Source organism: Podarcis liolepis (genome assembly GCF_965112155.1).
Source record: "Podarcis liolepis genome assembly, chromosome: 17".
Lineage (NCBI taxonomy): Eukaryota > Metazoa > Chordata > Lepidosauria > Squamata > Lacertidae > Podarcis > Podarcis liolepis.
Window position 1 is genome coordinate 25,856,786 of NC_139571.1, and position 144,179 is coordinate 26,000,964.

Below are 144,179 nucleotides of genomic sequence, written 5' to 3' on the forward strand. Positions count from 1 at the left end.
TTCCTGAGCACCCACAAAATTCCTCATGAAGTGGCTGGGCACCCACAAATTTCGGTGCCAGTTTCATGCATGCTCCGGTCGTGGGGCCAAGATGGCACTCCTGCAACGGGACCTCTGGGTAAATATGTTTAGGAGGAATAAACATGTATTTTGAGGAGGAGGGAAATATTTCGACCACACTGGTCAGGAGTGCAACAGGGTGTGAGAAGATACTGGAAGATCATGCTTATTGTAGGTCATATTACTCTGGAGTAAATATCCTCCCTAGTAGAAATTACAGTCCCACTTCTTTCATATAAATGGACACTGGAAGAATGGCAGGGGTGCGGAGTACAGAATGTTATTTTAAGGGGCAATTCGCTTGTGATAAGTAATCCGGAATATGCCTCCAACTAGAGACTCGGAAATTATCAGAATACCCCATTGGAATCAATGGGAAGTTCCTGAGAGCTGTGAATGCCAATTGCATATGACTGAAATAAAAGAATAACCTATGAATAAAACAAATAATATTTAGAAGGGATGGAGTGGGCCACAGGAATGGAATATATCATTCATCACATTGAAAAAGGTAAAGGTCCAGTTGCGGATGACTCTGGGATAGTGGCGCTCATCTCGCTTTACTGGCCAAGGGAGCTAGCGTACAGCTTCTGGGCCATGTCTAAGCCGCTTCTGGCAAACCAGAGCAGCACACGGAAACGCCGTTTACCTTCCTGCTGGAGCGGGACCTATTTATCTACTTGCACTTTGGCGTGCTTTCGAACTGCTAGGTGGGCAGGAGCTGGGACCGAGCAACAGAAGCTCACCCTGTCACAGGGATTCGAACCGCCAACCTTCTGATTGGCAAGCCCTAGGCTCTGTGGATTGATAGTGAGCACTAATTGGTATTAGCAAGGACAGACCTTCAGGAACTGGAGTGGGGTGAGGACCACCCCAGTTCCAGGTACCATCATTCCAATTCTACAGCCTGTATTGATGTGTTCCTTCTAAGAATCTATTCCTTGCTTTATTTGTAGCTTTATTTTATTTTATTGGAACCCATTTGTGCCAATTAGAATTTGTAGCTCCCATTATTTCCTACGAGCATTCAGCTGGCTCTCATTCTTTCCAGCGGGCATCCTTGACATCCATTTTGCAGATCACAAAATATATGGGGGAGTCCTAACAGAAATATGCAAATAAGTTGGGTATCCCACGTTTCACATCTGCAAAGTTATTTTGTGACAAAAAAAATGCCAAATATAAGGTCAGCTACAATTTGCCAACACATTATTCAAGTCCAGCAAATTCCCCTTATGTGGCTATGAAACAGAAATATTTAAAGAGAATTCTGGCCTGAGACAAATCAGCGATGGCTGGTCGCCATAAGCAGCTCAGAATGGACAGCAGTTTCGCTGCTCCCAGCTGGGAATAATGCCTTGAGCACCCATAACTGATGCACATACACAATCTCTTGGCTATGGAAAGTCACCCCCCATCTGTCTGAGTGGCATGATGCCCACTCTAAATTAGTCTGACTTCTGCCCTCCAGCAAAAGTCCTAAGCAGATCCTAAATTGTAATAGATGAAATGGGTAGTTTAAAGATTATCACCATGCACTGTGATATGTATTTGGTAAAAATAAAAAAGTACTTATTGGATAAATTGTGAGTGCTGTAATATACATGCTTTTAGTAGGATTAGACTCAAGTTTGGAAATAAACTAGAACAATTTCAAATCTCACATTCACTACACATGCAATGCATGATGAAAAGCACAATAAGCAATGGTTGGAGCTTGTTAACATATAGTGGTAGATTCTGGCAATATCTGCTGCACCATTTAATGGAGTTGCGCATTCTGTGTATCCTGAACGACCATACAGCTCTGAAAAGGTAGAACCTGGGAGGCTGTAATCGGAAGGCAACTAAGCAATGCAATCTAAACTGTGTCTACTCAAAAGTAAGTCCAAGTGAATTCAATGGGACTTACACCCAGGCAAGCGTAGCTCAGACTGCTGCTTTAACTATTTTTATTATGAAACATAAGGGGTGCAAGAAGGCTTGTAAGATATGACTGGCCAATAATTTGGAAATCATAGAATCATAGAGTTGGAAGGGACCATGAGAGTTATCTAGTCCAACCCCCTGCAATGCAGGGATCTCAGCTAAAGCATCCAGGACAGATGCCCATCCCACTTCTGCCTAAGTTGCTCTGTGTAAACTTCCATAGGGATGGCATTGTGCAGTAAAACAACAACAACGATGAAGAGTCTTGTATTATCTTAGGAACAAGCCTGGGATAGCCCAGTTGGTAGAGCATGAGACTCTTAATCTCAGGGTCATTTGAGCCCTATGCTGGGTGAAAGTTGCCTGCACTGAAGGGGGGTTGGACTAGATGACCCCGGGGCTCCCTTCCAGCTCAGCAAATCTAGGGGGGCATGGGCGTAGCCAGGATTTATTTATTTTCCATTTTTTAATTTTATTTTTTATAACATTTTTATTTTATTTTATTCACATAATATACATGCTTTACAACAAACAACTCCAAAATAAGCAGACAACTCCCAAATAAAATCATATGTAACAAAACCGTAAGTCTCATGTTTTCATTTACACTGATCTCCTCTCCGATACCTTTACTTGATATTTCTTGCTGCGTTCTGTTTTCCTTATAGAATCTTTACAAAAAATTAAATTTCTTAAATACTGTACCCATCTTTAACAATTTCAATTAATCCCTTCACCATAGCTGTCAACGTTTCCCCTTTTTAAAGGGAAATTCCCTTTTTCCGAATAGGATTCCTCGCAAGAAAAGGGAAAAGTTGACAGCTATGCCCTTCACCTCCCTCCCCCACAGCCCAGTATTTTTTTGGGGGGTGGGGGAGTTGTTGAGGTTTTTTGGGGGAGATCACCAGTAAAAATCTCTCCAAAAGAGGACATTACGGGCGGGGGGCAGGCTTCTGCTGGATAGGGGGCAGAACAGCAGTTAATTGAGTCTTTTTAATGTTTTTAAATAATTTTTGAGTATTTAGGAGGGGCAGCTGTCCCACCCCCTTGGCTACGCCCATGGGAGCAGCCAGGGTCCACTCCCAGCCCCTAGACCGCCTCCTCTTAATGGCAACCCAGTTCTCTCGAAACCCACAACGGCAAACTACGCATGCGCTCCGAGCTTGCAGAACATCCGGCTATCCAGAAAGAGGATCGCGGGGACCCTGTCTCCATGGCGACGGTTGGTTGCACAGCGCCCTCTTGCGGCTTGTGACGGAAGTCGGGCGCGAGTAGAAGTAAACTCGCCCTCTTCGCCAGCTAGGCTAAAACGCGGAAGCAAAGGGAATGGTTTTGTTTTTGCTCCTGCTGCTTGGAGCATCGGGTTAGCCTGATCCTGCAGGACGACAACAACAACAACAAGAACAACAAGTTTTCAGTTACAATAATAGCTGCATTATAACTGGTGTGCAGCTTCCGGGTCATGTGGCCAGCATAACCAAGCTGCTTCTGGCAAACCAGAGCAGCACATGGAAACGTCGTTTACCTTCGCACCTGAGCGGTACCTATTTATCTACTTGCACTTTTGATGTGCTTTCGAACTGCTAGGTTGGCAGGAGCAGGGACTGAGCCACGGGAGCTCACCCCATCACGGGGATTTGAACCACCGACCTTCTGATCAGCAAGTCCTAGGCTCTGTGGTTTAACCCACAGCGCCACCCACTTTCTTTCTTTTCTTAACTGGAGACTTCCATGTTTAATCACTGCATGGTATGAAAAGGAGGAGAGAAGAGGTTGCAAGAGCAGGCAAAAGGCTTGTTCATATCTTACTGAGTCAATTTATGATCATCTAAACCCCTCAGCCCTCGCGGGGATTCGAACCACTGACCTTCTGATCAGCAAGTCGTAGGCTCTGTGGTTTAACCCACAGCACCATCCGCTTCCCTACACAGCTCTTACGACATGTTAAAATTTGTCCGTTGACAGTTTGCTTCAAGCTTTGAACTGGTTTGAACATGGCATCAAAATCACACTAAGTACTGTACACTTTCAGTCCAACGACTTCTGCCTAATGGAATAACTTTTCAGATATTTACACTTCATATAAAATTAGCATGTAAGAAAAACATTTCTTCACCAAATTCAAGTGAAAGAAGCACACTTCATCAGATCTCTATTGATTTAGGACACTGGAAAATTTCACTTTTCTTTCTTTCTGGAAAAGCTACAACTTCAGAATGAATTATGTATTTCAATGGCTGTGGAGAAAAAAAGTTTGTCTCACAAAATGGGAAATATGAAGCTGGCTTTTAAAAATAGTGGAATAGTGCTTTTAAAGGATATGGCAGTCTTCGCTGTTCAAAGTAGTAGTAGTAATAATAATAATAATAATAATAATAATGAGATGCTTCATGCCCAGGCTGTTTGCAATCTTGTTGAGTCTTGTGGTCTTCAGTACAAAGTAGGAACCAGAAAGGTTAGACAGACTATGAGCCTCTCTTTGTGAATGAGAGGATTTAATCTTGTTTTCCACACACTTCCTTGGCACTAGTTACATGAAGTGACAACTTTGTCCTCTCTAATAAGCATGCTGCTTGGGGGATGGCAGTGGGGGGGGTGTGATGTGGTGTTAATTGTAGGTGCCATGCACCCCAGCATCATAAATGGGGCCTCCAAAGGGGGGGGAGCTGAAATACAACAGAATAAAACGTTTATTCGGCTGATTTTAAAAAGGGCTTGAGAAGGGAAAGGACTTGTGACATTGACCCTTGCTGGAGCAAGACTCAGTCCCAACTGGGTTTACCAGTTGGGAGTGCTGAGAAATTCTGCTTCTCCTGGAAGGGAATTAACTTGTCTGGAAGGTTTAATAGGTCTTCCAACCACAGGGCTGGATTTAGGTTTGATGAGGCCCTAAGCTACTGAAGGTAATGTGGCCCTTTATATGTGATACTTTAGGGAGCAAGCTAGCAGGCGGGGCACATTGCTTAAATTACACAACACAAAGCACTGTTGCTGAATCTAAGTTTTATTTTATTTGTTTTTTATCTTATATTTTGGAAATGTACACCCAGTTTTTTTTTCCTTTAATTTTTTTTTGGGGGGGCCCAAGAGAGTGGGGCCCTAAGCTATAGCTTGTTTAGCTTATACCTAAATCCGGCAATGTCCAACCACAATGAAATTGCAGGCTTATCAGGTCCACAGAAACAGGCCTGTGAAAATCTGGTACAGTATAGGAAGAATACAGACTCTGTATTCTGTAAGTCAACAGACAGGTTGTTTCTTAAAACACATCTGCTGTTTCAGCCCTCGAGAGAGAAAGCATCCAGGTATTATGACTTTTGAGTGCTACAAAGTTAAGTTTGAACTGTGCAGTTCAGCTGCAGAAAGTCTTTCAGCAATGCATTCTGCAATGATCCTTAAAAACCTGCAAAGCAAAGGAGAAAAAAACAAAAACAAAAACCCTTTCCGTGTTTGGAGAAACAACCTTGTGTCTGATATTCCTAAATATTGTACAGCCATGCAGAACCTTCCTCGGGAGTTCCCTGATGTCTGTGTTATGTTGTTGTTTATAAATTACCACAGGAACCACCAGCTGTCGTCATAAAAATTTTATTGGCACTCTGTAAATATTAAATCAGCATGCTAAAATCATGCCATGTGTAGCGGCAGCTGATGCTCTCTTATGGAGGCAGCCTGCAAAAGAAGGGATGGCACTTTGTTCTATAAGCCTCCTACACCAGAAGAATATTTTGCATTGCTAATACAGGCCTTGGTCCTCCCAATGCATTTAAGGCATGATCTGTAAACCAGAATCTCCACCTTTTTTCCTGCCATGCTTTAATATGCATACCTCCACATGAGCTTTTCACTCCAAACATACGCATTTAGCAAACTTTTCTGATGCTGATGGGCCAGAGACATTTTTCCACTTTCAAATGATATGCATGAAGCAGAAATAACATGACGTTGGTTTTCCACATCTAGGCAGAGTTGTGCACACCCATCATCTATTCCCCCCAAAATTACACACTGGACACATGCTTTGGGTTACAATCCTAATCATGTGTATTTGGAACACAGTAGTGGTACCTCAGGTTAAGTACTTAATTCGTTCTGGAGGTCCGTATTTAACCTGAAACTGTTCTTAACCTGAAGCACCACTTTAGCTAATGCGGCCTCCTGCTGCTGCTGCGCCGCCAGAGCACAATTTCTGTTCTCATCCTGAAGCAAAGTTCTTAACCTGAGGTAATATTTCTGGGTTAGCGGAGTCTGTAACCTGAAATGTATGTAACCTGAAGCGTATGTAACCCGAGGTACCACTGTATAGCAGCATTGAAATAAGGAAGATTTATTTAGGCAGTTGAATAAGAACATTCTGTGGGTAACTATTCTTATGTTGGGATATATTTATACATTGAGAGGATGGTTAAATTCTAGTTTGTTTTATTACCTATATATTCGTGTTTGTTTTGTTTTGTTTGTTTTGTTACCTATATATTCATGACAAAATACTGGGTTTTGTTCAGAAGATGCACTAATATTACTACCGACATAGTGCATACAATGTTTGCTTTAAAATCTTTATCTTCACAACAATCCTGTAAGGTGGAAATGATGGCAAGGGACACTGGCTTTTCAAAGAATATTATGGAAAGCAAGCTCAAACAACTATGTTCTTCCTTGAATATCTGTAACAACTAGAACCACCTCATGCTATCTTAACCAGTATTTTTCAGTTAAAGTGTTCCACATATTGAGGAACCCTTGTATGCAGAAAATTAGATGTTAAGGATAAGGGTTGAAGTGACATACTACCGGTACTTTTCTTGTGCATGGCAGGGTATTCAGTCATATGTGAGACTCACCTGTAACCTAAAATGGTTCAGATGAGACGCATGTTTGCCATTTTACAGGTGGCACTGTGGATTAAACCACAGAGCCTAGGACTTGCTGATCAGAAGGTTGGCGGTTCGAATCCCCATGACGGGGTGAGCTCCCATTGATCGGTCCCTGCTCCTGCCAACCTAGGAGTTCAAAAGCATGTCAAAGTGCAAGTAGATCAATAGGTACCACTCCAGCGGGAAGGTAAAGGACATTTCTGCACGCTGCTCTGGTTCGCCAGAAGCAGCTTAGTCATGCTGGCCCCATGACCCGGAAGCTGTACGCTGGCTCCCTCGGCCAATAAAGTGAGATGAGCGCCGCAACCCCAGAGTCGGTCACGACTGGACCTAATGGTCAGGGGTCCCTTTACTTTTAGAACTATCAAGTGATGAGACATGCAGTGATACATCTGTACATGTGAATATGTCCTAAGGTTTATTAGAGGTTTATTAGAACACTATCCATGGCACCAACGAGCCACTCATGTTACTAGAGCCACATACACATGAATTTAGACGAATAGTTCCTAGGACTGCAGCCTAAATTATTAACATATATGCATGAAAAGAAGCAATACCATATAGTTACCAACTTTTTCACAAAGCAAGATTGTATATGCTTTGAAGCTATTAACAGGTAAATTGGAATGTGGCTGGAATGTGGTTTGTTTGGTTGTTGTTGTTGTTTTGCTTTTGTTGTTTTAAGGGATGGCATCCAATTTCGTTGCACTTTGTGCAATGTTGCACTTGTGTAATGACAATAAAGAATCTATTCTATTCTAAATCTAATAATGGACAAAATGGTCAATTTTAATATGTTGCTGGTAACAAAAAAGGCCTGAATAATTATATTATTAGTATTCTACTTTTATTAACTTGCAAGCAGTGGATCTTTCAGTGTCAATGGCTAAAATAAAAGTTAAATGGCATTGAAAGGGTTTTGTGCTCCTGGGAAGGGCTTCAGAGTTTCAAGGTGTTACAGTTTTCTCCAACTGAACCTCTTCTATCAGCAACCAAAAATTAAAAAAAACCCATGCAACACAGTGTTGATTAAACTTTACTGGCATTTTGAAACTGTGCAGGTATTTGTGGTGATTAATCTGATATTCTAAAGCAGAGAAAAAGTGTACTCTAGGGGCTGACAATTAACTTCATTTAAAAAGTCTTAAAGTTAACAGTCTCTGTATAAGATGCACCATTGCAATAATTGGAAACTGCCCCCCCCCCCCCCCCCCGCAATTAGGAATAGCTCTGAAAATCCTGTTAAATAAAATAGAACACTATGACAAATTAAAAGCAAAGGGAACTTTGCAGAAACAGTTACCCTGTCTATGTTTCAAATGTGACTACAGTTAACAGTCCCTGGGGTGTATACAAGACCACTGTCCTCTGGCTCGAATTTGTTTTTTCTTCCTTCCTTTTTTTTTTTGGAGCAATATTCCGTTAGCACCTGGGCTCAACTTGCTCTGAATATGGAAGTTGACTCTGAAAATCAGATCCAATTAACACATCCTTGATATAACAGAATACAGTGTTAATTACATGCAGCTGATCATTGCTGGGTTAATTAAACACTCACCCCCAAAAGCTAAGGCACTAATCTAATTAACAATTACTACAGCTGCTGTTTTCCTCTTTATACCTCCTTTCTAAATGGTGCATATTCACAGTTAGGGCCCAATCCGTCAAGTTCTCCATATTGAAAATTCCCTTTGATCCGGATGGGATTTTTTTGGTAATGAAAGGTTAGAAAAACTGAGTTCTGGTTGCTTTATTCAGAGAACTAAGGACATAGGGATAAATGGCTTGACAAGGTATTATTGCCCATGAGTGCTCAGAAAGATTTGCATAGAAAGAATCCCCCTTTTTTCAGTTTGATAATTAATTAGGTGGCTCCATCAGTTAAGAGGCAATCCTGAACACATTCCTGCATTGTTGTGCCCAGAGTGCAGATGAACTAACTGGGTATATGTGCACCTAATAAATAAACAGGGACATAATTTTGGTCAGAAATCACAATTACAGACATGAAAAACTGTGGTGTGCACCTAAAAACAGGTAAAGGGCACCTGTAGTAATAGCTGATAATAGATCAGCTCAGCTCTTTAATCTCATGTGTGGAGAATCTCTCACTCACTCATTCACTCACACTCTTACACTTGCACAAACTGAATCAGAGGCTTCTTCAAGATGTTGTGTTGGCATTAAACTGAAATCCTGGCTATTCTCGCCAGTGATAAAAAACCTACTAAGAAAAGCTCGTTTTGAAAGGCTCAGTTTTGTTCATACACATTGGCATGCAGTTCTGAGTGCAGAAATCCCATTTTGGGATCTGTTCTTTTCTGAACCTCACACTTGCATTCTTCGACGATCATGACGACCTTGATTACAGGAGCAGCGATTGTGCAATTCATCTCCAGACGTTCCGTGGAAAACTTGGTGGGCAAGCAGTGTGAGCAAAAGGTGTAAAGGCGATCTTCAAGACCAGGAACGTGAAAAGAGCTGCACCTGCCGAAGCACAAGTTGTTTTGCACCACCAGATCCTCACAGTTCTCATGTGTAATGCTCTGAAAAAAAGCACACCGCTGTTAAAGCAAGTTCTATGGCACTTCATTAGATAGCATATAAATACAAGAAATAGAATCATATGGAATACTTTTGATATATGAAACCATTATTCAAAACGTATCTCAGTAATCTTTAGATCAACACTCTGCAGTAGGCCAGTAATATTCTCTCCATATTACAAATAGGGGAGTGAGAAATAGTGGCTATCCATCTGACTACCACTGAGTTCACAGCTAAACAGAGATTTGAGTCAGGGCTTGTAAGCACATATCTCAGGCACTCAACTAGTGTGCTACATCAGCTCCATATAAAACCATTATCTTGTATACAGAATTAAATTTGTTTAAAAAAATTAAGTCACTTTTTATATTTGCTGCTACAGTTACTGGGGGGTGGGTGGGAATAGGCCCTTTTTCTATTTCAACTGGCATTTTAGGAGAGTTTCTGGCATATATATATATATATATATATATATATATATATATAAAATTTTATCCACTGTACGGTTTTTTATCATTTTTGTGTACACCGCTTAGAAATGTCAAGATTAAGTGGTATAGAAATAGCTGAGATACATAAAATGTAAATAAATTCAAGGCAGATACATTCCTGTGCTCTAAAATCTAGCACTGTATATTGTTTTCTAAAACTTCCATCGTATAAAATGGGAATCATGCACCTGAAGCATTGACATGCTTCCAAATGTTTGTAAATTTTTATAAAAACAAATCTGAAGAAGCGTGCATGCACATGAAAGCTCATACCAATTACAAACTTAGTTGGTCTCTAAGGTGCTACTGGAAGGATTTTTTTTTATTTTGTTTCGACTACGGCAGACCAACACAGCTACCTACCTGTAACTAGAACAAACAAACAAATTGGCTATTACAATGAAACTTTTTAGCAGCCCAAAGCTATAGGCTGTCTCTGGCACAGACACTTGTAATGTTTTTTGCTTCTATAAGCAAATTTTGCACTGATAAGACCATGGGAAAATCAGCCCTCGCACTTCTGTAAATCTGGGAAACAATGGCCCGCCTCACAGGGTTACTGTGTGTGTGTGTGTGTGTGTGTGTGTGTGTGAACCATTTTGCAGATTAAAATTGCAATGCAAATAGTAGCTTCACTGGATGTTCCTAAGTATATAGAAGGAGTGTTGGGTTAAGTGCTGATTTTAAGATTTAACTTTACCTGAGAGAATGGGATGGTGCTGCAGGTATCCTGATACATTTCATTTGTCTTGATTGGAAGGACAATCACATCAGACCGTGACTTGGTTTTCAACATGAAAAGGTCCCAGAACTTCTTGGCATCTTTCCTGAAGGGCAGTTCTGCTTCCCTTTTCCTGTGAGGGTGGCAAGAAGCATTTTGTGTTCTCTCTGGAGATGCACTTGCAGAAGAAATTCTGTTTCCCAAATCTTGAGAGCCATGGCTATCTTTATAGGCCAAAAGAAACCTAGGGACCTCTGGGCCATTTTGCCTCTCGCCCTCCATTTCTGCCAAGAGGGGTGTCCCAAACAAACCAGTATCTGCCAGAGTTCCTTCTTGGCCTCTTAGATATTTCACTAGCGTATCTCTGTCTTGAGGCAGGAGGTGTAGAAATCTCCTTTTCTTCTGCAGTACAGCCATTTGCTCTGTTGTTCCAAGCCATGAAAGCAACATCATCTGGAGCAACAACAAAAACATGACCTTTTAAGAAAAATTCTGGCTTGCTTTTCCCTTCCTCACTTTCTTGCAGTTTCAAAAAAGGCTGAAGGCAGACTGCTATATTTATACACAGGGCCTGAAGTTTTAGATTCCAGCTGCTCCAAATTGCGGAGGGGGGGGGACATGAGGAAGAGATAAAAAAAAACGGGGACCAAGAAGGTGACACCCATTAACACTCATTAACCCCAGACTCCAGGCCAAGGGCATCTTATCCTTCCTTTTTACTCTTGGAGGATGTGTATTCAAAGTTTGGATCTACCATAAAATGTGTTTTCCCTGCCAGGGAGTGATTTTAAATGTTTGGACTGAGTGTTTAGCTGCTGTCTAGGAACTGTGGAAAAGTTCCCACTTGTGTATTAGCTTCTTTCTGCCCTGCTGAATATCTCAGGAGGGCACAAAGGAATGTAGCCGCTCAAGACAACAAAAGGAAGGCTGCCACAATTGTAGGTGTAGGTTAAAGCAAGGTTAAATCATCTCTCTGAGCACCATGTGCCTATATTTGCAAAATTCCAATGGCATTTATGGCCAAGCAGATAGCTTTTCTCCCCTTTTTACTTCAGGTGCACACACTGTGGTAAATACTGAGGGGAATGCGAGACATTAAATGTGGCATTTAATGCGGCTACGCAGAGAGCGATTTCTGTGACTTTATGAAGTGGCTATCATGTTAAAGAGAACTAATAACATTGTAAAAACATATACTGTATGGAGCAGTCCAGTCACTACTGCTAACAAAAACAACAACAACAAAAAACCCCCACAACAACGAAAAACAAACAAACATGGCCAAAATTCTTCCAGCCCTGCTTTTTGTTGTAAGTAGAGATAACACCCCCTTTCCCACCTCAGCACCGTCCCACCTTCAAAATTAGCTATCGTGCTTCTGGGCTAGATGATATTCCCGCAGCTGGGTATCATATGCAACCCATGTCTGCAAACATTTTGCTATGGGCAGATCCACTAACACATCTAAAGCAGTTTTATTCTGTGCAGACACACATGCATATCGAGACCAGACCCGCACGATTTCTGTTCTCATCCTGAAGCAAAGTTCTTAACCCCAAATAATATTTCTGGGTTAGCGGAGTCTGTAACCTGAAGCGTATGCAACCTGAAGCTTATGTAACCCGAGGTACCACTGTATCCTGCCTTACAGACAGACATGTGGCTGGCACACATACACTCTCTCTCTCTCTCTCTCTGCCTGGCACAGAGAGAAAAAGTTTGTGATGGTTTGCAGAGTTTCTCCCAGCCGCCCCTGACAGGCTGTAGCCTGGTTTCCATATCCTGCCTTATTTTGGGTTTGCTTGACTGTCTGAAAGCATTCTCTCCGTGGAATCGGATTGTGGATTGGCAAGAGTGAGCAGGATTGTGGATCGCCTTTGGAGGAAAGCAAAATGAAAGCAAGCCGGGTGCTTCGGAAAAGCAAATGGCATCAGGAATACACAGACAGCTGTTTACACAGGGATTACAACTTCAGCGACTGGAAGGAAATGAGTTCGGAGGGTGAAGCGGGGGGGGGGGGAATCAGCTGGATTCAAAAGCATGCTTAGTGTTTGGTTTGGTTTGGTTTGGTTTGAAGTGTTATGAGTAAGGATAATACATTTTAGTTTGGATTTAAAGTATATTTTAGCCTAGCAGAGTGCCTTGAACTTTCCTTCCATTTTCTTAAAAATGTAAAGGAAATGAACAACTATCTGACTTTTAGAAGACATCTGAAGGTAGCCCTATTTTTAATGTTTGATGTATTAATATGTTTTATATGTACTGTTGGCCACCCAGAGTCGCTAGGGAAATCCAGCCAGATGGGCAGGGAATAATAATAATAATAATAATAATAATAATAATAATAATAATAATAATAATAAAATGTGCACTCTTTTAAGTTTATTGCTCAAAACACTGTTGGATGTGAAATAAACAAATATAAAAACTGTTGCCCATAGGCAGCTTCATATATGTAACATAAAGGGGGGGATGTGACTATAGCTTGTATTTTCAAGAAAGACTATAGCTTGTATTTATCAATCTTAAACACATCTAATGTTTGTGTAAGCAGAAGGCAGCTTGTGGAACCAGAGGTGGCAAGTGATCATCTGAAAAAGGAGAATGTGTGCTCTACATCCGAGCTTTTTGGGTGGTCTGGAGATACCTTAACCATTTGAGGGCACACCTTACACTCTCATTTTGAAGAACTTACAAATGTCTCTCTCTGACTCTTTTGAACAGTAGTGCATGTTGGGACTGTCTGCATGTGTGCTCCAAATCTCAATCCTCAGGGAACATTGGAAAACCCGTTTGAGTCCTCCAATCTGAAGGGAAAATAAAAGTCTCTCCTTTTCAGATTCTTCTCTTTCTTAACGGACATCGTTTGGGTTACGAGAGCACCAGATTACAAGGTTCTGGCTGCTTTAGAAGCAGTGTCTCTCATCTATAGAAGAGCATTTTAGGTGCAATCCTGTGTACTTCTCAGAGCCTCACTACACTCAAAAGGAAGTACTTCATAAACTGTGAAATTTGCTCTCACAAGTGGTATTGATGCCCACCCACTGAAGAGCAGGTTTAGAAGGATAAAGATAACAATAGCTACTAGCTACAATGGTTATGTTCAACCTCCCCTGTCAGAGGCACTATCCCTTCAAATACCAGTTGCTGGGGAATCACAGGTGGGCAGCTGTCTACCAGCTCCATCTGGTACGCAGGCTGAGACCCTACCTGCCCGTGGACTGTCTCACCAGAGTGGTGCATGCTCTGGTTAGGTCCCACTTGGACTACTGCAATGTGCTCTATGTGGGGCTACCTTTGAAGGTGACCTGGAAACTACAACTAATCCAGAAAGTGGCAGCTAGACTGGTGACTAGGAGCAGCTGCCAAGACCACATAAGACTGGTCCTGAAAGACCTACATTGGCTCCCAGTACGTTTCCAAGCACAATTCAAAGTGTTGGTGCGGACCTTTAAAGCCCCAAACAGCCTCGACCCAGTATACCTGAAGGAGCATCTCCACCCACATTGTTCAGCCCAGACACTGAGGTCCAGTTCCGAGGGCCTTCTGGCAGTTCCCTCACTGCAAGAAGCGAGGTTACAGGGAACCAGGCAGAGGGCCTTCTCGGTAGTGGCACCTGCCCTGTGGATGCCCTCCCATCTGATGTCAAGGACTTTTAGAAGACATCTGAAGGCAGTGTTTAGGAAAGTTTTTAATGTTTGATGTTTTATTGCTTTATTATTATTAATATTCTGTTGGGAGCCACCCAGAGTGGCTGGGGAAACCCAGCCAGATGGGCAGGGTAATAATAATAATAATAATAATAATAATAATAATAACAATAATAATAATAATAATAGTAATAATAATAATAGGGTGAGTGCTGGTGTGCTCAGGTTTTGCATGTGAGCTTACCATTAAGGCATCTACTTGGCCACTGTTAAGAACAGAAGGCTGGACTAGATGGGCCTTTGGCTTGATCCATGCAGAACTCTGCCTATGTTCTTCACACAGTGGGAGTCATTTCTGAATAAACCCACAGAGGATTGCATTGTTAAGGGTTGTAGTCCAAAACTTGTATTCTTGCATTCCGGGGGTTGGACTGGATGACCCTTGCGGTCCCTTCCAACTCTAGAATTCTACAATTCTATGAATATGAGAACATGCTCTGGAGAGGAGTAGGAAACAGAGGGCTGAGAACACACCACTTGCTTCTTCTACACTGCAATGTAGCAGGGGCTTTGCGATGGAAAAGAGGGTGTTAAGGTTCTTCGCATTTGAATTATGGTGCTGGAGGAGACTCTTGAGAGTCCAATGGACTGCAAGAAGATCCAACCTATCCATTCTTAAGGAAATCAGCCCTGAGTGCTCACTGGAAGGACAGATCCTGAAGCTGAGGCTCCACCTCATGAGAAGAGAAGAATCCCTTGAAAAGACCCTGATGTTGGGAAAGATGGAGGGCACAAGGAGAAGGGGACGACAGAGGATGAGATGGTTGGACAGTGTTCTCGAAGCTACCAGCATGAGTTTGACCAAACTGTGGGAGGCAGTGGAAGACAGGAGTGCCTGGCATGCTCTGGTCCATGGGATCGTGAAGAGTCTGACACGACTAAACAACAACAAGGTTCTTAGCACTTTTTCTGCCCTCCTTTCCCCCCTACAACCTCCCCCCCCCCCACTTCCATGCAGCAGCTTTGTCCATTTGACAAGGTGATAATGCATCTGGAAAATCCAGCTGGGGGGTTATGACTGGTAGAGGAAGGATTAAGCACCTTCCCCCACTGAAAATTGTCCACCCCTCTCTCCAGCAGCACATTTGCCAGTGGTTGTGTCACCTCATAGGTTTAGTGGACTCTGTATCAAAACCGCATTTATAGTACTCTGAAATGTTGAAAGATTATAACTCTATAGCCGAGATCCATTTATAAGAGCATTTTTTTTATTAACACTCTAAGTATTACAGTAAATTATGGTACATATTGCATGCTGTGTGTAGGGGTATAAAAGTTGATTAGCACCTTTTATTAAATAAAAGCAAACCACAATGTTGATAAACAACATTTTCTTGAGCATTCAGGAAAGAATGTGCACATCTAATAATAACAATTTTTCTTTTCAATGGTCTTAAGAGGAGAAACAATTGTGCACAGAATTTATGATTACATGTAATTTTATGACTCTTATTACATGTTTATTTATGTCAAAATTTAACATGGCATTTTTCGCTTCCGTCTGGGAAATTATTCTTGTTTGAGATGTTGTATATTAAAGGCTTGCTTGTATGTTGATGAACTGTGGCTTTGTAACTTAAAAAAGGAGCCCTGCCCTTCTCTTTCCCCCTGTTCCAGTTCATCAGGCCATTTCTGCATTGCCAGGGTTCCAAAATGGTTCCCTAACACATCACCATTTTATTTCACATCATACAACACATGGTCGGCTGATGCGTGGTAAAATGTCCTTACTACTAAACAGGATGATGCCATCTTTAGGGGTTTGACACATGTCATACCTTTCTTGGGGAGGTGGTGTTTTCTCTGGTTTTGTCCTCCAAATTCAATTAGTGTTTCTTACAGGGGCGATTCCCTTCTCTGCTGCAGTCCACATCACTAACATGGCTCAGAGAGAGGAAAAATAAAGCGTTCGAAGAAACGGGTTTCCCTGGCCCACACTTGAAAACTAAGACTACAGTGGTACCTTGGTTCTTGAACTTAATCCATTCCAGGAGTATGTTCGGCTCCCCAAACCAAAAACCAAGGTTTGGCTTCTGGTTGGCTGCAGGAGCTTCCTGCATCAGACACTTACTTCCGGGTTTGCACCACTTGGGAGCTGATTTGCTCATCAACAAAGCCGTTCAAGAACCAAGGTACCATTGTATGCAGTGGCATAGCGTGGTTTGTCAGCACCCGGGGCAAGGCAAGTAATTTGCACCCCCTAACCTGTGGATTTGCGCCCCCTAACCTGTGGATTTGTGCCCCCTAACCCTAACCCCCAGATGTTGCACCCGGTGCGGCCGGCCCCCCCTGCACCCCCCACGCTACGCCACTGATTGTATGTCCATGCTGGGGCCAGGCAGAGGCAAGAAGAGAAACCACAAGTGAAGGACAGAAAGCAAATGAAGCTTTGGGTTTGCCATTTCACCCAATGCACAGTGAAACTGTGGAAGTTACTCAAGGGAGAGGTAGTGATGATGGTCAGGAACTTGGGATAGCTTTAAAAGAGGATTATGCAGATTTATGGAGGGTGAAGCTATTGATGGCTGCCTTTACTACCACAGAGGGAGAGAGAGCACTTTTGGAAATTACAGATGGGGAGAATGCTGTGCTAACAGGATGTTGGACTAGGTGAGCTATTGCCTTGACCTACCGCAGCTTTTTTATGTTCTTACTTAGGGCAGCATATCACTGATTATTTTTTAAAAAATACAATTTCTCTAGGAATTCTTTAATGCTGCAATCATCTTGGCTGACAGGTCACACTTATAATGATAGGTAAAAAAGGTAAAAGGTAAAGGACGCCTGGATGGTTAAGTCCAGTCAAAGGCAACTATGGGGTTGGAGCCAGCGTTTGTCCACAGACAGCTTTCCGGGTCATGTGGCCAGCATGACTCAACCACTTCTGGCACAACAGAACACTGTGATGGAAACGAGAGAGCATGGAAACACCGTTTACCTTCCTGCCACAGCAGTACAGTGGTACTTCAGGTTAAGTACTTAATTCGTTCTGGAGGTCCATACTTAACCTGAAACTGTTCTTAACCTGAAGCACCACTTTAGCTAATGGGGCCTCCTGCTGTTGCTGCATTGCCGGAGCACGATTTCTGTTCTCATCCTGAAGCAAAGTTCTTCACCTGAAGCACTATTTCTGGGTTAGCGGAGTCTGTAACCTGAAGCGTATGTAACCTGAAGCGTATGTAACCCGAGGTACCACTGTACCTATTTATCTACTTGCACTGGTGTGCTTTTGAACTGCTAGGTTGGGCAGGAGCTGGGACAGAGCAACAGGAGCTCACCCCATTGTGGGGATTCAAACTGCCGACCTTCTGACTGGCAAGCCCAAGAGGCTCAGTGGTTTAGACCACAGCACCACCTGCGTCCCTACTTATAATGATATTGCTGGCTTACCACTGGTGTTCTCTCCATGTGCCACTTTAGTTTCTGTTACTATCATAATGTAAACTTTTAAAATCTCACAGAAGTATTACAGCTTTGGGCGTATTACCATAACATAGCAACACGAAACCGTTATTCGAAAGAGTTCACCATGTTCCCACTTCCATATTCCCTCTCTGTGTGTGAAGAGGAAGGGAAGTAATTTTGATTTATTTTTTTTCTTAAAGCTCCAAAATTTCTGCATCCATTATCATGCATTTTTTATAAACTTTGACCAACAGAATGCTGGCTGTTTCCATGGGTGTAGCCAAGCCGGGGGGGGGGGGATCAATCAAAATCAATACAAATCTGAGGTCTTGTCTCCCTCCCCAAAATCCTGGCTATGCCCATGGCTGTTTCCCTTTCAAAACCAAACAATTGCAGTGTTGTAAGGGGTAGAGTACCCAGTTCAGGAAAGACAAGGCAAGTAACATATGGCTTAATATAAAAAACCTCAACCTCCGCCAACTTCTCTAGCTGTTTCATATTTTATATGTCTTGGAAGAGACTGGGTAGAAAATAACTCTGGGGCAAACAAGGCTTGTTCTTCACTCATACTCGATATACCACAAACCATGGAAAGAGATCAGTCACAGTGTAACATTTCCCCCTATCAATTTTTAAACCCTTCGTATAAAAACCTATTACAAATAGGTCACCTGACTCCCTACCTTCATGCCCTTTCAGCACCCCTGGCTATAAATAAATATATCTATTTTTATACATGATGAGGTTTGCATCAGCTGTCTTTACAGTTTCCTAGAGCATATATAATTGTGTCCTTTGCCCTTCTTGCAGTTCTTTCTTTGCCATTTCCCCAGCTGCTGTACTAAAACACAGTTCTTTCCTTTCTTTGAAGGATGTGAGGGCTCTTTCCCCCAGTTTGTGAAAGCAACACGGTCTCCATTATTCCATCTGAATTGACCTGGATTTCTTCTGTCGTTGAAGCCTGTAACAAATTCAGATGTGCAAGTTGACCATCATATAATTCACAAAGTGTTCAGAACAACTTGACCGGTCTCTCAAAAATATTCTTAGGCCGCATACCCAGACCCTCCAAGTGTCCCTGTTTTCCAGGGACAGTTCCAGATTTACAAAAACTGTCCTCGTTTCTGAATTGAACTTGGAATGTCTTGCTTTTCCTTAGGTAAAGGTAAAGGGACCCCTGACCATAAGGTCCAGTCGTGACCAACTCTGGGGTTGCTGCGCTCATTTCGCTTTCTTGGCCGAGGGAGCCGGCGTACAGCTTCCGGGTCATGTGGCCAGCATGACTAAGCCACTTCTGGTGAACCAGAGCAGCGCACGGAAATGCCGTTTACCTTCCCGCCGGAGCGGTACCTATTTATCTACTTGCACTTTGATGTGCTTTCGAACTGCTAGGTTGGCAGGAGCAGGGACCGAGCAACGGGAGCTCACCCCGTCACGGGGCTTCGAACCGCCGACCTTCCGATCGGCAAGTCCTAGGCTCTGTGGTTTAACCCACAGCGCCATGTGCTTTTCCTTAGGATGCTGCTATTTTCATTGGAGAAATGTTGGAGGGTAGGCAATTCTGAGACCTCCCCAAGCTAAGCAGATAAGGACCTATACAACCTTTAGAAGACATCTGAAGGTAGCCCTTTATAAAAACAAGTTAAAAAAAATATTTAACACTTTATTATGGTTTATATATGTTGGAAGTCACCCAGAGTAGCTGGGGTAACCCAGCAGATGGGTGGGGTATTATTATTATTATTAAATAGGATGTCCCTATTTTCATCAGAGAAATGTAGAATGGTATGCATACCATACATTTAAAGCACATTCACAGAATCCTGGGAACGGACATTTGTTAAAGGTGATGGGAACTGTAGCTTTGGGGGGGGGGGGGATAAATGACAGTTCCCAGGATTCTTGGTGGATGGGTAATCTGAATGTGTTTCAAACGTATGGTGTGCTTGCAAATCCAAAGAATGGGTTATACATTGGGGAAGCTCTAATTTAAAACGTAAAACTAGCAGGGGAAATAGGATAGGAAAAGTTGCTTTAAGTGTAGATTTAGTACCTGTAATAGGGAACTACAACAACTGGCTCCAGCTACTGACCCTTGGCCAGGGCTGTGAAGCCATCTGGTTAAGGCCTGCTCCCCGTTAGATCCTGAGCCATATGAAGCTGAGCCATGAGCTCTTAGGGCAGGAGGGAAAAGCTCCAGAAGAATGAAGCTGGCTGGGAGAAAGGCCAAACCATTGAAGAGCTCCAAGGATGGAGCTGGCGAGCTTGGAAGTTCAATGCCAGAAACCTGGAAGGCCAGAAATTCACCTTCTACAGAACAGCAGCAAAGATAATTTAAGCAGGGAAATGTTTTGAAAGAATGGTATTTGGAAATTACCATCCTAAAGACCAGGAGAGGGGAAAAATGTCAACTTTGTTGCTATATATTTTGAGGGAAGTATGGGCCAGAGGCTCAAGAGTAGACAGTCTGTTGTACTGTATACCTACCTATCCAGAAGGGTCTTCTTCCACTGAAGTCCCACAGCCACTGCATGTGTGTTTTAGAAGCCACACTTACTAAACTGCCATGGTACCTAAGCTCAGCAAAGGAGAGAGGGATTTTTAGACTCAGAATCATAGACTTGTAGAGTTGGGACCCTGAGGATTATCTAATCCAACCCCCTGCAATGCAGGAATATTCAGCTGCGCCATATGGGGATCGAACCTGCAACCCTGGCATTATCAGCACCTCGCTATAACCAACTGAGCTATCCAGAAGAAACATCTGTTCTGCCGATAAAGGGGGGATGTATGGTTACTATATCTCAATGAGCATATGGATAATGAACGTGAAAACTGAGAGTCACTAAAACCCTTTTTTTGGGGGGGGGGAATATTGGGAAAGCATGCTGAGAAAAGATACATAAAGTGGTACCTCGGTTTTCAGACATCTCAGAAGTCGAACGTTTTGGCTTTCAAATGCCGAAAACCCGGAAGTAACTGCTTCAGTTTTCGAATGCTTTTCAGAAGCCGAATGTGCCATGCGGCTTCCGTGTTGAGTTTTCTGGATGTAAGTGCTTCCGGAAATGCCTACTTTGGTTTTCGAACGTTTTGGAAGTAAAACGGTCTTCCGGAATGGATTAGGTTTGAAAACCAAGCTTCCACTGTATTGTGAGACAAGCTGTGATGTACACGTTACAGTGGTACCTTGGGTTAAGAACTTAATTCGTTCTGGAGGTCCATTCTTAACCTGAAACTGTTCTTAACCTGAGGTACCACTTTAGCTAATGGGGCCTCCTGCTGCCACCGCACAATTTCTGTTCTCATCCTGAAGCAAAGTTCTTAACCCGAGGTACTATTTCTGGGTTAGTGGAGTCTATAACCTGAAGCGTCTGTAACCTGAGGTACCACTGTAAAAGGTTCTATTTACAATCCAGAGGTACCGTTATCTACATTTTGTTAAACAAAGGGTGTGTGTGTGTGTGTGTGTGTGTGTGTGTGTGTGTGTGTGTGTAACTATGCTTAAGCTGTAATGGCTTTGATCAAACAAACTGCAAAGAGAACTTTGGAATAGGGGTTTAACCACCTACCCTCTGCACTGAAATCCCTCGCATCCTCCCTAAAGCTTTGGAAAAACAGATCTAACTTTGGTATTAACTTTTACTGGCAAGAGTATCATTTCTACAGTAACACACTGGATGGGACATTCAACAGCAGGGAACACATATATAAGAGCTCCTTACTGTTCCCTGCAATCCCGGGCAGCTACGGTCCACGTAACTTTTGGATCGGTGATCAGGATGTAGCAGCTTCCATCATGATGGGTCCAATCGGGAGGGCAGGTAATCACATTAACACCCTAGAATTAGATGGTCTCATTTCAGTATTATTTCCTTCCGTGTTCCCACCTTTTGAAAGAAGTGTCCTTTGGAAGCTGAGCTAGCTCAGAGAATTCAGAAAATCTGGGCCCTGGCTGCTCCCTCAATGGCATTTGGATATCAGCTGGAGGGTTCAACCTCCTCCAGCTTTTGCCATGACCCCTTCTGTCCTGCACCACTGCTTGCTTCCCCAAGTAACAACAACAGAATCATAGAGTTGAAAGGGACACCAAGGGTCATCTAGTCCAACCCTCTGAAATATATTCTTGAATGCTGCAGCAGTGACCCTAGAGATTAATAACAACAACAACAACAACAACAACAATAATAATAATAATTTATTTTATTTATATCCTGCTCTCTCCAGCCGAAGCTGGGCTCAGAATGGCTAACAACAATAAAAGTAACACAGCATTCTAAAATCAACTCATTCTAAAATCAATTCAAAATCAAATTAATGTCAACCATTGGGCTAGAGTTCTGTGAGGATTACTGAAGGAGGGGGTCAGACTGTGCCTTGGCCAAAGGCCTGGTGGAACAGCTCTGTCTTGCAGGCCCTGCGGAAAGATGTCAAGTCTGCAGGGCCCTAGTCTCTTGTGACAGAGCGTTCCACCAGATCGGGGGCCACAGCCGAAAAAGCCCTGGCTTTGGTTGAGGCCAGCCTAACCTCCCTGTGGCCCAGGACCTCCAAGAGGTTTTTGTTTGAGGACCGTAAGGTCCTCCATGGGACATACCAGGAGAGGTGGTCCCATAGGTACGAGGGTCCTAGGCTGTATAGGGCTTTAAAGGTTAAAACCAGCACCTTAAACTTGATCCTGTACTCCACCGGGAGCCAGTGCAGCTGGTATATCACCAAGTGAATGCGATCCCATGGCGAGGATCTCGTAAGGAGTCTCGCCGCGGCATTCTGCACCCGTTGGAGTTTCTGGGTCAGTCTCAAGGGCAGCCACACGTAGAGTGAGTTACAATAATTAAGTCTGGAGGTGACCGTTGCATGGGGTAGAGCCATGAAGTTGCCCTCCTTACACGGCTGTCAGGATGGGACTTGGGTGAGGTAGGTGACAGCAAGACTGAGGCTGGGCAAGCATTTATTCACCCAAAGAATCTTGGGAACTGTAGTTTACCCACCACAGAGCTACAATTCCCAGGACCATCAACAAACTACAGTTGTCAGGGGTCTTTATGTGGGGTTTGTGTGCTTTAAATGTATGGTGCACATGCAGCCCTAGTACAACAGAGGGACAAAGGAATCATGACCAAACAGATCCATTAAATCAGTTTATATATATCTGCTTCTACAATCCTACTTTTGATTTACTGAAAATTGACTACTTTGAGACAAATTTAAAGTTCGTGTTTTATTTATTTTATTTTCCTTTTTTTGAAAATAAACATTCATCTAGCAGATTTCTACCTGGTCTGCATTCCTCCACAGAGTCCAGGAATGACCATCACACTGAAACATCTTCTGAGTGATTCCTTCAAAATGCAAGAGACCCTTCAAATCTGGCGTGCATCTGTTTGGAAAGGAAAGGCTCTGGACCTGAAAAAGAAATGGATTTTTGGCAAAAAAAGGACAAAACAATCAATTTTTATTTTTATTTTAGTCTCCGTCTCCAGCACTGCAAGACAGTCTCTTGCATTTCTAATGCTAATGTTCTGCATAGCTTTTTAAAAACATTGTACTGGACAGATTTTTGCTAACAGATGTTTGTACAATCTCAAATATGATATCCCTGAATAAATCAATGAAGATTTGTGATTCAGGTCTTTCAGGAACCTCCTTGGAATATCCTCCACAACTTCACTGCATTTACTGTTTTCTTAAGCTGAACAATTTGTTTTCAGAAGATATATACACACCCACCCCCACACCCACCCCCACCCACCCATATACACACTATATATATATATATATATATATATATATATATATATATGTGTGTGTGTGTGTGTGTGTGTGTGTGTGTGTGTGTGTGTGTGTGTTTAATGTCATTTTAAATATTCATCTTTTGGGTTTTTAACTTTTTCAGAATACAGTGCATAAACAAACAGGTAATAGAAGATACCGGAATGCTAGAGTCTGCTTGCGGAACTTCCATTTTCTTGAGGGGAGCCATATTTTTCCTCGGCTCTCTTTGGTTAATTACTGACGTGGCTGCCATCTTGTTTTTGTTAGGCAATGGGTTGTCATCCTCCACTCTGAGCACTGCCATTCCATGGTACTTGAGAAAGAATGACCAAACAAAAAAACAAAAAAACAACAAAAGCAGATGGAGAGAAAGGATAATTCCTCACTAGTTGTATTGGTCACAGAACTAAAAAGAGAGTTTTTAAATACAAGCTGTCTTTAAGGCTCAAATTACACATGACAACAGTTCAATCACATCTTTAAACTGGGTTTGCCCCAAATCATGTATAAAATGGAGTGAGGGCCAAATTTTAAGAAGAGCATGCAAATGGAGTTGCTAAACTCCTCACCCTGGTGGTCTACCATGACGTCATTTTTCTGTCAACTATATTCACTTCTCACTGGAAGAAAAATCATCTGAAGGAAGGGTTGTTTGGGTATAGGAGCTGGGGAGGGAGAACATACCTGCCCTTCTAATATACAGTGGTACCTCGGGTTACATAGGCTTCAGGTTGCATGTGCTTCAGGTTACAGACTCCGCTAACTCAGAAATATTACCTCGGGTTAAGAACTTTGCTTCAGGATGAGAACAGAAATCGGGCTCCAGCGGCGTGGTGGCAGCAGGAAGCCCCATTAGCTAAAGTGGTGCTTCAGGTTAAGAACAGTTTCAGGTTAAGAACGGACCTCTGGAACGAATTAAGTACTTAACCCGAGGTATCACTGTACCATGTTTGCTCTTAAAAGAGCTAAAACTGGGCCTGCACTTCTCACCTCCATCTTGTCTCAGACATAATTAGTGGCAGAGTCTCTTTAAAAACACTACCATCATGTGCAATTTTAGTCCAGAAGGAAAAAGGGTAAAATGGAATATGACTTTAAAATGGAATATAACTTTAAAAACTCCGTCACTATTGCTAATCAGGTTGTATATACAGGTAAGATATAAAAAAAGAAGGATTAAAGGCGTATGTTGCTGCAAAATCATGTTCTTACTTTAAAAAAGACGCCAGTGTCATTTCTAAAAGTGAAAGAAGGACGAACCTGAAAGAAAAGAAGATCGAATTTTCACAGCATTTCTTAGTAACAAAAGCAAAATACGATTTTTGTACTTTAGTGAAATGGCGGGAGTGGAGGTGACAACCTGAGCGTCACACACACACACACACACACACACACACACACACACACACACACGGGGCTGACTAATAATTCATCTACCAGGTTTAGAACGGTGCACGGGAGCCGATTGAGCAGGCGGTGGGGGTCCATGGGCCGGTTAAACAACCTCCATGGGCCACTTGTGGCCCATGGGCCTTAGATTGCCAACCTAAACTTTTTTCAAAGAGGACCAGTTTTTATGAAGTGAACATGCATGAGGGCCGAACAAAGTTGTTGACCTTTTTTTTAGGAATAGAGTTGTTGAGTTGTTGAGATAAACTGACGTGCCAGAGTAGCCCCTGGGCCAGACTTTGGACATGCCTGCTCTAGAGAAATACCTATAGAACAAACGCATCCAGGTTAAGTAAAAGGTTAAGTAAGACATTTGGGTATTAACCAATCTGACCTAGGGAACATTCTAAACTCCAAAAGCAGGGATAGTGATGATGGTGATTCTTACAATTCCATAACACTTAAACATATTGTCTCTAATTTGGTTAGTTTTATCTTCTGTTATCACTTGGAGCAATTTCTAATTGCAAAGGCAGGCTTTTAATAATCCCCAAATCTACTATATACTGTAGTTTGGAAAGTGGTTTGTCTGTCTGTCTGGCCCCCATAGGTTTGGATGCCCCTCAATATATAGTTGCCAAACTCAGCTTGAGGTTGCCACTTTGAATTAAGGTGACAGACTGAACCTTTCAAAATTCTGCACTGATTTTCACCTCTGATTTCTTAGAATTCCCATGCAATGCCAGGCAGCTAGTTAAATATGGCAGGGGGGAAATGTGGACCCCAGGTGGCCATTATGTAGACCCCCAAACCCCAGGAAACATCTGCATAGAAAATTTGAAGAGAGCCTTATCTAGAATGGATTTTGCTCACTAGCTTCTTTCTTCCCACCACAAGACTTTAAATTTCCTAAAGACATGAAGGTGACATGGCAGGAGCATCATGTCATATGATGTGCATGTCAATTGCACCGACATCTTCGGTTTTTCAGACTTTGCCATCCTTTTTTTCAAAAAAACCCTACTTCAGCAACTACTGTTTGACCCATAGCAAGACAAAATAAATGGGTACACCAAGGCCAAGAATGTCCCAGTCACAAAACCTTTACTGCTCTTGACTGTCATCTCTGACTGTTGCCAACCTAATCAGTGCTCAGTTAAAAATGAATCATTAAATCACGTCAGATTTTCATGCAGAAGTACACACACACACACACACACACACACACACCAACTTTGGAATAATTGTATCCTCCCACTGTTTGAGAAGCAATCCTTACTATTTTGCCGTTTCCAAGGGCTCTTAGCCGGCTCCTTGCAAGATTCACCGAGTTGAATTCTGGTAATTTGTCCCTTCTCTGCACTACCATCTCTTTGGAAGCGGGCAATGGGATCCCTTCCAAATGAACAGTGCCATGCCTGGAAGATGAAGAGGGGCCTGGAAGCAATGTTCCTTTCATCCATAAGTTGTGAATGTTTTGGCTTGAGGAGTGGAATGAGCTGCACTGACCTGAAAGCAAACAAGATGGCAGATGGTCAGTTCTTTTTATATAAAACAGATAGCTGGTCACATTGATGTGGGCGATGAAACAGCTTGTCATTAGGAGTAAGATGATTTTTCATCTGATGTTGATTTGTTGTTTTTCTTTTCTTAACTAGTCCTTGTTTCTGAACTTTATCTGCCAACTTAAAAGGAATTTTAGAAGTTCTAAGGAAGTTATTTTTAAGCAACAGCAACAACAACATCCTTTGTTTCTTAAATTGCATACGCACATAGACCAGAATCAGGTTTCCATGGAGGAGCAAAGGCCACTTATTCTTCTCCCTCTGAATGTACCTGACGTTGTTTGAGCCAGGCATCTGCAAGGCCACTGTGCACATCAATTGCTCAGGAGTTGCCCTCCCCATTTTATCTTTATAAAACCCTATGAGGTAAGTCAGGCTCAGAGAGTCTGATGTATCCAAGGTCATCTAGTGAGCTCCATGGCCTCAGCAGGAAGTTGAACCAAGATCTCCCAGTACACTGGCTCCCAGTATGTTTTTGAGCACAATTCAATGTCTTGGTGCTGACCTTTAAAGCCCTTTGAAACGGACTTGGCCCTGTATACCTGAAGGAGCGTCTCCACCCCCATTGTTCAGCCCAGACACTGAGGTCCAGCTCTGAGGGCCTTCTGGCGGATCCCTCATTGTGAGGAAGTGAGGCTACAGGAAACCAGGCAGAGGGCCTTCTCAGTAGTGGCACCTACTCTATGGAACGCCCTCCCACCAGATGTCAAAGAGATCAATAATTATATGACATTCCATAGACACCTGAAAGCAGCCCTGTAGAGGGAAGTTTTTTAATGTTTGATTATGCTTTTATATTTGTTAGAAGCCACCCAGAGTGGCTAAGGCAACCCAGTCAGATGGGTGGGGTACAAATAGTAAACAACAACAACTTCTTCTTCTTCTTCTTCTTCTCTGCCTTGTCCTGGTGATTTTGGCTCATGGACCAGATGTTCCCCAGCCCTTTCTTAGTCAAAGTACCTTTAAACATGACACCACACTCTCTCTTCAGACTGAACCTGCAATACCTCGGTTTACATATAGTCAAGGCTGCTTTTTAGGGCATAGCATTCACAAGGTGGTATACACAACAAGATAAAAATGCATTAAGACATATTTAAAATAGCTTATCAATAAAGGTATCCACAGAAACTGTTCAGGGTCTCAAAGCTAGCTTTACTGTTAGGAAAGGTGACCTGGAATAACTAGGTTTCTGTGCCTCTCTGTCTGGAGCTTGGCACTTCCTCCCGGCCATAGCCCCTCACCAGCCCTGCCCCATGGTTTTGTCTAGCTGGAATGTGACCTTGAATTCCAACAATGCCTCCTCCTTGTCAGGGAAGCAGTAGTGTGTGTGTGTGTGTGTGTGTGTGTGTGTGTGTGTGTGTTGGGGAGGGGGAAACTAGCCTGCTGTACAAAGTTAAAATTTACATTTGTTGTTTCAACTACTTTTGCCCCAACCCTGCTCACCATTGGCATGTGACTCTCAAAATGTTGCTCCAAAGGCAATGTGAAAAGGTTCCTCACCCCTAGCCTACATTCCAGGTGCCATTCACAAATACAGTGGTACCTCGGGTTACAGACGCTTCAGGTTACAGACACTTCAGGTTACAGACTCCGCTAACCCAGAAATAGTACCTTGAGTTAAGAACTTTGCTTCAGGATAAGAACAGAAATCGTGTGGGGTGGCACGGCGGCAGCGGGAGGCCCCATTAGCTAAAGTGGTGCTTCAGGTTAAGAACAGTTTCAGGTTAAGAACGTACATCCAGAACGAATAAAGTTCTTAACCCAAGGTACCACAGTAGTTTGGAAGGGGTTTCTACATCTCAGGGAAGAGTATGGCAGATTCCCTCTGCTGTATGGTCTTCAGTCAGGCGAGGAAATGGAATGGGCCCGTTATATAGTCTTGTGCACAAAACAATGCCCATGCTTCAGAGTTGTTGAGCTTCAACTAATGTGCCCCTAATCCTGCTAGAGTTGTGGGTACATAACTACAGGTCTGAGTCAGTGGATAGGAATTTGCATTCCCACCCCGCTTAAAATACAGATGGCGCAACACAACCCTGTCCCCACTCTGAAGTGCAAATGGGAACCACAGTGCACATCTTGCATTCAAATGCTTCACATGATGTAGATGCACAATTAGATGCAATACGGGATCACGATTACCAGCCACGCAAAAGAAACTGTTTACAGACACTTGCTTCTGCACATTGGATCTCCCTTGCTCAACCGGAGTGCAAATATTTAAGGATCTTTTTTAAAAAACAACAACACCATGATGAGTCCCAGCAATTCTTCTTTTAAAAATCAGCCAGTACATTAAGCAAATGTGTTTTTTTATATTAACAATATGGCCTTTTAGAAAGATATGATAGTAATTAGGGACTTCCCCTGAGTACACTGCCTGTCCAAGAAGTGGAAAAGTTCTATAGTTAATAGAAAAGTGTGTGTGTTTGGAGGGGAAGCTTCACTAGTTCCTCAAGAGGGGCTTCTCATGAAAGCAATGCTGCAAGCCAAAAATCAAACTCATCCATTAGGAAAAGCTTTTTTGGGGGGGAAGAGGGGGAGTGCTGTTTTTCCCTCTTGCTCTCGTTGATTCCTTCAAGCTGTGCTTCCTAAGCAGAAGAAGAATAGACATTGCCAAAGGAGGAAAGGTTTGAAACTGTCAAGGCTATTTTCTTTTTAAAATAAATACACGAAGCATTTTGATCTGAAGGTAAGTGTTAGAAACAACAGTTATGTGTTGAAAAATAATTCGCTTATCAGCCAAGATTGGTCCAGATTTTATTAAGAAGATCAAAAGAGAATACCTCCTTTTGAGTCCAAAATTTTCACTGTAGCTTTTGTCCTACTGCCAAGAACAGCATTCACAGGAGAGATGAGAACCACTTCAAAGACCTCATCGTCTTCCTCTAATCCGTCATAGGTAATTGCTATATTCCACATCTTGGTTGACATCCCTACCAGAGGTAAACATTTTAATTACACTTTAATTGCTTTTTCAATCAACCTAGGTGTCGAAGAAATATATTAATTAACATGTCTACAGCTACAACAGACTAGCTTGTATGTACCATTGTGTGCCTGCCCACTGATTGGACTCCTGTGGTTTTTCCAAATAACACTAACTAGAGACCAAATTTGTTCCTGAGCAATGATGATTCCATTCACACAGTAACAAAGATCTGTTTTCTATAGAGTGGGAAATAATAGCAGGCAGTTCAGGGGGAAGGGCCGGATCGTCATGTAAATTTCAAAAAGAAATAAAAAGTGCTCCTCATCTTGAAATCTTAATTACAGAGAATCCACTATTGTTTTGAAATATTGTCATTATCAATCATCCACGACTAGTCCTGTTTTCAGCATCAAGTACTTTGTTGCAAAGCTGGAGTCTTCATTGCAAATACCACATAATTTGTTGGCATCGCACTGTCGATGAACTAAGGTAACTAGTGTGGCATATAGCCGCATCTGAAAATCACACAGGAGGAAGATTGAGATGGGAATCGGAGTTGCCACTAATACTGAGGCAAAACTAGAGGTTTCTGTTAGGTAAAAGGTCCAAGGAGTTTAGTTTTGATGGAAGCAAACATCTGTTGGAGGGTATAACACCATGATCGCCACTGAATTTCGCATCGTGCAAAATTGCGAAGCCAATTCTGAGGTCCTTGCCTGGGCAAAAGATCAGAGGAATTTCAAAGGAAGCAAAAAAAAGGGGGGGGGAGAGCCTTGGCGAAAGCGGCAAAACTTCTCACACAACCTTGAAGGAGAAGCTGGCAGACTACAGCTCTGGAAGTTAAAAGCAAAGGACAATGCTTACCACCCTCCTAGACCATTAAACCCTGACTGGGCTCTGCAAAGGTGCATTAGTTTATTGTGAGTGTCTCAGAGCATGGACTGACCACAGGGAAAGACCAAATTCTAGTGCCCACACTCCAGAAAGGTGCTAAGCTGGCACAGATGTTCTATGTCATGGAGCAGGTTCGTGTGGTGTATCACATATATGTGTTACATCAGCCGTTCAGACAACAATCTTCCCACAAGACTGTTGGCTCCCTTTGTGGGCAGTCACAGAAATGAAAGGAACATACAGGGATCCTGTCTCCTTAAGACAATTTGTACATGCAATGATTTCAGCCTGTGTATAGGGCTGCATCCACACCATGTATTTAAAAGGACATTACTTCCCCCAAAAAATCCTGGGAACTGTAGTTTAAATGTGTGAGGGTGCACAGCCTTGGATAGAACACTTTATATATAAGCTAAGCTGTAATTTTAATTATATTGCCTGCTATCCAACTCTGAATGCTTCCCAAAGTGGCAAGTGGTTAAAAGCAGTCCATTAAAACAACCAATGGTAAAACGTTAAAATGGCAGAACTCTTAACAAGAGAGTTACATGTTAAAACCACGTAAAATCAGCCAGTAAAGAACACACAGACACATATCAATAATGACTTAAACATATGGACAAATGAGAAGATATTGAAAAGTTAAGAAACTCAACGGCAAGAAACATTTTCTTTTTTTTGTAAGCAATTTTTATTGAAAAATGTCAACATAGGTAAAGGTAAAGGGACCTCTGACCATTAGGTCCAGTCGTGGAAGACTTTGCGGTTGCGGCGCTCATCTCGATTTATTGGCCGAGGGAGCCGGCGTACAGCTTCCAGGTCATGTGGCCAGCATGACTAAGCCACTTCTGGCGAACCAGAGCAGCGCACGGAAACGCCGTTTACCTTCCCGCTGGAGTGGTACCTATTTATCTACTTGCACTTTGATGTGCTTTTGAACAGCTAGGCTGGCAGGAGCAGGGAGCTCACCCCGTCACGGGGATTCGAACTGCTGACCTTCTGATCGGAAAGCCCTAGACTCTGTGGTTTAACCCATAGCGCCACCTGCGTTCAATTTTTATTGAAAAATGTCAACATAGAATACAATAAAAAGCCAGGAGACTGGCTCTAATGGCTTGAGGACCCACTTCTTAAGGGGCATTGCATCCTCATTAAGACAGGGTGAAACTCACCTCTCACCACAGTACCTCTGATCTGTCTGCACTGAATGTCAGTTTATATCACACTACCTGTTCACCACTTTTAATAAATAAATAAATTTTCAAGTTACTGCCCTCTGAGGCAGAGCTTACCTGGATCAAACTGAATAAGTTTAGAAGGAGCCGCAGTAAAATCCTTTCCTGATGAAGCAGTTACTTCATTGATCTAAGGTAGAAAATGGACAGAAAATGCACAGTATGAGGGGCTGAAACAAAGACTTGGCTGGATCCCTAGAACCAAAGCACACACCTAAACACACTCTCTGGCCAGAGAGAGCCCCTGACAGAGTTAAAAAAGTCACAAAAACAAGCAGCAGTGTAGTGTGGGGATTTAGGCTCTTACACTTTTAATGTCCCATTTAATTTGCTACTGGAGCTTCCCTGTTTCTACCCTTGAACAGACTACACAGCTTAGTAAGTTTAAAAATGCTTTACTTACACAGTTCCAAAATTCAAGTTCATGCATTTATTCATGCAGCAGCAAGTAAACACAGGCAGAAATCTTGGGCTACAAAATATAGTGAAATAGCTCTAAGCATGCGGTTGGAGATTGTAGCAAGCAACCTCAGGCATGTCCGATCTCAGTGAGTTCCTTCCAGGTGAGAGGTGTGACCTAGCTGAGTCTAGCAATACAGATCTATGGTATTAATTCCTTCATGCATTGACTAGCATTACACATACTATAGTTACAGTATATGAGGCTGCAATATCCCAAAGATTTGTCCAGTTTCTAACTAAGACCAGACCTTATCTCAGAAAGGGGAAACACTTTTCCTAGGAAGGTAAGTATGCCATTATGCTTAATGCCATGGTCTAGCAGAGAAGTCTTTATCAACAAAGCCTCCAGACAAATTCTTAAGTCAATGCAACTTGTCTACAGTGTTTCATTACAGCAAGTTAAAGGTCAGTTCAAACCCACAAAAAAATCCTCCCTCTGTGCACCCAAAGAGTAGATGGAGTTTAGAGATTCTAAAAGAGGCTTCAAAACCGTGGGCATTTTTCCATTGAGTCATCAAGATGCAAGAAGTGACACATAAAATGCCACATGGAACGGAGAATGGGGCGGGGGCTAGAAGTGGTAAGCAGTTAACACGAGTTGAAATTTCCCCCCCTCGTTTTTCATGCATGTTTGTATGTACATTTAATATGCTGCCAGATGAAGCAATCCAAAATGTTGTGACATCCTCTTGCATACAGTAGTATTCAATCAATGACTGTTGTGGGCAATGTATCTCGTCTGTGATACCAATGTGTCAGACCCTCCAAGTGTACCTATTTTCCAGGGACGTCCCTGATTTAGAGAAGCTATCCCAGTTTCTAATTTGATCCCACTTTTCCTTAGGATGTCCCTATTTTCATCGGAGAAATGTTGGAGGGGATGGAGTTATCCAACCCTAGAGTGTCTGCAGACAATCCTGTATAGGGAAGGTTTTTTAAAAAAACGTTTAATATTTTGCTATGTTTTTATATACAGTGGTACCTCTGGTTAAGTACTTAATTCGTTCCGGAGGTCCGTACTTAACCTGAAACTGTTCTTAACCTGAAGCACCACTTTAGCTAATGGGGCCTCCTGCTGCTACCGCGCTGCCGGAGCACGATTTCTGTTCTCATCCTGAAGCAAAGTTCTTAACCTGAAGCACTATTTCTGGGTTAGCGGAGTCTGTAACCTGAAGCGTATGTAACCCGAGGTACCACTGTATATTGGAAACTGCCCAGAGTGGCTAGGGCAACCAAATGAAATGTGTGGGGTTTATGGAATGGGACGTCCCTATTTTCATCCTAGAAATGATGGAGGGCATGGAGGGGTGTGTGTGTGTGTGTGTGTGTGTGTGTGTGTGTGTGTGTGCGCGCATGTGCACATTACTATTCCCTTAAAACCAGTGGTGTAACTCTCCCATGCTACACAAAAGGTGATTTTTCTTGTGTGTATTTATAAATGCTACCAAGCTTTTGAGAGGAGCATACTAATTCATTTTGCTTTAATGGCAGGGACCAACATTAAAGTAGGTAGCAGCCAAAAAAACAACCCACCATTCGGCTTAGGGGATAAAACTGCACCTCCAAAGCCAGAGCAGGGTAGTTCTTTCGACACAAGGTAGGTCAGTTGGACTTATTCTGAGAAGACTTGTGTAGGACTGCACTTTGCAAACTAGCACTTTGCAAATCCTTCAACATCCTTAAACTATGCTCTATTTTCAGTTCCTTTTATGATGACGTTACCTTCACTGCAACAAAGGCAGAATCTGTGATGTACCCTGATCGGGTGATCCTCAAAGGCAGCACCTCCACATTTTCGCAAACTTCATAAACATCCTGTTCCATTTCAATTTTTGACCATTTCAGTTCCAGTCTATTGGGGGGAAGGGAGAGAAAAAGAAAACACTGTATGCAGGAGAGGGGGAATTTGCAGAGAAAATCCAAAAGAAGTCCCTGCTAGTTCAGGATCCAAGGCAGCTGACATTTCTTTCTTGCTGTCTGTGCAAACACACTTTTTCTACCAATGTATCACTGTGTTCAGGAGGAAACTGGTCCTAAGAGAGAAGCAAACAGGACTTAATTTGATAAAAGGCTTACCAGAGCTAAACCTTGGTTGTGCTTTCATGTTAAGGCTCCGTCTTCAAATTGCAATGTGTATTCATGGGAACAGGAATGCCTCCGAGCATGCACAGAACACGCATTCCCCTCACCGTGGAGTAGTGACAGCTGGTTCCCATGTTTTTAGAAGGCATTTAGGGCAAACACACAAACTCGCTGAGCTCTTTGGGCCCCCTGGATAATAATTTGGCTGAGGAATAAACCTCCCCCCCCCCAATGTTCAGGGGGCAGAGGAGGCTGAGTGTGGAGCCACAGCTTCCATGGCTGGCTTCTCCTCCTATTGCTGGAGAAAGAGGCCCTTGTGCCTCCTGACTTTTAGAAGACATCTGAAAGCAGCCCTGTTTAGGGAAGTTTTTAATGTTTGGTGTTCTATTGTGCTTTTAATATTCTGTTGGGAGCCGCCCAGAGTGGCTGGGGAAACCCAGCCAGATGGACGAGGTATAACAACAACAACAACAACAACAACAACAACAACCTCCACTCTGCTGAGACAGGCAAGAGAGCAGCATTGTAAAAGTAGGCAGCAATGTGCCATAGTGAGACGCAAAGGCCTTCCTACTCTCATATGAGAGTGCCACATGCTACCTTTATCTGAAATCCTGAAGGGATACTGCCATCCAGTGTAGACAATACTGACGGACGAGTGGTCTGAATCCAGTTTCCAATCTTTCTACTCCCTGTGCACCAGTAGGCTGCTCAGAATCTATGGCTTCTCATTGATTAAAAAGCTTCTGGGCAGGAACTTCTGTTGGATGAAACCTGAGGCATATATATATATAACCTGAACCCCACATATGGAACTGCCTGTAAGAGCTCAACAGTTTGGAGCAAAGTCACTATTCCTCGTTTATAGGTTAGCAATACTTTTATAAAGACTGAATGCAGAGTCATCTAGTGGCCAATTATGGAACGGAAGCGAATTCTTTACACAACACCATTTCCATGTGCCCCCAAAACAAATGCTTGAGTGCTGTTTTTCTAGGAAAAAAAGTTGCTGGAACTCACCGTGAACACCCCCTGCTTTGTTTTCTTAAAATGGCAATGGTACCCACCTGAGAGGTGCCGGAACTGAGCTCCGGCTGGGAAAAATGCCCTGGTTATATCCACCAAGGTTTCTCCTCCAGAAAGCTTGGTTCAGTTACACTAAATTTAGTATCTAAAAGATCTGATCTGATTTAAAACCCTTCCAAGTAAAAGAAAAAGAAAAAAGAACAGCAAACAGGAAAAAAAAAAGAAAAATAGTTGTGCACACAAAACAGAACTGATTGTCCAATTTTTGTTTGCTTGAGTGGAAGTATATCAGATTTTAAAAATAGGAAGAAGGAGGCTCCCCACCATCTGAGTCTAATACTTACCATAGTATCGGTGCAGCGTAAACCAATGAGAGTAAACGGTATTTATAGAAATGCACCCAAGCAGCCCAAGAGGTTGTAAAGTTGTCTCTACTTAAAATAAAGCACAAGACCAAACAGATGTGCAGCATGCTTAACTCTGAGCCAGTATGGATGTTGCATTGATCTTCTTGGAAGAATGAAAATTGGGGACATTTAAACAAGCAAGCGTCCCCCAGATGTGGCGCTAATGCAACTCAAAATGTCCTAGGACCCGCAGGATTCTTTCTTAGATTCATGCTGTCTTACACACCCACTCAAATTACTTGTGCTGCAATGGGATTTGTACGGCTACCTTCTATATTTGCCACCACTGTCATAAACAGAGCATTTGCAGGCAGCCGTTAGTTAAACATTATTAGAGGGAAGAAAGAATTTGGAGGGATATTTATACACTTTTGTTATGTGAAGTTTTTAAAAAAACTCACTGAAAATTATTCCATATATTTGGGACATGTTACCAACCCAGATCTAGAGTGACCTCTAGCTGCAGAAAGCTGCATCTAGATGGAATTTTCGCATGCACAACTTAGCAACGGAATGTGCTTAATTTGCAGTCAAACTTCCCATCTTACAAGCACATATATAACTAATAATTGCCATCATTAGTATTATTTCTGTCATATTTCACAGCAGGCAAATAGCTTGCCAGCCTTTCTCTGCTACCGTGAGGACTGTGTGTCTTGTCAACAAGTACTGCCTTAGTAAGAAAAGAGGATAAACCTTCCTAAATCTGAATGCTTGCATATACACTGTGAAAATGAGAAAAAAATAAAGAAGACATGATGGATTGGTGTTATGCCACAATCCATTGCATATTTGTGCAAACTGAAAATATCACTGTATACTTAAGTACAGGCTCTTTTCACAAATGTGAAATGTTAAGGCTAAAGTCTGCTTTCCAGAAGTGAAATTGTCTGATTCTGAAATCCTTCTCTTTAATCTCAGAAGTTTGGATGATTCAGGAAAGATGGTTTGCGACTGGCCAATGATATTCTTCTCATCATCCCTTCAAAGTTTCAGGATCAATCTCCAGTAATGAAAACAGATTCCAAGATTGAAGGTGTAAGGCCATGTTAGATAATGCCAAATACTTTTCTAATTTTGAGAAAAACTAAATACATAAAGCTGACAGATTTTCTTGAACAGGTATGTAAACTCTGATAACAAGAGTTCTGTGTATTTCAAAAGTCTTCATCCTACTTCAACAGTAAAATGTCACATTTACCTATTTTCTGCCATTTATAGTCGCATAAATGTTTTCTCCGACAACTTTTACCGCAACACGCCAACTACTCCTAGCCTGGCATCCTCACAGAGTTGTTTGTAAGGATAACAGGTTAATGTATGTGGAACACTTTGAATGTCGTAAAAGTCCTAAATATAATGTACATAATCACTAAGAGCCAACATAGCACCAACTCCACAGACAATTCTCTTTCTCGATTTTTTTTAAGGCCTACAATTATTTTTCCTAACTCCTTCCTTCTAGCTCCTGTAAATAATCCTGCTGCTCAAACCTGTGACCCAGTAAAAGGTTTCTGCTTCAAAACCTTCAGCAAGTGACCTGACTTAAGGGAGGAAACAAACAACAAATGCTATGAGCAATGCAAGTGTTCGGAGAATGAAAGCTCTAACTTACATCTGAGGCATTGCAGAGTTTCCTTCAGGATCAGTAACTTGAATCTCCAGGTCTTCTGAATTCCCCTCCCAGTAACGGTCAATAACATAAAGTATGGTTTTGCTCTTTAAATCCTTCTGACTGAATTCATGCTGAATAAATCCACCTGAGAAAATGAATGAAGAAACGTGATGTCAATCCACTATACCCAACAAACCAATACAGTGGTACCTTGGGTTATGTACGCTTCAGGTTACATACGGTTCAGGTTACAGACTCCGCTAACCCAGGAATATTACCTCGGGTTAAGAACTTTGCTTCAGGATGAGAACAGAAATGGTGCTCCGGCAGCACGGCGGCAGCGGGAGGCCCCATTAGCTAAAGTGGTGCTTCAGGTTAAGAACAGTTTCAGGTTAAGAATGGACCTCTGGAATGAATTAAGTACTTAACCCAAGGTACCACTGTATAACTTGCCATATTAAGGGGCTCTGAGGAACTGGAGGTGACTCTCACTGTATCAAGCACTGAGGCATATCTTCAGCTAATCTTCAGTTGAGCTGGGTCTGGGTGCTTTACTATTATTCCCTTTGCCCAAGGATGGCCCCAGCCATCTTGGTGCCTGAGATACCCTGAGCAAACAATGCTCCTGCCACTCCCAAGTCAAGGGGCATGGTACTTAAAGACGTTCAAATTATTTTGGCTGTTGTAATATGAGTGCTCAGCAGCTGCGAACCAGCAGCTCATTGTTTACATCATGTGATTCTTGTGATGTGACTGAGTGTTAGACAGGATGTTCTTCGTTCTTCTCAAGGTTGTGTTCTCAGTGTAACTTGAGACCTTCCTGTTGTTGTTGTTGCAAAGGGGGAGTCAGTGAGATGCTCGGAGGTTTCTGAGAGAGCAGACATGCTTTGTGCAAGCTCGTGTACAGTGTACAGTCCAGGAATAAAAGTAGAATGATTTAGACTACTTTCAGACTGTTTTACTTTCTTCTGCTGACATGCAAGGGGAAAGGGAGTGTGCATCTCTCAAGAGTGAGGTGTCGCTTGTCGCTTAACTCAGATCTCCCTGGTCTGACCAAAGACCAGCCAGGGGCAGATCACCGGCAACAGGCCCCAGTGCCTGGGAAGAGGAGTCTGCCTTTCCTGAGGGGGCCGGTTTCCAACTTTGGCACCTGAGGCAGAACCACACCATCTGCTCCCTGGCAACAACCCCGCTACAACAACAATAAATTTAATAATTGACCATTTCCTGCTCCTTCATTATATCCCAGTCTTAGGCAAACACCTCACTCTGTCTAATGGTAGGCCTGGCCCTGTCACAGCACCTAAAGTCTTCAGATGCATCTGACACATACAACTCCATAAGCCTTCACAGCATTTCCCCCCTAACACTTGCACCTTATGGTCAAGGGTGACATTGGGGGAGGGGCGAGGGCCCCTCAAAATTTTCAAGGAGGGGGTTAGGCCCTTCAATATTCTGCAGTGATGTGCACACACTGGGCATGCATGCTGTGCGATGTGCTGACGTCACTTGTGCATGCTGCATGGCATGCTCACATCACACGTGCAAGCCATGTGGCTTGCAAGCAACACGGCACCATGTTGCATGGCAAGCCAGTGCTCTTCAGGTGTTATGAAAATTGGTGAGTTACCACATGATGTGTGTGTGTGTGTGAATGTGCTAGCTCTGCTCCTGTTTTTGTCGCCTTCCATGAGTTGGAAGACAACCGTCTTGCCACAGAGAGCGTCAGGGCTCCATGCGCAATTGAGAGCCCTGATTTTTACAGGGTCCCACAGCATGCAGGGAGCCTCCACAAATACAAGAGGCTCCTTGCTGCTGGTAGTTGCACTACAACTTGCGAAAGGCAACAAAAATGGCGAGAGGCTGTGTGTGAAGCTAACACACTTGCCACGGCTGCCTTTTCGTCATGTAGTAACTTTTTTGTAACATCTAAAGAGGTATTTTGGGGGTTTTTTTAAGTTCCACACTACTTTGATTAAAAAGCCAACGTACACTGCAAGTGTGGTTTCTGCTTTTAGGAAGGAATCGTATGAATTTCTGAGTCCCGCTCTGAGTTCATAGAATACAACTGGGTTATACAGCAAAATGAAATAACTAGGTTATGAAAAGAATCAATGACTCCCACAAACTTGGGTCTTACACACTTTTCTGCAGCGGTCTATTTCAGTCTGCTTTTCTGACACTTTCTCCTGAAATAAAGTTTCCAGGAAAATTCTTCTATAACAAGTCTACTTAGAAGGATCAATTGCAGTACTACCCAACACAATGTATCTTGTGAACTACACGGAAAGGGGAAATGACACTATACCTGTTGTTACATTTTGCAAGTAGCCGTACCGAGGTCCTCGCAAAATCTTGAAAATTATTTGTTCATCATCTCCATCACAATCTGATGCCTTCAGGGCCCGGGAAGTAATGTAAATACCAAAGTTGCCATTTTTCAGAAGTTCTACATCTGAAGCAGCACGAAGGTGGACAATTTCTGGTGCTGCTTTGGCTGGGCTGTCCACCTAAAACAAAAATTAATGCTCACTATTACTGATCAAAGGTTAGATATGGATGGAAGGAAGGAAGGAAGGAAGGAAGGAAGGAAGGAAGGAAGGAAGGAGCAACACACTCCCTTACCCTTGCCCTATTATAGCCAAGGCTCTACTTTTTGACGCCATACATGTCATCAAAACAGGGGTCTTAAACCCAAATCAGTTTGATGAATTAGCTTATATAAGTCCTAGAACACTGAAACTTGAGATACATGCAATCTAAGGCATGCAGATTACTACAACTTTGTGTATGTATGTTTATGATGAAAAGCCCCCTTCATGCAAGAATCATGTGAAGGGGCATAGAAAGAGCCTATGTCTCTAGCCCCATGCCCCAATTCATGTGGCTTCTCAGTTCCTCCCCCAACATCCATATGTTACCATGGGGAAAAGTGATGTGCCATTTCTTCACACATTCTCGAAGCCTGTATGACTGTGAGCTTGGATGCCTCAAGTTTACACACACAGGCTTTTCATGTTAAACATCCATGCCTAATGTGTGGGCATTGGGAAATGAGCAGAGACAGAAGCACAGTCCCTTAACCACCATCTACAGTTGATGCCCTTTTATGCAATTCACACATGAAGGGGGCTAAAGAAGACAGGAAAAATCAAGGCAACATAAAACATTTCATTGGGCATACAAGCAGTTCAAGACATCCTCATTGATAAAGAAGTAGGAATGTTCCCAATACAAAATAGTAAAAATACAAAGGGAAAACAAGAGAAACAGAAATGGAGAGAAAGAGAACATACAGGACAAAGTTAAAAGGATAAAAGAAGGAAGAAAAACAAAGAAGGGAAAAATGGAGATGTACTTGCACATCTCTATCTGCCAATTGTATGTACTTGGGTGGGGGAAAGAAGTCATTTGCCTTGGACTGAGGACACAAACAGGAAGGGGACAGTTGGAGGAGGGGAGTCCCTACATGAAAGGCAGGGTAGAAAAGGTCTCCCAGGGTGAGAGACTGGGAGATGATGTAGGCTCCCAGGTGGGAGATGGGAGAATCTACCTCTCTGTATGTGGATAAATGACAGGATATATATGATGTAATATGGTAAAGGGCCTTACAGGTATTTTCTTCCCTCTTCCTCTTTCTTTCTTTCTTACTTTCTTTCTTTCTTTCTTTCTTTCTTTCTCGCTCTTTTTTTAAAAAAATATTCTCGTTCTGTAGACTAGTTTGATTCTTATTGTATTTTATCTCAAAAATTGTCAATACCAATATTTTAACAAATTAATAAAGAAGTATGGAAATGGAATAGCTAACAGTCAAAACTTGGGACATTAAGCTTACTTCTTTATTCTACAGAACGTATCTATCACCATTCCGTAGTGCTTCTGGGGTGGGTTTTTTTTAAAAAAATAACAGAATAAAATACAGCACGATAGAATCCTAAAACCTGCATCAAAATGAAGCTAAAGACAATAGTGTGTGTGTGTGTGTGTGTGTGTGTGTGTGTGTGTGTGCAGGAACTTGCCTGGATGCTGAACGCCAAGGGCTCTAGTTGCACCTTGTTATTTACTATGAAGCCTTCATTCACTCCATCTGTTGCCACAAATGTAAATCTGTCAATCCGAGAATCCCCTCCTCCATGTCTATAAGCAATGTTCAGATTGTCCACATCTTGTTGGCTGAAGCTTTGCTGCCATAGGCCAGACATTCTGTTGAAGAGCTGGCCGTACTGTGGGAGCTGTGCTAGGAGAAAGGAGAGGTTTTGCGGATCTGTGTCTGGGTCCGAGAGCTGGAGAATGTCTGGAGAAAGGAACGCAATGCCACCTTCGAGTAAGGTCAAGCCTTTGTTCTTGGCCACTGTGGGTAAGGCTTGGTCCACTGTCTCCAGGATGATCTCAAACTCTCCGTGTTTTGTCCTTAGTCCATTGCTGACGATGAATCTGGCAAAAAGAGGCAAGTGTTCCTGTTTCACCATCTACTGAAATGAAATATAACAGACACCTTTACTAAAGGGTTTACCTCTCGGTTACTCTGAGAACATATCAAGACCCCCAGTCTCTGAATGAATGACACTCATGAGTGGCAGACACAAAGTCCGTGAACTTAAGAGACAGCATTCAAATGATTTATGATCAAAGCAACTGCATAAATGGACTGTAAGTTGTGGGAATGGTTATGAGGATGCAGATACGTCATTGCACCCATGTTTCAGAATTCTGTTATGTTTCTTTTCAGTGACCCCAAATTGCCATGGAAGTGTTTGTTTACTTTAAGGATCGGAATGCCACTTTTATGGTGTTCAACTCTTGTTTCAAAATGTTAAAGGATTACTAATAAACGAACACAGATATGAGCTGCCCAAGGGAGGAGGCCAGCAGCAATGGCCATAGAAAGAATATGGAGAGGCAGCCGCTGCCGCCACCACTGCCAATCGGGAAAAGCGGCGGCTCATCCTCCACCCCAAGCTCAGCAGAGATGGCACTGGTGGGGGAAATAGGGACATTCCGGGATCAAATCGGAAGCCAATATGGCTTTTGTAATTCTGGGACTGTCCCTGGAAAATGGAGACACTTGGAGGGTATGCAATTGCACATGATCTACTAGAAATATAATTCAGGTAGGTAGCCATGTTGGTCTGATGCAGTCTGTATATATATATTCCTGTACCCGTGAAAATCTACGAAAACAAATATATATATATATATATATATATATATATATATATATGCTTTCGTAGATTTTCACGGGTACAGGAATGCAGGTTTTGGTGTCTTCGGGTGTCTTCCCGTGTAAGAGTTGGGGTGTCTAGGCGACGTTTCGACGAGGTCTCACTCGTCATCTTCAGGCTGGTGCTTTCGGCTTCTTGTTACTGGAACACACATACAGTAGCACCTTGGAGACCAACAAAGTTTGTTCTTGGTATAAGCTTTTGTGTGCATGCACACTTCTTGGTGTATCTGAATCATAGAATCATAGAGTTGGAAGAGACCACAAGGACCATCGAGTCCAACCCCCTGCCAAGCAGGAAACACCATCAGAGCACTCCTGACATATGGTTGTCAAGCCTCTGCTTAAAGACCTCCAAAGAAGGAGACTCCACCACACTCCTTGGCAGCAAATTCCACTGTCAAACAGCTCTTACTGTCAGGAAGTTCTTCCTAATGTTTAGGTGGAATCTTCTTTCTTGTAGTTTGGATCCATTGGATACAAGAAAGAATCTTCTTTCTTGTAGTTTGGATCCATTTCTTGTAGTTTGGATCCATTGGATCCACTCCGTGTCCGCTTCTCTGGAAGTGTGCATTCACACAAAAGCTTATACCAGGGGTCAGCAAACTTTTTCAGCAGGGGGCCGGTCCACTGTCCCTCAGACCTTGTGGGGGGCCGGACTATATTTTGAAAAAAATATTGAACAAATTCCTATGCCCCACAAATAACCCAGAGATGCATTTTAAATAAAAGCACACATTCAACTCATGTAAAAACATGCTGATTCCTGGACCGTCTGTGGGCCAGATTTAGAAGGCAATTGGGTCGGATCCGGCCCCTGGGCCTTAGTTTGCCTACCCATGGCTTATACTAAGAACAAACTTAGTTGGTTTCTAAGGTGCTACTGGACAATTTTTTTATATATTTAGAAATAGAATGTTGATTTAAAGTCTGCTACCGTTGTCAGCCAAGTTTCCTCTCTCCAATGAACTATTATTTTGTATAAAAATAAAAGCTGCCTGGCAGCAGGCCTTCAAGGTCACAGCAGGCAGGGGTCTTCCTCAGCTCTTCTATGTGAGTGCCTTTGAGACAGGAACAACTCTTAATTGGGGTGTGCATTGAGCCACAGGCATTTTGTTCATATATACAAACCAATGAATATTTGAAACACTTATTTCACCTTAGCCCTAGGTCAAAGGTCAGAGCTAGAACTCTTGAGGTCAGAAAAGCCTTGATACCATTGGGGTCATGTGCCTGATTCTTGATGTAGAGTTTGTGACCTCTTGGCCCGAGAAACTGCTGATATTCAAGTTACTACCCTGAAAACTTCCACTGATGATTCAGAGGTGACCAATGTGTGCAGGCATTATGCCATCAAATGGATGGGGAAAAGAGCAGGCAGGCTCGATGCTTTATAAGAGTAAGAAACATATTTACTGAAGGTAAATATGTTCCCACCTGAGAAAAACTGCAGCAGCTGTCCGAACTGACCTAATGTTTGTTCCAGCAGTAAAACGGATGTCCTGTCATCAGTTTAGTTATATCACAGCTTCAGCTGGAATGAAAGCAATGATGTGGATGTAGTCATACCTTGGTTCGCGAATGGCTTAGTTGTTGAACAAATCGGCTCCCGAATGCCAAAAATCCAGAAGTAAGTGTTTTGGCTTTCGAACGTTTTTCAGAAGCCGAACATCCGACTCAGCTTCCACTTGAGTGCAGGAAGTTCCTGCAGCCAATTGGAAGCCACACCTTGGTTTTTGAATGCTTTGGGAGTCGAACGAATTAAGTTCGAGAACCAATGTACCACTCTATAAGGGCATTTTGTGAATTCTGAGGGTGAAGACGGAAGATTATACTCAAGCAGCGGACCAAATTGTTAAGCAACTTTCCTACCATCTACAAAAATTACTTCCACCCACTGTTCTTGTAAGCAGAGGGATGAACCGTGCTTTCTCCTGAAAGGTTTTCCTGACTGAAGATGCACTTTCCTATTCTCTACAAACAAATGGAAGTTTGTCCACTCAATTGAATGGAATGAATAAAAAAGGAGCTGACACCAGGATAAAATACTTCAGAACATGTTGCCCTAAAGGACTGCGGTGGCAATTTGCCACAGAATACACCCCTAAGCAGTCTGGAGACCTCAGAGTTCTGCTGCCCCAAAGAATTGCCTATATGGCCCATATAGTGCTCGTCCATGATGCAAAAATATTAATACTAAAGATTTATTAGATTCTTGCTTTAGAAAGGCTCACAGATATAGTAATCCCAAACCCGAGTAAGGTAAAGGACTTAGCAAACAGTTCAGCACACGAGGATAGATTATCTGTGGTCCAACTTTCAAAGGCAGGCTAGTAATTGCCATGCAAATGGCGTGCATTGCTAGGTCCCCCCAGACAATGAGGTTGTTTGTTTCAAGGAAACACCATGCCCCTTTCTTCCAGCGTGTTGTTTATTCCATGTTTAGTTCTGTTCTATGTTTCCCTCAGGAATGGGAAGCAGCCAACATTCTCATCACTCTGATGAAATTTTTTTTGGGGGGATAACTCTTGAGCTTAGTTAGGAGGCTGAGTCACGTGACTTGATTTCACCATTACCAAGGTTTTCAGGCTTTCTCTAGTTCATGGCAAAAGAGCTGGCTGCAGGACTTACCATCTGTCATGGCATTTAAAATATAAAAATGGAATCAGGAGATAGTGCCAGCTTATTACAAAACTGATCCACCGTGTCAAAATGGAGGACATTAGCATGTTCTTTTAGCATCCTGCTGCCAGCGTCTGATGTCAGATTGCTAATCACTTGAAGTCATCTGTCCAAAACAAGCACTGCCAAATCCTTCTTCCAGGCCAGCAGCATCAAACAATGCTGTGAGGTTTACGATGAAATAAAGTGCCTTAACGGACGGTAAAAATCTGATCATTTAAACCCTCATTTAATTAAATGTCACCAGCCCTTGGTGTTTTATTTTTTAATAATCTGCCACAGTATTTATATCTCAATATATAACCAACTGCTTGGCCAAATTCGAACAGCCAGGAACATCATTTTACAGTGATTGAAACAGACACGTATATCTTCATTTCATTAAAATACCTCGTCAAAGTGTGTCTGGTCTGGGCATAACACTCTGGGCATGTCTAGAAGCAATGTCACACAAATTTCACTATAGGTATGCATAAACACACACACGTAGTTAGAATGGTAGCTACATTTATGCATCTATGCATATGAACATGAATATGTACCATCTTAGTTAAACTGGAACAAAAACAGTGGTGTGAATCCAGAATCTGGCTTTTCCCCAGTTTACTAATTAATTAAAAAAAGCAAAATCCCAGATGAGGACAGCAAATCGACACAGAACTGCCGATAGATACAAATTTGTTTCATTAATCAATGTCTCTGCTTTTTAACAGCCTAATCAATGAGTTTAAGTAAAGAATTTCAAATTGTTAAAATACCTCATTGCACTATAATAAATTAAAATATCTCTCCAAACCACACAAAAATAATCTTAAATGTGCTGCCTGAATCAAGATACGGGAATAAGTAGTTTGCAAGGCAGTGGGTGACGTTCAACTAAGTTTTACTTGGAGCAGATACATAAAAACAAATGGGTCTAACTTACTCATGTCTTTAATTTAATGGGTCTACTATCAGTAAAACTTAGTTGAATACCACCCAGAATGTTGCCCTGAGCATGCACACTAACTTTATTTGCAAAGTCTTGATGTTCAAGGAGATCCAGCATTATGTTACATTCTGAATTTTTCTTTCTTTCTTTTTAAAAATAATTTTTATTAAATTTTCCATTTTAACAATCCAATCAAATCACATTAAATATTCCAAATTATACAAATACATATCATATAGTCTGAATTTTCTGCCAAATTATAAATTTTTATTGGGACTTCCCATGCTTCAGGTTCAGGGGGGCTCTGATCATCTTATATCTCTACTGCCTACATTCTGAATTTTTCTTCCAGCTTTAAAACTGAGTGCAGAAACTGAGTGGTGCATCTAGGTAAAACTTCATTTACTTACAGGCGATAATGCTGATGCCCTAGAAAGCGTTCATGGGAGACCTATGAGAATAATAAACAACCTAGAAAGCAGGTTCCAAATGAGCTCGGTTATACCATATTTTTAATGTGTGCTTTTAGGAGACAACTAAAATGTTAACACACAATCCGTTTATCTATATACCACGTTCCCATTATGGACAACTCCTTAGACCACAAAGACATTGGTAGCTATTTCCCATGCGGTGCAGGGAACTGTTCAAGTGCTATTCTTATTTTACATGAGGAGTGGGAAACTGGTGGCCCTTCAGACTACAGCTCCCCTCATCCCTGATCCCTGGCCACATTGGTTGAGGCTGATGGGAATTGGTGTCAAAAAACATATTGTCAGAGTCATGGCCGGCAGAGAAGAATCTCCAGAGGGGGAGGAAGAGGCAGAGGAAAACAGGAACTTGATTCTTTCACACAACGAAAGTGAGATAAGCCCCTCTCCAGAGGAGGAGGAATTGGCTGACCTGAATCTCCAAGAAGTAGGAGGCGGAGCAAGTGATTAGAACAAAGGAAGACCAGCAGGAAGCGGGGCGGGCCTGGCGTATATCTGGCCTTGGGAAGGGCTGGAAGCCAGTCGAGTCAACTGACGCCGACAGTGAGCAATGAGTTGTGGGAAGCTTGGATTGCTGTAAGCCTGTTATTGCTATTAAACCTCAACTTGTAAAACTGCCAGCGTTTCGTGTCTTGTGTGAGAGAAGTGCTAACATGGCATATATGGAAGGCCAGAAGTTCTTCAACCCAACATGGATCTCTTTGCATGAAGATGTCATGCCCAAAAGGAGAATGCTGTACCAGCTCCTGCCATGCATTGACTGTTCCTACTTCCAATCTTGATGCTACTTTTATTAAGGAAAGCAATATTTTTTTCACTGCTTACCTGAACGTATCCCTTGGAGAAGCTGCCTTGCTATGGTGGACATAGCAGACAGCCTGGCCTGCCACATCCATTTGGCTGAAACTTGTAATGGCAACTCCAGGATAGGTGACATACTCAAGTTGTCCATACTGAGGTGGGGAGGTTATCACATAGAGGATCTCCTCTGGCTTCTCAGTGCCATCGACTGCAAGGAGGACGTCAGTCATCAAGTAGCCTCTGTCACCCTTCATCACAGTGAGGGGCTTCGTGAAAACTGCAATGTTTCCTATAGGACACATGGAACATAAATATTAACGATATTTTTTGGTTTGGATTCTTACTAGGCTTCTGCTGGTGGGAGTGTTCCTTGAATGAAATTCCATTCACAAGATGTTCCCATGAGCAGAAAAAGAAGAATGTGACTTATATTGATTAATCCTCCCTGTTGAAATGTATTCTGAAGGGTTGGGGCCCCCCTAGAATTCCGATGGAAATAGAAACAGGAGCATAAATTGCGGGTGTTCATTTATTTGCCCCATGACCAGAATGGAAATCAATTCACTGAATATGAAAGTTATTTGCTAATATCAATATATAATTGATAACTCCCCACCCCAAAATGCAGTGTGTTTCCTGTGCATTGAAATGAATGGTGTAAACTAATAATTAATTACAGTATGTAAAATTCTGCTACCGTAGACAATGAGATGAATAATGTAGTTTTTGTTAGAAGCTGAACTGCAGCAGAACAGAAACAGTACTGTTCATGAAGAACACGGGTTGGAAGGGAAATTGATTTCTTCTTACAACCTTGTTTGTAATAAGTGTAAAGTTTGTACAAACTCCTTGTGATAAGCTCTACAGGATTAGATCACTGTGAATGTGTGAAGCTACCAAGGATCTGCTTGGAGCTAAATTCATACATACCCAGTGCCATTTTTCTGGAAAAAGAGGTGCTGGAATTCAGCGTGAATGCCACTCTTGTTCTCTTATAATAGCAATGGCACTTATCTGAGATCTGCCGGAATTGAGTTATGGCTGAAAAAAAGCCCTGCACATACCCACATAGAAGATCAAGTATGAGCTGCTCCTTAGGAAAAAAAAATACTAGGAGGCATCTTCCCTTACATGTGAAGATTAGATATAGATTTACCTTTTTCCAAGTCCTTGATGGTAATAGGGAAAAACACCTCTGGTGATCTATTGTCTCCATCCCACAGATGAAACACAAAACTGTCCTGCTCCTTTGAGCCAATTGTTCCGGTGTGTATGTATCTCACAGAGTTCATGTCTATGTCATTCTGGGTGCACTTCATCCCATTTTGGAGTGTCTCCCAGTCATGGCCTACCTAAACAAAACAAAACAAAACAAAACAAAAAACCCTATCACTAAACAAAAGAAATACCATTTTAGTGATCAACTGTGTGTAATGCTAGTGACGAGACCTTATAAGCCAGGGGTCAGGGACCAACAACACCTTGGCCTAATTTCATGCAAATGACAAGGAAGAAAAACAAAGGCGAAGGGGTGGGTGTCCTGTCCACATTTGACTGTGGCCCTGCTCACTTTTGGCTCTAACCCTGCCTAGCATTGATTCCAGCCCCACCCAGTGCCACATTGCCCTTGAGAGGAAGCAGGATAAAAGACTTTCTGCCCCAGTTTATAAAGCATAGCTCAGGAGTAGCCAACTTGGTTGGCTAGACTACAATTCGCATCAGCCAGCACGGCCAGTGTTCAAGGATGATGGAAGTTGTAGTCCACAATATCTGGAGTGCCCCTTACTGGCTATCCCTACTGTAGAAAGGTAAAAAAAGGTAAATGACCCCTGGACAGTTAAGTCCAGTCAAAGGCAACTATGGGGTTGGGGCGCTCATCTCGCTTTCAGGCCAAGGGAGCCTGCGTTTGTCCACAGACAGCTTTCCAGTCATGTGGCCAGCATGACTAAACTGCTTCTGTTGCAGCGGGACACTGTGGCAGAAACCAGAGCACATGGAAACGCCGTTTACCTTCCCGCCACAGTGGTACCTATTTATCTACTTGCACTGGCGTGCTTTCGAACTGCTAGGTAGGCAGGAGCTGGGACGGAGCAAAGGGAGCTCACCCCATTGCGGGGATTCGAAATACCAACCTTCTGATCAGCAAGCCCAAGAGGTTCAGTAGTTTAGACCATAGCGCCACCCACCACATAGCCACTGTAGCCTATGGCAATTATATAGTTCAAAAAGCAGGGGTACATATTTGGCTCCTGCCAACCTAGCAGTTCAAAAGCACATCAAAGTGCAAGTAGATAAATAGGTACCGCTCCGGAGGTAAGGTAAACAGCATTTCCGTGCACTGCTCTGGTTCGCCAGAAATAGCTTAGTCATGCTGGCCACATGACCCGGAAGCTGTCTGCGGACAAATGCTGGCTTCCTCGGCCTGTAAAGGGAGATGAGCGCCACAACCCCAGAGTCGTCCACGACTGGACTTAACGGTCAGGGGGTCCCTTTACCTTTACATATTTGGCACACACAGAATTAAAAAGAACAAGAGCCCCGGTGCGCGTTCTTCACACTTCCTATGATCAACATCCTTTGAAACAACTTTGCTGGCAGAAGTTCCACTGATGTGAACAGAACATCCACTACTGGATTGTTCCAAGGATCAGAGTGGAAATTATCTTAGGCACTGCAATGTGTTTCAAGCCATGAGAGACTATTAAGAAACAGGAGGATTACACTGATTCCTATTCTAACCCAATAAGTCTGGGTTCTTCCTTCCCCTCTCCCCCAAGCAATACTTTGTTTGGTTTTTGTAGAAATACAAAAACTGACCTTGAGCTGAAGATGTCCATTTTCTGGGACACTCTCAAATAAATAATAAATTTCTTCCCTTGGGGTGTCTTTATCTTCAGCTGACAGAACAGCACTAGAAATAATTTGGGCTTCGCCCATAGTCACCTCTATCTTACCCTTCCTGCAACAAACAAACAAAGGATCCATCATGTTATTTGTTGAAAAGGCGGATAATTACAGAAATAATGAGAGGAAGAATCAGTCAGAGAACACACACACCCCACACAGATTTCAAGCAAGCAAGGCGTCATTCTGTTAATACAGATGAAGAATGAGGTCTTCAAATACAGTACTGAGATCCTAAATTATGGCTCAGTTCATACAATGGCATGAGGAGTTAGGGATAGAGGAGAAATCCAATTGCATTTGAAGGTGAACCTACATAATTTGCCCTTGACAGAGCAATACACAAACTGAAACACAGTCACCTCTCTAAATGTACACTTCCCTGGTCACGTGATGTGAAAAAATAATAATGCATACACAGTGGCAAAGTATGCTTGAAATGCATATATTGAGGTTGCTTTGCAAAAAGTTATATATTAGGCAAAAATGCCTATATTGGGAGATGTTTGCACTAAAATGGAAAATACACAAATTTGCCTGGAAATGTGGAGAACTCAATTTTAAATGAGAAACTGATTTAAACTGAAATGGTCAGAGTAACCCAGATAGAAAACTACAGCGGAGAAAAGGTCTGAGCCAAAGTTTGGAATGACCACCAGAGGGTGCAAACATTGTAAACTCGTTGCCTTTGATTTGTATACAATATATGTATATGTGTGCGTTATTTTGTGCATACAAGCTGTGTATCTCTGTTTGTAGGTACCTCGGATTCAGATTTGGCTACATTGCTCTCTCTGATCATAACCGAATGTCCTTCACCAAGGATTGTTTTTGTGGAGCGCTGTTGGCATTAGTCTGTGGTTATTTACAAGAGATGAGCTCTATTAATCACTAATTTGCTGTTGTGATCACTGCTGAATCACTTTGTCAGAACACATGCACCAAATTGGAACATGAACATGTGGCTTACTTGCTCAGCACTGGTTTCTCATCATTAACTGGAATGACCTCTACCGAAATGGTTTTTGACACTTTATGTTTCCCATCTGATAGCTGGATTGAAAAGCCATCCGCTAGGCTGTCGGAGTCATCATGCATATACATCAGCCTCATTCCTGGAAGGTGGGATGAAGGGGACAGTAACAAGAGAGAGGGAGAGGGGAGAAGGAGAGGGGGGAGGAAAATTAATCGGTTTCCCTCAAAATCTCTTTCACATCATTTCCCACTGTTTCCATCCTGCTCCCCGCCCCCCACAAGTCTGCTGGTCACAGCCAGCTTGCTTCAACTAGCATGGGACAAGCCTTGAATACAGCAGCTGTTCATTAATCCATCAGCACACCATTGACTCAAAAACACATATCACGGCCTGCTTGACTAATAATGCGCCTTTGAAAACAATCTGCTTTTTTAGAGAGAGAGAGAGAGAAGAATGTGTCTGTTTTGTCATTCATCCATCCCTGTGAAATTTAAAAAATGTTCACCTTCCCTTTTGAGCACAATTAGAAACCATATTTCAACTACTCTAGTGCGATTTGATAAAAATGTTGGGAGGTGCCCCACTGTGGCTCTTCCCAGTTAGCCAATGCAGTATGGGAAGAAACCAAAGGGGTTCCCACACACCAAAAGGACTGTGGTCTAAACCACTGAGCCTCTTGGGCTTGCCGATCCAAAGGTTGGCGATTTGTATCTGCATAACAGGGTGAGCTCCCATTGCTCTGTCCCAGCTCCTGCCAACCTAGCAGTTCGACAGCACACCAGTGCAAGTAGATAAATAGGTATTGCTGTGGCAGGAAGGTAAATGGCGTTTCCATGCGCTCTGGCTTCTGTCACAGTGTCCCATTGCTCCAGAAGTGGTTTAGTCATGCTGGCCACATGACCTAGAAAAGCTGTCTGTGGACAAACGCCAGCTCCCTTGGCCTGAAAGCGAGATGAGCGCTGCAACCCCATAGTTGCCTTTGACTGGACTTTACCATCCAGGGGCCCTTTACCTTTTTTTAAAAAAAACAACCTTAATTGGAAGGAAGCTTCAGCAAACTCAGTGGACCTGACTTTAGGACACAAGTTGTGAAGCTCAGGCACACAAACCTTTCTGAAGATGCAATGACTTGGGATGAAGATTGGGGAGGGGAGGCTGACATTGTGCGTGATGCATGGGCGACAGATGTGATGCCATCATGTGACAGCTTGGCCTCCGTGGCTGGTGGCTCGTCTGCCTTCTGCTCCTCCTGCCACCATCATGGGCTGGGGGCTGCTTCCCCTCTGTGTTAAAAAGAGGAGGAAGAGGATCCACCGTGTCCCTGGCATCACACACAACGGTGTTGCATCTGGGCATCACGTCCGACTTCGTGATGTCACATCCAACGCCCAGATGAACATTGTGACGGCTCAGCTAGCAAATGTTGGGGGGCTCAAAGGGGTCCAGCTTCTAGAAGTCAGTGCCCTGCCTCCCTTTCTGGCTCTTGTGACTCCCCAGCATAGTCTCTGCCCGCTTTCGCCATGCCAAGCATTATTTTATAAATCAGGCTCTGCTTTATAAAGAAATGTTGAAGCTTTGTTGATTGATCGTTTCATTGAGCAGTCTTGGTCTTTTGACAACTCCTCTTCTCACAACCAAAAGCAGAGGGCCTTCCTCTGCACAGCCAACTCAGGCTGCATCTAGCAATTCTTTCATATTATTACAATGCCTTCAGCCACCTATTTTCCAAACTAACTCCCAGTATCTGTAGCCTTGCAAGAAAAGTCCTCCAGCTCCCTTGATCCGTTTGGTTGCAGAAAGACCTGAATGCCATTCACAGTGTAGTTTTATGCATGTCTGCTGAAATGTGAGACTCACTGAGTTTGAGGGCCATATTCCCACCGAATTTACTGTATTTTACTCTGAGTAAACATACGATTGAATTGTTTACATGTCTTAAAGAGATTTGTAGCCTGATCCTATCAAGCATCCTTTATTCAGTCAAAGAAAAGAAAAAAACCCTAGCAAATTATGGTTAGGGGCCCCTTTACCTTTACCTTTATTCCCATGCAAATATGCATAGTACTGTAGTTTAAATATGATTTTCTCATAGAGATGCTGTGTACACATCACCAACCTAAAATACAGCTTTTCCTCAATTCGGATCAAAGCTGGTTTGGAGAAAAATGTATCAAAACACACCACTTCAAAAAATAAAATAAAATAAAATAAAATATTTTTTAAAAAACCACAACATTTCATAAGAAATGACAGTATAAATAGGAAATGCATTAACTATATGTACAGGAAAAGTACAGGGCTAACATGTGTACATCGCTTCCCAAACAGTGGGAGTACACTGGGTGCAGGGTAGATGTGTACACAACCATAGATATATAAAAGACAACCTTTGAACCAGGTGCAGAAATAAAACATGAATATTTCTTATTATCCCACCATCTGGCTGTAACTGTTCTGAAGGACAAACAGGCTGGGAGAGCATTTACCGTTTTTCAAAAGCTCCATGGAAAACTCATGCATAGGAAGTCCGTGGTGCTGGCGACCGTCAGTTGCATGTTTATAGCGGATGATGTCATTGCCATGATTCCCATTAACAAGGAAGCCGTGCTGGGGTTGCCGGAGGACAGTAAAGATCAGGGGATCTTGAGGTATGTCCAGATCAACAGCACTGATTACAGATGGATCCAGTTCCTTCATCTCGCCCTCCTGCACCTGAATGGTCAAAGGAAGTCAGAATTCTTTTGCAGAATGAGGGAATAATATAGACATGGAATTTGTAAGCTTGCTTATGCTCATCTAGTCTGTTCCAATAAGCCATCATTAAATTTTGCTGGTGCTCAAAAGTCCACCTGATCTTAGGTTAAGGTGTATCTCAAAGCATGCATCTCAAAGGTCTCAGACTCAATTCCTATCTTCTCCATGTAAGGCTGGGAGAGACCTCTGTCTGAAACCATGGAGAGTGGCTACCATTCATTGCAGGCAATTATTGGAGGAATTGTTGGAGGAAATGTGGAGTGATGGGAACGTACAGTCATATGTAGTGGGATTGTCCATTGGTTAATGAATTCTGGAAACAGATTGGTATAGAAATATCGGGAATTGTGGGTAGGAAGGTGGAAATATCTAAATTAATGGTTCTTATTAGCCTGAGTAGCACCGAACTAGAAACAAAAGAGGAATGTAAATGGGTAAAACTGATGGTAATTGCAGCCAGACAGGTTATAGCGAGTAATTGGAAAAATGCAGAAGAGCTAGGGGTGAACCAATGGAGGAAAAGACTGAAAAAATTATAATCTTAGAATATCTGTGATGATACATAAAATCAAATGGTTTAAGGTCAGTGAGAAGGAGGAGGATTGGTTTGAGAAGATATTGAATATTTGGGTAGGTTTGAACACTTTGGGGCAATTAAAATGTTAAAAGTTAAATAAACTTTGTGGAGGGAGGAGTGTTAATGTATATAGAATTGTACATATGGTTGATTTGAATATGTTATTATTGATTATGTATACCCAATGTATCAGCCGCCTGGGGGGTTTCACTGTTTGTGTTTTGGTTGTTGGGTGTATATATATATATATATATATATATATATATATATATATATATATAAAATTCATTGTAGACAATAGCGAACTAGTCTGCCTGGACATATGTTCCTAACTCTACTGCCCAGCTCCAGCCACCATTCCTCTAAAAATGCTGTGCAAACAAATGCAAATAAATGGTGGAACTGTAAGGTAGTAAAAGGATTTGGGGAATGGCAGATAAAGTTAATGGACTATGCTGAAATGGCTAAAAAGACCAAACGAGTCAGAAGGAAGACCAATATTTTAATAAATGTATACCTTATCTTAAAGACCATAGTAAACAGTTAAAATCATTAGTAGGATTGGAATATCACTTGTAGTTCAAGGGTGAATTCTGGACATAATGGAAGAGGTAAAGGGTTTGGATTATCATAAAAGATGTGGGAGGAATTGATTAATAATAGGACTCACAAAGGGGAGGATGAAAGTCCAAGAGAAAACTTGTTTTTATTATTTATGTTTGTTATATTTCTCTAAAATTGTAAGTTGGAAAACCAAATAAATTAATTTATTTTTTAAAAAAACAAATGCAAATAAAAAACATGTGAGCCAAGGGATAGGAGATTGGGCAGCAAAAGAAAATGGGGCAAAGAGGTAGAAAGAGCATCCAGGTGATGTTTAGGGACCAGGACAGGTAGCAAGGAGCAGAAGAGCTAAGTGATGGATGGCGACTATGAAGAATAGGGAAGCTGAGTCTTGAACCAGAATAAATCCAGAGCAAGCTTGGAGAAAACTGTGACCCTCCAGGTGTTGTTGGGCTACAACTTCCATTAGCGATGCTGTCTGGGGCTGAGGGAAGTTGGAGGCTTCCCATGCCTGTCGTAGAGGATAGAGAGGCAGATGTGGGTTGATGAGGGCTGCAAGGAAACCAGAAACTCAAAGTGAAACATCTTGAATCATGCATAGTGCACTGGTTTACTTGGGGTTGACTGGATACCCAGGCATAAAAGATGGTGTTCCCAGAGGATGGTCTGAAGGCACATGAGGCCACCACCTTGCCAAAGCTAAGCAGCTCTTGATCTGATCAGTGCCCAAAACAGCTGATCTCCTGGGAATCACATGATGGGCTTCATGATGGATAAAAGGCATTATATAAATGCAAGGAAATAAATAAATGGAATATGCTGAAAGAGTTGTGAGGGGAGGAAGCGAAAGTAAAGACCAGCTATGTTCTCTTTGAGAAAGGAACAACCAGAGGAACACACTATATTTCAATCCTTACTGTAATATTCCTTGCTTCAAATTCTGGCACTTCATCATTCATTGGGTTGATCAATACATAAAACGGTGTCTCCATTGAACGATGCTTTCCGTCAGTGACATAAACCATAAACTGGTCTGCGGTTGGTTCTATTCTCCTGTGCCTGCTCTGGACATAGTTTATGTGCAGACCCTTTATGTTTTTTAGCTGAAATGAGGCTAGATGAAAGAAATGCAAGTTAATACTGGATATGCATCTTCTCCTGTCCTCTTTGAAATAACCTTGCCATTCCCTAACATGTACACTTGTTCGGGCTACAGGTGTTTGTAGAAAAGAGGAGAGATATGCTCTAAAATGCTTCTGTGGATGATATTTACACAGAATGTGTTCCGAGACCTAAGGTGGAGCAAACCCCTCAAAACTTTGGGACAGTTTTAACATCCAGTGGCTGTGGGAAACCAACTAGAAGGGGCTCTCAATTCAGAGCTACTGAAGGTAATGGGGCCCTTTATATGTCCAGCTCTCCTTTGCCAACAATAAATTGTCCCTGATTTTTGTGTTGAATATATGCTATATGGCAATTTATGGACCTAATAGGTATCTAAAGCCATTTGTGCGTGTTGCCATTCAACCAGTCTATGCAGAAGGTAGGCACCCAATATATAGAAATGAGCAAACCAGTGATATTTTAGGGAGCAGGCTATCAAGCAGGGCCCATGACTGACATCATAGGAGTCTACACAACACAAAACACTGTTGCTGTATGTAGGTTTTATTTTATTTGCTTTTTATCTTATATTTTGGAAATGTACATCCAGGTTTTTGTCCCCTTTATTTTTTTGCCCCCCCTCCAAGAGAGTGGGGCCCTAAGCTGTAGCTTGTTTAGCTTACACCTAAATCCGGCACTGGCACCATAAATTTCTGGCAAGTACAGAAATGAGGGACAGACGTACCGATGAAGGCAGACAATGGCAAAGGAGGGTTAACTTGTAATACTCTGTAATTACCCACATTGTCCTGAAGAGACTTAGCATCACTCTCTTCATCACAATGGCATCCACCTGGCATTCATTGGAAAACCAGAAGAGGTGGGGGCTTAAGGCAGCAGCATTGCAGTGGTGGAGTGGCTCAGCTGGTAGAGCATAAGACCCGTAATCTTAGAGCTGTGGGTTCGAGCCCCACTTTGGGCAAAAGATTCCTGCGTTGCAGGGGTGTGGACTAGATCAGTGTTCCCCAAACTTGAGTCTCTGTTTTTTGGGACTACAATTCCCATCATCCCTACGTAGCAGGGCCAGTGGTCAGGGATGATGGGAACTGTAGTGCAAAAACAGCTGGAGCCCCAAAATTGGGAAACACCGGACTAGATTATCCTAGTGGTCCCTTCCAACTCTACAATTCTTTTGATTCTTCACTGGTAATGGCCCCTGCATACATTTGACCACAGGAAGGCAAAATGGACTGCAGAGGTGTTGGCAATGTGCCTAGATTTAAATACAAGTTGCCTTTCCCTGTAGCACACATACCTATGCTTATTCCCACATTGCTTTTCTCAAAGCCAGGGGAAGGCAATATATTCTCTATGTACCCAAATTGGGGAGGAGAAGCTAAAACAAGCTGCAAGTCATCTGCTTTCGTGTCAGGATCAGCGGCAGACAAGTGGTTAATTGTAATGGCAGCCGAGGTGCCCTCGTCCACAACAAACATGGCACCTGCAAACAAATGATACAGTGATAAGTACTAGTCACAGGTAGGTAGCTGTGTAGGTCTGCTGTAGCCGAAACAAAATAAATAAATTCCTTCCAGTAGCACCTTTGAGACCAACTAAGTTTGTTATTGGTATGAGCTTTCGTGTGCATGCACACTTCTTCAGTGATAAGCACGTTGTGACTTAAGTAGCCGGAATTGCAAAGCTAAAGAAATGTCTCAGATAACTGGTGGTGAAAGCCATCGTTCAGCTGCTTGATAGCAATGTTTTCCAGTCGTGCCGTACCAATGACTCTTCATCCTCACCAATTGAATGAGGAGGGAGAAGGGGGGGGGGACCACACTTGCAAAACAATTCTGCTGATAAGCTATTCAGTATGGTTTATGCAGTGCTCAAGATCGGTTGTTACCTCTGTTTGTCACAGCATTAATTGCCTGAGAGCTGTTATGAATTGCTCATAATGAACCATTTTTCATGCATCAGTGCTTAATTTCCCTGCTGGGACAATCCTTCATTTCCAGAACATTGCTTAGGTGATAGACTGCAAATCACAAAGTTACTCATACATACCTCATTGAAAAGTAGTGTACATGCACACATTACTGGCAAAAGAGCTGCCTTTCGTATAACACCACTCAGTTATTAAAAAATAAACAACTATTGAAATTGTCACAGAGAATTGATGCAGTGTCTGGTCTAGGCATGTAGGACTCATTTAGGTTATGTGATTTTTCCCCCCATGGAAATCCCTTACTTCAACATTTTTAAGCTAAGCATGCACGGAACAACTGTCTCAAGCCATCTTAAAAGAAAGAAAGAGATGGAAAGACGATTCTGTACCAACCAAGGAGGAGTGGCAGATTAAATTAATGGACTATGCTGAAATGGTAAAACTTACTGGAGCAATAAGTAACCAAGAAGAAAAAAACTTTATTAAAGAATGGGGGAAATTTGTGGAATATTTGAAAAGTATTTGTATAGATTTAAGTTCATTGGCAGGATTAATTTAAAACCAAGCAGTTAAAATTAATGTTAAAGGAAAAGTAGGGAATAATTAATAATTGGAATAATGAGGAAAATGCATTGTGAAGAATTAAAAAATATAAGAAACCACAAAGTGGTGCGGTAAATATACATATGTCTATTGGGAAAATATTGGATTTGTATGTTTGTAAAAAAGTTTTAAAAACTGAAAAACAATTTTTTTAAATAAAAAAATCTTTGTACAGTGGCTTGAAAACCTTAAGTGCTTTGTAAATAAATTAGCATAGACAGTTCAGCATTGTTCTAATATGCCCTGAATCATAATCTTAAATTCTCAACAAGCCAGCTGGGCATACAAAAAATAAAATAAAATAAAATAAATGTAAAGATGTTTTACCAGTAACAATGGATGGTGGTTGGTTGTCTATAGGAAATATTGTGATGTTAATATCATATACTGGAAAAGATTTATGAAGCGGAACAGGAGGAAAAGGAGATTCATCATAACAACACTCATTTGTTGGTCCAATTTCATCATCCGAGACAACAAAGGTAAGGATATCAAATAAAGGGGTCAAGCCAATCTCTCCACCTGGGGAAAACAAAGAAAGAAACAACAAGAGATAAAACAGGATATTTTTGCAATGCAAGAAACATTTGTTTAAAATGCCGAGGTGCAAAATATTTTCAGCAATAGTCATGAAGAAGAAACGAGAAGAATGGGAGGGATTTCTAAAATTACTCAGTTATGGTAACTTATTCCTTCCAACGATGATGGCTAAACTGTGGTGCTCCAGATTTTGTTGGACTCCACCTCCCATCCACCATGATCAACACAGCCAATGGTCAGGAAGATGGAAGTTGTAGACCAGAAAGCCACTTCCGAGCTGGAGAGGAGGTGGGGTTGCGGGCCCCACGCCCTCCCCACATGCACGGGGGCTGACTCACAGCCCCCGCGAGACTGGGGGAATCCTCAGACGCATCATCTCCCTGGCCAGCAAATTGGCTGGCTAGGGAGGCGTGGCCCGGGCTATTTAGGGCCAGCGCGGCCGAGGATTTCCCTCTCTTCTTTGCTCCAGCTGCTCGCATTGGTAAGGGTATTGTTATGCAGATGAGAAGGGGGGAAGGAAGCGCCATCACCTTCCCCCAAATCGAAGGGTAGTCCGGTAAAGGATTCCGGGGGGCGTTGCCCTGTCCGAAGCCTATGGAGGTGTGGGCCTAAGGCACGCCCCCGAGCAGTGACCCTGGGGAGCTCCTAGTTGATGTACATCAGCAGGACTCCCCATACTGGCGGTTAACCCTGATTCAAGCAATCAGGCTGAAGCCGGTTAGTCGATAGGACCAATGCCTAAGCCAATGCCACTCAATTCCTGCAATCAATAAAAGACTACCCCCAGGAAAAAATGTTAATCTAATGATCTAGAAATCAATACATATGTCTATCACTTAAGAGATAAGCCATATATAGGAATTATTAATGTTAAAGCAATTCTATGTTCATGTTTCTGTATTTTCCCCAATAACCATTTGGGAAACAATTGGCAAGTATTATGAAGTCCCATTGCTTAAAATTGGTATGTTCCAATCTCTTTTACAGAAATAAATGAAACTGATAAGCGCTTCCAGTTGGCTTGGCTATGGCCAGTATGTTTTTATTTCCAAGGTACATCCATTATTATTCAATAAGGGTTGGATCCAGAGATCGACATGAAGAAGTGGGCAGGTGGAAGCTGATTTCTCTCTCACCCTGCAAACTGCCCCCAGCAGCTCCCTGAAAAGTATCTGCAAAATTACATACTATAATAACAAACAAAACCAATACCCCCCCAATGGAGCCTTTATCCCCAAGATAGGGTTGCAACCACTTATAATGGAATTTCATGTAACAGGAATAAAGACTTGGCCTGGATAGATAAAGGTTGCGATACGTCCAGAATTTTCCGGATAGAGCCGGTATTCGGCCCTCGTAAACAGCGTAAGGGTGGAAATTGGTAAAAATATGTCTGGGAAAATCTGGACGTTTGGCAGCCTATGTCAGAAGTATAGATTTTGGCAAATTTCATTTAAAAATAGCTCATTTTTTTGAGATTTTGCAAAGAAAGCTCAACTACGTTGGCCAAACTTTTTGAAATATGGCAACCCTATGATATATGATCAGAGCATTGCTCACACTTACTTGTATGTTCGTATTCCACTGCTCCAGAAACAACATCTACTTGTGGAAAGCGATCCACCACAATCCCATCTTTCTTCACAACCCCATATTTAGGATTTCGAGCGAGCATGAACATCAGCTGCATGTCTTCACTGTCTTCATCAGTAGCATAAAGGTTCTCCGAGGTGATGGCCACTGCCTGACCCTCTGGGCATTCGATGGAGGGAATGAGGTCAGCATTCATGACAGGAGGTTCATCATTTACTGGATTCACCTGGAAAAAATATGCTTGAGAGCAAAACTGTGCTGGCCATTCATTTCTGTGTGTAAGCATGGTTGTGCCTACAAATTGTGGAAACCCATGCATTCGCTTACAGATAGGCTATCCTAAGGCAGATCTTTGCATTTCATGGTAGGAAATTTGTCAATGTTTCTAAATATAGGTGTCACATCTCCACATGTGCAAACATGAAAGGGAGCACTGACATAATATATTAAGAAAAGAAAAGCAGCTTTGGAATGACAGATATTGAACAGTGGGGGAAGGAGATGTTTAACCTTTTCCCAGCCCATATATTAAGTCAAAATCCCACCTCCTAACCAAAGGGTTATGGGGGGAGGGGAGAGAGAGAGAGAATTCTGGAAAGTACAATTTTGAGCAAGGAAATGGTGGGCCAGGAAAGGGTTAAGCACCCCTCCTTCTACTACTTGTCTTGAAAATGAATCACTTCCCAAGCTTATTTTTATGGCATCCATATTCCATCGCATGCATTTGGATAAAGGTAAAGGGACCCCTGACCATTAAGTCCAGTTGTGACCTACTCTGGCGTTGCAGCGCTCCTCTCGCTTTATTGGCTGAGGGAGCCGGCGTACAGCTTCCGGGTCATGTGGCCAGCATGACTAAGCTGCTTCTGGCGAACCAGAGCAGTGCACAGAAACGCCATTTACCTTCCCGCCAGAGCGGTACCTACTTATCTACTTGCACTTTTGACGTGCTTTTTAACTGCTGGGTTGGCAGGAGCAGGGACCGAGCAACGGGAGCTCACCCCATCACGGGGATTCGACCCGCCGACTTTCTGGTCGGCAAGTCCTAGGCTATGTGGTTTAACCCACAGCACCACCTGTGTCCCATGCATTTGGATATAACCCCATAAACGTACACTTAAAAAAATATATAAATTTTGATGCAGCTATTAAAAAACCATGCAGGTTTTTGTGTGTGTGTTTTTGCTGTCTAATGCAGAGAAGAACATATCTTTCAGAATATCTGAATTTCTTGCTAAGGCTCTACAGATCCATGCTACATTTTAAAGGAGGTATGGGAAATGATGTATCCTTTAATGGTTAAGGACTATAAATGCAGATCACTACTATTATTATAGTATTATTATTTCTTATGTGTATATTGGCTGTTTGCTAAAATGCAATAAACTGATTGACTGACTTGATGCAGCACCTATTTGTCTCACTGAGGGTCCAGAACTGTAGAAACATAACCCTCTGCGAACACCCCTAGTGTACTGATATCTTCCTAATTTTTAAAATAATGGGCTTTATACAACTCCACGTAAACCTACTGAAATGGATGGACTCAGTGCTTTTTTTCTAGAAAAATAGGTGCCGGTATTCACCATGAAGTTGTTACAGTAAGTGTCACATTTTTAAAAATAAATAAATAAAAGAAGTGCCGGTACTACGTACCCTTCAGTTACCCCCCCCCCACAAACAACAACAACAACAACAACAACAAAACAACAACAACGCACTGAATGGACCTAAGTTAATCACACCCATTAATCTCCATGTGGCTACTCAGAGTATGAGCAACATTAACTAAAACATCCCAATATATCCAACCTGATTTTTGACTTTTAATAAACTAGGGAGTTTTAGCAAACAATGGTAGGGCCAAATTTATACAAAACACAGCACAGTGTTTATTTGCAAGTGGTTTCAAGTCCTTTAAGGATGAAACATTCATACGTAAAAATAAAGCATCTCTCTTTTGCTGATGCATTGCATTTTTCAGCATTTAATTCTGAGTGGATTCATCCCTGACAGTACAGGAAAAACTGAAAGGTGCAGGTATCTCTTACTATAGTACCCATCAAACACATATAACATAATCCTCAAAAGTGCAGAAGAATCCTTATCTCGTCCAAGACCTCCCAGTTTCTAAAGCAACCACAAAGCCCCTGAAAATTGTCATCTTCTTGAGAACTAATATTCTGATGAATCTCACACTGACCTGAACTTGCAGAATGAACTCAAAGGAATTGATACCGTCTGTAGCTGCAAGCAGGATACGGTCCAGCAGAACCTCAGAACCGTCGTGAAGATACCTGCAGGGATAAGATTCTGAACTCATTTCAAATGTTTGCATTGTTACCACTGCTGCCATCAGCACCACACACCTATTACAATGTGCAATATATAGGAATTCACAGTCCTTGCCCAGAGATCTAACGAATCTACGTTAGTAGTTAAAGATAGAGGTGAAAGGCAAAGAAAGGGGATGGGGCATCAAAACTTAGGAAGGAACATAGGAAAATGCATTATACTGAGGCAGAACATTGGTTCACCTAGTTCAGCACTGTTTACATTGAGTGGCAGCAGTTCTTCGGGGTTTCGGACACCCCTAGCCCCAACTGGAGAGGCCAAAGATGGAACCTGAGACCTTCTGCATGCAAACCACTGAACTATGGCCTCCCTTGAGTTCAGGTGGACTTCTGAGCGCCTGAAGCCACTGCCTGTAGGAGAAGCTGGGATACCAAGCAGTTGTTTTGTCTGCCAACCCTTGCCAGGCCAGAACCTGAGGCAAGCTTGCCTTTTGCCCAGTGGCTGAAAAACATCGCTGCTCCTTTCGGCAAGGAGTCTTTTGATTCACAATAAAACCTAGTGCTGATTGACTGGAATAGATGGGATTGGCATTTGTGTGCTTGATAATCCAATTTCTTACTACTTTATCGTTCTGCAAAATAAATTAGGGTATTCATTTATTTCAATTTCTATACCGCTTTATATTTTTAATAAAAATCTCAAAGCGGTGTACAGCATATTAAATCAATATAAGAATAAAACAATAGCCGGGTGATGTTCCTCCGGCCTCATGAAGAGCCTCTTCAGTAAGGCTGGTGAGTCTGGCCAGGTGGAAAGGGCCTTGTGGGGAGCCGCCTTCACACTCACAGCCGGGCGATGTATTTATTTGCATATTTATAACCTGCCCTTTCATTTAAAAAAATCAATAAAAAAAATCAAGTGCAATATACAACGTATAAAAATAAAATCAGTAAAAAGCATCCACAAAACCATAAATAATATTATTTCCAGTACTCTCTTCAGGGTATCAGACAGGGCCCTTTCCCTGTCATACCTGAAGAAGCCGGAGGTTGACGTTATGGTCCTCCTTTCTCTTCCTCCTTCACTGGAGTAGTTAGTAGTGGTACTGATACCACCACAGGGATTAATTTAACGCTGCACTGGGCATGCTTCACTTACTTACCTTCAAGGCTTACTTACTGCCCGTTGTGTAACAACAGCAGTAACTATAAAGCTTCCCTCCCTCATTAAATTAGGTGGCTGAAAAAAGAATCCAGGAATGGGCATGAAATAATCTTTGAGTTCGGTTTTGGTACTGCTGACAGATTTAACAGCTGAGCGTTCTCAGAGAATGTCACCCCACTAGGCCAGTATTTTTGCCAGTGGTGGCAGACCTTAGGTTTGTAATAATGAAGTACAGTGGTACCTCGGGTTACAGACACTTCAGGTTACAGACTCTGCTAACCCAAAAATAGTACCTCAGGTTAAGAACTTTGCTTCAGGATGAGAACAGAAATCGTGCTCCGGCGGTGCAGTGGCAGCGGGAGGCCCCATTAGCTAAAGTAGTACCTCAGGTTAAGAACAGTTTGAGGTTAAGAACGGACCTCCAGAACGAATTAAGTTCTTAACCAGATGTACCACTGTACTTCTTCATGCAGCACATAGCTAAACTCACTCTTATCGGAGGCAGTGATGCCCACCAACTTGGATCACATTGAAAAAAGGATTAGACCTATTCATGAAGGAAGAGGCTACTGGCCACATGGTCCGAGTTCCACTTGCATTGTCAGAAGCAACATGCTTCTGAACATCAGTTGCTCGGAATAAGTTGTTGGGCAAGATCTTTTTATGTAAACAAAACAAAACAAAATAGGTCCCACAAGCCTGAAGTCTGCCCTCTCCTGCTTTGCAGTGGAGCGGAAAAGGCCCTGTCTCAAAAAACAAACACAACCAACCAACCAAAACAAGCATATCAGAGACGATGTTCTGTACCAGCCTTCACTGGCATTCTAGCTTTGTAGCTGCAGGGGTGTGTGTGTGTGTGTGTGTGTGTGTGTGTGTGTGTGAGAGAGAGAGAGAGAGAGAGAGAGAGAGAGAGAGAGAGATTCCAACCTTTGATCCTCAATCTACAGGTCAATTGCTGGAGTTCATCAAAACATACATTACAGTCATTTGTTTCGGCTCTCAGTACTGTTTTGATTCATGGGTTGAATTAGCAGAATCTACATCAAGAACAGAGCAGGCATATATATATTCAGCGCCTTCTAACCTGACTTTGGACAGGTGCAGGTCTTCACAGGTGAGCCAGTCCCCCTGATTCATAGGAATCCCAGCCAGCTCAACAGCTCCGTGAAGAGGTGGCCTTAGCAGATGGATGCGGATGTTCTCCTGTTTGGTGTCCACATCTGAAATCAAAATGTGGCCCTCTGTAATGGTACATGACCCCCCTTCTTCTACTTTCAAGTTGTTTGTGAACACCTGAACAGAAGGAAAGAGAGAAAAGTTCCAGTCTTCCTCTCAGAAGATGCTTTTGTTGATCCTTTTACCTTGAGGTAATCTTTTTTTACCACATCATTTTGCACAGCTGAAAAAGGGGAGATGATCTACCTACAGTATTTGCAGGACGGCCACAGTGCAAGCTTTATACAATTGTAATTAAGCCAGGAATACGATTTTAGAAAAAGAAAGAAACTAGGGTAACCAACGACACACACAAACACACATATATTGGTTGCGTTTTGTGAAATTTGCCCCTGTTTGGCTACATTTAGAGTTAGTGAGATCCCATAAATTTAAAGAAATATTATACAGTAGTATGATGAACTTGTGAGCAGAATTTGAGCTATGGGCAATAGAAGTAATTCGAGTATATTATTGTGATTATGATTTGATAGATAGAAGATCAGATGTGGCAGATGGAGAGAAACAACAACTCCATGGAAAAAGAGGTGGGAAGTTGGAAAAATAAGAGAAAAGACAAAACTGTGTTTTGACTGCATATGTTAAAAATGTTGAAACAATAAAATATATTTTTTTATAAAGGAGGGAGTAAGCACTCCCATTACAGCCCACCAGTATTTCCATGCAAATGATACAATCTGCCCTGTATTCACATTAATGAAAAGCCACAAGCTTGGGAAACACATGTTTGTCCAAATAATGTGTGGTTTCTATTCTGAGACAGCAGGATGGAAAGCAAAACTTATCCTTCTTAAATGTGTTTAGGGAAGACATGATCTAATGCTAAAAATATTATACTTTGATTTCATCATTCAAGAGCCGAAACAACAAAAAGGAAAAAAATTCACAAGCCCAAACAACAGCTTCTTCTTCTTCTTTAGCTAAGTTCAACCCTGAACAATGTCGAATATCTAATTTTCTCTTGTTCCTGTTAGCATTACAGTCATACCTCTGGAGCTTGATTGTCTACTGGGACAATGGTAATGTTAAAACAGATCCCCTGCAAAGTGTTGCCATGTCGATTGCTGACTGAAAATGTGAAATGGATATACTGAGGCTCAGGGCCGATATCTTGCAACGGCGGCATGTAAGCCACTTTCATGTGGTTTATGGCATGCTAGGAGCAAAAAAACAAACAAAATGTAAGGGATATATTCACCCCCCCAATTCCCAAATCTAAACTTGCATTACTATCCACGGTATAGTATACCTTGCATTCAATACAGTAGGGTTGGAGAACCTACAACTTCCATCAGCCCCAGCCACTTGGCCAAAGGATGATGGGAACTGTAGTTTAACAACATCTACAGGGCCACAGTGTGCTACTCCTGGTAAACATAAAGGGTACAGTAATAAACTCCACTGGTTTTCTAATCATCATATACCTGCAGGTATATGGCGATACAGTGGTACCTCGGGTTACATACCCTTCAGGTTACATATGCTTCAGGTTACATACGCTTCAGGTTCCAGACTCCGCTAACCCAGAAATAATGCTTCAGGTTAAGAACTTTGCTTCAGGATGAGAACAGAAATTGTGCTCCGGTGGCGCAGTGGCAGCAGGAGGCCCCATTAGCTAAAGTGGTGTTTCAGGTTAAGCACAGTTTCAGATTAAGTACGGACCTCCAGAACGAATTAAGTACTTAACCCGAGGTACCACTGTATACAAACTTAATAAATAATAATAATAATAATTACAGTAAGATCCCATATACAGTCGTACCTTGGAAGTCAAACGGAATCCAAATCATCAGAAAACCAAACTGTAGCTTCTGATTGGCTATAGGAAGCTCCTGCAGCCAATCAGAAGCTGCAGATGTTCGGGTTCCAAAAGAAGGTTCATAAACTGGAACAATTACTTCTGGTTTTGTGGCGTTTGGAAGCCAAAACGTCCAAGTTCCACAACCAACAACCAAGGTACAACTGTACAACTGTATGACGTGAGGCTACTGGGTGACAGGTTTTAACCTTGATAACTAACCTGTGTGAATGATATCAGTGACGGAGTAGCAGGATCCTTAATCAGTTTAGGAATGCTGTCAACCATAAACAGTTTCCCAGCGTCCATGTGGCTGCACAGAAAGGTATTGTCATAATAGAGAACACATATGCAGAATCATATAACTTTTTAAATAGCAAAAGAAGATACAAATGTACATCCCAAAACTAATTTCCCTCACCAGAAATAGTCACCATCTCCCCTTTAGGATTATATATTTTTACTCTGACCCCCCCCCCCCACAATTATTTCCTGTATCATAAAGGGATGGACTTTTGCTTAGAAACACTGAAAAAGGGACTAATTCTTCTCAGTTGTGAAAAGGTCACCCTGAAATGCAAAGTTGGAATCACTGTATTACTACTCATAAATATTAGCACTTAAAAAACACACAAAAAACTTTATGGAACTCTTTTGAACTTTTACAGCTGTCTGGAACTTCCTAAAACTGTTTTGAACTTTCTAGAAGAAGAATCCAAATATTGGTCTATATGGAAAGCTTTGAGGGCAAACAACTAAACTTAACTTTTAATATTTGTTTCAGTGGCAATATACAATGTCACACAAGAACCTCTGTTTATTCTAAGCAATAAGAAGTTATGCACAGTGTTTGAAATATTGTACAAGCATTAGAAAATTTGCAAGCTCTAATCTTCCTGTATTATAATACATGCTATGCATGTTATATAATACATTATAGAGTTGCATATACAAAAATCGATTCATTGATTTCGGGGTGACCTTATTTCAAAGATTTGGAAATGACAATTCATTCCTTTTTTTAAGGCAAAAATTCATCTAACTAAGCTACAGGAACATGAAAGAAGTTATAACCCTACTCCCCATCTCTACTGTTTCAGATAATTTTACAATGGATTGGGAAATCAAAGCAAGCAAAATTTGAAATGCAATTAGGATGTGTATGCATGTAGCTTATTGCCTTTTAACCTTAATTTCCTGTCATTTCATCCATCTATCAGTGCTATGTGAAGCCACACGGTCAAAACCTTGGATGGTGAACTGATTGTAGGGTTCATGCTTTGCGGTCTATATCCAGTTGTTTGGACTGTGCTTGCTGCTTCAAAAAAGATCTGAGCAGTTGAATAGGAGACATCAATTCTCAGAACCTAGGGCTGCCATACGTTTGGGATTTCCCTGATTTCCTTGGATTCATACGTCAGAAATAGCATCTGAAAATCGGTACAAATGTCCAGGAAAGCCCAGGCTTATGCAAATCCATGTCAGAAGGCGTAATTTTTTTTTTTTGGGGGGGGGGGTTTGCAGAAAAAGCTCAACAACTTTAGCCCAAAAAACAACTCAACAACTTTTGTGTCCAAATTTTCAATTTTTTTTAAAAAAATGGCAACCCTACAGAACTGCACTTTCACATCTTCTCTCAAAGCAGATTTGAAATTTGGGGGGCAGTGTTTTGCTTCCTGCTGGCTCATTATCTTCTGACCGCTGCTGTGCTTCACCATGTATGTTTGTGTGCATTAACAGTTTTACATCTGTTCATAAATTAAGGATGGAAAATGACAGTGGTAGCTAGCAAGGCCGAGACTGGCACCATGTGGGCAATGAAGAAGAAGGGGAAATAGGCTTTGGTCAGACTCCTTTGAAAACATTCTTAACTCCCCTATCCAAGGAACACAAATACAAATGCTAATTACTAATCAGAATTTTGCTAGGTCATCACCAGCTCTGCCATGCAACATTTTGAAAATGCACCCTTTTCTTATGAGAAGTAACCATTCACACAAGCCTTACTGGTGTACAGAAGAGAAGAATGGGGGAGAAGTTATAGTATAGATGATCTCCCTTTCCTGCGCTTCTCTGTCGATATAACTGAGATGTTTCTTTGTTAGATGGGCGATCTCAGTTTCCTTGACAGTTAGATGGCGGCTCGTCCCTGAAATTTCTTTGGGAAGTTGATCATCTGAAGGAATTATGTGCACTCTGACTTCCTAGTGTAAGGATTTAGAAAACCATTATATAGTGGTGGTGGTCAGGACACCCAGGTCATTGGAAATATTGCAGCAAAAAGGCCATGGTGTTTAGATAGCGTTAGACAATAAGCATTTAGCATCTGCTGGAAGAACTGACAAGACAGGAAAAGATGCTAAAATATTCTTCAAGTGTCCTGTGATTCAATAGATTTCTGTTAAAGTCACTATTTGAAAACTTTACAATGTATTTTTTCATGAGATCTTAAACTTGGGTTCTTGAACTGCCCATGACTGTTGTTTTTAAAGATGTCTACATACAAGTTCAATTTGTTGAAACCCAGACAGACAGAACAGACAGAAAGACAGATATTACAAATAAATCCCAGCATTTTCTGTTATCCAGATTGTGTCTAATTATTCAACATATTAAGGAAATTTCAGGTTTTCTGTTTGCCTGCTATGCAATCCCTTCCATGAACATTGATACATAGCCTTGAAATTTGTGAAGCACTTTAGTTATATAATGGGCTGAATCCTTCTGGTTTAAGGAAAAGTAGACTATCACATTTTACAGTATACTCCTATGTATGTTTAAAAGGTAAAGGGACCCCTGACCATTAGGTCCAGTCGTGGACGACTCTGGGGTTGCGGCGCTCATCTCGCTTTATTGGCCAAGGGAGCCGGCGTACAGCTTCCGGGTCATGTGGCGAACCAGAGCAGCGCACGGAAACGCCATTTACCTTCCCGCCGGAGCGGTAATTATTAATGTACTTGCACTTTGGCGTGCTTTCGAACTGCTAGGTGGGCAGGACCTATGTATGTTTACTTGGGAGAAAATCCCACAGTGAGCATGTTTAGCAGTGGAGTCCACAAAAAAACTATGCTGCCAACATTAAGTGAAAAGCATAAAAAGTCAACAATAAAATGACATTCATAAAACACAGGTGTCATTGTGTTCTCCCTCGTGACCTTGCAATATATCCCCCAATGACATACCTGAGTTTCAGAAAGATTGGGAGGATCATTACAGTCACACAGAACAAATTCAATGGAATCTTCAAATATTTCTCCTCCTAAGTGATGGTAGTAAATGATCCCATTGAATAGATCTTTCTGAAGAAATTTAGTGACAGGATAACCTGGTGAATCACAGAAGAAAATACATTTTAGACCTATAAGAATTAGGGCCTTGTATTTAACGCCATAATGGTGCTCCTGTGAAGGCTTTGTGGTTTTTCTAAAATAAAAAACCCAAGTATTTTACTGATACCTCCACTATGGAGGAGAATATGACCCTTTATAATAAAAATAATAATGGTGAAGCTCTCTGCCACACGCCTCAGTTATCTTCCATTTAGCATGTCTGACATTATCTTCTCCCTTAAAGCTGCCAGGGATCTTCGGACCATGAAAATATCCTTGGCTGCCCAAGTCCTTTTTAATGAAAAGCAAATAAAGAAATTTCTCCTGAGAAATAAACATTTATGAGGAAATGTTTTACCAACCAAACTCAAAGCAACCCATTAGCAGTCTATCAACTTTCTTGGGCATGACCGAGGTGTACACATTGGTTTTCTTCATTGGCTAGGGATTATTAGACAAAGGACTATAGCGTCTAGCTTGCCTAAATGCAAAATAGAGGGGAACTGTGAGAAACTAGCCTATTGCAAAAAGGCAACAGTTACATTTGCTGCACTGCCTCCCACTGGCATGAATGCTGCCCGGAATGGAATGAGTTTCTTAAGCCTGAAAAGGCCCTCAACCCCTGGACTCACGGCTGTCTTTAGCATATGCGCCGTCGGAGCGCAAAGATCTGCCCAGCGCCCCCAAATTAACTTTTATTGAGCTTTTATGGGGAGGAGGGAAGCCCAAAGTTGAGTTGTTGACCGTTTTTTTGGGGGGGGGGCAACTCAAAGTTGTTGAGCTTTTTTTGGGGGGGGGGTAACAGATCGACGGAGGAGGGGGCTAGGGACTTTTGTTTTTCACTGCCACCAATCGAGAGGGACTGGTTGGCACCCCCCAGAATTTGGTGCCCAGGTGCCCCACGCCCCCTGCACCCCTGGGTAAAGACGATCCTACCTGGACTAGAGTCTCATCTTAAACAAATTCATTATGCTGGGTGCCCCCAAATTTATGGGCATTGCCATTAAATGGTGTGTGTGCACCACATCTTGTGATTGATTATGCAGGGTGGGGCTTACCTTGCATAATCAAACCAAATCCGAAACTCACAGCCTGTTTACTAAGGCCTGGAAAACAGTTGAAATCTCAAGTGTTAAAGAGGGATATGGGAATATATCTGAAAGCAAGACATAGACATGGACATAACACACACACACACACACACACACACACACACACACACACAAATAAGCCGAAAGAAAGATGTTCTCCCCCCTTCAGCTTGTCTAACATTTTACCAATTAGGTCTGGTCCAGGTTTCTTCATGATTTCTCCTGCCTGTGATGCTTTGGTTATATTGAAGAGTATGTAGTCATCGCTAGAGTCCATGTCGGAGGCTTGAAGCATTGAGCCTTGGATCAGAATTGTCTGTCCTTCATGCACTTCTATTTCAACATTACTGATGAGAAATGGAGGGCTGTCATCTTTAGGCAGAATGTTGATTGGAAATTTGTGGCGACTGCTGTGTCGGTTATCAAAGATCCTGAAGACAATATAGTCCTTTGTGGAATCACTGTCATCGTGATGGTAACGGACAAGACCATCCTTAAGGTCTGAGACTGTGAACATGAATCCCTTTCCTCCTGTCAGACAACAGCAGGAACATGATTCATAATGGGTGTATGCTTTTAAAAAAGGTAATACTACTTTAGAAGCTGTGAAGCTTATGAACAGAAATGATTAAGTTTATAAGAGGTAGAAATTGGAGGGCCAAGACTAGGCAATCGTAAAAGATTTCAGCCCTGTACAAATTCACTCACTGGGTCACCATTGGTGATCATCTCTCCTCATGAATTGCAGAAAACAATCTTGTTACATAGAAGAGAAGCTTCCAGACTAGCCAGGCCAAAGAATAACCACCATTAAATGAAATAAAAAAATTCCTTCCAGTAGCACCTTAAAGACCAACTAAGTTAGTTCTTGGTATGAGCTTTCGTGTGCATGCACACTTCTTCAGATACACGCCATTAAATGAATATGATTCCTTCACTACAAACATCAGAACTGGCTTACTGGATCAATGCTGGTTCACTGAGTGACAGACACAACATCGTTTTTCTCTGGAATGTTAGTGAAGCAAACAAGAACATATTGCAACAGAATCCAAACTACCGTATGTTGTGAATGCAACAACATATAGGCTTCCATGTCACAAGAGCACATTATCTGGAAGAGTTAATGAGTTACCCACAGTTAAAATTGCAGAATAATAATTTTGTAACATGTGGCAATTAAAATGCACCAAACAATTTTCCACAATTTTTAATACAAATAACATGGGGTGCAATTTGACATTCTATCCCTTTTTTTTTGGTGTGCTTTAAAAAAATGTACATGAAAAATGTGCATTTAAATTAGATGTTTGTTCCCTAAAATACATGGTTTGTTTCTGGGTTTTGTTTTACACTTTTCAATGCATTCCCCACCACCTGAAATGGAGGGATGATCACCAATGGTGACCCAGTGAGTGAATTTTTAGTTTTTGTTTTATGTTGTTGTTGTTCTTGTTGTTTTAAAAAAACTGCATTGGAAAATTCATAAACACACATAATCAGAATGACAGCTGCATTCCAATCTGCATATAAATATGGGACCTGCACATTAGGTTTCTTTGCTTTGAAATGCAGACCAAACACATTTCTCCTCTATTCCTAGTATCAAACAGAGGGTTGTGACCAATGTTAGTCATATTCAGAGTGGACCCATTGAACTTGATTTGCACAATTAACTTAGGACTGTTAATTTCAATGGGTCTATTCTGAGTAGTACTTAGTTGGATACAACTCAGTCTTTCCCATCACTGGCTAGCTAATTTTTAAAAACTGAGATACCAGGGACTGCGATTGGAACCTTCTGCATGCAAAAATATGTTCTCTACCACCAAGCTATAGTTCTCTTGCTAACCTTTAGGGTCCAAAGGTTTAAAAAATACACAGATGTGTCTTTAGTAACTTCATGTGGAGCCAGTACTAGACTTACAGCTGTGCAGAAGTCATACAAAGGAATTTGTCAGAAACCATGCCTCACCAGGGTGCTGTATAGTTCTCACAAATGCTGTCTTGTCTAGGGTTGCGATACACCTGGAATTCCCTGGACATATCCAGAATAGTGCAGTCGGCAGAAATTGGTGTCTGGACAGAAATCGGTCAAATGTCCAGAAGAAGCTCAACAACTTTTCTGTCTGAATTTTCACTGTTTGAAAAATATGGCAACCCTAGTCTTGTCATGAGCCCACTAGTGGCTTCCTCCTCAAGTCCTCATTGTCATGGCAGCTGAAAAGGTGAATTGTTGCATGAACTGCACTGACCAATAGTAACATCTGTATACAGACATCAGGGAGGACACAATACCTCTTAGAGTGAGCTGTCCATGCTGTAGACCATCAACAGTGACTATGCGAACACCATTGATGTCATCATTGTCTACAATCTGAAACTGCTCCCAAGTTATAGGGCGAGACTGTCCTTCCAGGAGATCAAGACCTAGAACAGAAACCCTGAAGCTGTAATTTATTCAGAACAGTAAAATAAGTGCAACCTAGCACTAATGGTGAATTCCTTTCTATAACAGATGCCAACCAATTGCATGGGGCCTTTGAGTAAACCATATTCAAACAACCATATGGTTTATTCAAAGATCCCATGCAAGTAGTTGGCATCTGTTATAGAAAGGAATTAATTTCATCTGTATTGAGCTCTGGAGGTAACTCTTTGAAGCCTCATTTAGCACTGATCCCTTCAAGAAACTTCACTGGGGACAATGGCAGACCCTCCAATAGTCCCTATTTTCTAGGGAAAGTCCCAGATTTACAGAAGCCATCCTGGTTTCTGATTTGATCCCGAAATGTCCCACTTTTCCACAGGACGTCCCTATTCTCACCAGAGAAATGTTGGACGGTTTGGAGTTATCTGAACCCCAAGCCATCTGAAGGCAGCCCTGTATAGGGAAGCTTTTTAATGTTTAATGTTTTATTGTGTTTTTATGTATGTTGGAAGCTGCCTAGAGTGGCTGGAGCAACCCAGTTAGATGGATGAGATAATAATAATAATAATAATAATAATAATAATAATAATAATAATGGAATAGGACAACCCTATTTTCATCAGAGAAATGTCCGAGGGTGTGCAATGGCATTCAGATCACATGCTCATTTTGATTCAACAAGGGACACATGATGCAGATATGAGTTGACATCATGAACCTCCCCTAGGTCTTCCTAGGAGGCAGCACAAAACTAGTGTCACACTGAGCCTGGTTAGCTCAGTTGATTAGAGTGTGGTGCTAATAACCCCAAGGTTGCAGGTTTGATCCCCGTAGCTGCATGTTCCTGCATTGCGTGGGGTTGGACTAGATTATCCTCAGGGTCCCTTCCAACTCTACAATTCAAGTCAACAAGTCTATGACATAAACAAACTCAGGGACAATTTCTGCAGCTACCTTTCCCCACAAAATAGCATATTCCTATGCGGCTTCTCATTTAAGAAGGCTAAAGAACCTACAGAAAGAATATTGGTTTGTTGCATTTGACCTCTGCAGCCACATCTTGTCTTTTAAAGAAAACGATCAAGCATAATATGAATTCTCACCAGTATTCCATGAGACCCGAGGAGCATTTGTGTGAGCCGTTCTAACAGAGATATGGATAGTAATTGGTGAACTTCTTTCAAAGTACAAATCATGAACTTCAAACTCCACCTGTTACACAAAAATGGAAACAGCATTTTCTAAAGATTACCTGGGAAGATGAAACAGCACCTGACAGGTAAGAGACTATTGCAGAGTAGAGAATCTGTGGCCCTACAAATGTTTCTGGGCTGTTGCTACTGCCATCCCTGACCATTGGAGATGCTGTCTGGGGTTAATGGGATTTGGTGTCTAACAACATCTGGAGGGCCAATTGTTTACCAACCTCTGAACTAGAGAAATCTTGAAAGATCTTGAGTTCAAAATAACATAGGAAAACAACCACAGAGAGGTTTAGAGTGCTAAATGGAACCAGAATGTTTAAAAGACCATATGTTTCCCTCCATAATCTCCCATATCCCCCCTTTTTAAAAAATGCTGTTCCCTGTAGTCAGTTTGTACAATTTAATTCTTAAAAAAATGTTTCACACGTGAGACATTCATTTTAACTTCCACAAGAGGGAGCACTAATTATACTTCCATGGTTCCAGATACAGATAGGTAGCCGTGTTGGTCTGCCATAGTCAAAATAAAAAAATTCATTCCAGTAGCACCTTAAAGACCAACTAAGTTAGTTCTTGGTATGAGCTTTCGTGTGCATGCATACTTCTTCAGATACACTGAAACAGAAGTTGCCAGATCCTTCTATATAGTGAGAAGGTGGGGAGGGGTTGAGTAAGGAAGGATTTTTTTTATTTATACTTCCCATGGTATTTTTGCAACTGAAAATGAAAAGGGATTCTTTAAAAGAATAGAAATCACCCCCCTTTTAACCATTTTTTGAAAGAAAAAAAACCAAACCAGAAATAATTAAGGTAATAGATAAAAATAGGCTAAATAGCAGCTTATGGAACACATTTTCACTAAGGAAAGGGCACTGATGTCTCTGTTCCAACCATTACTCACTGCCATTGCTATTTGCTAAAATTTAAAGAAATGACAAGATCCAGTCATAGGTGACATTTATCTTTTCTGTTTAAGCTCTCATAAGCATTTATGCATCTCTTGTAATTCTTTTCTAATGTCTTGTAATTCTTTTCTAATACTTGTAATTCTTTTCTAATGTTATTAAAATGTATAAGTTCTCCCATCTTATCGCCTCTCAGCATCAACCATTCCTCACACAGCATGCACAACAGAACATGACAGATTCCCTGAAAGGATTAAAGGACGGCATTGGATGAAAAACATCGGTAATAATAATCATAATGAACATAAAGCAACTATATAACTTTCAAATGCTCTGATCCACATTTTTAGTAACTTGGGAATTTATAAGGAAAGAGGGTTTCATGTTTATTAAGGGGCAAACAGCCCTCATGATTCTGACAAATTAATCTAGGCAGTTGAACAAACTTTAATGGCACACAGAGATGGTTCACATGTGCATGCAGGTCACCAGATTCCTCATGATTTAATAACTTAACATTTGATGACCTGTAATACAATGTGTGAAATCACTCTGCTGAAAAGTGCTGTGATGTAACCAGAGAATGGGTCAAAAGTCCAGAGTCCCACTGAACAGGAGCCCCCTGTTCTGAAATGAAGTAACACAAATTGCAGTCTATAGAGAGGGGGGTCTAACAAGGCTATTAATTCCAGAGTCCAAAATTACCTAACTGCCACCACCATGACTGGAAGCCACTGATCTGTTTCTGGGCAATGATACTCAGCATGGTACTCCTCCTGCTGCAAGGTAAGTTAGGCTAAGACAGCCTAGATGATGGATCCCTAGATGATGTCAGACTACAACTCCCATGATTCCTAGCCAGGATATAACGAATGATCAGGGATGATGGGAGTTGTAGTTCAAGAACATCTGGGAAATCCTGGGTTGAGAAAGGCTGGGCTAAGAGATGGCAACTGGCCGAAGGTCACCCAGTGACCCACGCAGCTGAGAGGGGATTCGAACCCCATTCTCCCAAGTCATAGTCCAACACTCCAGTCATTGTGACACATGAAGGGGGGGGGGGAGCTCCCATTGCTCTGTCCCAGCTCCTGCCAACCTAGCAGTCCGAAAGCACGCCAGTGCAAGTAGATAAATAGGTACCACTGTGGCAGGAAGGTAAACTGCGTTTCTGTGCACTCTGGTTTCCGCCACAGTGTCCCATTGCACCAGAAGTGGTTTAATTATGCTGGCCATATGACCTGGAAAGCTGTCTGTGGACAAACGCCAGCTCCCTTGGCCTGAAAGCGAGATGAGTGCTGCAACCCCATAGTCACCTTTGACTGGACTTAAGTGTCCAGGGGTCCTTTACTTTTATCTTTACCTACACAGCAATGAAATTCCCAAGTACCCTATTCAACAAAAGAAGTGGAAAGAGAAAGGATTGCCAACGAAGGAGGAATGGCTTGTGAAAATGATGGAACGTAATGGCATAAAGAGGACATGATGACAAAGTTTTTAAGGAATAATGGAGACCACTGATAACCACCAATATATGAAGTTGCAGGCAGGATTTGATATACAGTCAAACCTTGGTTGTCAAACACATCTGTTCCGGAAGCCCTTTCAGCTGCCAAAAAGTTTGACAACCAAGGCACAGCTTCCGATTGGCTGCAAGAGCTTCCTGCACTTAAGCGGAAGCTGCGTCAGATGTTTGCCTTCCGAAAACATTAAAAAACCAGAGCATTTACTTCCAGGTTTTCGGCATTCGGGAGCCGAAACATTCCAAAGCAGAGGTGTTTGGAAACTGAGGTTTGACTGTATAAGCCAGGCATAGGTGAACTCAGCCCTCCAGATGTTTTGGGACTACAACTCCCATCATTCCTAGCTAACAAAACCAGTGGTCCGGGATGATGGGAATTGTAGTCTCAAAACATCTGGAGGGCCAAGTTTGCCTATGCCTGGTATAAGCAATGGATTACTGAAATATTTGATGGTAGCGGGATTTAGAAAAGTATGTGTATTATAAAACAGCTAATAAAAAGGAATAAACAAACAAACATCAGGACAGTAGGAGTGGAAAGCCATCAAGAAACCGTATATTTTTTAAAAAATGTCTTTCTTGATAAATGCTTTGAAATCTTGTGAGAGACTTCATTAAAATCGCTTTGGTTACCTCATAATTTCTCCTCTCTGTGTGGCTGCTGTTTGGTGGCTGATAAGCAATAAGCATATCATTGAGGCTGTTCCACGTGAAGGATGAGATGGGCCTCGTGTGGTCTTGCAGATGAGTGATGTAGCCTTCCCGGGGTGGTTTGGTGATGTTGAAGATGAGTAGGGATTTGGCTGTTTCACTGTCTTCAGCATCCAGTATGGTTGTTGACAACAGGCTCAGAATGAACTGGTCTGCTTCTAGGATTTGCATAGCCATGAAGGCAGCTTGGGGCGGCTGGTTAGGAAACGCACCTCCAATGTGAACAGGAAGCCAAGCATGCTCAGACTGCGGAAGAAGAAGCAGGTGACAAAGTAAGCATCGAATTATGGCTGAATGTTCTTCTGGCAGTCTAACCCAGTGGTGCCATCCAGGTGTTTTGGACTGCAATTCCCATAAGTCCCAGCCGGCATGTCTGAGGCTGGTGGGACTTGTAGTCCAAAACATCTGGACGACACCAAGTTGGCAAAGGCTGGCTTCACCTAAGCCTGCATCTGTCTATGCCAAAGTTCCTTCCTATAAGGCCAGGGGTCAGCAACCTTTTTCAGCCATGGACCGGTCCACCGTCCCTCAGACCATGTGGTGGGCTGGACTATATTTTGAAAAAAATATATGAAGAAATTCCTATGCCCCGGAAATAACCCAGAGATGCATTTTAAATAAAAGGACACATTTTACTCATGTAAAAACATGCTGATTCCCGGACCAGCTGTGGGCCAGATTGAGAAGGCAATTGGGCCACATCTGGCCCTGGGCCTTAGGTTGCCTACCCCTGTATAAGGCCTTTACCTTGTAGATGGTCTTGCTTCTGCTGTCTGTGAGATCCAGCCTGATGGGAATGTAATCAATGTTGGGCGAAGGAGGGTCCAAATGCTGGTACCTTAGGCCCATCAGGAGAAAATCTTCACAGCTCACTTTAATATTCTGTATGGTCTTCAGGCCCGAAACACAGCTTCCAGATGGACACTTTTCACCTCTCCTACGTCCTAATGGCCCAAAGGAAATCACAGTGGGTTTTTTCTCTCTCAACAGAAACATGGACAGAAGATGCAAACCAGACACCAGAAGCTAGGAACAGTTCACCACTGAAACACCTATGGGAAGGAATGAGGGGGCTATGAAATGTTCTGTGAATAATTTTAATAGCCAGCTCCAGTTCTATGTTCTCTGTGAATCAGGTGGAGTATCTCTCTGTTCATAGAATGCACTCCCAGAGAAGCCCACCAAGGACACTTGCCTGACGTCCACTCTTATTATTTTTTAGGCACCATGTTAAGGCACATCATTCTATTGGCCATGGTACAGCAATAAGTAACCAAACAAACCCCTGTGTTGCAAATAAAATGTCAGCAATGTCTACGCAACACGATGACCATTTACATATGCAATAGACAATCTTTTAGAGAATTCCTTCAAACCATAACAAGTCCAAAATGAAATCTTTAGTCTCAAAGTCCCTGAAAATCTTTAAATGAAGCGAGGTACCAGACTTTGTACGATAGAAGACAAGCAGTGAAGCTTTGTGTATTCAGCAAATATGATGTCCAACACTGAACAGTGATTCCGGATATTGACTACTGTTTCATAGAATTATTCGTCAGTGTGGTGGGAGGATATAGAATTGCTTCATAAACCCATCTTATTTCGAATGAATGTATGTAAAGGAAAATATCAAATGCTGCGGAACAGTGCTCATGTAACAATGTACATGGTTATCGTGTTGCCTAGACATTGCTGACATCATTTATTGGGCAGAGGCAGCAGCTTACAAGGGCGATTGGGGGAGCTAATGTTGTATGCATGATGTCAGGACGTCGGTTGGAAGGAGCTGGGGCAGAGCCAAACACAGTGGCCATTCAGCTTTAATGGCTGGTGGCTCCTCCTCCCATGATGTTCCATGATGTGTCACGTCATGCCCCTCCCCATAATGTGGAGGCAAGTTGGCGCCCCTGTACAACCTCATCACTGAATGAAGATATTTGTGATGACATAACAGGTGCAGAGAAACAAAGTGTACATACCGGTTGTGGGAGGGAAACTATGAGGCTGATCTCCACGAGGTGGTTCTTCTTCTTCTGATCCTCTGACAAGTTGCCCATGGGCTGGTAGGAAAGTTTCTACAGAAATCAGGCTTATGGTACAATCCAAGTTTATTTTCCTGTTGTAGTCTAAAGTAATTACGTTCTTGTTAATTACATTGGACAGGCCATGAAAGCCAGCGACCTGTAGGGCACTTGAGCTCATCTTGATAATATTACAATCTGGTTCAAGTAACTTTACAAGGAAGGGAACCATTTCGGTAAATGTCTCAGTTTCTGTAAATCTGCAAAGGGCAAGCAAAAAGACAATCAAATTTTAGCAAGCAAAAGAGTTGGGCACATTTTGGAATCTACAACATTTGGTATATTTTAATTGGAACCTGTTTGTGGGTTTCCCAAAGGCTTGTCTACTGTGATAATACAATGCTGGGCTATATGGGCCTTTGGCCTGATCCAGCAGGTTCCTCTCATGTTCTTACAAAATTCAGAAAACCTATTTATGCATTGAGGGGGCTGAACGCTTATGAAGCTCTGTCTCAAACTTCAAGATTCATCCCTATAGTTATGCCAACTTATTAATTCATCAGGTAAAAAGGTAAAGGTAAAGGACCCCTGTACGGCTAAGCCCAGTCAAAGGCGACTATGAGGTTGCAGCCCTCATCTCGCTTTCAGGCTGAGGGAGCCAGCGTTTGTCCACAGACAGCTTTCCGGGTCATGTGGCCAGCAGGACTAAACCGCTTCTGGCGCAACGGAACACTGTGATGGAAACCAGAGAGCACGGAAACGCCATTTACCTTCCCGCTGCAGCGGTACCTATTTATCTACTTGCACTGGTATGCTTTTGAATTGCTAGGTTGGCAGGAGCTGGGACAGAGCAACGGGAGCTCACCCCGTTGTGGGGATTCAAACTGCCGACCTTCTGATCAGGAAGCTCAAGAGGTTCAGTGGTTTAGACTACAGTGCCACCCGCGTCCCTAAGTGCATGGTTCCAATTGTATGGTTAGGCAAACCTATTATTTCATTTAATCAACAACATCCTACAACAGAAATGCAATCTTGAAAGCTGGAAAGTATAAGCAATACCATATGTATATGTATAAGCAATACCAGTTAGCTCTTCTTCTTCTTCTTCTTCTTCAGTGAGCCAGTACTTTTCTCCTCACTGGCTTAATCATTTATTTAGATATTTATATGCCACAGAATCGTGGCAACAAAATGGCATTCACAGAGGTGGACAAACACCACAATGGCCAGCCCTTCTGCTGCTGAAGAGGTTTTAAAGAGAGGCTCTTTTTGTTTTTGAGTAGGAAGGCCTTCAACAACCCTCAAAGCCTGATTTAGCTCTGTTTGTGTTGTGAATCTAACCCTCTGGGGCGGGTTCATGACCTACTATCTTGAGATATCCCATTACTGGAGCCATAATTCTTCCCTGCTGACAGTAGCAACAGGCACAATCAGTGTTAAGTAAATTATCCATAATTTTATTTATGGGCCAAGGAATAGGATGAACGTACATAATTTGTATAATGCATTTGGTTTTGCAACCAATGGGCACCTTGGATTTTTTATTTTCTTCTTTTTTGCACTTTATTTATTTATTATTAATGTTGCAATACATATATGAAATCTTTACATATTTATACATATACATTATATTCGTAAATTCACATTTTCACATTTCATTATGTACCAACATTTATCCATTTCTTATTTCTTGCCCTGTGTCTTCCCTCCACCCGTGCGTGACTTCCTTGTTATTATTATGTAACTTTATTATTGAGATTGTAATTTTGTATCTTAATAATTAAACATTCAATCTTCTATATCTGCTTAGCTTAGCTTAGCTCAATTTAACTAACTGTGAAATCAGTCTATACATATCAATAAATTCCTGTTGGAGCATCTTTTGGTTATGTATTCTTCTACACATTTCCATTCCTGTTTGAGATTTTGATTAGATTGCATTCTAATTGTTGCTGTCATTGTTAGTAATTCAATCATTTCAAAAAAATTATTTTGCCAATCTTTCAATGTTGGTACTTCTTCTGATTTCCTTTTTTTTTTGCAATCAATAACCTTGCGGCAGCTGTTGCATATAAAAAGATTTTCTTCATGTCTTTTGGGATGTCATTTGTTATAATTCCTAAAAGGAATGTTTCCGGTTTCTTACCAATTGTTGTTTCAAACATTTTTTTTCAGTTCCTCATGTATATTTTCCCAAAATTTCTTAATTTTATCACATCCCCACCATACATGATATAAGGTATCAGAGGGATCCTTATATCATGGATTTTTTATTTTCTTTGTGACGCAATATAAAAGAAAACTCAGAAGAGATAATTCACTTAGCATTACCTTTTAATATTAGGTGAATGGTAGAAACATGCTTGTTCTTTCCTAAGAAACACCCCCTGAGACATCACCCCAGTGCTGCTTACCTGTATAACCTCAGCATGACTAAGTCTTCATTGAGAATTGGGCATCCGTTGTGAGTGTACTTGACTTCATTGGGAAGAAAATGGCAATCGAACACCTGTTGAAAAATGGGCTTTGTTTAAAGAGGAGGCAGCATATTTCAGACGTTTTCCCTTTGGCTCATTTTGGTTTGTCTCGAAAAAATGTTTTGCAATGCAGAAGGTAATACATATTTACCCTGTGGTATATATATAAAAAATGGGTAGATAGCTTAACAATGTATCTGGGACTGTTATAAGCCGCTACAATCTTTGAGCAATCAGAGACTTCTGGGGTTCCAAGAGCTTTACCCAGGGCTCAGTTTCCTTGGAATGAAGGACAATAGAGACTGTGGTGTCTTTAGCATATCTGGTTTTATTTACACATATATACAACCACTTGAGAATTTGGTATAGTGGTTAAAGAGTCAGACTAGGACCTGGGAGATCCAGGGTTCAAATCCCTACTTGCTTACTGAGTAAACTGGGGCCGGTCACTGACTCTCAGCCTAACTTAAGTCACAGGATTGTTGTGAGAATTAAATGAGGAGGGGGAGAACCAAGCATACCACCTTGTGCCCCTGGGAGAAAAAGGTGGGATATAAATGCAGCAATCAAACAAACATATCTTCAGAAGATATGCTTGTCTCCTTATATTTTATGTAAAGCGGCCTTCAGTGCTTTGTGATCATATCATGATCCTGTACACTGCAGCATTCTTAAGATAGACTTCCGAGTCTTCCTAATACACAGACGTATAATACGTATAAACAGAGTATAATAAGGAAGGACAGATCCTGAAGCTGAGGCTCCAGTACTCCAATACATGAGAAGAGAAGACTCCCTAGAAAAGACCTTGATGTTGGGAAAGATTGAGGGCACAAGGAGAAGGGGACAACAGAGGATGAGGTGGTTGGATAGTGTTCTCGAAGCTAGTAACATTAGTTTGACCAAACTGCAGGAGGCAGTGGAAGACAGGAGTGCCTGGCATGCTCTGGTCCATGGGGTCATGAAGTGTCGGACACGACTAAACGACTAAACAACAATAACATCATCATAATAATAAACAGTGACACGGATCCAGTTATTTGCATTTAGTTCCCATTTAACTCAATGGGATTTAAGTTGAAGTTGGCAAGAACTAAAATTCAACCAACTTAGTCTGGAGGATCAAGCCAACTGGGACTATGGAGCCCCAAATTGTATATCGGATATCCAACCACACATTGCTGCTGCTGTCTGACTCTCAGAGCATTTTCATGCAATTTCCCACTCACTGCAAATGATTTGGACTACAGACAGACTCTACTTTTTAAGATTCTGTCAAGGTTTGTCATTGCTTTTCTCCCAAGAAGCAGGCGTCTTTTAATTTTGTGGCTGCTGTCATCATCTGCAGTGATCATGGAGCCCAAGAAAGTAAAATCTCTCGGTGCCTCTATTTCTTCACCTTGACAGCATCTTAAAAAGTAAAGACATCACCTTGCCAACAAAGGTCCGTATAGTAAAACCTATGGTTTTCCCAGTAGTGATGTATGGAAGTGAAAGCTGGACCATAAAGAAGGCTGATCGCCAAAGAATTGATGCTTTTGAATTATGGTGCTGGAGGAGACTCTTGAGAGTCCCATGGACTGTAAGAAGATCAAACCTATCCATTCTTAAGGAATTCAGCCCTGAGTGCTCACTGGAAGGTCAGATCATGAAGCTGAGGCTCCAATACTTTGGCCACCTCATGAGAAGAGAAGACTCCCTGGAAAAGGCACTGATGTTGGGAAAGATAGAGGGCACAAGGAGAAGGGGACGACAGAGGACGAGATGGTTGGATAGTGTTCTCAAAGCTACCAGCATGAATTTGACCAAACTGCGGGAGGCAGTGGAAGATAAAAGTGCCTGGCGTGCTCTGGTCCATGGGGTCACGAAGAGTCGGACACGACTAAACAACTAAACAACATCACAGACAGACTGCTTTGGCCAGAATGCTCATTCACATTACGCTTGCCTCGCTTTCACTATATTTCCCCCTGTATCCAAAAATGGTCCAACACATTTTTTGTAACTGAGTTAAATAATAATAATAACCCGCCACACATACACACAGGGTGGCAAAGACATAATAAGCTAAACAATTTGTCACCATTAAATTATTCCCCCATATCTGTCACCTGGAAGGGCCAGCATCATCTAGCCTAATGGTAAAGGCAGCCTCGCCTGCATTGACATTGGGCAATACATTCCCACCGACCCCAAAAGGGACACAAGGAAACACATCTGAGCCCCTCTCACCAATCTCGTCTCACAAATGCAGACAAACCAGATGCCAAACCAGGAGAGAAACCAGATGCACCTCTTAGTCAATGCAGGTTTACATTTCTTCGAAGAGTTGATTTAAAACAAAGCCAATTTAAGCCCCGCATGTGGAAATGACATCAGGTGCTCACTGAAAGAGCGCTAGGAAGTCAGAGAAGCAAATTAAGGCTCACGTCTCCAAATGCTCTTAGCCCTGAGAATTCAGCTTCCTTCTAATGGAAGACGAGAGCTGCAACATGGTACAGGCAATGCTATCCATCAGAGAACTATGGCCATAACAGTCATAAATTGTGTTTTTCCAGAAGACATCATTAGTTCCTCCACTTAATTGATAACGAGGGAGATAAATAATGAAAGCTTTTTTCCTCAACATGACTCTTGCCGTAGACAGACAATGATTATAAAATAGACACAATCTGCTTTGTTAAAAGGAAACAGCTGTTTTATGCTTCCTAATATGTTTTTCTTTCATATGAACAGGCAGCCATAATTGTCTATAAATTTAACAAGTAAAACAAAGGAGAGCTAAATCTTTTCCTAATTACTGTCTGGCTTTGCTTTTATTTCCACTTCAACTACTTTTCAATTACAATTTGTAATTAAATTGTCACACATTCCTAGCACATTACTCACTTTAACGACAGCAAAGGAAATAATAGGACAGGTTCTTGCATAATGCAGTGTTTGCGGGTTAAAAGCACAATCTCTTTAGCAAAACAAGGGCAAGTTCTGCCATGGGGGGGGGGGGCGGGCTGGCAGTTAAGAGTTGCCAACTGACCAGAGCATGTTCTGCTTCTATGCTATTAGCATCAGCTCAAAATGAACCAAAGGCATGGCGATCAGCATTATTACCTGATGATAACTGCATACTGCTATTAGGCATAGGTAAAGGTAAAGGGACCCCTGACCGTTAAGTCCAGCCACAGACGACTCTGGGGTTGCGGCACTCATCTCACTTTACTGGCCAAGGAAGCCAGCGTTTGTCCGCAGACAGCTTCCCGGTCATGTGGCCAGCTTGACTAAGCTGCTTCTGGCGAACCAGAGCAGCGCACGGAAACACTGTTCACCTTCCAGCCAGAGTGGTACCTAATTATCTACTTGTAATTTGACATGCTTTCGAACTGCTAGGTTGGCAGGAGAAGGGACCAAGCAACGGGAGCTCACCCCGTCGTGGGGATTTGAACCGCTGACCTTCTGATCGGCAAGCCCAAGAGGCTCTGTGGTTTAGACCACAGCGCCACCCATGTCCCACTATTAGTCATAGGGATATGCAAAAAACAAACAAACAAACAAACCCCACAACCCTGTGTCTAGAAGGATAGCAGAGGTTACAGATATACTATGTGTCATTGTTCCAAAATCCCTTGCTAATTTCCAGTGTCATATTTGTTTCTTCATCATGGCAGCTTTATTCACAGTAAAACATCTCCACACAATGCTTCATCTTAACAACTGAAGAATACAAGTCCTACTGGAGCAAAAAAGAAAAAAGAGGTCTACTTAGACCAGCTTCCTCTTCTCCACAATGGGACAAACAAAGTTTCCACCTAGTTTGCTGTTTGGTTGCAAACTTCTTAGGGTTAGTTTGCAGAAATTAATTCCTTTTAAATGTACAGTGGTGCCCCGCAAGACGAATGCCTCGCAAGACGGAAAACTCGCTAAACGAAAGAGTTTTCCGTTTTGGAGGTGCTTCGCAAAATGAATCTCCTATGGGCTTGCTTCGCAAGACAAAAATGTCTTGCGAGTTCCTGCGGTTTTTCCCCCTCCCCCCTTTTTCTAAGCCGCTAAGCCACTTATCAGCTGATCCAATAAGCTGATAAGCCGCTAAAAGCCGCTAATAGCGCTAATCCGCTACTCCTTCAATGGGCTTGCTTCGCAAGACGAAAAAACCGCTAGATGAAGAGAATCACAGAACAGATTCTTTTCATCTTGTGAGGCACCACTGTATGTGGGTAGCCATGCCCACTTTGGGCCACACCCACCACTGGCATACACTCCTAGGCTTGCCATACGTCTGGAAAATTCTGGACATGTACTGAAATTGGATAAAAAAGTGCGCAACTGGTTGGTGCATGAGCAGTATTCATTGAAGCAAAGTGACCAGAACAATGTTGATTGATAATTGGTCACATTTTTATGGGCTGCTTACTACTTAAGAGTGAAACTTCATAATGCTGTAGCCAGAAGAATATAAAAAGAGCCCAGAGGAGTCAGAACAAAGGTCCATCTAGCTCTGGATCAGGTTCCCACAGTAGCCCCCAGGAAGCTCATGAGCAAGGCATTCAGGCAGCAGCCCCCACCTTGAACAAGGCATTCAGGCAGCAGACTCCCCCTAGCCACTGATATTCCAAAGCCAAACTAGGCATATGGGATTTGCATGACTGCATAGGTTGCATACACACCATATGTTTAAACTACATGCCTTTCCCCAAAGAATCTTGGGAACTGTAGTTTGTTGAAGGTGCTGAACCTCGGGTTTTCTTTGTGTGTGAACTACAGTTCTTAGGATTCTTGGGGGGGGGAGCTGTTTACTTTAACTGTTTGGTGTTCGCATAGTCCTCAAATTGAACATTTCCTCACCCAGCAGCAGGAGGAGCCGAGTATAATTTTGTGCACCTGACACGTTTTTGTTTCCAATACCAGGGTGGCGGAAGAAAACACACATGATCACTGCTCTCAGTGCCAGCCACACTGCTCTCAAAGCATCCCATTCTATTTTGTATTAGTAACCAGATCGAGAAAACGTTGCTTTCTCCACACAGGTTCCCATAAGTAAACCCAGATGGGACAAAAGTAGAAGAAAGGTGATATGGGAAATATGTCTGATGTGGAAAGAAGGCATAAAAAACCCCTTTGTATGTTTACCATCTGTTGATGGTAATTCTTGGGAACTGAACAAGTCCCATGGTATGCTGTGCATTCACATTTTAGTCACGCCATTACTACATGGGGAGCAATTAAAAGGAACCCTTGCTTGTGGTTAAGAGCTGTACAGCGCTGGGCTTTGCCCTGGGGGTCTTATCTAAAATGTACATGAACAGCTGACTTACCTCCTGGTGGCTTTTAATAACAGTATTTAAAAAACCAAAGTGAGCACAAATTAGAAGCGTTTGAGGGCAAAGTGCTGTTTCATTCAGCAGCAGTGGAGAAAAATTAGAGATAAGTCTGCTTTGCCCATCGATATATAGGTGGGGTTGTATGCAGTTGCTTCAGTTTGGGAAAAGATGTCTCAAAAGCTTTTAACTAACAAACAAGCTTCACTCACAATGGAAGCCAATGCTATGTATGAGAATGGCCATTCCGCCGTTCCAAAGTCCAGTTACTTCCAATAAGTCGTCCCTTTTCCTCCTCTTCCCAGCTCCCCAAATTGCCATGCCATGATATTTCACATACCTGTGGGGTTAGTTTCCCAACCCTCTGCGTCATCGGCTCGTTCATCACAACTTCCACTTTGCAAGCGTCCTTCTCTTGGGGAATGGAAAACTGCAGGTCCTCTTGCAACAGGAAGATGGACTGGCCCTTCATCACTTTCGCCCCACGGTTGACGTTGACAAAGGAGGAGTGGATGCTTCTCAGATTAAGTGCAAAGAGCAAAAGGAGCCAGCTGTTCCCCAAAGCCTTCATAGTGTAGTTAGCAAAGGAGAAAACTCTTTAGGGAAAGGGGGTTGTTTTCTTAGTCCTTCCTGGGAAGCTTCACCAGCTGATCATGGGCATCAGGCTACAGTGTCCTCCATGTGCTTTATCAAGAATATTTCCTGCATAATGGAATCTGGAACCCTTTCAAAGAATCCTCAGGTAAATAAATTCATGGATCAATCCCAACATTTAGAACAACGGACATGGTTTTTCCCCAAAATCTAGGGGATAGGGGGAAAAGAGAGAGAGACAGACAGACAGACAGACAGACAGAGAATGACAGTAATGAAAAGGAAGGTGCTATGCATTGCATCTGTTGCTACAAGTGAACATCATCCCTTGACATCCCACGTAATCATATTTCATTTCAGACAACAAATGAGCTATGTTGATGGGAGACAGGCAGCTGAAGAGCTTTATCCAGGCTGCTACAACTCCCCATCTACACCCCCATGCTCAGACCAAGGTTACCAGGCTGCAGCAATTCAGGTATCTTGTGTAAAGGGGGGGGGGGAAGGTGCCGTACTCACCTTGAAGTTGTTACACACTTTTAACATTTGAAAAAAAGGTGCTGGTACTTTAGTACCCCCAGAAAAAAAGCATTGCTCTTGTGCATGTTACACAAAGCTGGGAAGGCCTGAGATATTTTGGGCAATTTTCAACCAAAATGTCCCCAAAGTACAATGATTGCTGCTTGCAGTTTGGGACTTGAACCCTCTCCTGCCACCAAATCTGCTCCAGAGGGTTGGGGGAAACCCAAGAACAGATTGAAGGGATGGCTTTTTTGTGGTGGTGGTAATATTCTATTGCACTGATGTTGGTGCCTGAGGTAGAAAAATCCAAATCACAGGGTATAATATAATTAACAAACAAAACAAAACAAAACCAAAAAACCAGGCATTTGGGTGCCATTTAATGTTACCCTGATATTTTCTGTTTGAGGCAGAATAGAATGCCTATGAATAGAGCCAGACCTGATTATGGACCGGAGATCAATAGTCATAATCATAATCAACAACTCAGACTTCCTCATTATACAGTTCTGTCACCAGCTTCCACTGGGAGATATGGAAGCTTTTTCCAAATCTGGATCTCATGCATTTATCAGATAGTCCTGGGGAAAGCTTTCCCACCCATATCAGTGTTCACCCATGAAGTTCTACAGACCCTCCAAGTGTCCCTATTTTCCAGGGACAGCCCCTGATTTACAGAAGCCATCCCATTATCTGATTTGATCGTAGAATGTCCTGCTTTTGCTTAGGATGTCCCTATTTTCATCAGAGAAATGTTGGAGGGTAGGCAGTTAAGCAACCCCCTAACCAAGGAGATGAGTAACTATACAACCTTTAGAAGACATCTGACGGCAGTCTTGAATAGGGCAGTTTTTTTATATTTCATGTTTTATTAGGTTTTTATATACCGTATGTTGGAAGCTACCCAGAGTGGCTGGGGCAGCCCAGTCAGATGGGTGGGATGTAAACAATAATGTTGTTGATCTTGTTGTTGTTATATAGGACATCCTTATTTTCATTGGAGAAGTGCTGGAGGGTATGAGCACATAGGGAAATTCACAATGGTACACACCATAAATTAAGTTGTACGTTGGGTTGCCATATGTCCTCTTTCTCCAGGACACGCCCTCTTTTCAATGGGTAGAGTTCTCATAGCAATCAAAAGCAGCAGTCAGCAAATGTGTCCCCCTTTTTTGCTCTTCAAATTATGGCAATCCTAAGAGGGGAATGAGGAATTCAACAGGAGACTGTCATTTAACGGTTGACCCATGCTCCTCTTTATAACACACAGTTCTGTGCAGATCAGCAGAGAACCTAAGAATAGCTCTACTGAAGCTGATGGGAGCTGTAGCCACAAACAGCTAAAGGACACAAGATTGGTGAAGTCTGGTTTAGTCTATGGCAGTGCCCTGCAGACACTTTCCCATGAATTCCATCATACCACCCACTCAGCAGACAGATGAAGCAGATCCTCTTTGAAAGGCATGGCGTGTCTTTAATTATACAATAATAGTAATCAAGCAAATGTGCTTTGATCCCACACTCTAAGTTTTATATGCAGTTAAAACAAATACCACCCCCCCATCAAGACTATAGTCCGCAGAGCATCTTATTTAATCATAGGCTGGCAGCTGAGCCCTGCATAAGTTTTGTTTCATTTCTTAAGTGAGGTAAAGGTAAAGGATCCCTGAACGGTTAAGTCCAGTCAAAGGCAACTATGGGGTTGCAGTGCTCATCTTGCTTTCAGGGTGAGGGAGTCAGCGTTTGTCCACAGACAGCCTTCCGGGTCATGTGGCCAGCAGGACTAAACCGCTTTTGGTGCAACAGGACACTATGACGGAAGCCAGAGCGTGCAGAAATGCCGTTTACCTTTCTGCCACAGTGGTACCTATTTATCTACTTGCACTGGTGTGCTTTCAAACTGCTAGGTAGGCAGGAGCTGGGACAGAGCAACAGGAGCTCATCTTGTTGTGTGGATTCGAACCACCAATCTTCTGATCGGCCAGCCTAAGAGGCTCAGTGGTTTCGACCACAGCGCTACCTGCATCCCGACTTAAGTTGTCATATACAAATCCTGCCTGTAGTAATTAAAAGTGAGCAGTTTTACTTATTAATTAAGGGGGAGATTGTGTTTTCTTATTCCCTCAATAAAAAGAAACCAAGAACCTGCATGCTCTGCTTCTTTCAATAAGTTCACAGTCGGGTTGCGTGGCTTAGAGGAAATGCATGCTGTGCCCATAACTGGTCTTCACAATTCTGGAGGACTGTGAGCAAGGCAGAAGGATGCACCCAAAGCCACGCCACAGGTGTTCCACTCATGCAATTGATTTCCCCCTCCTCTCCTCTCACCGTGCCCTCTCCAAATCTGCTCCAGAATGTCCCTCAACCCTTTAGGGCAGGTTTTGCAGATAGGGGGCTGCAGGGGAGAGGAGATGAGCAGGGAAGTTGTGCAAGCGCAAGTGGGACATTTGATACAATCAAGAGTTTCAGTATTCTGGCCAGAGCCATCCTAAACTGGCGAGGAATGGCGATTCCCACCCCCAGTTCAATCTTTAAGAAAAAACCCTTCCATTTCCCCTTCTGTTGACACCAACATGACCTACATACTTTTTCATTCTTTGGGGCTGTGTTTGTGTGTGTGCCAGGGAAATAAAGGAGATCCAAGACTTCCCCATCACCCCCTGAGACACACATACCTGACCCACCCTGTTTCTGGGTCCACAACCCTTAGAGCATAACCATTCATAAAGCAGTAGAATTTTCCACAGCCATAGCCTCTGCCTATGGCTCTCTGTCTCTGCCAACAAAGAAAGTGATCTATCATATCCTCTATGCCCTCAGCCACAGTCCCAGGAAGTCTCTTTACTCTATTGTCTTCCCTGTGTCTCATTGTATATTGCAATATCTGTGGGGCAGGAACCTATCCCCTTTCCTCTGTAAAAGACCATGTGCATTGATGGCGCTATATAAAATATCAATACTGGTAGTATAATGAAATAGGAGATTAGATGGCATGTGAATGATGCTGACCTGCTGCTAAAAAACTTTCCTCTATTTATTTATTTTTTACCATGTCCCCAACTATAGGACTCTCTCTCTCTGAAGATTATTCGTAAACTCTTTAGCAGGCCATGTTGTGCCTGCTTTCTATACACTCAACTATTCTGAAAGAGCACTGATAGCCTTAACTTGCCTGCGGTGACTTCATGTACTCAGGCAGTTAAAGTTTATCTGAAAATCAAAGGAAACACAGCATCCGTTTACCTTCACAGCCAGCTTTTATGGAACACTTTGAAAGGCGGCCACAGGCATTACAACAAGAGCAGGCTAACTAAGATTCTTTGTTAGGAAGTGTTTTTTTAAAGCCTCTTAAATGTTGCCTATTCAGGCTTTTTACTTAGCTGAACAATGGGCTGCTAGATCCTTTGCAAAGGCTTATGTTGCCATTTGTGAACAAGGTACTGTACTTCTACCATCAGGTTGGGCTTAGAAGAGTTAACTACAGTAAGCACTAGAGACAGTGGCATAGCATGGTTTGCTGGCACTGGGGAGGCCGGGCACAGAGGGTGAACAGAGCCCGCACTGCCAGCTCAGCCCTCACTGCTGATGCTGTTGGAGCGACCCCAGCCCCAAGTCACTTTGAGATGCCAGCGTCACAAAGCGACTCAGGTCTGGCAAGGAGGCATGAGAAGGACACAGCAGTCATGCACCCTTCAGAGGGCAAGCCTGGGATTGAAGGGCACATGGCTGTTCCATCATTCTCATGCTGCCAGGCGATCATTCAGAGCAGTTCCCAGACTTGCAAAGTGGTGTGGGGCTGGCAGGGTGACGTGAGCAGCCCCCCCCCCGAAAAATGTGCCCAGGACCATTGCCCCAACAGCACCCCCCCCCCCGCACACACTATGCCCCTGACTGGCAGCAGGCAGCTAGATGGGGAGGGGAGGAGGACACAGAATTGTCATTGTGAAGGTTGCACTAAAAATCAAGGAAGGTAGTGGTAAAGAATGCCCAAGAATGGTTTGTTCATTTATTCATTAATGCAGGGCATTCATAATTTCCAACCCCGCCCCCCATCTAAAATAAAGGCACATGATGAGCACATTTTGCTGAAGCTAAGCAGATCAACAGTGCCTGGATGGATCACTATACAGAGCTACCTTCAGATGTCTTCTAAAGGTTGTATAGTTACTTATCTCCTTCGCTCAGGGGTCAGATAACTCCATACCCTCCAACATTTCTCTGATGAAAACAGGGATGTCCTAAGGAAAAGTGGGACATTCCAGGATCAAATCAGAAACCGGGATGGCTTTTGTAAATCTGGAACAGTCCCTGGAAAGTAGAGACAATTGGAGGGTCTGCTGTCCTAAGTGGGTTTACTCAACAGTTAATCAACAGAGCTTACTCCTTAATTATTGAGTTTAGGATTGTAGTCTAAATCCTGTTTAAAACTCTATGAGACATTAAGCAGCCTGTTATGCTGGACTGTAGCTCATACTTTGCTTTAATAATGAAGGACAAGCTCCTTCATTAGATATTTCATAGAATTATAGATTTGCAGAGTTGGAAGGGACCCCATGCATCATCTAGCTCAGCCCCTGAAATGCTAAGGCAATTTGGCAGCTTAGAATACAATTCATGTCATCTTATGTAAATTTAACACAGCCCCTTTGAAAAGTCCTTTTGCAGCGCAAAAATCTTCTGACGCTGAGGAGGGAGGAAAGGGAGTGTTTTTCACTAGGTTTTATCATTAGGTACACATAACCCCGTCCCCTTGGGGCATGCTAAACTGTTCAGGAAGTTAAACTGTTGCCAGTAAATATGTTGTGGTACCCATATATATATATAGACCTCGTCGAAACGTCGCCTAGACACCCCAACTCTTACACGGGAAGACACCCGAAGACACCAAAACCTGCATATATATATATATATATATATATATATATATATATATATATATGAAATTCTGCTAAAGGGAAACACAGTGCTGTCTGATACAGTGCTGCTTTAGAGTGTTGGATATGGGTTCCACTGCATTTCTCAGTCTCACCCACCCGTTTATGGAATGCCTGGGAGAAAGAAGCAAGAGTATTTCTTCTTCCAGGTTTCTGGGGATTCTATATAGAAACCATTTGGAACGTAGGCAGCAGAAGATCTGACTACGTGCCTCGTTGTGAAGAGAGAGTGGGTGCAAGTCATGAACTTGATTTCTCAGTGATCTTGTTAGAACTTAAAATGCTCACCCGTGAGAATGGTACCTCATCCTAAACAAGTATTATATTCTTCAACTATTTCACTTAGGAAAGCCTCTTTGGCAAACACAGCACTGCGAGCCTCGCAATATTCACAAGCACACACCATGCATTATCTTGCAAACATGAAATCCGTACCGATTCATTTATATGTGCAGCTATCAGATAGGAAAGAGGGAGGAAGAGGCAATAGTACTTACAGGTAGCAGTAGTCCTTGAAGAACTCCAGCTCAAGAAGACAGCACAGCCTGGGAAGGATAAGGAGTCACTGACCCAATAATCTCTGGTTTAAAGGACTTGCAGAATGAGAGAGAGGGAAAGGAAGAGGGAGAGGGAGAAATCCAAGGAGGTGGGGTGGAGGAGCTGAAATTCCAGTCTTTCTGGTCAGCTTGCTTGTATCCTCCCCCCCCCCCCCGCCCTGTACTAAACATCCACATTAAAAAGGACTTTCAGCGATAGCTGGCTGCAAGACAGCTGCTGGCTTGAAACCTTCCAGAATACAAAAGCTGCAGTGCTCTCTACGATAAGGACATTCTAAAGATGCCTTCAAGTGTTTACACTGAGCTATTATTTTTTTGGCAGAGAGCCCTAGAACTTCCCATTTTCTTCCTTGCTAGTTGACTGCACTGAAGCTGCCTCTCTCCACACAAAACACACGCTAAAGACACACACACACACACACACACACACACACACACGACAGCCAAAGAGGCTACGCTGTTCACTCGCAACCACCACCTCCCTGCTACTTTTGTACCCCTTGCATCAGTCTGTCACCCATCTTTCTGTGGCCATCTTGAGATTCGCCAGCAAATTTCAAAGTACTGAGGAGAATGTCCTGGTTGCCACTTGGCAACTCAGCCATGTTGAGTGATCCCTGAAAGGCTGGCCGCAAAGTACCCACAACGTTTCTTATCAAAACCTTGTGATTAATATCATGGTTGCAGATGGCTTGAACTTTCAGATGTGAATCCGAAAGGACATCAGGCCAAGATACTTTTTTTTACAGGAAAGGCCTCAGAATCAAACTCTAAATGGAATAGCAGCGTGAAAAAGTTGAGAGGACAGTCTCTTATAATCCCACTGCAAGTGTAAACAGAGAATATATCTCATTCTGAAGACAGACATCTTACCTCTGGGCTTTGTTAAGGAGGCACTGACTGGACTTGAGATGCCTGGCTTTCCATATTGCCTCACACACAAAACCAAAAGGAAACTCTTTAAAGAAAACGGCTCATTAGAGCAAAGCAGATGTTCTTATTTTTCATTAGGAAAGGTATAGGAATACAGGAGGTTGCCTTCTATGGAGGTCAGTCCATTGGTTCATTTAGCTCAGTATTGCACATGGGCAACAAGGATTCAGCTACAGTCATACCTCGGGTTACAGACGCTTCAGGCTGTGTGCTTTCGGGTTGCGCACCGTGCCGAACCCAGAAGTACCGGAATGGGTTACTTCTAGGTTTCGGTGTTCACGCATGCGCAGAAGTGTTAAATCACGCTTTGCACATGCTCAGAAGCGCCGAATCGCAACCCACACGTGCACAGACACAGCGCTGCGGGTTGCGAATACTGCGGGTTGCGAACGTGCCTCCCGCATGGATCACGTTCGCAACCCAAGCGTCCACTGTACAGCTGCAAATATAACGTTTTAATCACATTATACAAATGTGACACTAGATGGTAATGGTGAGCTAATGGCAAATTCAATGTTATTTTTAAAACTTTTTTAAAAGTGTTTTCACAGCGTTTTTTAAAATATTTGTAGATACATGCCTTCCTCATAACTATGTAATGCACGCCCTGCAGCATTCCTCATAGGGACATTTCTCACAGCCTAAAACTGGCCCTTCTTGACCCATCATTTTTTGTCCCCCATCCTCTATCACCCTGAGAAAACTCCTTAATCCCTATTGTACAGTGGAAAAACGGATGTCAGACGCCTCTGCTGTCATACGTTTTGGTTCCTGGATGCCGAAAACCCGGAAAATAATAATAATAATAATAATAATAATAATAATAATAATAATAATAATAATAATTTATTATTTATACCCCGCCCATCTGGCTGGGTTTCCCCAGCCACTCTGGGCGGCTTCCAAAAGAATATTAAGATACTATGATACATCAAACATTAAAAGCTTCCCTAAACAGGGCTGCCTTCAGATGTCTTCTAAAAGTCTGGTAGTTGTTGTTCTCTTTGACATCTGGTGGGAGGGCGTTCCACAGGGAGGGCGCCACTACCGAGAAGGCCCTCTGCCTGGTTCCCTGTAACTTGGCTTCTCGCAGTGAGGGAACCGCCAGAAGGCCCTCGGTGCTGGACCTCAGTGTCCGGGTAGAACGATGGAGGTGGAGACGCTCCTTCAGGTATACTGGACCGAGGCCGTTTAGGGCTTTAAAGGTCAGCACCAACACTTTGAATTTTGCTCGGAAACATACTGCTTCGGTTTTCGAACGATTTTTGGAAGCCGAACGTGCTACGTTGCTTCTGTTTTGAGTTTCCCCATTGCATTGAGGCTTCCACTTTCAGTTTTCGAACATTTTGGAAGTCGAACGGTCTTGCAGAACAGATTACGTTTGGAAACCAAGGTTCCGCTGTATTTTATTTGTTTTCTTTAGCAGATTTACAAAAAGAAAAACACACACCAACAAATAAATTTTAGAGAGGGGCAAGATTAGACGTGGACTCACGAAACATTTAATTCCTTAAAAGCACCAAGACTCATTGAGCTCCATTGAGCTCCCCATTTCTTCATGCCCAGGGAGGTCCTGCCCTCTGCCAGCCCCTCACAGCTGGCACATCACACTGGGCTGGGCCCTCAGGGCTGCAGCCTCTCTTCCTCCTGGCCTGCTCTCCAGCAGCTGCTACAAGCTGCCCAAGGCAGGAGGCTGGCAGCAACGGCCATGGAGAGGCAACGGGATGCTCCCTCAGTCCTGCAGCTACCACCATTGCTTGGGACAAGTGCTGGCTCCTCCTCCTTGCCGATTTCAGTGGCGGCAAACTGGCAGGGAAAATTGGGACATTCTGGATCAAATCAGGAGCCAGGACAGCATTTGTAGTTCTGAGACTGTCCCTGGAAAATTGGGGTGCTCGGAAGGCTTGTGTATACAACCTGAAGCTTGCCCCCACAACCAAATATCATTCATGTGAGAGGTATGGAAGCTGATACCAAATGGACTGTAAAAGTGGCAGAACTGGAAACAAAAGGAAACAAATTTCTGGTGGAAATATTGTACTAAAATTCATTTGTAGATGCAATGCACTTGGTTCCTGAGTTGCCTTTATGGACACTGGCTGTTGTTAGAGCAGTGTTCTGAGTGCAGGCATATAACTTATCCTAAGCAAGCTGAAAGAAAAGAAGCAACTGACAGCACAATCCTACCTGCGTTTACTCAGAGGTAAGTCCCTCTGTATACAAGACCTACTCCCTAGTAAACATGTTTAGATGGTATCCTGAAGAAGGGACCATGTAAATGAGACTTTCAGCAAATGTACAAGTTCAGCCAAATCACATGGCAGAATTCTTCTTGGATCATATACCTCTTCAGATTACATATTTTGAATGCTCCTACATGGGGGATGGAAACCTTACATGTAGAAAAAAAGCTCTTTAAATGTACCAGAGTACTGCTAATAAATCTCCAAAGTTTAAGTCTGTGTTAATGTGTACATACCTGCTTGTCAAGGCAGGGATAACATCTCAGATTTTAGAAATAGACCTGATATTTATGAAAATCAATACATTATTTCTGCATGCTACATGCTCTCTTCCTGTTTTACTGCTGCATTTTGTGGACTAGCTTTCTCATCAGAGCTGCAAAAACGTTTTAACGTGTTAAATCTGCCGGACATAATCAACATTCACATATATCCTGTAACTAAATCCTTTTGATGGGTGGTCTCCCTCTCTATTATTCATCCCCATGCTTGGGATCTGGGTTATGTCTGTTTAACAATAAGCATGTGTGCTGTCAAAAAGCCCCACGTATTGTATTTTCTAGTTAGAAGATCACTTTTAGGCAGTAGCAACAGTGACACATCTTGCCAGGTTCAATATTCATAAGTGCAGGAAGTTTACTTATTGCTCCCAGTCGTACTGAAGTTAGTTGTGATCATGTCCCACTGCAAGCTATGAAACTTGAAGTTGTGATTAACTAATGGCTTAAATGGAACTTAAATATACTGTATACATACATATATGCAGTCTTGAAAATTGCTATTCAGAATAACTGACATCAAGAGTTCAAGAGTTCAACTATGGAGTAAATCTTGTAGATAAGACTGTGTACATAAAGGACTCAGATTGATGAGACACCCGGGTATGGTCCTAATTGCATTGGGACATTCAGTGCACCTTATAGTTCCTTTGTATATGGAGTTCTGTTTGTTTTGATTAGAGTTTACTCTATATTCCTTCATTGTTGGATACTTAAATGGAACTTAGACATGGGTGTTCATGTCCTCAATATCCTACAAATCATATGCCAACTTATTAATTCATCAGGTAAAAAGGTAAAGGTAAAGGACCCCTGTATGGCTAAGCCCAGTCAAAGGTGACTATGGGGTTGCAGCCCTCATCTTGTTTTCAGGCCAAGGGAGACAGTGTTTGTCCACAGACAGTTGTCCGGGTCATGTGGCCAGCATGACTAAAGCGCTTCTGGAGCAACGGGACACCATGACGGAAACCAGAGCGCACAGAAATGCCGTTTACCTTCCTGCAGTAGCGGTACCTATTTATCTACTTGCACTGGTGTGCTTTCGAACTGCTAGGTTGGCAGGAGCTGGGACAGAGCAAGGGGAGCTCACCCCATCACAGAGATTCCAACTGCCGACCTTCCGATCAACAAGCCCAAGAGGCTACAACTCCCATCATCCCTAGCTAGCAGGAGCAGCAGTCAGAGATTATGGAGATTGTAGTCCAAAAACAGCTGGAGACCTAAGTTTGGGAAATATTGATTTGGAGTGATTTCTATTGAGTCCATAGAATGCATAAGAAGCACCCCTACTGTTGTTCTAGGAGTCAAAAAGAAGTAACCCCGCTTCTGTTTAATGAAGACCCCCTAGAAGGGGAAACACATCCTCTCTTTTTGCTTTTGAATGAATGAAATCTTTATTTGCATCAGCCACCAGCCATATCAATAAAACAAGCAAAATGCAGTATACAGAGGATAAAGGTAAAAAGTCAATTATGTAAAATACAGTGGTGCTCCACAAGACGAATGCCTCGCAAGACGGAAAACTCGCTAGACGAAAGGGTTTTCTGTTTTTTGAGCTGCTTCGCAAGACGAATTTCCCTGTGGGCTTGCTTCGCAAGACGAAAAACGAAAGCGTCTTGCAAGTTTGTTTCCTTTTTCTTAACACCGTTAATACAGTTGCGACTTGACTTCGAGGAGCAACTCATAGAACGCGGTGTGGTAGCCTTTTTTGAGGTTTTTGAAGACTGGTGATTTTTGAAGCTTTCCCAAAACTTCTTTTAAACTTTTAAAACTTTTTTTTAGGGGGTTGGATTTTGGGTTGGGGTGTTTGGAATTCAAGGACTTGGTGTTGGGGAGGGGTTTGCAAGAATCTGGAAGCTTGTGTGTTTTTTTCCTGCATTTTTAAGATTTTCTGTGACCATTGGGCCACTCTGCTGTTTTTTTTTAAAAAATTATGGATTTGAATTTCTGTGTGGTGGGTGGCTGGGGGAACAGTTGAGGAGGGGTTTGCAAGAATCTGGAAGCTTGTGTGGTTTTTTTCTGCATTTTTATGATTTTCTGTGACCATTGGGCCACTCTGCTGTTTTTTAAAAAAAAATCTGGATTTGAATTTCTGTGTGGTGGGTGGCTGGGGGAACAGTTGAGGAGGGGGTTCTTCAGCAAGAAGCAAAGAGTGGAAGAGGAACCTTCTTCGAGTTGTCCCCCAGAGTCTTAGAAAATGTACTGTACACTTTGTTGATTTTTAAATGTTTTTCTGTCATGTTTAGAAACTTAATTTATTGTTCCTTCAATTTTTGAAATGCTCTTTACAGTATGTGTGACTTTAAAGAGCACTTAATAAACTCTTGCTGTACCAAATTTGGCTTTGTTTGGACTTTTTTTGACCATAGGAACACATTAATTGAATTTCAACGCATTCCTATGGGATTTTGTGCTTCGCAAGACGAAAAATTCGCTAGATGAAAAAACTCACGGAACGAATTAATTTCGTCTTGCGGGGCACCACTGTACATTTTGGGGGTTTGGCTCAATAGTCAAATAATGGATCTTATTCTAATTGCCCTGGCTAAAAACCTTGGACCTTTACTGTCACCTGCTCATCTTGATCTGCCCAGAGAAAGGCCAGTGTAACAGTGGCTGGGCGACCCGGAATGGACAATGATAGAGGGGTGATAACCTCACTCCTCAAATCTTTATATAGAGTGCAAGCCAGGAGAACATGAGCCACCAATTCTCTTTTTGCTGTTTGGTTGCAAACACCTGTGAAACTTCCATTTGGGTATGATTTCAATCCTAATTTTAAATTTCTGTGTGGAAAAAAGAGAGAGTTTGGTGTTTTAAATAATTTTAATTTTGCATCTATTTCAGATCATAGTCAAGTAAATCTGAATCCCTGCAGCTGGTGGTGGGACTGGGGGAGGGCGCTAAAGGATTCCTGGAAACTTTTATCTTAATGTGGCCTGGTTGAAAGGTTTTCATCTTTCTTTGGTTAGCAGATAAGGATCCTGGGAAGACCTATTCTTGCTACTCACAAATAACAGTGAAGCTTTGGTAAGAAGGAACACCAAATGATAGCAGTACGTCAACGCACCACTGATGATTCTTCCTCGATAAGAATCGAAAACATTCCTTTCAAAGGCTTAATGTTACGGAGACCCAAAAACATTTTAAAGGCTCTGTTTCAAATACCTAGCCTTGGGGGAGTTATTTTCAGCTTCAGTGACAAAACAATTGACCTCTTAATTCATGGTCCGTGACTGCCCTGTTTTCTGAGAAAAGAAAAAGCATGTAGCTGTGACCTAAAGTGAAGTTTTAACAAGCGTGTACTTCCATTAGGAAGACAGAAAGGCATGCTTTTCTTCTCTGGGGAAGAAAGGAAGGAGGTTTTTGCTAGGAAAGGCTGCTAATAGCTTATTATCTGATGCCAGCCAACTCCCAAGCACAAAATTCAAAGTAGCTTCATTTTAGAACAATAGATTTCAAGATTCAGTATATCTATTCATGTGTCCCCCACCCCTATGCCATTGCTGTTAAATAACAGTACGTTTTTCCTGCTTAATTTTGGTAATTTTCCATATATGCTATTTGTTTTTTCTTGTGTTTCATGTATTTGTGATTTACTGTTATTTTATGTGATGCTGCGTGTTAGTGATTTTTGTGATTTTTGAAATTCAAAATACCGTATTTTTCGCTCTATAAGACGCACCAGACCACAAGACGCACCTAGTTTTTGGAGGAGGAAAACAAGAAAAATAATATTCTGAATCTCAGAAGCCAGAACAGCAAGAGGGATTGCTGCGCAGTGAAAGCAGCAATCCCACTTGCTGTTCTGGCTTCTGGGATAGCTGTGCAGCCCGCATTCACACCATAAGGCGCACACAGATTTCCCCTTACTTTTTAGGAGGGAAAAAGTGAGCCTTATAGAGCAAAAAATACGGTAGGCAAAAAGCAAAATGGAGTAAAAGAGAAAGAAAGAGATCACCTTGAATGTAGCCAAACCTGTTGATCACTGGGACCTAGAAAAGACCCTAACTCTTGTGACAGTTTCAACAATTTATGCATCAGGGCAGGGTTTGTTTTTTCAGCCTCAAAAAATATTAATGCCATTTTCAAACCAAAATGTACTTTTGCATACTCTTCAACATTTCCCCAATGAAAATAGGGATGTCGCATTCCATAATGATAATTTTTCTATTTATACCCCACACAACTTATTAGTTTGCCCCAACCACTCTGGGCAATGTCCAGTATATATAAAAACATAATAAAGCATTAAACAACATTTCTCCAATGTAAACAAGGGCATCCTAAGGAAAAGTGGGACATTCCAGGATCAAATCAGAAACTGGGCCAACTTCTCTAAATCAGGGATATCCCTGGAAAATAGGGACATTTGGAGGGTCTGCTTTTGGGAAAAATGGAGAGTTCCATATTTTGAGTTGATCAGCCTAGCTTGCAAAATATAGTACCACATGATTTCCTTGTTAAAGGAATCTCCTTTTGGTCTCTCAGTGAGTGGGGAGCTAGGACAAAAGGCAAACATGGGCAAAGCATGCATACTCCATTTTTCTCTCTGTCACCCCTTTCCCCTATTTGCATGCCACCCACATGAAAATAGGCTCAATGACGGCTGCAGATACTCATTGGCGCCCCCTGTCTTAAAAGGAAGCCCACCAGTGAACAGAAAGAAGCTAGTACAGTGGTGCCCCGCAAGATGAATGCCTCACAAGACGAAAAACTCGCTAGACGAAAGGGTTTTTTGGTTTTGCGTTGCTTCGCTAGACGAATTTCCCTATGGGCTTGCTTCGCAAGACGAAAATGTCTTGCGATTTTTTTTAAAAGCCGCTTGAAGAGGCGCAGTTGCGACGGACCGTGCTTCGCAAGACGAAAAACATCGCAAGACGAAAAGACTCGCGGAACGAATTCTTTTCGTCTTGCGAGGCACCACTGTAACAGGGGAAGAAACTGTTTTAGAGGAAAGGGGCAAGGAGAAAACTACTAACCAAAAAGCCAGTGGCACAGAGAATTTGAACCTTTTTCATGATAGAACTTACTTCTGATTTTTAGTAAATAGGTAGTAGTAAATATGGCGAATGACATTGTTGGATTTTTAAAGAGGAAATACAGTACTCCATTAGCTGTGTGACCTGATGCATGGCTACTTAGAGGTAAACTGAACTGAGTTTAATGAGACCTTCTCCTGAATAAGGTTATATAGGATTCCAATCCAAGTGCCAAATGGAGCCACCATTTTAATTCTGCTTGCAGCTGATCGAGGAAAAGCAATGGCCCAGCACTGTTAAAGAAGCACATTGTCAAAGCAACAAAAAACTCACCACACTATAAGCAGGAGCCTTTATATTTCAGTTCCTCTGCCTGCCCTTTTGGCATATACATGTGATAATATTTATTACGTGACAGATGCAGAGAACGATCCCCACATCCGAAGTGTGTGCAGAAAACACAGTTTCATTTAATTCAAGTCAGGGAGGTTAAGCCACATGGCAAAGCAGCGTAAAGGAATTTCGTATATACATTTTGTTAAATAAATTTAATAAAATGCACAGCGAAGAGGCATAATTTTCCAAGAGAATCCAGGGAATAGGTAATGAAAATGTTTCTTGGCACTTTTTCAGCCATTAAGGAAATAGCATCACGGCCCTAAAGGAATCACACAACTATTTGCATGATTTGCAAGCAATGAGATTTTGCTGATTAATTGCTCCTGATTTTATTCCTGCTGTATTTTATATAGGGAGAGTGGCCAAAACAAGCACACAAACCAAATGAAAGGAAGATTGATGAGAAATAGTGAAGCTGATTATTAAAATATTTACAACTTGGCTGAAGCCAGCTGTTCTCTTATGGTTGATTCTTCAGCAAAGACCAGCTGAGTAAAATATTGTGTGTCTTTGAGTGTGTGTGTGTGTGAGAGAGAGAGTGAGTGAGTGTGTGTGTGTACTATTAGCCTGCAGAATCTACTTCTACACACTGAAACTGCCACATTTCTTTTGCTGAACAGCTAATCACAATGGGCAACACCCAGTGATGTTCTCTCACTTGCACAACAACCCACTTGCACAGCAAGACTTCTGATTTTATTTCTTCCTCCCTCCAGCACCCCCCTCAAAAATCGGATGTTGGTCCCAGCAGACACCTGCTCATGCTGTGTTGGATCTCAACCAATGTACCTGGATGACATATTCTCCAACATTTCTCTGATGAAAATAGGGTCGTCCTGTTCCATAATAATTCCATTCTGCGTGGCTTCCAACATATATACAGTGGTGCCTCGCAAGACGAAAAGAATCCATTCTGTGGTTCTCTTCGTCTAGCGGTTTTTTCGTCTTGCGAAGCAAGCCCATTGACGGATTAGCGGATTAGCGCTATTAGCTCTATTAGCGGCTTTTAGCGGCTTATCAGCTTATGGGATCAGCTGATAAGTGGCTTAGCGGCTTAGAAAAAGGGGGGGAGGGAAAAAACCCGCAGGAATTCGCAAGACATTGTTGTCTTGCGAAGCAAGCCCATAGGAGATTCGTTTTGCGAAGCACCTCCAAAACGGAAAACTCTTTCGTCTAGCGAGTTTTCCGTCTTGCGAGGCATTCGTCTTGCGGGGCACCACTGTAAAACATAATAAAACATTAAGCATTTAAAAGCTTCCCCATACAGGACTGTCTTCAGATGTCTTCTAAAGGTTGTATTGTTACTTATCTCCTTCGCTCAGGGGTCAGATAACTCCATACCCTCCAACATTTCTCCAATGAACATAGGAATGTCCTAAGGAAAAGCGGGACATTCTGGGATCAAATCAGAAACTGGGACGGCTTCTGTAAATCTGGGACTGTTCCTGAAAAATTGGGGGGGGGGGACACTTGGAGGGTCTGGGATGACATGTTTTAAAAAGATGGCGGTTATGAATGCACCACTAATAATTGAATGGCTGATAATATTTGTGTGATTAAAAAACAAAAAAGCAATGCATTTACTACTTTACTATGGCCCATGATAAACTTGGATGGGACCATTTAAATATACACATTTAAGCTCTAAATCCCTCACTGCTCCTGTTATTTATTTATGTATGTATTTATTTTCCTATTTGCATCCTAGAAGGCCCTGAAGGTAGTTGGTAAGCTGCAACAATAATACGGTAACTAAAACCAAATATTAACCATTTGTTAAAAACAAAACAAACAATCTAATGCAATTCACGTTGACAGAGGCCATGCCAGAGACCAGTGAAGTTTTCAACACTGAAACACACTGCCAGGATATGTATGTGATTCCTCCCCCCCCCCCGCCCCTGTTGGTTTTCAAGGAAAGAGGGAAGAAAAAACAGACATTAGGTTTAATATATCCATCTTTTAAAAATTACTTTGAGCCTGATTCAGCCATAATTAAGCAGATTGACCTTGCAATTCTAGACACATTACTCAAAAGTAATCCCTACTGTTTCCAGTGGGCTTGTTTTCAGGCTGTGTACACGTTATTGACTTAAAATGCAACTAGGTGGTTCTTTTGTCTCAGTTCAGGCGCAACCTGGGACCTGTGCAAACCCCTATCGTTCACTGCCTTGATGCAGCCCTACATTATGTGGTATATAGGGTTGTACGCAGGCTTCAAACAGGGCCCAAACCAAATCAAGCTAATTTGGGGAATGGGTTGAGGCAGCCCTGGATCACTGTGAGTCAGGCATCCCAGGGCTGTCAGGGTATGTCATCAGGGAGGAAAAAGGAGAAACTGTGAGAATTATAGAGTTGGAAGGGGCAATGAGAGTCATCTAGTCCAACCCCTTGAAATGCTGGAATCTTTCACCCAATGTGAGGCTCAAACCTGTAGCTTGGCACTATAGCTTGGCATTATTTGACACAGAACATAAAAGTCATTGTGAAAGTGGCACTGGATTGTGTAAGTCTGTAGTGTTCTATGTATAGTCTGTCTTGCTTGGAACACTATAGAATATACATGACCGTAGGTGGCATTCATCTGCTACATAATTGTTTTTCCATATGTGCTCTTCCTGACCATTTTGTGCCTGGATGATGTGTATTGTGTTCCCTTTTTGTAAAATTCGAAACATGCAAACACTTAGCAGTGGAAGCACTGCCCAGCCTGTGCTGACCCCAGTCAAAGAGATGATGGACAATACATTGACACTCAGCATAGGCAAACCCCTATAGGCCCCTGTTCCCTAAATCCCATGGAAGATGAGAGCAAAAAGCTGCAAAAAGCCCCTACCAGCCTTTTGTTTTGAAGAGTTGCAAAGACAGAAATGTAGTTTGCTTAGAAGTTCCTTTTGGGGATGGAAGGAGATTCCCCAGGCAATTGGCTGCCAGCTTTGTGTTCTAAAGGGCTGAGCCTTTTAACAGCTCGTGGATAATTAACAGGACTTCGTAATAACATATATTTAACAAAAACAATGTGGCTATAAAGTTCCATTGCCCGAAGGCCTTGCCAACTGGGAGAGAACTAGTGTTATTGCTTTATAGGACTAAAAGAAAGAAAATGTAATAGCAGGCCTGTTTTGGGGAACAAGGAAATTGTATTCTCCAGCACAGAAGAAAGACTAAGGATCTATATAATATTGTAGAATCTAGTGCCAATGTTAAATGTTCAATTTTAACACCTTGGTCCAACATGAAGATGTTGAGCGTGTATTTCTTTGAGCTGAACAGTCAGGGAGATTCAGAGTTTTTGCAATAACGCAAGGCCAACTAAAAGGGGAACAAAGAGGGGGAGATTGGGGTGGCCGAATCGAGACCTCCTCCCCTGCCCCCCCTCCAGCATTCAATAGATGTTAGGCAGCTTTGTAGAGCGACAGTAACTGAAACTTATTCTTGAATCAAGGCACTTGGTCTGGAGAGATGTACACAGAAAACATCTTCAGATATGTGGCTGTGTACATGCCATACTTTTAAAGCACACACCCCATCCCAAGAATCCTGGGAGCTGTAATCTGTGAAGTGTGCTGGGATATGTAGCTCTGCGAGGGGTAAACTACAGCTCCCAGAATTCTTTTGGGTCATGTGCTTTAGATCAGTGTTTCCCAACCTTTTTTGGGCAAAGGCACACTTGTTTCATGAAAAAAATCTCGAGGCACACCACCATGCCAGATGGGGAAAGGTCACTTTTTACCTATGTAAAAAAAAATAAAAAAATAGTAACAGCATAGAAGGTAATGGTAAGCTATAGCTTGTTTAGCTTATACCTAAATCCGACACTGATTGGTCTCCCTTCCAAGGCACTCGAGGTCCCACATGAAAGCAAGCCCCCAGCAAGGCCTCGACGGCCTGCAAGGCGCTTCCCCTTGCGAGTGGGAAACGGACGGGCGGCGGCCCGAGCACGACCTGGCGCCCTCTCAGCTCAGCGAGCACGACCTGAAAGCTCTGGCCGCCTCCCTGCACGCCCTTCCGGACCTGGAGTACGGCGGCAGCAGCGCGCCTCCTTCGACGGGCCCCGACGGCAACCGCGAGCGGCCCCGTCGGCGGGCCTCGGCGGCAGACCTCCTGCAGGACAGCTCCGGCTTCGCGCCGGACTACGAGGGCTTCGAGTACCGGGGCGACCCTTACGAGGAGGTGGAGCCGCTGCGGAACCTGCCCGCCTTCGAAGCGTGCTCGCCGGCCTCGTCCGAGTCCAGCATCGACATCTGCTTCCTGAGGCCCGTCCACTTCACCAACGAGCCCGGCAGGACGGAGCGCACGCTGCAGCCGCTGCCCAAGAGCGCGGCGCCGACGCCGCAAGCCAGCGGCACCTACAAGCGCGAGGTTTTCCGCAGCAAAGGCAAGCAGCTGAGCCGCTCGCTCAAGGAGTTCCCGCGCAGCAGCGGAGGCGGCTCCGAAGGCATCGCCAGCACCAGGCTGTACAGCACCCGCAGCAGCAGCAGCAGCCGCCTGCCGGCCCCGACGGAGAGGGGCTTCCCAGCCCATGGCGCCCCCTCCGCCGCCTCCCGGAGCTCCCAGCGGCACCACTTCCCGCCGCCGAGAGGAGCGGGCGACCAGCCCAGCTTTCTGGAAGTAAGGAGAGCAAAAGGCAAGGGCAAAGGCGCTTCCTAGCCAGGGTCTAAGCGTGCCTATGTGGGGCACGTTACAGCCCCGTGACGTCAGCGCCACGCAGGCAGCCAGGCAGGCAGACGGCGAGAGCCCCGCGCTGGGCAGCCTCTCCTCGCCGCCGCCACCCCGCCTCTCGCCGCCCGACTCGCCCGCCTCCCTCCCACGGCACACCAGGCAACGTCTCGCGGCACACTAGTGTGCCACGGAACACCGGTTGGGAAACACTGCTTTAGATGTATGGTGTGTCTACAGCCTAAGTTTCCTCCCATTGAATCAAGGCTTTATTGTGTTCTTCCGTGCACATTGGAGGTGTCTCTGTGTGTGATGTTTGTGTATGTTATATGCAGGAGTGTTGCAAAGTCACACCCAATCTTTGGCCACATTGGCACGCAGGGTTGGACAATGCTTGCGTGACCAGGCGGCGACAGCCCCAGCTCCCAGACATCACAAGAAAGGAATAAAGACTCTGACAACATGTTATGGAATTAAAATTAGGCCACAACTTTATTAACTTCCAAATGTAGGAAGACCTTGGCTTAGGCCTTGGGCGTGTATCCCTCCCAGTCCCCCAGCCACGGGAACTGGGGCACATCAGGGTAAACGGGATATGGGGGTGCTCTGCGAGACGTAAGTGTAGCAGGCAGCCAAGCCCATACCCCCCCCCCACAGGGTAGTTCACTAACGACCTTTCAGTGTATGGCCAGGGACACCCAAAATATAACCGCTTTAAGAGAGGGACCCTGGAATCACCGCCGCAGGGGGGGGGGGAGTGAATCACTCCTATATAAGGAAGAAAAGACTAAAGGATTCCACCCAAGGCCATAAACTGCCAAAGTTGTGATGAATTGCTACGGGGAAGACAAAACCTGCCAATGCAGGAAAATTTCTTCCTGTTCCTTCAACAGCAACCAGTCAAAGACTGTAGTAGCGCCCGCTAAACAGGAAGAAAAAGTTAACCTGCAAACAAGAAACATTAAACAAAGGGAGGGTAGGGATGTGAATCTCCAGAGTCAACTGCCTGGCTGTTGTCAGCTCCACCCCCTATTTATAAATGGGGCTGGCCCCACCTCCCAGCAAGAAACTTGATCACTGAGGCTAGGTGTGAGTCTCCAAAATTAACACTGAGAGGCAAGCCAGCCCGTTTGCCAGTAAGCTTCCTGGGAACTGTAGCACCACGCGCGATCCCACAAAGGGCACCCAAAATGTAAAGTGTGAGCACTCATTTCCAGGGACAGTCCCAGATTCACAGAAGCCGTCCCAGTTTCTGATTTGATCCTGGAATGTCTTGCTGTTTCTTAGGATGTTCCTATTTTCATCGGAGAAATGTTGGAGGATATGGAGTTATCCACCCCCTGAGTCATCTGAAGGCAACCCTGTATAAGGAAGGGTTTTTTTTTTAATGTTTACTGTTTTATTATGTTTTTATATATGTTGGGAGCCTTCCAGAATGGCTGGGGCAACCTGGTCAGATGGGCAGAGTATAAATAATACAATTATTATTATGGAATAGGACATGCGTATTTTCATCGGGGAAATGCTGGAGAGTATGGTCCTTAGCGGAAACCAACAAGAACCCTACACACACTTTAACTGCTTATTTATGGGCAGAAATTCAACAGGAGCAGCTTTCCCTTGCAGGCATATGTAAATCTGCACCTGTCCAAATTTTTATCCACAAGGCTTTTAAAAGACACAGAATCTCTGCCAGGAAAGAAGGTGGCACCACTATTCCTATGAGATTTATGCTATATTTGATTATCGCAGTTAAACAGGCCAAAAGAGTGATGTGGTTTCAGTTAAAGAAAAAAATAAACTACAGTAGAATCTCGGGTTCCATTCTGGAGACCCTGTCGTAACCCGAAAATGACGCACATTGGAGTGCCACATCTGTGCATGCATGAAGCGCAATTTAGTACTTCTGTGCATGTGCGAGCGGTGAAACCGGAAGTAACCCGTTCCAGTACTTCCGGGTTTGCCGCAGACGTTCGCCGAAGCAGACGCCAGCGGAGGTGGACGCACAACGAGGTTTGACTGTTCCTTTATGTATTTACAAAGGACTTCAAAACGTTAGGAAAGACCTTTCATTTCTTTACGACTTTTCAGGACAATCCTGAAATTGTAAAGTGTCTCTGCAACTTTATAACGCTCTCCCAAAGCCAGAGTGGCTCCTTGGTGCTTGGGAGGTATTCTGAAGTTTCCAGTCTAACAAAGCAGCTTAAATCGACCATAAGCCTCTAAAAAGATTAATTTCCAGGGATTCTCATACCCTGGTGCCTCGCCAAGAGTTTATTAAGACGACAATTTAATTAGAGAAGATTGAAGGACTCTCTTGAGATTTAAAGTCAGAAAAGCCTACCTCCAGACAACCAGGAAGCACTTTCAGAACTCCCCAAGTCCTACTTGTTCATTTGCACAAAGGTTAACCAATCCAGATCACATCAATGTAGTTTTTACAAGTTTAGATCACCTCCATTGCCTCACACCAGGGATCCCTTCCCCAGACTCAAAAGGGAGTGATTATTTTTGCCCACAACCTAATGTTATTAACACAGTTAGGGCAATCCTACCTTTAGGTTTAAAAGATGCAGCGGACTGTATCTGTTAAAGGCAGCAGAGGGGACCCAAGAGTACGGCTTCAATAGGAAGTTCTTCTCTCTTATAGAGAGAGAGTGAGTTTTTATTTGGTTTTACATATTCGTTCACAGAAATAGTATTCTTGCAAATATTAATTTTTTTCCACAAGATTCTTTTGAATCCTAGTACTCCCCTCCTCCTCTCTGTGGGTTCTTTAAGTAACTTTTTCAACTGCATATTGTAAGTCCATCTAGTTTACAATCCTCCATTATATCCAAAGTCTATGCATCATTGCAAGAGTTATTTAAGGCTTGCCAAAGAGTTCAAGTGTTTCCAGTGGTCTTTTAAATACAATCTATATTTGTCCCATTCTCTGCTGAAGTTTTTATCCTGCTGGTTTCTGATTTTCCCGGTTAATCTTGCCATCTCTGCATAATCCAATAATTTCATCTCCCGGTCTGCCCTTGTAGGTACCTTATCATCTTTCCAGCTCTCGGCAAGCAGTATCCTTGCAACAGTAGGAAGTTCTTCTGTGCAGCCCTCACTGAAAGAGCACAACCAGTTTGCTTTTTTGCATCAGGAATCAAAATCTCTTTACTTTTTTATTACTTTCCCTTTTCTCTCCCATCTCTTCCCACTCTCTCTCTTGTCTTTTCTTCTTCTTTCTGACTTTGTTCTTCTTTAGACTAAGTAGCTGCTTTGTCTTAGTATATCACAAAAATGATACTTTTTGTATAGTTACTAATAAGTAGCAATAAATAAATTAAATAAAAAAGCAATCAACATCTCTTGGGCTTGTAATTAGTCATCCTGTAAGTTCAATGAGCTAGTGCTCTTCAGATGAAGAGTGGTAGGTAAATTTAATCAATATTGACAACAACAACAACAACAACAACAACAACAACAACGTCTAACTTTGGGCACAGAATCAGAAAGGGAACTAACAGCCGACCCACAGTGACATAAGCTCATCAAGTCCTTTCCAACTCTACATTTCTATGAAATTAAGTGGCTGGTCAGTGGATCATTCCTGAAATAAGAGATCAGACTAAATGTATCTTCGTTCTTTTCATCTCTTCCATTTATACCCCAGTATTCTTACCCCAGGGAACCTATAGTGAAGTATGTGGTGCCCATCTAGGCACTTACCAGACTTAGGCGTACTTCACTTCAGCAAGGTGATGGTTTCAAGTGCTGTTTGGGACTGGACAGAGGAGGAGTGGTGGTGGAGACAGTAGAGTATTGGCACGCAGCAAGTGGAGGTGCTTTATAAGAAGAAGAAGAAGAAGAAGAAGAAGAAGAAGAAGAAGAAGAAGAAGAAGAAGAAGAAGAAGTAGTAGTAGTAGTAGTAGTAGTAGTAGTTTATTGGGTAATCTGGGCAGCTTACAACTCTGGTGCCTGTTCATACAATTTTGTGGACCTCCATTATACATTGAAATGAAAGTTAACTATAAAGAAGTTACGTGCAGTTTCATAGCTAGAAATGTGTCTGTTCACGTACATATTATGTGTACCTCCAAATTGGAGATTCTATTTACTAGGGTGGGAGTCCCACTGAAATATGAATTATTTACTTTTGAGCAAACATACTTTAAATTGCGGGTGAGGGGTTATTGTTTTTGTATGTTACTATGCATTTTGGGGTTTTTATAATGTAAACAGCTCTGTGATCTTTGGGTGAAGGCAGTATAGAATTATTATTATTATTATTATTATTATTATTATTATTATTATTATCTTATATAATGCTTTCTTTTGAGGTAAAAATGGTGCTGGTACTCACCATGAAGTCGTTACAGTAAGTGACACACTTTTAACATGGGGGGAGGTGCCAGTATTGCATACCCCTGAGTATCCCCACAAAAACACTGATAATAATAACACATAGGATCACACTGTTCATGTTCAAAGCTTGTGCCAATATAAGTTAACCCTTCCCCCTCCCCCGACTTGGCAAACCCACCCATGGAATTCACTGAAGTATTCATTGTTCAAGCCAGAAACTTTATTAATTCTGCCTGATCTAGACAACAACAAAACCCCTATTAAGAGTCTAGCCAAAGACTGTAGTTTGATCCTTTTAAGTCATGGACTCAAGTCAGGTATGTAATTACATGGAAGAGAATTACACAGACGGTATCAAAGACTCCTTACGTGTGGCTATGGATATGATCTTGGCTCACAACCTTTTTTAGAGCATACTGGGTTTCACTGCTTCTAGGTCCTTGTTATTCAACTAATTACTTTTTGAGCCTGTGAGAAGGAGGGAGAAAACGCTTTTAATACAGTGACAATAAACAAGATTGAAAAGCCTGATCAAATGTTGACTGTGTGGTGCAGCCATTGCTTGGACCATGGAAACTGGGAAATTAATGGGTGATAAGTCCACTAACAGGGGACGCGGGTGGCGCTGTGGTCTAAACCACTGAGTTTAGGTCAGCGGTTTGAATCCCCGTGATGGGGTGAGCTCCTGTTGCTCGGTCCCAGCTCCTGCCAATCTAGCAGTTTGAAAGCACGTCAAAGTGCAAGTAGATAAATAGGTACCGCTCTGGTGGGAAGGTAAATGGCATTTCCGTGTGCTGCTCTGGTTCACCAGAAGTGGCTTAGTCATGCTGGCCACATGACCCGGAAGCTGTACCTTGGCTCCCTTGGCCAGTAAAGCGAGATGAGCTCCGCAACCCCAGAGTCAACTGTGACTGAACCTAACGATCGGGGGTCCCTTTACCTTTACTTTAACTCCACTAACAATTTCGAGCCACAGTAGGGAATGGCTCAGATGAGCAGGGCTGGCCCAATACATTTTGCCGCTTGAAGCAAATGACAAGATGGTTTCCTCATTCCACTCAACATAGTCTTAATATATTGGTATGATTTGCTATGGCTGGGTGCTAAGCTGTAGCATATCTAGGGCTCTGTCATAATAATGTGGACAGAGCAGTCATTAATGTGAGTGGGTGGAAGGGATGAGTTGCTGCTGTATCTTTTTTATTTTTTTAAAAAACCTCCCATTGAAGCCAATGGAAAAGAAATTTTCCATTGTAAAAAAAAGGTAAAGGTAAAGGACACCTGGGCAGTTAAGTCCAGTCAAAGGTGACTATGAGGTTGCAGCACACATCTCACTTTTCAGACTGAGGGAGCCAGTGTTTGCCCACAGACAGCTCTCCACATCATGTGGCCAGCATGACTAAACTGCTTCTGGCCCAACGGGACACCATGACGGAAACCAGAGCGCACAGAAATGGTGTTTACCTTCCTGCCACAGTGGTACCTATTTATCTCCTTGCACTGGTGTGCTTTCGAACTGCTAGGTTGGCAGGAGGTGGGACAGAGCAACGGGAGTTCACCCCATTGCAGGGATTCGAACTGCCAACCTTCCGATCGGCAAGTCCAAGAGGCTCAGTGGTTTAGACCACGGCACCACTCCTCTCATTCTGTACATGGCTTATCATTATTATTATTTAGTAAATCATCTGAAGACCACAGGGTAGTTCACAACATGACTCAGCATGACTCAACCCTATTTTGGTTGTTCCACTGTTATGTGCTGTCAGGGGTTTAGGAGCAGAGGCAAGGGCAAGGGAGGAAACAGAGAGCGAAGGGGAGGAGGCAGAAGAAAAGATGAGTGATGACGACGACCCGAGATCTCCGAGTCTTTCCAGTGAATCAGAGGATTCACAGAAAGGAGCACCAGTGGCCAGGGCAAGGGGGGAGTCAAGGGGGGCACCCCAGGAAGATAGAGCCAGAGGGGACTCAGAGGAGAGCAGTTGGAAATCGGGACCAGCGTCACAGCCAGAGAGCAGGGAAGAGGAAAGGAGCCAGGGGGCAAGCGCTGGCAGCTCACCACAGGAGGGAGGGCACGAGTCAGGAGTGGCCACACCTCCATCGGGGAGCAAAGAAACGGTTAAGCGGAAAGTGGAAGGTTGGGCGCGCGCGCCAAGTTCAAATGCAGAGGAAGGTGGCACAGTAAGCAGCCCGGAAAGGGAGCCAGGTCCTAAAGCCCGGCGCAAGGAGACAGGAGGGTCCGGGGGGTCAGCGTCAGAAGAATCCCGGAAGGAAGAGACCCCGGGGGGTAGAGGGACCCAGAGGAGGACAGTCAGGCGGAAAAGGTGGAGCCGGGCTAGGATATTAAGTTGGTGCACACGGGGCGGAGACTCAGACGGAGCTTCGCCGATCTAGCTACTAGACGTAGAGTTGCGCGCAGCAGCGTGAGAATGGAAACTGTAACTCAATAAAGACTTTTACTTAATGATCGCTGGCTAGCGTGATCCTCTGTGAGCTAGGATCTTCAAGCAGCTCTGACATGTGCGAACATGCACATGTCATTCAGAAATGGTACTCCTGGTTGCAATCAAGTAGTCCAGTAAAGGTTTTAAATGTTTATTCGAGCTCTGATTTTCTTCATAGGTCTCACTTCACTACTTCAAAAATATCTAGAAAGTATCTGAAAAGAAATAATAGTGTTTCTAAGACTGGAAATATGGAGGTGGTCGGGGACGTTGTAGGAGTCAGCTGGTTTTCTAATCCCATTTTGTGACAGATGGTTACAATCAGCCTCACCCTGATAAGCACAAACAGAAACACAAGTTTACATTCTTAGCATCCTCTGGATAATATCGCACGGAACCATTAGTAAATTGCATCTACAAAACAGTGCATTTGAGATGTTTTCAAAGGGATTCTTGATTCATTCAGTTCCTTCTGTTAAGATATGGGTGCAACTGACCACAGTTAAATGGTAGACACATCACTTAATCATGGAATCATAGAATTGTAGCATAGCTGTCAACTTTTCCCTTTTCTTGCGAGGAATCCTATTCGGAATAAGGGAATTTCCCTTAAAAAAAGGGAAACGTTGACAGCTGTGATTGTAAAGTTGGAAGGGACCCCAAGGGACATCTAGTCCAACTCTCTTGTAATGCAGGAATCCCATTTGCTTCCACACACATTTGATAATTTTGCAAATTTTTATGGCTAGATTTTCAAATTGATCTTTAAACCTTTTTCTAGACCTCATTTTTTGTAAACTGTTTTCACTGGTGTGGTTGTCACATTAATGTCAATATATAATGTGGTGTTAATCGTATTTTTTCTGTCTTGCTTTTCATTTTGCTTGTTTTTGTTTGGTAGGGCCAAACATAGCTGGCAAGGACCCTGGAGAGATCTCAGTCACAAAGAGTTGTTGCCTCAGCTACATGCTAAGACCACCTGAAGGTTGACTAACTAGACACCTCCTTTTAGCCTCATCCCCACTTTAGGAGCCATCTGTTCATTAAATGGGCAATTGGCGTATGCTATTATGGCTGGCTTCTGGGTCATGGATGGCATTGGAGAGATGTCATCTATGCTAGAGGATTTGGGCTAGACCACATCCTCTGGATGGCTCCACTGTGTGTGTGCCTGACAAAGAGAGAGAGATGCCTCATCTCTTTCCAAGTCTTTCTCTGAGTCTAATTGAGGATCACTGCCAGATAATGTGCCAAATTCTGATCCTTTCACTGAGCTTCCCTCATCTCCCAACACATCCATTTTCGAAAGGTGATTCTCTGCTGAGAGTCACTTGTGTGCTGTGATATTTGCTTTCACAAACACTCCTTTTCTTTAAAAAAGAATCCTTTATTTGTAGTCAAAAAGCCTTGTTGTTGTTTAGTCGTTTAGTCATGTCCGACTCTTCGTAACCCCATGGACCAGAGCACGCCAGGTCTTCCTCTGTCTTCCACTGCCTCCCGCAGTTTGGTCAAACTCATGTTCGTAGCTTTGAGAACACTGTCCAACCATCTCGTCCTCTGCCGTCCTCTTCTCCTTGTGCCCTCAATCTTTCCCAACATCAGGGTCTTTTCCAGGGAGTCTTCTATCCTCATGAGGTGGCCAAAGTATTGAATCCTCAGCTTCAGGATCTGTCCTTCCAGTGAGCACTCAGAGCTGATTTCCTTAAGAATGGAGAGGTTTGATCTTCTTGCAGTCCATGGGACTCTCAAGAGTCTCCTCCAGCACCATAATTTAAATGCATCAATTCTTCGGCAATCAGCCTTCTTTATGGTCCAACTCTCACTTCCATACATCACTACTGGGAAAACAACACCAATTCCATTACAACACAGCCCATCAGTTTCATAATACGAAGGTGGGTGGAGAACAATGATTTCCTGAGTAGGAAGGCAGTGTCTGCTTATCGTCGCAGGAGTTCAGTCCATAGAGTGTGGATAGTGACATCCTCCAAGCATCTCATCTATTATTTCACTTAATAAAAGCATATCATTGAGCGGCAAAATAGTCATCTCCATATTCCCCCCCACACACCCATGTTCAGGGGTCGGATAACTCCATACCCTCCAACATTTCTCCGATGAAAATAGGGACTTCCCAAGGAAAAGCGGGACATTCTGGGATCAAAGCAGAAAGTGGGACGGCTTCTGTAAATCCAGGGCTGCCCCTGGAAAACAGGGACACTTGGAGGATTTGTATTCCATATAAATTCCATATTTTTAGGTGTAAAAGAGGATGTGTTTTGCTTTAATTTTTTAGTCAAATATTGGGTTTTGTCTTATACATGGGTGGTGGGTTTCAGGTTTGGGCTTGGGCTCTGGTCCTATTTCTTAATTTTGGATTTTTTAAAAAATAGGGGTTGTCTTATACAGTGGTACATCGGTTTAAGAATAGCCCTGTTTACGAACTGTTTGGTATATGAGTTCTGCAAAACCAGAAGTAGTGTCCCAGTTTGCAAACTTTACCTCGGTCTATGAATGGAATCCGAACGGTGGAAGGGCACCAGTGGTGGGAGGCCTCATTAGGGAAAGAGCGCCTCAGTTTAAGAACAACTTTGCTTTAAGAATGGACTTCCAGAACGGATTAAGTTTGTAGACCAAGGTACCATTGTACACGGAAAAATACGGTGCTTACCAAAATAATATTGTAATTATACATTATATTTTGTCCCGAGAAGCAGGCACAGACCACATACACAAATTCATGCATCAGCATTTTGAAGGATTTCACCCTCCTTAATAACTTATCTACAAGTTCTGTTCTATACAAGGAGTCCCAAGAGAGCCAAAACATGAACTATAGGAGGCGTATCAGGTTTATATCACTTCCCACAGTTTATCTTACCAAGCAGGAAGGCAATTTGTCCTGTGTCACTAAGCACATTCATAACATCATACTGATAAGGTAGTCTTGGGGGCCTTGATTTATCCCCTGAGAAGGGAAACAAGAATTGCCAGCTTGACTGTGTCCCTTCCACAGAGCCATCTGTAACTGATAAAGCCAGCTCCCCGAAGGAGTTTCAGAAAGGAGGTGGGCAGAAGATGAAAGCCAAAGCAGATTTACATGCAGCAGCCAAGCACAGTTAACCCACAAAGCTCTCCCCCAGGCCTTCTGGCAATTGTTTTTGATTTGGTAATCTGTCTTAAAGACCAGAGGAAAAACATGTAACTCTAGTTGCATAAATAACTTTGAGGGTGTGCAGCAGGAAGGAGAAAAAGCAAGCCTCGGGCATGTTCTGTATGGCAAAAAAAAGTTTAAAAGGGGGGAATGTGTCCTATGAAGCAACTCAAAACAACACAGATAAAATGCTCAGAGCAAATGCAATAGGTTTAGATGCTGAATCTGTATCGGGCGCTTACAGTAGGTTGGCACTGATCTGGAGTAATTTCCCCCCTGTGGTGTTCATAGGGTAAACTTGCTATTTTGTGAAAACAAGTCCATGAAGCTACTTTCTGAATCTCTCCCAGGAAGTGAAAACAGCAAAGAACTTGTGGACCTTAAAGACATTTACGATGGCATAAGCATGGGACAGCCAACATGGTATGTTCCGAATATTGCGGACTACAACTCCCATCAGCCTCAGCCAGCATAACATATAGTCAAAGACAATGGGAGTTGTAATCTGAAGTTTTCATGGACTAATTTAACTAGAGTGCACTTTAGCAGATGCATGAAATAGTAGCCTGGTTGGCAGGCAGATATTTCTGTCACAGTCTGATAATCGTGCTGCAGTCTGTAATTCTTGTGTTTCATTTCTTCTCCGATCTCTGGGTCACAGCAGTGGATAGAGTGTTGGACTGGGAGATCAGGGTTTGAATCCTCACTTGGTCAGTGGACGACCTTGGGTCCGCCATTCATTCTCAGGATCTGTCACCGGGTTGTTGTGAGGATAAAATGGGGAGGAGGAGAACCATGTGTGTTACGTTGCTCATAAGTAACCCAACTTCCACCTCTCTCTGTGTGTACACACACACATGCATGTACCTCTGAGAGTCTCTGCTTCCTTTGGACAATTTCTAAGGGGAAGGACAGGGAAAACAATAAATACTGACTTCGCTATTTTCACTCTCTTAGCTCCAATCTAATAAGGTAACGGCAAATGTGTGTGGATGTCTATCCTGTGGACATGTGAAAACAATTAAAAGTATCCAGTGTATTAAACTGGCTAGCTTTACTAACTTTTTAAAAGTGTAGTGCCAAAATGTAATCTCAAACTATGAGTAATGGGGCTTCTCCTGAAGAACATTTTGAAGAGAGCCCCCCACCCCACCCTGGCCCAAAAAACATTGATTTTCAGTTGGTAGAATTGTGCTGTAGGCTTCACAGCTGCAGCTGTACTGTAAACCTAGAACTGAAATTTAAATTTCATGCAGAATCTAACATTTGAGGCTTCCATGCCACTAATTTATTTGCTGAAATCAAAGGGACCCAGAGTCTCTTTAGTATGCCTAGTGACCCTCCTTACTATGCAAATGTCCAAATAAGAGTAACTCTGAAGAATAAATTAAGATATAGCCCCAGCTAGCACGGCAAGAGATTATAGGAGATGTGCTCCAACCACATCGGGAGGGCTGCAGGTTCCTTGTCTCTAATTTAGCCAAATATAAACTCTCAAGTTCCAACCATACTGTATATTTAAATGGGAAATGTTTCTGGATTTGTTTAATTCTCCCACTGGAATAAATAGGACTAAGGCTGCAAAAATGCCTCTGCGGGAGCAAATCTCACTGCATTCAGTGGAATTTAGGTGAGTAGACATGCTTAGGGTTACATGTTAAATACCTAACTTTGGGCTGGATTGTGGTTGTGCATTTTCAGATACATAATGGCGATTGTCACCATTGATCTATTATCAAGACAACCACATTGTGCATAGATCTCAGCTGTACTGAAGGCCTCTCACCTGAAACACTACTGAAATAAGATCAGGCTATAATAGAGCATTTGTTGGAAAAATAGCCTGGAAGTTACGATTTAATATATTGGGGGTTGGGGAGAGAAAGAGAATATTCCCGCAGCATACATGTCACACAACATTAGGCAAAACTGTTAAGCACCGTATCAACACACTCTTTAATGAAAGGAAAGCATTCTTGTGAATTTTTCAACAATGTGGGAGAAAGGAGTAGAAAGTTATCTTCAAGATGGGATGCCAATGTGACAGTCATGGATGGAAGACAAATCAGAAGGCAGCTGCAGCCCTGGGCTCAATTCCCCAAGGGGCTTCCAGTTGTTCAAAGACGCACCATATGCAAGGCTCTGTAAGTTCCATAACTTGAGTGCCATGCAACATTCAATAAATTACGCACAGACACACAAACTATCCTTGGAATAAGACTATTCTTTGTCAGTTAGCAGTAGTGTAAATCTAGACTGAAGCCGACTGAGGCTAAGTAAGAGGATCTGACCCAGAAGGGACTTTAATGTTTTCATCTGCCAAGATTAAATCATGCAAGGAGCACTTAAATTTCAGTTTCCTGGGTTTGACAGCGCAGAAAAACTGTGATTGAACAAACCAGGCAGGAATGCTACATCTGACTCAGGCTACTATCTCTCTTGAACACTGAGATTTTGAGATGAAATTGAATGCCCAAAGCACGTAGTAGGGTTGGGCGATATCTAGTTTTCAACTTCTTGAGATATCACCAGCTAAACATCACAATATACTGATATATCACAATGTCTGAAATCAGGATGGAGGCATTAGCTGGCTTCATGTTTCCCCCCATATTTTAATTTTTGCATAGCACACACATGAATATATTGAATTCGCAATATATTGCCAGGTCAAAAATAAGGATAAGGACTTGAAACTGGTTTTGGACGATATATTGCCTAGCCCTAACGCCCTTCATGATTTGTGACATATTGCCAGGTCAAAAATTAGGAAACCATTAGCACAAGATGGACTTCAAACCGGTTTTGGATTATATATTGATGTATCGCCCAGTCCTAGTACACAGGACCCAAAGCCCCTTCATTTCTCTGCCATGCCCCCGACACAGTAAGAAAACTGCACCAGCCCTGGAGTTCAGAACCAATGGGAGGAAAACAGGGAGTGGGAGAGAGGGAAGACAAACATGAGCACACTGGAATAATCTGAATAAAACCTGTCCCTTCCCCACAACTTCCCCCCTGGCTGGGGCAAGCATTAAATCCAGTCCACTAAACTGTGGCTCCTACACAGATTCAGTGACGGTATAGGCTTGTTCACACATACACAGGTAAAAGTGGTTGATTTGTACAACTCAGCTACTGTGTACATAGGCGCACAGACCATACGCCTGCTAATGTTATATATGGAAAAAACTGCAGGAATGAGTATACAGAATAGGGTTGCCATGAGTCCTCTTTTTCCCAGACACGTCCTCTTTTTTTAGGGATAGAATTTGGGACAAATTGCATTTATTTGCTTTGAATGACACATTGATTGAAAACTGCTTTGAAAACTCTGACTATACTTTCTGGTATGAGACATAGACATAACTGGTGGCTGAAGACGTGCTTTCCTCTTCTCTTTTCCCTCCCCCCTCAGCAATATATCATAACTTTCTATAGCCTACATATAGCAGGGGTATTTAAAATGAGAGTCGTCATAGCGTCTTCTTTTTTGCTCTTCAAAATACAGGATAGTACATGCTGCTGGGAGGTGGCAAGAGGATATGACTGTTGCTTTCCTGTTGTGTTGAGGCAACCGGTTGGCAGTGGCAGGCAATTGTGATAAACAAGATGGTGGACCAGGCAGTCTGAACATGCAGGATACTTCTTGTGTTCTTGTGGGAGAATGCTGTTCTATGCATCATTTTACATTATCCTTAAACACATTTGAATACATCAGTTGGCTCTGAAAGACCAGATTTTTCCGGCTGGTGTGCACATTCTATGTGCCATATGGAAGAATTAATAAGCTAAAACATCACAAGAAATTACCGACATTTTGACTGGCCTTAGGGGGCTTTTTACTGGCAATAAAACTGGTTCGGTCCCAATGGAATTTCAGAGTGTTTCAGACCGGAGCATTAAGAGATCTTGATTGCAGCCTTGTCAAAACCACTGGAGACAGAAAGAAGCCTGCTTGGTGGTCTATATTACAAGCTCATTTCCAGATGCATCAAAAACTTGTTGTGCTGGCTTTCCAGGAGAGGACAATGAAGTCAGATCTACTGAATCCTAAACTCATAAAGGCAGCTCAAGCTCTCTTAACCAATCCCCAAACCTATTGCTCATCCTGACTCGGCACTCCCCAATTCCTCCTATGCTGAGATACCAACAGACATGTCTAGAAGCTGTATGAGTACAAGACTGTAGACCAGGACTTAAACAGGGTAGTTCCCAGGTTGAATCCTTTCACTCTAAACAAGTTTTGAATGCTTTTGGCTTTCTCCACTGAGTGATGCTACCAGCAAGGGCCTGGGCCTAGAGATAAGCACTCAGTTGTGTGCTGTAATCATCAGGGCCAAATGTCTACTATCCCTTGGAGCAGTTCTGAGTCAGATAGTGCTCGGATTGTCATACAGCTCACACAGAAACTCACTACTTGCTCACACTACTCATCTGCCCACCTGCCTAGAAATTAACTACAGTGGTACTCAAATGGCTTGGCTCCTGAACAAATTGGCCCCTGAAAGCCACTGTAGGAATAACGAGGACAACAGGAGGTTGGATGCAAGTGAGCTGTGTGTGAGCAAGCTGAAGAGCAAGCTTTGCAGAGCCTCTTTTTATTAGCAAAAGTCAACAAATGGAAACAGTAGTGAAACCACTCTGAACATGACGTATTTCCATCTAAGCACATTTCCAGCGTTATCAAAGACACGTGTCAGTAGGCGTTTCCCTAAAACGTTTTTCCCGATACTTGATTGCATCTGTGTCCCCAGTCATGGTCCAGCCAAGTGTTATGTCGAGCAGCCAAATCTGTGAGAGGAGAAACGGTCAGGGGAAAACCCTGTTTGCTAGCCAAGAGGCACAAGTTCAGGGAGCATGGGCGCAAGGCTCCTGGGCACACTGTTGCATGCCGGGTGCGAGGTGTGCCTCAGCACAAGCGGTGCATCACCTCCACAGCCACAAACCTGGAAGTGAGTATTCTGGTTTGCAAACGTTTTCTTGGAAGACAAACATCCGACATGGTTTCTACTTGAGTGCAGGAAGCTCCTGCAGCCAATTGGAAGCTGCACCTTGGTTCTCAAACAGTTTTCAGGAATTGAATGGACTCATGGAACAGATTAAGTTCGAGAAGAAGAAGAAGAAGGAGAAGGAGAAGAAGAAGAAGAAGAGGAGTTTGGATTTGATATCCTGCTTTATCACTACCCGAAGGAGTCTCAAAGCGAATAACATTCCCCTTTCCCTTCCTCCCCCACAACAAACACTCTGTGAGGTGAGTGGGGCTGAGAGACTTCAGAGAAGTGTGACTGGCCCAAGGTCACCCAACAGCTGCATGTGGAGGAGCGGAGACACGAACCCGGTTCACCAGATTACAAGTCTACCGCTCTTAACCACTACACCACACTGGCTCTCATGGTTCCATGGTTCCACTGTGCTGCCTTTGGAAAACAGTGTAAGAGATCAGACTTACTACTGCTTCCCATTCCCTAGATCCACTGATGCCTACTGTTGCCCAGAGCAAAATGCATGGACATTTGAAGTATCAGCCGTCCTCTTCAGCAGTTTTGTTTTTTTCATACACACAAAACAAAGTTGTAATGTCATCAGTAATAATACAGAAAATACCATCCAGCTCTTTTTTAAAAATGAAGAAAACGGGGGTAGGGGTGGAATTGGAACGCAAATTTCAAATTCCGTTAAATTTCAAATTCCCTCCTTCAACCGGCTGGTAGGTGGGAGGACAAAAGCAAGAGGGTGGATCTACACACGGGGGGGGGGGGGGATACATTATAGATAAGTCATAAATCAAATCACTATACAGTCAAACCTTGGTCGTTGACGTAATCTATTCTGGAAGACCTTTCGACTTCCAAAACATTCAGCAGCTGAAAACTGCAAGCGGAAGCCTCAATACAATAGGGAAACTCAAAATGGAAGCTGCGTAGCACATTTGGTTTCCAAAAATTGTTCAAAAACTGGAGCAGTGAGTGCTGGGTTTTCGGTGCTCAGGAGCCGAAATGTTCCAGAACTGAGGCATTCGGGAACTGTGGTTTGACTGTAACAAAAGAAAGAAAGAAAACCTCTATGTAAAACCACATAGAAAAGGTTTGTTCTCTACAGCGCCATCCGGTGTTGTATGTTTATAACACATTTAAAACACTGTTTTTTGACTAATGTAGCTGAGACCAGAGTTGAAGTGTATGTGAGCTAGACTAGAAGCAGGTAAAAAATGGAGGTGTAGAGTGATGCTTGATTTCTGTTTGGATCCAAGGCTTTGGCTATGGGATAAGCATGACCTTATTGGGGTGTTAATGTTGTGAACTCCTCCATCAGGCTGTATATAGGTATAAATAAATCATATATCCTAAAGTCTCTGCTGTGCCTCATTCTGAGGAAACGGAACCCTGAGTGAGTGTCAGGAACCCCTGAAATCTCACACTGTTTGGAGACTGGGGTGGCGTGCAACAATATGTACCTCAGGTACCAAAGGTTTGTCTTCAGCATGTGATCAGCCATGTCTGGTAGTGGTGGTGAATGGCTTAGGGGCTGTGGATAATAAAAATAACATGTGGTGAGAAACCTGTTTAGTGTTTCTAACCAGAGAACACATCATCAAAAATGGAAACAGACACCCTCCACCCAAGATATTGAGGATTATTTCTCATAGTGCCTGGGAAGAACCATACAAAAAATGGGACAAAGATCCAGTTGCCAATCAATAAATGAGAAACAGGGACAGAGGCTGCCTATACGACTTAGTAATCAAGTTGTCATTGTTCATTTCTGCACATTTGAGTTTTTCTTGCTTGGGTGCCAAACCAAAGCACACTGAAGGGAACAGCTCAGAGTTTGCAGGACCTGTTCGTTATTTTTTCCACTGAGGTTTTGAGCTGTGAAACAAACAAAAGAAAAGAAAAAGAAGATGCCTTTAAATATTGGACACTTGGCAAGAAAACCTCCTGGTTTACAGAAAGTAAGATTCATCTCTCTCTTTCTCACAGAACTAGAATTCCACCCCCACCAAAGAATGTGCTCAAAGCTGTGAATAAGATCTGCCAGAGGGTTCCTTTTGTCTTAAGTGAAATAAATTTAAAATTAGGCCCAGCAGCTGCAACAGCTGTTTCAGCAGCCTGGCTTCCTCATGCTCAGCACTCACCATTCTTTTTCTGTTTTCACAGAATCACAAAGCAGGAGGGAATCAAAACAGAGAATCTAGTCCAATTCCTAGCTTAAATAGATTTCCTAAACCTTGTGAGGCAAATTAGGGAGTGCACAGTTTGTTTCTCATGCACTGGTCACAGGCACTCCAGTCTACTTGCTACCCTGATAGCACTTTGGAAGATGATGATGAACTTGTATTGTAAAACTCTCCGGCCTTTTAGAGGTATTACTATTTGCACATTACTGGAGGTGAATCAGGGGCGCCGTGCAAACTCTTACTGGTCCTTGAGTAATTCCGGCAAAGCGAACCAAAGAGTCCAAAGAACACTACAGCTATAGGCCTGTGCAATAAGCTTCATTTGGTATGCAAGCATGGGAGACTGTGATTGAAAAGGAACTTCTGAATGTTGTCTTACAAAGGCTAAAATGTGTTTGGGCCATGGAAAACGAGCGAAGTCCCAACTAAAGAAGATTGGCAACTTAAATTGATGGAATATGCATAGCTTGCGGACCTAGCATATACAGTATAAGATAAGAGAACAAGAAGAACATATGCTTAAAGAAGATTGTTCATTCAATATATGGAGGAAATTGTGTTTACAGTCATACCTCAGGTTACAGACGCTTCAGGTTGTGTTTTTTTTGGGTTACAGACCCGCTGAAACCCGGAAGTACAGGATTGGGTTACTTTCGGGTTTCAGGGGTCACACATGCGCAGAAGCACCAAATTGCAATCCGCGCATGTGCAGATGTGCCGCGGCAGGTTGCAAACACTGTGGGTTGCCAACATGCATCCTGCATGGATCACGTTGGCAACCCAAGCATCCACTGTATTTGAAAACATCGGCAGCATTAAGATAAATTCAACAGTGTAAATAAGTTTTGATGGCTGTAATAATGGAATACTGAATGGTTTAGTTTATAGAAAATATGCTGTGCAAAATGAACTATGTAAGGAGAGGAAGAGAAGTCATTGATATTTCAAGGTTGTTTAAGTGAATATTCTGAAATATAAAACAGAAATTTGATTTAAAAAAACAAACTCAAATGCGTTGGGGCTATGTGTTTTGAGACAGGTCACCCCATACTTAAAATAGACAATGCTTACCTCTTGACAATGGAGCTTTCAGCTGTCAGGCTAGCATCGTTGATAGCTTCATTCTCTATATCACAGGTGGGGAACCTATACCCCACCAGAGGTTGCTGTGCTCCCATTCCCCTCATTCCTTACCAATGGCTATACTGGTTGGGGCTGATGGCAGTATGATCTATTCTCCTGCATCCTCCAAGCTAATCACAGCCATTATTTCTTTGTGCGATTAGACTTCGTTGTTACAGCTTTCATGGGAATTCTTCCCATTTTGTCAGTACCATTTTTGAGCTGTGTCCCAAATTAAGCACTGTTCTCCAAACACCCAGCCACTGGCTGTGGCAGCTTGAAGAATATACTATTCCTTCTCAAACCTGGGCAGTGTACATACAGTAAAGAACGTTGGCACTCAATATTTTCATGCCACAACCTAAATGTCACTTAATTTGTATGGTCATCCAAGTATTGCCTCTATATAGATTCAAACACATGTGCCGATTGACATTGGGATCCTATGGCTTGGTTTTTTTAAAAAAGTGGCTAGTGCAGGCATAGGCAAACTCGGCCCTCCAGATGTTTTGAGACTACAAATCCCATCATCCCTGACCACTAGTCCTGTTAGCTAGGGGTGGTGGGAGTTGTAGCCCCAAAGCATCTGGAGGGCTGAGTTTGCCTATGCTTAAAGGTAAAGGGACCCCTGACCATTAGCTCCAGTCGTGGCCGACTCTGGGGTTGCGGCGCTCATCTCGCTTTATTGGTCGAGGGAGCCAGCATACAGCTTCTGGGTCATGTGGCCAGCAGGACTAAGCCGCTTCTGGCAAACCAGAGCAGTGCACAGAAACGCCGTTTACCTTCCTGCCAGAGCGGTACCAATTTATCTACTTGCACTTTGACGTGCTTTCGAACTGCAAGTGTGGCAGGAGCAGGGACCAAGCAATGGGAGCTCACCCCGTCGCAGGGATTCGAACCGCCAACCTTCTGATCGGCAAGTCCTAGGCTCTGTGGTTTAACGCTTGGACTAGTGTAAATATGCTGCTTAAAGAAAAAGAAAAGGCAGAAGGGTTCTCTTTTCCTTCCACTTCCCAATAGAAAACTCTTCATCCTGAGCAAAGGGGAAGGGGTCAGAGAGATCAACACATTCTTCCATAGGTGAAATGGTAACTGATACCCTTGCGGAATAGCACTTAATGTGCAAGCACTGGGAATTTATGAAGGTTTAGGTTGGAGAAAGCACACAAGAGCAGTTTGACTTTGAGAAGGTTGCCACCTGCTGTGGAAATTAAAGCACAGCACTGAGCTCGTGATCAAGAAGTAAACCACAAGCAGGAAAGACCTGAATCTAGGGCTCTTTTGAACGTCCCTTGAGGACACACCGTTTCCCTACATCCATGTCAGTGCAATATGCACATTTTGTAGACTATCTAAAGAACTATTATAATTGCATGAAAACGCAAGCAGGATTTGAAATATGAGCAACAGTCGAAAGACATTATGGCTAATTATAGACTGTTAAAAGTTAAAATATGCAGTATTAAAGGATAAACATGGGGGGGGGGATGGGAAGTCAATGGATTAATCCGTTGACAGTAAAGTATGTAAACTTTTGAGAACTAAATAAACAAAATAGCTTTTTTTAAAAGAAAACCTAAAAGAAAACCTAAAAGGTGATAAGTAACTGATATCTTCCAACACAATTTGTTGTCTTCTGTTATTTATGATGAATGTTTATGTACAAAAATGCACATATATATGTTTTCCTTTGTTTTCGTTTTTAAAACATTTTAGCCAGTTGCCCCACCCAAGAGTTGTTCCAGCAATGTCCCTCTGGCCATCCAAGAGCCTCTTTTAGCTGCTGAGAGTGAGTTTCTCTCCCCCCCCCCCAGCCAGGTGGAAATAAGCCTTGCAGCAGGGAGCAAGTATTCCTTCCAGCACTCATGGCAGCAGCAGTTTCAGTGAAAATTTTCAACTTTCTAATTCCCAAAATGAGGGTTGCTAAAAAGTTGTAACATGATCAGGGAATTCAAAAGATATTTTAGTTAAATTAATATAATTTAGTTTCACCTGGTAAGTAAAATGTGTGTAAAATTGCACGGAAATCATTAAAAATGATGGTCAAGTACTTGCAGCTATATTATATTATATTATATTATATTATATTATATTATATTATATTATATTATATTATATTATATTATACTATATTATACTATATTATATTATACTATACTATATTATATTATATTATTATTATTATTATTATATTATAATTATAATTTAGTATTGCCTGACATTTTCAGAAGGTAAAATTAAAAAATGTAAAGTCAGACATAAAGTCAGACTATGGGCACAGTCATTTTTTAGAGGTTTGGCAAAACTTTTTGCAAAAAACCACAAATTTGAGACCAGGCATAATGACGTTTTATTCCTGTAAGTTTATTATAACACTTGTAAGGTATCTTTTCCATCTTTTTCTCATGCTGGAACACTGTATGAGATGTTTTAAAAAGAAAAGCAGAAAAGGAATGCAATCACTTTGTCAATAGCAAGTTTCTGCTGCCCTCTATAGAGCAGTCTTAGAAGTGGAGACACTCAAAAATGGTCACCAAGAGCTGTGTTGTTGATCTATGGAGGGGAGTAGAGATACCATAATTTTTCGTGTATAAGACTATGTCTATTTCTTTAAAAATCATGCTAAAAAGTGGGGGCCGTCTTATACATGGGTAGTGCATAGGGCGGATGTTTGATTGGTTGTTGCCGAGGCTGTCAGTGGCTATTGTGCGTGTTATTGGTTGCACTTCGAGACCCCCAACCACCACCCAAAAAATGAAGAGACAGTGAAACAGGAGTCTAGTATAAGTTAGTGGGCAAAATTTGGGCCACAGCTTTATTGAATACAGAATGTGAGTGGCTTAGGCACTGGAATCATCCAAGCTAGATCAGACTCCCACTCGCTTCGTGGGGAATATGATAAAAGGGTGAAACACCGCCAGAGGGAGCCCCGCCGATGCAAACCGACTCAAGCTCATGCCCGGTGCCCCAGTGGGGTCCTAGTATGGCCCTAGCCCAGGAGTAGGCAACCTAAGGCCCTGGGGTTAGATCCGGCCCAATCGTCTTCTAAATCCGGCCTGCGGATGGTCCGGGAATCAGCGTGTTTTCACATGAGTAGAATGTGTCCTTTCATTTAAAATGCACCTCTGGGTTATTTGTGGGGCCTGCCTGGTGTTTTTACATGAGTAGAATGTGTGCTTTTATTTAAAATGCATCTCTGGGTTATTTGTGGGGCATAGGAATTCGTTCATTTTCCCCCTTCAAAATATAGTCCGGCCCAAGGGTGGACGTCCTTGGTGGACGTGCCCAAGGGTTAAGGCTTTCTGGGAAATGATTTATAATGAGTTAAAAAAGGTATTTAAGTATACCTTCCTTAAGAAACCAGAGGCCTTCCTTCTGGGCATTGTCGGCCAAGGGGTGTTAAAGAAAGACAAGACCTTTTTTATGTATGCAACAACAGCAGCAAGAATACTCATTGCAAAGTACTGGAAGACACAAGATTTGCCCACCCTGGAAGAATGGCAGATGCAACTGATAGAATATATGGAGTTGGCTGAAATGACCGGCAGAGTTCGAGACCTGGGAGAAGAGACGGTGGAAGAGGATTGGAAAAAATTTAAAGACTATTTACAAAAACATTATAAATTGTATGAATGCTAGGAGAATGCACGATTGAAAGAAACATGGCAGCAGTAACTTTATTGTAAGACATATGAGAATAAGTGATATTTAAGGAAATGATGAAATTTGAAGTAATATTATGTTCGAGTCAAGAAGTTTAACCCATGATAAAACCATGTAAAAGGTGGAACATAATATTTGAGATTTATACAATAGGAATGGAAGTAAGGCAACAAATTGCTGCATGTAACTATATGATTGAGAACGCGGGGAAGGGAGATGTGAGGAAGTCCAAAGATTATGAAAGTATGATCTGTGGACAACTTTTACCTTATTTGTATTTTCTTTCTTCTATTTTTTCTTTACTCTATAATTCTACTTTATATTTTTGTATGTTATATGGTGATGGTGATTTGTATGTTTGGTGTTTTAAAAATTGCAATAAATATCTTTTTTTTAAAATAAAAAAATATATATATATAGTCCGGCCCACCACATGGTCTGAGGGACGGTGGACCAGCCCATGGCTGAAAAAGGTTGCTGACCCCTGCCCTACCCCTACCGCGGGGTTTTGGACAAGACCCATGGACGCACCTCCCCTCCCCACACATTGCTGATCCAATGCTGACCGCCAAACCTTACAAAGTTGTGACGATTGCTACACGGTAGGCGAAAACCAAATGGCTCTGCCAATCTTCCGCATAGAAGAATTCATACCAGGCCCCCATTGCAAAACAGGCAACCAACAACGTCCATAGCAAGGCCAACGCACCAGATAAAGGGGGGGGGGTGTAAATGGGTGGGTGGGTGATCCGCTGCATGAAGGCAAAAAGGTCCAGCAAATATCGTGCAGGGTTTAAATACCCACAGTTTGTTTCTCACTCTTCCCCTTGCCAATAATCTACAGACCAGGCTTTCATTCAGAATAAGCAATCTTTCCCCTACCAGGAGAGCTAAAAAGTAAAATAAAAATAGAGTTTGTGAGAAGGCACTGAAAACAGCATGATGAAGGCACTTGCTGGGTGCCAATAAACATTGAGTTCCAAAGAGCGACTGCGGCCACACTGAACTATCGATCCCTTGCCAAGTGCAGAAGTGGGGTGCTTATACACAAGTCAGGTGCTTCTGCTATTTTGGGTTCGGATGGGGGAGAAGGAGGGACAGGGAACAAAGAACAGCACAGGGTTGGTTTCAAGAGGACTTTCTAGCAGCCCCACATTTTTCTTTATTGCTTTTTATCTCTGATCTCCGTTCTCATCTCTGATCTCATACCTTACCTATTATCTCTCTTCTTATCTTCTTATCACCTCATTTTTATCCCCTCTGCCGTAGAATGGAGAAATTTCTAGGGCTATTGAGCTAAAGAAGGATGCATCAGCCACACTGTATGGCAAGTTCAACATCTTTAGAAATTTAATAAATTAAAATAATAATAATAATAATAATAATAATAATAATAATAATAATAATAATATTTACACCCCACCCATCTGGCTAGGCTTCACCAGCCATTCTGGGCAGCTTACAGCACACAAAAAATTGTAAAACATTAGACATTCTGTTTACAGAATTTCTAGAAATTTAATAAAGATATAAATAACAAAACCATCTTGTAATGACCAACTCCCCCATCCCCTTTATAAAGCACAGAGTGAAGAGGAAGAAACTGGCCATTGTGATTACAAAGTTATTTTAACATCTACTTAAAATTCACTGTTTAGCATCTCTTTGCCTGTTGTCTGATTTCAATATCCGGCCCTTTTTTCTTTTTGCTTGTTGATTGAATGTATGGGCAGGAAACATGCTGTGCCATTAGCAGAATTTTAGAACAAGTGTGTCTCCTGATTTGTCGGCGGGAAGATTATTCTTTCCACCCACCCTCACATACATTCACAACATTGAAGCACACCAGGCTCCTTGTGTTTACTGAGACACGGCAGAGAATATCATAGCTTTAAGAAATATGATTTATTCAACTATTTACACCTTCAGACTGCATAGAGGGAGTCCAGATCTTACAGCATGGGTAGGCAAACTAAGGCCCGGGGGCCAGATCCGGCCCAATCGTCTTCTAAATCTGGCCTGTGGATGGTCCGGGAATCAGCATGTTTTTACATGAGTAGAATGTGTTCTTTTATTTAAAATGCATCTCTGGCTTATTTGTGGCACCTGCCTACTGTTTTAAATGAGTAGAATGTGTGCTTTTATTTAAAATGCATCTCTGGGTTATTTGTGGGGCATAGGAAGTCATTCTTTTTTTCTTCTTCTCCAAAATATAGTCCGTCCCCACAAGGTCTGAGGGACAGTGGAGTGGCCCCTTGCGGAAAAAGTTTGCTGACCGCTGTCTTACAGCATGGTCATTTGAAGAGGGGCTTGTGGCCAGAGTAGTGCAGCCATGAAGTCTCTCCCTTGACTCCCTTTAGCCAGCCTGGTCCATACTAGACAATCCATTCAAACTGAAATGTGGATGAGCATGCCAATTTCAGTTTCTCATTTTTGCAGTCTTCAGTTCAGTTCATCCCATTTCTGTGTCTTTTTCCCCCAGGCTGTGAGTCCTGGAAGACCTGTTTCTTGACTTGCTGGTCTTTCCCCACCTTGCCTGGGAGGAGCTTGGACTGACTCCAGCTACAATCTGCACACAGCTTACAGCTGGGCGGCTACATTGCAAAATCCAAAGACTTGCATATTTTGATGCATAGTTGTGCTTTGATTCATTGTGTCTCCAGGGTTTCGACCCTGGGAACCTTCCAGCCCTACCTGGCTGGCAATGCTACTCTTGCAGGCTGAGGTGATGCTCCACCTGTGAGCAATGACCCTCCCTCAGGGTCTCCTTCAAATCTATTTGTAGAGTCAGTAGCAGAGCTGTAGCTAGGTGATTTTGTGCTCCTGGCAGAACCATCCAGATTGTACCCCCTAGCCATGGACAAATTAGCTCTTCTTTCTGCTTCTCCTCCACCCATTCGGTCCACTGTCTATGTGGTCTAAACCACTGAACCTCTTGGGCTTGCTGATCAGAAGGTTGGCGGTTCAAATCCCCATGACAGAATGAGCTCCCATTGCTCTGTCCCAGCTCCTGCCAACCTAGCAGTTCGAAAGCACACCAGTGCAAGTAGATAAATAGGTACCGCTGTGGCAGGAAGTGTTTCTGTGCACTTTGGTTTCTGTCATGGTGTTCTGTTGTGCCAGAAGTGGTTTAGTCCTGTGGCCACATGACCCAGAAAGCTGTCTGTGGACAAATGCCGGCTCCCTCGGCCTCAAAGTGAGATGAGTGCCTCACCCCATAGTCTCCTTTGACTGGACCTAACCACCCAGAGGTCCTTAACCTTTACCTATTTAAAACCATTTCTTATGAGGCAATAATAAATATTTATATTTATGGACTTTTTAAAGCCAATTTTGTGCCTCCCCCATCGCCTGCGCCCCGGCAGGGGCCCACATTACCACCCCCAAGCTATGGCCCTGGTCAGTAGACCTAAGTAACACTATCAAAATAGCATTTCTTGCTTCTTCAACTAAGCAGCATATAAAGCTGCAAAGTTTCTTCTTCCCCAATTGGTGCAGTGCAGGGTGGGGGGAGTATATTTTTGAAGAGCATTTGCCTGAGAAATACAATACAGTGGTACCTCAGGTTACATACGTTTCAGGTTACAGACTCCGCTAACCCAGAAATAGTGCTTCAGGTTAAGAACTTTGCTTCAGGATGAGAACAGAAATCGTGCTCCAGTGGCGCAGCAGCAGCAGGAGGCTCCATTAGCTAAAGTGGTGCTTCAGGTTAAGAACAGTTTCAGGTTAAGTACGGACCTCCGGAATGAATTAAGTACTTAACCCGAGGTACCACTGTACTTTGAAATGCTTTGATTTTTTCCAAAACGGAAGACCCAACTGTCGTTCTTCACCATGCACAAGCCTGACGAAAACCACTTCTCTGGCAAATGCTTGTTATATTCCAGATTCACCTACAAAAGCATTTCTCTGCTCATCAGGCTTTGTTTCTTCCGCTTTTACCATTGTTCGCAATAATCTGGTTTTCAGGGTTAGTGCGTAAGACTAGGTAAACAAGGTCCAGTTGTGTCCTACCTCACAGGGTTGTTGTGAGCATAAAAAGAGAGGGAGGAGGACTACATATGCCACCTTGAGCTATATGGAAGAAAGGTGGGGTATCAATTTCAAAGTACCGTAATTATTTTTAAAATGGCTGGAAAGCGCTGTAGTATGAATGGGTTGTTGTTGTTTTTTTTAAAAAAAATCCATTACAGCAGTTTGATTTCCATTTTAGTGCACATGTCTGTGCTTATTTTTAGGTAAAGGTAAAGGGACCCCTGACCATTAGGTCCAGTTGTGACCGACTCTGGGGTTGCGGCGCTCATCTCGTTTTACTGGCCGAGGGAGCCGGCGTATAGCTTCCGGGTCATGTGGCCAGCATGACGAAGCCGCTTCTGGCGAATCAGAGCAGCGCACGGAAACGCCGTTTACCTTCCTGTCAGAGCGGTACCTATTTATCTACTTGCACTTTGTGCTTTCGAACTGCTAGGTTGGCAGGAGCAGGGACCGAGCAACGGGAGCTCACCCCGTCACGGGGATTTGAACCGCCGACCTTCTGATCGGCAAGTCCTATGCTCTGTGGGTTAACCCACAACGCCACCCGCATCCCTGAAGTGCTTATTTTTAGGGCTGTGTTAAAGTCACAACATTAAATATACATACAATTTCACAAAATGAAAATATGTAGACCAGCAGGAGGATAACTTCCCATGCAAAGGATGGCAGCCCTCTGCGTCTGCTGCTTGGTCCCGCAGGCATTCGGCAAAACACCTTTGTGGTGCAGTTGGCTTGCTTAATTGTGCAAAACAAAATCTTTCTGTTCACAACGGTCAGTGAAAACTGCAGAGCGCTTCAGTCACTTTGCTGCCACAGAGCAGCCAAGGCACAATTCTGCTTTGATCAATAGGTGGGGCTGTTGTTGCATTACTTGCGATCAAGACTGTCAGCATAAAACAGAAAATGCAAGTTTGCAGAAAGGCTGAAAACAAATTTACCTAATTGTGTGTGTGTGTGTGTGTGTGTGTGTGTGTGTGTTGCAGGAAAGGAAACCAAGGTAGTTAAAGGATTTCAACAGCAAAATTTATAAAAGGAGGGTTAAAGCATAGGCAGCCCCATCGTCTTGTATCATTGTCCTCGACCTGTGTATGTCTTCTAAAAGTCAGATAGCTGTTTATTTCCTTGTTTGTTTATTTACAGAATTTATGGAAATTTGGGAAATAAATAAATAACAAAACCATCTTGTAATGACCAACTCCCCCCACCCATTTTTTTAAAGCACAGAGTGAAGAGGAAGGAATTGGGCATTGTGATCACAAAGTTATTTTAACATCTGCTTCCAATTCACATTTTAGTCTCTCTTTGCTTGCTGTCTGATTTCAATATCTGGCCTTTTTGTGCTTGTTGATTGAATGTATAGGCAGGAAACATGCTGTGCCATTAGCAGAATTTTAGAAGAAGTGTGTCGCCTGATTTGTCGGTGGGACGATTATTCTTCCCACCTACTCTCACACACCAGGCTCCTTGTGTTTACTGCACATTATCATATGAAGCTGCCAAATGCTGAATCAGACCACTGTGCATCTTGCCCAATATTCTCAACTCCAGCCTGCCCCAATATCAGACATGGCAGCTATTGAACATTACATAACTGTATGAGTGCTTAGTTCGACACAGAGTGCACACTCAAATGTAGCATGTGAACACTCATCAAGTTGGATACTAGCCAGCATTTTCATTACAACATTTAGCTTTGTGTTTCCAATGAAATGGCCGGCTCCTGAAGCATTTCAAGAAAAGAATTTAAAGTGGATTGATTACATTTCCCTTCAAAATTATAGGAAGGGCTTTGAATGCCAGCATCACCATTTCCTTCATTTGGTTCAGGGATTTTATTTTCAGTATCAACAGGACTCCATTTTTGCACCACACACAGACACTTTTAATTGTTCTCCAAGGTGGGGGAAGGGACAACGCGGGATAAAATCAGAAACTGGAATGGCTTCCGTAATACTTGGGCTGTCCCTGGAAAATCGGGACATTGGAGGGTATGCTAACCGTGTGCTTGAACTCAAGCTGAATTACATCTTTCCCAAAACCATTCCCCTTGCTTCTTTTATCCCTTCGGTTTCAGTGACAAACACCTCAGCCTTATGCAGGAATTCGCCCCGCACCCCAAATCAAGTATCTTCGGCTGCTCATGCAAATTGTCTCCACACAGTAAGGGAAAGACTGGCGTGAAGCAGTCATGCAGCTATCATTTACTCTGAAGCTGGAGTCGGGTGCTGAGAACAGGCATCAAAGCTCTTTTAAGTCACTTCGTTCAAATGTTATCCTCTCTGTGATGTCCGTAACACCAGCGTGCCCATACAAAGAAGCCACCCTCCTGCACTGCCAGAAGATGAGCCAGTATCTAAGGTTACGGTTGAAAGGAAAACTCAGAGCTTGGAGCAAGCGGCTCAGCCTTGCCTCACCTGTCAACCCTCCTGGTGCTGCCTGAGTACAAATCAAACAAGAGGGCCATTAGAGATATTGGTAAGGATGGGGACAAGAACTTCACTGAAGTTAAAAGGCTGGTGCTCGGTTCAAGAGTAAATTGCAAAAGAGCAGGCAATGTCAAGAGCTTGCTTTATACCTCTCTTTGGCTTCAGCTGGAGTCTGCTCTGGACTGCTGAGTGTTTGGGCAAGACGTTCTCAAACAAGCAAGGCAAGGCATACACCATTTGCTGCTCCTTGTAATGGTGAGTTGCTCAGACTGACAGGCCAGGGCTTTATTGTGGCAGACACTAATAGTATGCAGTTTGAAGTGACTGGATGCATAATAACTGACCAGGCCCATAAAGATAGTATTCAAATTTACCAGCAGAATCATAGAGTTGGAAGAGACCTCAAGAGTCATCTAGTCCAACCTCCTGCAATGCAGGAATCCCAGCTAAAGCATCCATGACAGATGACCACCCAACCTCTGCTTCAAAACTTCCAAGGAAGGAGAGTCCACAACTTCCAGAGAGAGAGAACGTTCCACTGCTGAACAGCTCTTTCCGTCAGAAAGTTTTCTCTGAAGTTTAGTCTGAATCTCCTTTCTTGTAACTTGAAGCCATTGGTTGGAGTCCCTTCCCCCCCGCCCCAGAGCAGGAGAAAACAAGCTTGCTCCATCTTCCATTTGATAGCTATTGAGATATTTGAAGATGACTGTCATATCTCCCCTCAGACTCCTCTTTTCCAGGCTCAACATATCCAGCTCCCTCAAATGATCCTCATAAGGTTTGATTTCCAGACCCTTGACCATCTTGGTTGCCCTCCTCTGTGCACATTGCAGCTCGTCAACATCCTTCTTAAATTGTGGTGCCCAGAATTGGATACAATATTCTAGGTGTGGTCTGACCAAGGCAGAATAGAGTGGTACTATTACTTCCGTTGACCTGGACACTATACTTCTATTGATGCAGCCTAGAGTAGCATTAGGGATGCGGGTGGTGCTATGGGTTAAACCACAGAGCCTAGGGCTTGCCGATCAAAAGGTCGGCGGTTCGAATCCCAGTGACGGGGAGAGCTCCCGTTGCTCGGTCCCTGCTCCTGCCCACCTAGCAGTTCGAAAGCATGTCAAAGTACAAGTGGATAAATAGGTACTGCTCCGGTGGGAAGGTAAACGGTGTTTCCGTGCACTGCTCTGGTTCGCCAGAAGCGGCTTAGTCATGCTGGCCACATGACCCGGAATCTGTACGCCAGCTCCCTCGGCCAGTAAAGTGAGATGAGCAGTGCAACCCCAGAGTCGTCTGCGACTGGACCTATGGGTCAGGGGTCCCTTTACCTTTACCTAGAGTAGCATTAGCTTTTTTGCTACTGCATCACACTGTTGACTTATGTTAAGCTTGTGGTCCACCAAGACCCCTAGATCCTTTTCACACGCCAGATGTCTCCCATTTCACATTTGTGCATCTGGCAGGGCTGGCCAGAGCAAGAACTCCTCCCAATACAATACACAGGCATCCTAGCTCAGTGCAAAGGGGTTATGGATTGTGGCCTCACCATACAGGGAGTCAAGCAACAACCAAACATCTATAACTTGTAGAACTGTAAAACAAATAGAGTGGTGGAGCTATTCTGCACACTGGGCCATCAATAAACTTCTTTAAGCTCTGATTTCAGGCTCATTACTATTCGCAATGATTTTCAAAGCAGTTTAATTTTTCAGACCAAAGGTGGGGATGCATCAGTAGGAGCGAGAAATATCTCATCCACTGTCAGTGATCTAAGCAGATATGACTCCCAATGATACCTTAAGGATATAGTGTTATCTTTCCCCGCACATTACTCCCGTTTGCATTTACAAACAGTAATTTGCAATGATGTGTGATGCTTGGTGAGATGTCAGCGTGAAAGATTTTGCAAAACAAGCAGGCAGCCCTAGTGATGCATTACAAAAGCAAGAAAACATAAGCCAAGATTCACAGAGTGGGAATAAATGTCCGGGATAAAATGTATCAGCTCCCTCGCTTCCTGTTCTCCCTCGCCTCCCAAAATGACCCCTCTGGGCTTCTTTATGGCTTCAACATGTGTCTGGAGTTGCAGTTTTGCAGCACAATCCAGTGTCTCTTTACTAGGGCTGTTCACAGTCTACTCTGATTCACCCTTTCGGTTCTGGCTATGACTCCTGGATCAGGCCTATTTGCCTTGTACAAGCCAGGGGACCACCTATCCCACCCTGGATTTATGTCTGATGGTATTTTTTTTTAAATCCTATTTTAAAATAGTGTTACAAAAGTTGGGTGGTACCCCCATTCTCTGCTGAGCAATAGCAAGATCCTAGGGGGTTCCAGGCACTCACCCAGGATTCTCCATTATGGAGAACGGAGACTTGGCAGAGAATGTCAGAGCTTTAAGAAATATTATTTATTCACCTATTTACACCTTCAGACTGCATAGGGAATCCAGATCTTATAGCATGGTCATTTCAAGAGGGGCTTGTCACCAGAGTAGTGCAGCTATGGACTCCAGGTCATCTCTCCCAGCCTCCCTTCAGCCAGCCTGGTCCATACTAGACAATCTATCCAGACTGAAATACGGATGAGCATGCCCATTTCAGTTTCTCTCATTTTTGCAGTCTTAAATTCAGTTCATTCCATTTCTGCGTCTTTTTTTTTTTTAAAGCCAGCACAGAAATTCATCTGAATTTTTTCATCTTGGCTATGAGTCCTGGAAGACCTGGTCCTTGTCTTTCGTTTTCTTTTTAACCGATTAATCATTAACATTTATTGAAGAAGTTTTCCCGGCATAATAAATTTGGGAAGTAGTTAATACCATTTGCTTATTTTACATTCCAAAATATTCATTTAGACAATCTTAAATCAATGACTTCCCTTCTTCTCTTTTTGTGGTTCGTTTTGCATACCACACATCCCTGCATATTTTACATGCACTAAACCGTTCAGTAATCCATTGATACACCACCAAAACTTATTTACACTGTTGAATTTATCTTAATGCTACCAGTGTTTTTAAATGATACACAGTTTTCACCCATATATTCAGTAAACATTTCCCAGTCTTCTTTAAACACATGTTCTTCTTATTCTCTTATTCTATATGTTAAATCTGCAAGCTGCACGTATTCCACCAGTTGAAGTTGCTGTTTGTCTTTGGTTGGGACCTTGCTTGTTTTCCATTTTACCTGTTCCTTGTCTTGCTGGTCTTTTCCCACCTGGCCTGGGAGGAGCTTGGACTGACTCCAGCTACAATCTACACACAGCTTACAGCTGGGTGGCTACATTTCTGTGTCTTCTTTTTCCAGTCTGTGAGTCCTGGAAGACCTGCTTCTTGTCTTGCTGGTCTTTTCCCACCTGGCCTGGGAGGAGCTTGGACTGACTCCAGCTACAATCTACACACAGCTTACAGCTGGGCGGCTACATTGCAAAACCCAAAGATGTGCATACTGTATTTTGACGCATAGCTGTGCTTTGATTCAGTCTGTCTCCAGAGGGTTGAACTGGGGAAACTTCCAGCCCTACCTGGCTGGCAATGCTGGTGACTCTTGCAGGCTGAGGTGATGCTCCACCCCTGAGCAATGACCTTTCCCCAGGGTCTCCTTCAGTGTAAAATAGTGTTGCATGTGAGGGACTAGGGGCTGAGGCAGAAAGCCTTTGCTGCACCAATAGGGTTTATAAAGCTCAATATTCACCTATGGAATGGCAGAGGGCATGGCACAAAAGAGATGAAAAGGGTGCTGGGGGAAAATAAGAAGTTCCTTGTTTCTCACCAGCTTCCCGGCAGTTATTAATTTGTATGGCTCTGCTGAGTCTAGCAGAGTTCGGCCTGTCTATATTAGCTGGGGACTGGACTGCCTATCTTTTCTACCAGTTACTGAGGGCGGTGTAGGAATTAATGAACTAATTCATCTATGTCTCAGCAACTATCAGCACTGGTGTCAGCTTTAACAAGGACAGTGGTGGAATGGCCAGGACTGTTTTTAACCTTTCACATCCTCCCAGGCTTCAGTGCAAAGGATGCATTTATTCTGTGTCTCAGGATACCAAACATTTTCCTCGAGGGCTAGTTTGGATGCTTCGGATGTGAGAATCGATGGCCTTTTCTCTAAATACCTTGTTAAAAAAAGAAGCTAGATCTGGTAAACTTTAAAATCTCTTTTTTATTTTTATGAAATTTGTTTTTTCAAATTAAAATTTTACAGAGGTATTTCAAACATAAATCATAAAGACAAGATTCCAAGGAATCTCCTGGACTTCCATCCTCCTATTATTAATCCTTTCCTCCCGCATCTTTTATGGTAATCCAAAACATTAACCTCTTCCATTATGTCCAGAATTCAACCTTAAACTACAAGTGATGTTCCAATCCTACTAACGATTTTAACTCTTTACAATGGTGTTTAAGGCGAGTTATAAATTTCCCCCATCCCTTGTTAAAATTTTGGTCTTCCTGATTTCTGACTCTTCTGGTCATTTTAGCCATTTTAGCCATTTCAGCATAGTCCATTAACATCACCTGCTATTCTTCTCTGGTAGGAACTTTCTCTTATTTCCATCTCTGGGCCAGTAACATTTTATGTATGCCACCACAGCTGCACAGGTGTTACTGGTAGACTTTAAAACAGGCATAGGCAAACTACGGGCCTCCAGATGTTTGGGACTACAATTCCCATAATCCCTGACCACTGGTCCTGTTAGCTAGGGATGATGGGAATTGTAGTCCCAAGCCTCTGGAGGGCTGGAGTTTGCCTATGTGTGCTTTAAAATCTCACCCACCATGCTATCTGCAAAATCTATAGGGATTTTGTATGAGGAGGCTTGCGTGTTCAAGAACTCCCAACGAAACTTTCCAATCTACCTTCCTTGTGAATATTCAGAGTTAGCATTTATGTTGCGCTTGGGTGTTTTACAAGCAGTTCTGCAAAACCTTATAAAAATCCTGCAAGATGCCTACTCACAGTCAGGTAGATGATGTCGATAGCAAATAGGGGTTTGTGGATGGTCACTTGCATAAGGCTTTCCTTGAGCTCATTACAGAGGGGATTCAAGATTTGGATGATAACCTCCCTGGTTCTACAGCTAGTTTCCTTATCACTACACTATACAGTGGTACCTCGGGTTACAGATGCTTCAGGTTACAGACTCCACTAACCCAGAAATAGTACCTTGGGTTAAGAACTTTGTTTCAGGATGAGAACAGAAATTGTGTGGCGGCAGTGAGAGGCCCCATTAGCTAAAGTGGTACTTCAAGTTAAGAACAGTTTCAAGTTCAGATCGAATTAAGTTCTTAACCTGAGGTACCACTGTAGTTGCTCTTGGTGTGGCTTGCTATATTTTATGTGTGAAAGGGAAAATGAGCAAGTGTGTGAGTGGCAGAGGTGAGACAAGGGTGATGTCAGGCAGGGGCGGAGCAAGGGTTGCGGTGGATGTGGTCTGCCCCAGTTCAATCAATCAATTTCTTTATTCGACCGATAGTCAGAATTAAAACATTGCACATGTTGTCACCACTGGGGGGGGGGGTGACAAAATGCCAGGCGGCACTCACCGTGGGGCATGCAGTGCGCCAAAGCCACATGTCTCTCCTGGGAGAGACGCGGTGGCTTGGGTGTGCGCAGGCTTCACGCTGCCCAGACGGGCTGCCTGCTGTTAGTGAAGGTAAGTGAAGACAATATGAAGAACAAGTAACTTCCCCCTTCAAAAGACCTGCTTAAAAAAAGATGCTTTTTTGACATTGTTGAAACTTGAGTTTTATCTCAGTCCTAGTAGTTTATTCCAAGAGGACATGGATCCTCTCCCCCCCCCCAAAAGGGGCCACTTAATTTTACTTTTTATTCTTTCAGTGTAACTTTAGAGCTGTTAGACACGTGCCAATTTTCTATCGATTTTAGCCTCCCCAGATGAGCTTCTGAATGTCTCAAGAGTGATTTGATATAAAGTTGACATACATCTGGCTGATCTAAAGAGACTTTATCAAGGATTCTGTGAGAAGTGCCTTAAGTTATGTGCTGATATGCATGGATGAAAAGTGACATCAGAGGCACACGAGGAGAAAATGGAAACACATTTTTTCAAGTTCAGGCCGAGGTGGAACTCAGTGTGGCTTCAGAGTGGTTCACACATTTTTTGCCATTTGATGGGCACTTCATTCACTCGCCCCACTGAAACCGCGCTGTGCCTTTGAGGTGATACAAAAAGCTCTCTCTGTGATGACTTACTCACACATGCAAGGCATTACTCAGTGCTGCAGTCAGCAAGTGCAAAGGAGGCACGGGTGAACCACGCCTTAAAATACAGATGATAAGAAGAAAGCTGAAGTAAAGTACTGCATACATTTAAAAGTAAAGATGTCTTCTTAAATGCACGCACAAACTTTTCAGAGGGGTGCAGCAAACATGCAAATACCATTAGCTGTGCCATTGGGGGAATGAACTCTGATCTGAATCATAGCTGTCAACTTACAGATTTGAAAACAAGGGACCAGCAGCCTCAAAAATAAGGGATCAGCAGTCAAAATAAGGGATTCTCCCAGCACAGGTATGTTCAACTTCTGAGCGCCTCCAAGCCAAAGGCAGAAAGCCCAGCCAGCAGCCAAACGAAGCCTCAAGTGGTGGTTCCCACAGCGCAGCAACCCGGCAAAGGGGATGCAGCAAGGAAAACCACTGTCACCTCTCCGCTGGGAAGCGCTGAGCAAAGGCGAGTCCCCAGGCAACGCAGCTGATTTGATCGGCACAAGGCATGCTAGCTCCATCCCCCAGTCATTCTTAGACTCCTTATTGGGTGAGCAACACAGCCAAGCAACACAGTTGGAGCCTCCCTCCTCCCTGGCCAGCAGGGAGGGAGGGAGAGGAGCTGCTTCCTTTGAAACCCGGGAAATTTAAGGGACATGATCAATAAGGGACAGCAGTGGGATACAGCACTGGGATAAGGGACTTTCCCACCAAATAAGGGACGGCTGACAGCTATGGTTCAAAATTCCCTGCTTCTGGAATGTGAGCTGAGAGAGAGGAGTTTTGGCCTAGCTTTACCCTGACATGCTAGCTTTCTACATCCAGGTGGCTTTTAATATGAGACATTCAAATATATTATCTCCTCCCAACGTTGACATAGGGGCGGAGGAGGCTTCAGCTCCCCCAATAGTTTTGGGCAGGGGGCAGCACCTCCCAAAATTGAGGGGGCCGTCATCCCCCGCCACTGCTGGGTACCCTCCATGTGACCCAGCCTCTGCCCAACAGCCAAGTAGCCAGGTGGCAGCTGGGACAGGTGTTGGAGATCTTTGCTTCAGTCATCTCAGCCTTTGCCCGGCAGCCCAGGAGCCGGGCAGAGACTGGGACAAGCAAGCACAGAGATTACCCTCCATGTGTCCTCCCCAGCACATGCCAGGTGGTGTCACGTGATGTGTCATGTGACATGT

At 42.8% G+C, this 144,179-nt stretch overlaps 2 protein-coding genes across 2 annotated transcripts; both read right to left on the reverse strand.

Moving 5' to 3' along the window:
• Positions 1-8,995: 8,995 nt before the first annotated feature.
• Positions 8,996-11,104, reverse strand: CER1 (cerberus 1, DAN family BMP antagonist). Its single transcript, XM_083481277.1, has 2 exons — positions 10,608-11,104; positions 8,996-9,415 (listed from the first exon to the last, which is right to left on the reverse strand). Exons 1-2 carry the CDS (start codon positions 11,100-11,102, stop codon positions 9,122-9,124), a joined length of 789 nt encoding a protein of 262 aa, XP_083337403.1. The 5' UTR covers positions 11,103-11,104; the 3' UTR covers positions 8,996-9,121.
• A 6,820-nt stretch (positions 11,105-17,924) lies between these two features.
• Positions 17,925-95,032, reverse strand: FREM1 (FRAS1 related extracellular matrix 1). Its single transcript, XM_083482097.1, has 37 exons — positions 94,847-95,032; positions 88,640-89,103; positions 82,928-83,022; positions 80,472-80,773; positions 79,240-79,436; positions 78,415-78,738; positions 75,256-75,364; positions 74,020-74,151; positions 71,908-72,252; positions 70,484-70,626; positions 69,309-69,505; positions 67,524-67,614; positions 66,492-66,659; positions 65,352-65,560; positions 63,012-63,105; positions 60,785-61,037; positions 59,006-59,200; positions 57,443-57,628; positions 55,941-56,137; positions 53,615-53,840; positions 51,123-51,267; positions 50,066-50,207; positions 48,405-48,600; positions 47,273-47,537; positions 41,142-41,556; positions 39,431-39,632; positions 37,123-37,267; positions 33,715-33,844; positions 31,588-31,660; positions 29,256-29,405; positions 26,181-26,410; positions 24,725-24,772; positions 23,670-23,825; positions 23,015-23,143; positions 21,466-21,581; positions 20,231-20,316; positions 17,925-18,704 (listed from the first exon to the last, which is right to left on the reverse strand). The coding sequence occupies exons 2-37, from the start codon at positions 88,868-88,870 to the stop codon at positions 18,505-18,507; spliced, it is 6,522 nt and encodes a 2,173-aa protein (XP_083338223.1). The 5' UTR covers positions 88,871-89,103; positions 94,847-95,032; the 3' UTR covers positions 17,925-18,504.
• Positions 95,033-144,179: the final 49,147 nt, after the last annotated feature.

Coding starts and splice junctions, on each gene's coding strand:
- CER1 (XM_083481277.1), bottom strand. CDS start 11,102: ATGTTTTTGTTGTTGCTCCAGATGATGTTGCTTTCATGGCTTGGAACA. Junction 9,416..10,607: donor GCACCATCCCATTCTCTCAG/GTAAAGTTAAAT, acceptor GCTTTTTTTCAG/AGCATTACACATGAGAACTG.
- FREM1 (XM_083482097.1), bottom strand. CDS start 88,870: ATGAAGGCTTTGGGGAACAGCTGGCTCCTTTTGCTCTTTGCACTTAAT. Junction 79,437..80,471: donor TAGTTTCCCTCCCACAACCG/GTATGTACACTT, acceptor TTGGGCCATTAG/GACGTAGGAGAGGTGAAAAG. Junction 33,845..37,122: donor AACTCTGCAATGCCTCAGAT/GTAAGTTAGAGC, acceptor TCCCCCCAATAG/ACTGGAACTGAAATGGTCAA.